We start from the raw sequence: 114,233 nt of genomic DNA on the forward strand, positions 1-114,233 counted from the left end.
ACCCCCTCCACCCACCATATTCAATGTCTTGCACTCCACATTTATTCCAGCACATTGGTAGAGCATTGCAAGCACCAAAAGCCTAGTGAGGAGATTAGAGAATCATAATCCGCGCTTGTTCCTCATTAGCGCTAGTGAGAGCCACCTAGAGCACACACCACTTGCATTAGGCTTCTCTTGGTCAAGCGAAAGTCTACGGCTTGTTACTCTTGGTGATCGGCATCACCTAGACGGCTTGGTGGCGTTGGGAGCTCGGTGATCACCGTGAAGATCTTGTTGGTGACCCGACTCAAGTTTGTAAGCGGTCTCGAGGGATCCACCGCGCCGGAGTGGCAAAGGATCATCTCGTAGTGAGCACTTGGTTCTTGCAAGGACCAAGGGGGAGCGATACCCTTGCGAGGGTGCTCCAACGAGGACTAGTGGAGAGTGCCGACTCTTCGATACCTCGGGAAAAATTGGAGGAGTCTTCTAAACTTTGCTTTACATTCCGCACTTAATTCAAGCTCTTTACTTTGTGTATTTGTTTAGCAAGTATTTGAAGCATTGTCTAAGCCTAGTTACATTTCTAGTATTATTTTCTTAGTGCTAGTTGTTGGGGTGAAGTTGGGCTCTTATTTAGCTCTTGCTTAGGTTTTAATTAGTGTTGATTTTTAGAAAAGCCCAATTCACCCCCCTCTTGGGCATCGTGATCCTTTCAATTGGTATTAGAACCTTGTTGCTCATAGATTAGCTTAACCGCTAGAGTTACGATGTCCGGTGGGGATGGACCTCCCCCCGTTTTTGATGGTGACGATTTTCCTTATTGGAAAATTCGTATGGAAGCATACTTAGAGGCTATAGACATTGGTGTCTATAAAGCCGCCACACAAGGGTTTCCCCAACCTAGAGATCCCACAAATCTTGTAGGTGATGAGTTCAATTATGAGAAATGGAATGCGAAGGCCAAAAACACCCTTTTTAGAGGCCTTTGCAAAGATGTGTTCAATAGAGTTCGGAATCATAAAAATGCTCATGATTTGTGGATGGACATTTGTGCTCTGCACGAAGGAACTAGAAGTGAATGTGAGGAAAGATATCACATAGCTATGCGAAAGTTAAATTCTTTTGAAATGCTTACTAATGAAAATGCAAACGCTATGTACTCACGACTTAATATTCTTGTAGAGGAAGTCAATGGATTGGGGCTTACTCAAATCTCACAACCGGATGTTGTGAGGAAGATTCTCAGTGTCCTCCCAATAGACAAATATGGACACATTGTCACTGTGCTACATCAAATGGATCTTTCAGTTACCACACCTACACAAATTTTGGGAAAGATCAATGCCCATGAAATGTACATGCACATCAACAAAGAAGAATCATCTTCCAAAAGAAAGGATTTGGCTCTCAAAGCAAATCATGAAAGAAAAGGAAAAGCAAAAATACAAGTTGAGGAAGAGTCCTCAAGTGATGATGACCTTGATGCAAACATTGCCTTGATGGTAAGGAAGACCACCAAGATGTTGAAGAAGCTAAATAGAGAAGGCATCAAATTTGATTCAAGAAAGAAGAAGTTCTTTTCCAACAAAAGAAAGCCCATTTCTGAGATGGACTGCTACAACTGTGGTGAGCTTGGTCATCTTGCTCATCAATGCAACAAGCCCAAGAAGAACAAGTTCAAGGGCAAGAAGGAAGATGACAGCGATGATGAAAAGAAGGAAAAGAAATTCTTCAAGAGGAAGGATGGGAAGCAAAAGAGGTTCCACAAGAAAAAGAATGGAAAGGCCTATATTGTTGGCGACTGGCTCACCGACATCGAATCATCAAGTGGATCTTCTTCAAGTGAAGAAGAGGATGATGAAAAAGTTGCGGCCATCGCCGGGGACTTCTCTTCACCACCACCATCGCCATCATCCACTTCTCACCTATGCCTCATGGCTACACTAGTACAATTTGGCTCTATACAAGCGGTAGGATTTTTACATCACAGGCGGTTCGGTTAGAAAACCGCCTGTGATGTCCCAGGCGGTTTAGTACGCCTGTGATGTAATAGTATCACAAGCGGTTTTTGTTTAGGACCGCCTGTGATGCTCTATCCTTTTCACAAGCGGTCCCTAAGACAAAACCGCCTGTGATTGTAAAATTATGAAAATACAATTTAAATATGAAAATAATTTTAATTTTTAACAGAAATATGCAAATACAATTTAAATGAATTAATATTTAATTTTTAACAATAATATGCAAATACAATTTAAATGAATTATAATAGCACACATAGATAACTAGAGAGATTTTAAATTAATTGGCAACCACAATTCATAGTCGATCATACATGATAACAAATACAATTTGATTCATACAATTTTTCATGAACTACCATTTTTCCGCATGTATGGCTTTAAGTTCTTATCAATTTTCTTTTCCACACGCTTGATTCTCTCTGGACCGTTAAAGACGAACATCTCTTCATACTTATTGTATTCCTCATCTTGGTCTCCCACATTCTCAACTCCAACAATTTTTTGCTTTCCAGAAATAACTACATGCATCTTCTCATCTGCTGGATCGAGTACATAGAACACTTGTGCAACACATTCGGCGAGAACCCACGGGTCATCTTTATATCCTACTTTCTTTAAGTCTACCAGTGTGAGTCCGTAGTTATCCACTATCACCCCCACGGGATGTTGTACCCATTGGCACTTAAACAAGGGTATTTTCATGCTTGGGCCATAATCAAGTTCTCATATTTCCTCTATGAATCCAAAATATGTGGTCTTCTGTCCATGTAGGTCAAAAGCATCGATACGAACACCGCTATTTTGTGCAACACTTTTCATGTCTTTTGATTTAGTGTAGAATGTGTACCCATTGATGTCATATGCTTGCCATGATGTCACAAAACACGATGGCCCAGAAGCCAAATTCTTCATTGTTTTCTCATCCGAAGAGTCTCCGAATGGGATGTTTTTGTCCATTAACCATTCGCTGAAACGATGTTTGTGCTCCCTCATGATCCAGTCCTCTGTGCGGTTCTGATTTTCTTTACGAAGCTCATTCAGGTGTTCCTCTATGTAAGGCTCGGCTATCGTGAGATGTTGTAGTACACTACCATGAGCACAATGTACTAGCTTGTAATCCTCAACGCGAAAAGTTTTCTTGCCTATTCTCCCTCTCCCACATAGTTTACCCTCATGTTTAGGTACAGGCACACCTATCATTGTTCCGTCACTGATGTAATCTATACAGCTCTCAATCACTTCTTCTGTAGTGTATCCCTCCATGATTCTACTAGATCATTGCGTGATTTAAGTCCGTCTTTTGTCTTACTCGGCATGCCCAACAAGGTTCCAATGATGCTGTCAAAAACATTTTTTGTTACATGCATCAAATCAATGCTGTGGCAAATTTCCATATCCTTCCAGTATGGGAGGTACTTGAAAAATATTGATTGCTTCTTGAAAGTTGTGTAAGTTGAAGGGTCAGTTCTCTTTCTCTTTTCTCCTTTGTTTTTTCCCTTTCCGAATACAACATGAATGTTCTTTACAATTTCAAAAACAAGTTTCCCACTATAAGGCTTTGGTGCACCTTCACTTTCCAGTTGATTGTTAAATTCCTCTTTCATCTTTCGGTACTTATGCTGCTTCATCAAGAACCGTCTGTGTCCCATGAACACCAACTTCTTGGATGATTTAAGGTACATGGAAGCAGTTCCATCGACGCACACTACACAACCATTCTTTCCTTTAGTCTTTTGCCCTGATAGTGTGGCGCCACCAGGAGAATCATGGATGGTAACAAATATAATTGCTCTTAAGTTGAAATACTCACGGCAATACTCATCCCATATTCTAACTCCTTCATTCCAGAGCTTTGTCATATCTTCCATAAGAGGTTCTAGGAACACATCAATATCAACACCAGCTAATTTCGGACCTTGAATAAGAATAGTCAACATAATATACTTTCTTTTGTGACACAGCCATGATGGAAGGTTGTACATCGTTAAAGTCACGGGCCAGGTGCTATGTACACTTCTTTTTTCACCAAATGGATTCATTCCGTCTGTACCCAAAGCAAATCTTACATTTCTGGTTTCTTTGGCAAACTCAGGATACATAAGATCGAAATTTTTCCATTGTGATGCATCAGCAGGGTGTCGAATCTGTTTGTTATTCTTCTTGCGATTTTCAGCATGCCAACGCATAAGCTCAGCCTTATCACCAAAGCTGGGTTCTTTGACTTCTTTTTCCCATCCATGTCATCAAAAGTGTCATCGTCACTTTCAGGTCCAATAGTGGATTTCTTGTTTTTATTTTTCTTCGGGAATTTTTTTACACAGTCTTGATTGTAGCTCTTCTTGTATCGACTGACATTGCAAACTGGGCATCTTGATGCGTTCTCAAAATCGTCACGATACAGAATACAATGGTTCGGACATGCATGAATTTTTTGCACACCCAGAGCTATGGGAGATATAAGCTTCTTCGCTTTATAAGTGCTTGTTGGTAGTTTGTTGGGTTTTGGTAGTAATTGAGACAGAAAATTCAAAAGATCTGTGAAGCTAGTATCAGACCATCCGGCGCTAGCCTTCAACTTCAGAAGTTCTAGAACTGTACGCAGTGTAGTAAACTCTTTGTCACAACCCTTTGATTCATCATATAAAGGTTCTTTTGAGGCACTTTCCAGTCCCTCCATTTTAGATAGCCCTTTCTGCGATCCCACAGAACTTAACATTTCTGGTTCCATATGGCGCAACATCTCTTCACAATCAAATTCTTCAAATTCTTGATTAGCATCCACATTATCCACTTCACCATCAACTTTAAGATCTAAAATTCCGACAACTCTCTCGTCATTACCAGGCACTTCACACGGATCCAACTCACCATGTTCTGACCATATCGTGTAATTGTTTTTAAACCCTCTTTTTAGCAGATGTGATTGGATTACTCCTATATCTCTCCAAGCTATCTTATTATCACAATCGATGCACGGACATAATATCTCCTTGCTCTTTCGCAAATTCGCGTGCTTGTTGGCCGCTTCAATAAAGCTTCTCAAATTTCGAATGTACGACGGATGTGGTCTTGGCACATTGTACATCCAACCTCGGTCCGCCATTACCTATCCCTATATTGATTAACGTCAATATCGAGATGTAACATGAAAAAATAAATGTTCATGAAAGTGAAACAAGATCATATCGAGATGTACCTAGTACATGAGACAAAATTTTTTAAAATATCCCTAATTAATTGAATTTAATCCCTAAATCATGAACGAATTAATGTGCATGAAAATGAAACAAGATTGCAGCAATATAGGTACCTTGAGGTGAGACAACTCTTCAAAAAAAATCTTTAAATTAGATCAACTACAAGTCTAAATCTTGGAATTCCTGAGTTTTTCTTCAATTCCGGTCTATATTACAAAATTGAGGCAAAAAATCGTATCAAAATGAGAAATAAAACAAACGGAGATCATATATATGCATAAACTCTTGAAATCAAGCCCGAAAATCAAAAACAAAACCTTCTCCCCGTAGATCAAAAAAATCCGCCGCCGCTACAGTAGTGTGCAGCCTAGCGGCGTCGGGCTCCGGAAGTTAGGGTTCCTGCGCTGGAACCGAGCCTTTTATACTACATACACATCACAGGCGGATTTTAAGAAAAACCGCTTGTGATGTATAACATCACAAGCGGTTTTCTATTCCGACCGCCTGTGATGTTTACATATCACAGGCGGTCGACATAGAAAACCGCTTGTGATGTTATACATCACAAGCGGTTTTTCTTAAAATCCGCCTGTGATGTGTTTACTATATAAAAACGTCGGTACGGTGGCTTAGGGTTTAGTGTTTTCGCCCGGAGCTGATACTACGCCGCCAGGCTGCTGCGCCGCCGTTCCCGTCCCCGTCTCCGAGCCGTGAGCGCCCTCCACGCCGTCGCCGAGCCCGAGCCCAACCGCCACCGTCTCCGAGCTGGGCGCCCGTCCCCGTCCCCGAGCGCCACCGTCTCCGAGGCGCCCTCCACCCCGTCCCCGAGCCCGAGCGCCGCCGAGCCCATCTCCGAGTGCGCCACCGTCCCCTTCCCCGTCCCCGAGCCCGAGCGCCGCCGAGCCCATCTCCGAGTGCGCCACCGTCCCCTTCCCCGTCCCCGAGCCCGAGCGCGCCGCCGTGCCCATCTCCGAGTGCGCCACCGTCCCCTTCCCCGTCCCCGAGCCCAAGCGCCACCGTCTCCGAGGCCAAGCGCCGCCGTCCCCGTCCTCGAGCCCGAGCGCCGCCGAGCCCGAGCGCCGAGTGCGCCGCCGTGCCCATCTCCGAGCCCTCGGTGCACTCCTTGATCATGCCTTAATTACTTGTTAAAAATTCATGCCTTGATTACTTGTTTTTGCTAGTCCTGCCTTAATTATTGTTAATCTTATATTGTTAATGTTGGTCATTATGCTTATATTGTTGGTGTTTTCACTTACATATTTTGTTAAGGTCATCATTTTTGCTTTAGTAGCTTGTATCCCTTGTGATTAAATGTTGGTAATTATGCTTATGAAGAATTTTGTCATGGATAGTTGATGCAACTACTAGGACCCCTGCCTTAATTATTGTTAATCTTATATTGTTAATGTTGGTCATTATGCTTATATTGTTGGTGTTTTCACTTACATATTTTGTTAAGGTCACCATTTTTGCTTTAGTAGCTTGTATCCCTTGTGATTAAATGTTGGTAATTATGCTTATGAAGAATTTTGTCATGGATAGTTGATGCAACTACTAGGACCCCTTCTTGGTAGAAAATCTCCATAGTGATTGGGGAAACAAGTCTATTTTTAGTGTTTATGGCCACATACATCATGGAAGTACATAGCCATGGCAATGTTATTATCTCCCTATGTTATAAGACTTGTTCTTATCTCCCTTCTTAGTTTTTTGACTACCTATCTTTGCTTCCCAACCCTATGTTATAAGACTTGTTCTTATCTCCCATCTTTGACTTGTTCATAGCCATGACAATGTTATTTGGACCCCTCTTTTTGCCCTATAAGCCACATCCTTGTTTTCCCTCTGATCCCTGCCTTTGTTGTGATCTCAATGTTGATTGTGAGGCTTGGCCATTTTCAGTTTTAGAGATGGAAAAAGAGCCACTTGACATGGTTGAGAGCTCAGTTCGAGTCATCGAGACACATGTTGACATCATTCGCAGTCTAGTGACTGATGGGGTTGTGGATACTAGTGAACCGGAATCAGTGTACACACTTAAGACCACTTTGTTTCAAATTGGAGATGTATGCGACATGCTTGAGAAGTGTGCTCTGTCCATCAAAAAGTATGCTGACTCCAAGAGGGCTAAAATTATTCAAGATGAAGCCCTGCAATATGCTGAAGATGATGAAGCTGCAGATGATTTGGAGGAACTCCCAAGCCCAGATCTCCTTACTCAAGCCGACATATTGGAAAAATATTTTGGAATTGAGTATGATAGCGACCAGTCAAGGGGTTGTTGATGTTTAGTCCTAAACAACACGATATGAGTATCGTAGGTTTCACTCTTAGAGATAATGTATTTTGTATGAACCTCTTAGAGAGTGTCAAGTCAATGAACTATCTTCGAGTACTATTGGGAAGTGTATCTCTTTGATGTATTTTTTTTTCTAGTGATATCGATGGTGCCGAGTAGCACCAAATTTGGACTTGTGTCCATATCTATAGATGCTAGTAGTTGAGCACTAGCTCCTACAATCTTAAGTGTGTAGACCCCAAGAAGAGATTAAGTCCTGTAGTCTACCACCTCCCGTTATTTGTGGGCTTCATCGATGGCTGGAAACATTTGGTGATAGCAAACGACCTTCGGGTTGAAGACGTCTGCGAGCTTGTTAAGGGGCCAGACGATGGTGAGCCGGTGTACTATGTCCGGATGTGTGGTCACAAAATTTAAAGCTGCCCCGGCTGCATGTGTGTGCTTCTCTTCTCTTAGGTGGGGTGCTAAGTGATCTTAGTAGCCGACATAAGAGAAGAGAAGCGCACAGATGAAGCCGGGGCGGCTTTAAATTTTGTGACCACACATCCGGACAGAGTACACCGGCTCACCATCGTCTGGCCCCTTAACAAGCTCGCAGACGTCCCCAGCCCGAAGGTCGTTTGATGTCACCAAATGTTTCCCGCCCTCGGTGAAGCCCACAAATAACGAGAGGTGGTAGACTATAGGGCATAATCTCTTCTTGGGGTCCTTCAGCATTATAACATCACAGCCATGCCTTCTCTGTCTAACTGCATTGGAAAGTGCCTTTTCTCCAAGTTCCCTTATTGATGGAACCAGTATATCAGACTAACAGTATATCCCTTTATCGATGGAACCAGCTTGAATGGCAGACAACGAGCAGCCTAGTATGGATGTGGTCTGCACCGGTGCGTCTAACAAAGTTGATGAAGACGCGACCAAACTTGAATGGCAGACAACGAGCAGCTCCAGTGAAGGGAGCGGGGAGGATAGTTCTAGTGACGACAATCCTTGTACTCCTATACCTCCAAGGAAGAAAAAAACATCAGATGAGCTTGATGCCGACTATATTCCCAACGATGAAGAGGTAAATAGAAATATGTCGACTATATTGTAAAATAATGTTCATATATGAAAGGCCATTAATTTTTTCACTATATAGATTTCAAATGAAGAGAAGAAAGAGGATGCATCTTCTACACGAAACACGGAGGATGCTCCGATGCCTGAATCATCCGTTTCACATAAGCGGAAACGAGGGCGACGAGGTCCAAATCAGATGAAAGAAGGTGCAGTTATGTATGTAACAAAACTAAATGCAGAGGGGTTTCCTGAAGAACCACTTGACGTGGTTACAAAGTTTCGAAATTCCTGCGGGGCTACTGTTAGAGATATAGTGCCAATCACACTTCAAAAATGGAAGGATTTAGATGAAGACACCCGCAACAAGCTATGGGCTAAGTTGTCTGAGTCATTCAAGTTCCCAAAAGGCACAGAGGATGCAGTAAGGAAGTCGATGCTCTCTGCTATGGCCAAGATGTTTCGTGGGTGGAAGGCCGAGATGAATAGGGACTTTGTTAAGAAGAATAAGGTTCCTCCGCCCAAGAAAATGGGGAAAATCACTCAAGCTCAGTGGGAGGAATTTGTTCGTCAGAAGACCGAACTGAAGGCCAAAGAACTGGGCGAAACTAATTCTCAGAGAGCGAAGATGAACAAACACCCCCATCGCCTGGGGTCAAGCGGATATGACCATAAAGTTGTGCAGTGGAACAAGATTATCGAGGAAGCTATAACTAACGGCACTTTGGACCCAATATTAAAAGATATCGATGAGAGAGCTATTCGTTGGATCTTAGGTCGAGCAGGTTTGAGTGAGGACGGCAAACTTGTGCATCCAGAATTGGTAGGCGAAGTTTCGTCAAAAATTCAAGAATATGCAGATAAGAGAAAAAAAAGGAGAATTTAAGCCTCGGAGGGAGAATGACATACTAACTGCAGCCCTAGGCAATCCTGAACACACTGGACGGGCTCGGGGAATCTCTTCTAAGATTTCCTGGAGAGAGGCGTTTCTAGAGTATGCGTCGTCATATAGGAAACACGAGAAGTCGAAAAGGACCCTTGAAGAGACTATTGATGAAAGGGTACAAAAGGCTATTAATGACGTGATGAACAAAATGAAGAAAACAGAATGCATATCATTTGAACTCAAGCCAAGCCACATGAGTCCACCTATAGTCCCTAGCAGCGTTGGATCTGTGCAAGACTTGACCAAGTACCCTGTAGACGATATTGTTGAGGACAAGCCTTGCTTTCTTCATATTCCAATCAATCGATCTGGGACAAAAACAAAGCAAGCTGCTACTGGTTTGGTAAAACCAGGACTTGTTAACTACAAGGACAATCATGTCCCGCCACACTATGCTGTGGTCGAAGTTCTAGAAATCACAGACAATGGTTGTGAAGATTGGGAGATAGATTTTCCAGTTGAGGGGATCATAACTTTGCATGAGGCAATTAACGAGTTGGTCCTTTGGCATCGACGCGACATCAAGTTTGGTGATGAGTCGAATTCAACACCAATGCAACAAAAAGCTAGTTCGATCATTCCACACCCCATGGTGCAGGAAGATATGACACCGACCTCCAAAAAAAATCGTTGAAACAATCATATCGCCTCTTGCGAAGGAACTCGACGAGGGGGGCGTAGACAAAATTGTTCCTCAGAATGTCGACGTCAACATAAAAAAGGAACCAAAGGTTGGCACCAATGTTGAAGGGCCAACTATTTCAAAGAAGATTCATAAGCGAATCGCCACAGACGATGTCAAGAAACCGTCAGAATCAGTGGCACGCTACCTGCATAAATTGCAGAGAGTTATGACTAATCAATCAAAAGCAGTATCAGCATCTCATGGAGTAGGCACACGGCCGGCCCAAATAGACAATTTCGAAGTATGGGAAGAAGATGGAATGATTCATACTCGAGAATCATTACGTCTTAAAACCAATATCTCGGTATACAAGAAGGAGGATGTTCCTCCTAAATTTGTGAATGGGAGGCCGTTCTTAACGACGGTGCAACTTTCTAAGTTGTCGACTCCGGAGATTAGAATGCATGAGTGGTACATGGTGGCTAGCAACAAATACAAACTCGAGGAATTCACATTTGTTGTGCCAGAAGATGCATTTTGGAGCAATGATCATATAAATCCTGTGCGGCATTTATTCTTTGACAATCTCTGGTCGTTGTACCACCGACAAAGGATGGAAACGAACTACTTAACCCTCTTCTGCTTGTAAGTACCTCTAAACTTTCATATTTGTTAGTTTTGTACACGCACACATAAACGAGAGTCTAACGATTAACACTATTACACGTAGGATGCAATACATGGATGATAAGAAGAAACAACTTAAGACAGGGTTTCTTGACCCGTTGATGATATCCCAAGCTCGCTACAAAGTAGTTGCTCGGAGGCAAGGAGAAGAATACAAAGACTTGGACGATGCTGAATTTGAGAAAGCCGTCAAACAGAATCAGAGAAAGAAAATGAAGGTAATGGCGGCATACATTGGACGAGCCATGTACAATCATGTACAACATGGCAAGGACTTAATAATAGCTCCACACCACTTTAAGTAAGTTATCGACATGGTTTAATTTTGAACTATAAATTATGGCAATCGTGATATTAACATGTGTTTTCGTCTATGTCTATATAGTGACCACTACATTTGTATCATGATCTGGCCAAAGGATGGTAAAGTCGTGGTCTTCGACTCACTGAGAATGGAAAAGGCTACGTATAATGACTTCTTGAAGATTTTAGAGAAGTATGATTATTATTGCACACTTGTACTTATTACATCTTAACAAATATATTCTTAATCTCACAATGCTATTCTTATATGCAGTGCATACCGTTTTTATTGGAAAGATCTTGGCGGCGAACATCCAGAGGACAAGCCTAATTTGTCAATATCATTATTTCCATATGGTGACAAACAACCTCCGGGTACTGTCCTGTGCGGTTATTATGTATGCGAATGGTGTCGTGTCACCTTCCATTACATGGTCAATCGTGAGGATGTAAGTTCGCTATCATTGTCTATATTGCAATTTTTATGTTATATTGTTGCTCATCACATTACTCTTAGCACCGATTGCTTTTTGCTTTCATTGCAGGTTCCTAAATCTAAGATCAATGCTGAATGGTTAGAAAGAGATATGGTTTCCACCGGCGTGGCTAAGGTTGTAAGAGACTTGCTTTACTTTATGCGCCGTGAAGTTCTTCATCAACAAGGGCTATTCTACAATGTAAATGGAAATTTGCAAAAATTCCCAGAACTAAGTTTGTACACAATATCACACAGTGTTTAGGTCTTTAGTTAGGAACTTTAGATGTTTAGTTGTCTATGGAACTTTGAGATGTTGAGTTGTTATGCAACTTGATGTGTATAAATCTGTGTATGATGGAACTTGATATATATGTGGATGAATCTGTGTATGTATATGGGGATGTTTGAATCTTTGTATGATGAATCTGTTTATGGAACCTGCTATATATGTGTTTGAATCTGTGTTTGAATCACAGGCTGTTATTAATTCTGTTTCTGTTTATGAATCTGGAAAATATATATGAATCTGCTTCTGTATATGAATCTGGGAAATACAGGCGGCTTATAATTAAAACCGCCTGTGATGTGTGTCTATCACAGGCGGTTCTTTTAAACCGGACCGCCTGTGATGTGTGACTATCACAGGCGGTTCTTTTAAACTGGACCGCCTGTGATGTGTGTCTATCACAGGCGGTTTTTGATTGACCGCCTGTGATGTTGTTTTACATCACAGGCGGTGCACCACAAGCGGTTCCTGGAACCGCCTGTGTAGAGGCTAACCGGACCGCCTGTATAGAGGATACCTGTAGTAGTGCTAGGGTGAACGAAAGGTACAAAATGATATTAATATTGATGATGATAGTGATAGTGATAGTGATGAAGAATTTGCTTCACCTTCATATGATGAGTTAGCTGACTTACTTAAAGAATATACTCAAATCATTAGAAAGTCAAAAGCTAAATGTGATAGGTTGAAAAATGAAAATGAATCTTTAAATGCCAAGTATGACATAGTTATAAAGGCTAGTGATGAAATAAAAGAAGAAAATAAAACTATGTCATCAACTGTAAATGAGCTCACAAACTCCCTAAAAGATGCTAAGGAAAAATATGAAAAATTAAATGAAGCTAATAGGGAGTTGCAAAATAGAGTAGTAAAGATCAAGGAAGACTATACTCAAATTAAATTTGATCATGACAATCTTCTTGTTGAAAATGAACTTTTATCTTGCAAAACACATGAGGCTATTAACCCTGTTGTTAAGCTTGATGTAGCAACCTCATGTGATGATTTGATTCAAGAAGAGCAAACTAGTCTACATGCTGAATTGACTGAAAAAGTTGAAGTCCTGACTTTAGACAACCAAAAATTGAAGAATTACTTGACTGATGCAACTACTAGAGGAAAAGTTGCTATTGAGAACAATGATTTCAACAATGAGTTGGCAGTGGATAATCAAAGGCTTAAGAATGAGGTCAAGAAACTAAAAAGTGAAAATGAACATCTTGCAACAAGTGTGCAAAAGTTCAACAAGGGTCACTACCTCCAAAATGAGCTGCTTATGAACACTGTTATGAAAAATAACAAGAGTGGTATTGGATACAATGCTTTTGTGCAAAAGAAAGCTATCACTCAATACAAGCCAAAGCAGACTCACAAGCCTATCAAATGCTTTGAGTGTGGAAATGAAGGTCATTTTGCCCACAACTGCAAAGCTAAACCACCAACTCCCTTGCCTAAGCACTCAAGACCATTTGCTTTCAATGCTCACTATGTTCTAAGAAAGGTTGCAAATGGAAAAATTAAGGTTACATTCCTAGGTCCACCAAATAAGAGTAGACCTAGACAAATCTGGGTGGCAAAGTCCTTAATTGAGAGAGTCACTGGTCCTATGCAATATAGGGCCCTCAAAACTCAAGCTTGAATTGTCTGTGAATGTAGGTGAACTACAAGACCGGTGGGAGCCATTGGGTTATTGACAGTGGATGCACACAACATATGACAGGCAACCCACGGATGTTCACCTCACTAGATGAGAACGTTGATGGTCAAGATAAAATCACATTTGGAGACAACTCAAAAGGAAAAGTGCAAGGACTTGGCAAGGTGGCAATCTCAAATGACTTATCAATATCAAATGTTCTCTTAGTTGCACCCTTAAGCTTCAATTTATTATCAGTGGGACAACTCTGTGATCTTGGACTTCAATGCTTATTCACTCCATCAGAGGTTATTGTAACAAAAATGGATGATGAATCAATGGTATTCAAGGGATTTAGATACAACAACCTCTACTTAGTGGATTTCACTTCAGAAGATGCAGACTTAAGAACTTGCCTCTTCACCAAAGCTTCTCTTGGATGGCTTTGGCATAGGAGGCTTGCACATGTTGGAATGAGCACACTCAAGAAGGTATTAAAGAAAGATATGGTTAGAGGATTAAAGGATGTGGTGTTTGAAAAAGACAAGCCATGCAGTGCATGTCAAGCTGGAAAGCAAGTTGCTAATACACATCCCACTAAAGCTTTCATGTCAACATCGAGGCCACTGGAACTACTTCACATGGATTTATTTGGACCTACAAATTATGTCAGTGCCGGTGGCAACCTCTACTGTCTAGTGATTGTTGATGACTTCTCAAGATACACTTGGGTGTTCTTTCTCCATGACAAATCTGAAGTTGCATCTATATTCAAGAAGTTTGCCAAGAAAGCACAAAATGAATTTGATTGCAAGATTAAGAAGATTAGAAGTGACAATGGCAAAGAATTTGACAACACCAACATTCATGAGTACTGTGATGAAATTGGGATCAAGCATGAAGTATCTGCCACATATACACCTCAACAAAATGGAGTTGTTGAAAGGAAAAATAGGACCTTGATCACCCTTGCAAGAACAATGATTGATGAGTATAACACACCGGAGAGGTTTTGGGCCGAAGCTGTCAACACTGCTTGCTATGCATCAAACAGGCTATTTCCTCACCGGCTACTTGCGAAGACTCCTTATGAACTACTAAATGGGAAAAAGCCAGACGTCTCTTTCTTCCGGGTGTTTGGGTGCAAATGCTACATCTACAAAAAACGCCATCATCTAGGGAAGTTTCAAAGACGTTGTGATATTGGTTTTCTTTTGGGTTATTCATTAAAGTCCAAAGCATATCGAGTATTCAACCATGCCACTGGCGTGGTAGAAGAAACATATGATGTGGAATTTGATGAGACTAATGGCTCCCAAGGAGCACTTGAAAATCTTGATGATGTAGGTGATGAGCTACTTAGGGAAGCAATGAAGAACATGCCTATTGGAGCTATCAAACCAAAAGAAGATGAAGAAGAGGTGCAAATCATTGACAGACCTTCTTCATCAAATGTACCACAAGATGATGAAAAAGATGAGAGGCATGCAAATGAAGATACATTCGTCTCTCATGAACAAGCAAGGGTACAAGCCGAAGATGTTGATGCTCCAGGATCTTCTTCCCAAGTGGTTGACAGGAGAAACTCATCACTACTTCAAGCACATCCTCAAAACCAAATCATCGGGAGTCCTTCACAAGGGGTTATTACTCGATCACATAGACATGCTAATTTTATTGAACATCACTCTTTTGTTTCTTGTGTTGAGCCTACTTGTATAGATGAGGCGCTACAAGATCCGGACTGGGTGAATGCCATGCATGAAGAACTTAACAACTTCACCCGTAACGAAGTTTGGACCCTGGAGAAGCCCCCACAAGATGCAAGAATCATTGGAACAAAGTGGGTGTTCAGAAACAAACAAGATGATCAACGTGTGACTGTAAGAAACAAGGCAAGACTTGTCGCAAAGGGATTCTCTCAAGTTGAAGGCTTAGATTTTGGAGAGACCTTTGCACCGGTTGCTCGACTGGAAGCCATCCGTATCCTACTTGCATATGCATCATGCTATGATATAAAACTTTATCAAATGGGTGTAAAAAGTGCATTTTTAAATGGCTTCATAAATGAACTTGTATATGTTGAGCAACCGCCTGGATTTGAAGACCCTAGATATCCTAACCATGCTTACAGGTTGTCCAAGGCGCTATATGGGCTAAAGCAAGCTCCAAGGGCTTGGTATGAGCGTCTTCGCGACTTCCTCATCGAAAAGGGCTTCAAGATTGGGACCGTCGACACAACTCTCTTCACAAAGAAACATAACGGTGATATTTTCATTTGTCAAGTATATGTTGATGATATAATCTTTGGCTCGACAAATGACTATCATTGCAAGGAATTTGGTGAGTTGATGTCGAAGGAGTTCGAGATGTCAATGATTGGTGAGCTAACATACTTCCTCGGCTTTCAAGTCAAGCAAATGAAAGATGGTAACTTTCTCTCACAAGAGAAGTATACCAAAGACTTGTTGAAAAGATTCAACATGGAGAAGTGCAAACCAATCAAGACCCCCATGCCTACAAATGGACATCTCGACTTAGATGAGGGAGGTAACCCGGTTAATCAAACTCTCTACCGTTCTATGATTGGTACTTTATTATACCTTACCGCATCTAGGCCCGATATTATGTTTAGTGTCTGCATGTGTGCTAGATTTCAATCTAATCCTAAGAAAGCTCATCTTCGAGCTGTTAAGAGAATTCTTAGGTATCTCAAGCACACCACAAGCGTTGGTCTGTGGTATCCCAAAGGAGCTACTTTTGATTTAATTGGCTATTCCGATTCGGATTATGCCGGTTGCAAAATTGATAGGAAAAGTACTTCTGGGGGATGCCATCTGCTTGGTAGATCACTAGTTTCATGGACAACCAAAAAGCAAAATAGTGTTGCCTTGTCAACTGCCGAAGCGGAATACATTGCCGCAGGTGCTTGTTGCACACAAATTTTATATATGAAACAAACTCTTCTAGACTATGGCGTAGTTCTAGAAAAAGTACCTTTGTTGTGTGATAATGAGAGTGCTGTTAAAATTGCTAATAATCCTGTTCAACACTCTCGCACCAAGCACATTGATATCCGTCATCACTTCCTTAGAGATCATGTTGCTAAAGGAGATATCATTTTAGAAGGAGTGAGGTCGGAAGATCAATTAGCGGATATTTTCACTAAGCCACTTGATAAGACCCGCTTTTGCATATTGAGGAATGAATTAAATATTCTTGATCTCAGAAACTTTATGTGAAATGTCAAATGGTGTTGTCACTTGCATTGCATATTTAAATTCCTTGTCTTGCATCTAGGACTTATCTAACCTAGTTGAGATAACCGCCAACAAAGCGAGTGAAAAAGCTTAACTCGGGTCAAACCTGACAAGTCTTAGGTTTTAAGCTTTTAGCACTTAAATTCTTACTTTTCATGCAATTATTGGTTCTTGAAATATGCATGAGGTACTGCACTTAGGGGGAGTATTCAAAACTCAAATCACTCTTGAAAACCCCTAGTGCAAACCAAAATGTAAATTTCACCATTTGCCTATTTTCTCTAAAAATTATCTAGCCTATGGCAAAATATTTTGAAAAGTATATGAGGGTACCAATACCTGTCCCAACAAGTGTTATTTTGTGTGATTATAAGTTGGGATTTGGTTTGGTTAGGAGTTAGATAGAAAAATTCAAAATTTTTCAAACTCCTCTCTGTCTGGGCTCACCGGACAGTCCGGTGTGCACCGGACACTGCACTGTGCAATGTCCGGTGCACCGGCAGCCGCGTGCAAAAATCCTTTTTCCTGTGCGCTGTCCGGTGGTTCACCAGACAGCTACTGTGCGCTGTCCGGTGTGCACCGGACAGGCACTGTAGACTGTCCGGTGCGCCCATCTCGCGTTTTAAAAAAAGGCCTCCAGCCCGACCGAGCCAGAGACCTCCTTTCTTTCCCAGCAAGCCGCCTGCTCCTCTCTGTCTCTGGCGTTTCTTCCCCAGCGCCGGCGATCTTCCCCCACCGGCGTCTCTCCGGCGACCTGGTGCTCTCCGGCGACCCTTCTCTCTCTGGTGAGCAGTCATCCCCCTCTCTCCTTCCCTCTATCTCCCTGCTCTCAGTTTGAATGGCTCTGTGGCATCCAAAGCACCACCTCTTGTACCAATTACAAATTTCTGTGAAATCCCATGCATCCAGTTGGTGGATTGTGTTCCCTTGTCCCTATTTCATATCCCTGCAGGTCCTTGGCTCCTTCGGGAGGGTATTCCTACCTCAAATGGCCATATTCCTAAAACCCTAGCTCCCCGCACGCCACATGCTCGGTGAAATGCCCAAACCAGCCAAAAATGCTCCAATTGATCCCAAATTTTTCAGGCATCTTCACAACACTTCCAGCAACCTACTTGCCAAATTTCACGCCAATCCGAGATCCCAGACTTAAATTTCACCAAATTTCCCGTTTTGAGCGATCGTTTTCGAGCCGAGTGCCCTAATTCCTTTTTCTTCGCCTAAATTCAAACCAAGCACACACTTCACTCATATTGACCTATATAAACCTATTCGTGAAGTATCGGCTCAATTCTGTATCATTTCGTGCCTCAATTCGAATTCCAATCATCCAATGTCACTATTTGTCTGTCAAACGCCGTTTTCACGTCGTTTGACTTCTTGATCGTCCCGTCTCGTGTCATATCTCTCTGTGTATGTATTTATTCACATTTCATATGCTTATGACTATGTGACTAATACGTGCTCACCTCTTCTGTCATTTCAGTGACCTTGTGTGACCGTGTGCCGTCTCCCGTCCTGCCTGGATCGTCACCTCTCGTGTGAGCTTTCCAGGTAGACATCTCACTCTTTGCTAAATCTATCGGTCACTTTTGCTCTGTGCTTAGTCTCTCTATCTCTTATGCAGACTTCAGTTCAGGATGCCGCGCACGAAGAATGCGTCGGCATCAGGGGGTGGCGACGATGAGGACCCTCGTCGCCCCTTCAGGCAGGTGAAGGGCAAGACTGTGTATTTGGAGCAGCAAGAAGGCCGCAAGAAGCGGCGTACGGACAAAGAGGTCCGTGCAGCGGCAGCAGCCGCTGCGCAGGCAGCACTTGGAGATCAGCCGCATGTTCCATCCGATCAGATTGCATTCCGTGCTCGTCGTCTCACCTCCCGGCCTCGCTCCTCCACTTACACCTCCGCTTCCACTCCGCCACCCACTCTGCCTGCTCCCGTCACTCCTATTGCTCCATCCACCTCCACAGCCATACCCACTTCCAGCACTACGCCAGCTTCCACTGCTACCCCTGCTCCTGCTTCAGCTCCTCCTGTTCCTCCACCTCGCTTCCGGGAGCGTGATGAGACTGAGGTCCGTCCACTGGTTTCGGATCCTCGTCTGTTTGATCTTCAGCGTGCTACTGCAGCCCGGGTACGTCGGTTCAGGTACGTACTCGTGGAGTCTTGGCTGCCAGCTCAGAGAGACCCAGCAGCAGGTGTTCTTTTCAGCACACGGATTCAGGAGTCATTCTTCAGGGCTCAGATGTCTGCTCAGATAGCGCTGCGAGTGCACCGCCTCTTGGATCTTCCAGCTTTTCTGCTTGTAGCCGGTGCTGAGTCTGAGGCGCATCCCACCTATCTGCCTAGCCTCCTGTCCCTTCTGACTATCAGCGGCAGATATGTTGAGGAGTGGGTCCGTGTCTTCTACGCCTCCGTTTGGATTGACCCGGATCATCATTGGATGAGGTTCCGCTTTGAGCGCGAGGATGTCACGATCACTGCCAGTCAGATCCGACAGCTATTTGGATTCCCTGAGTCGACGACTCGCCTTCACAGCCTCTGCTACGGCACTTCAGATCCTCCTCGTCGCCCTCACGGCGGTGTTGCTCCAGGGACAGCTCACGTCGCGGCTCTGTTCCGCCCGCCTTTCACAGATGGGTCGCGACGTTCTCCAGCAGACTTCACTACAGCAGCGAAGTACTTATATGAGCTCATCAGACGGACACTCCTGCCGAGGATGGGATACAGGGAGGCTACTACTCATATTCAGCTTTGGCTCCTTGGTGCCCTGGTATCCCACTCTGAGTTTGATGTTGTGGACTTTCTGATCTGTGAGATCGAGGACACCGTTCTGGATGGGATTCGTGCTCGTCGGCAGCTACCTTATGCTCACTACTTGTGCCACATCTTTGCGCAGCTGATTCAGCCACCTCGATTTCAGAGTACCCTTGAGGCCTCACGCCTTGTATTTGGATCTTACCGTCCTGCTCCTGAGATTCCAGTGTCAGCTTCTGCTTCTGTGTTCGACTCTCAGGCCGAGGATGCAGCTCTTCGTCAGTTTGACACTCAGGGTACAGCATCTGATGATGATGATGATGATGATGATTTTGGGGTTCCTCTTCCGCCTCCGCCTCCTATGCCTCCACGCTCACATGATCATGAGGCTGGGAGTTCCAGTGCTGCCCCTGCTACTCCTCAGGCTATGGACCCTGCTCTTGCTTCGATTCTCCAGACTCTCTCTCTCAGCAGCAGGCTCATCTGGCAGCCGAGCAGGCCCGTTTATCCGAGAGGATGCTCTCGATGTTTCAGAACATGCAGGACAGGCAGGATGCACTTCAGCAGCAGCTTATTCAGGATAGGGCAGAGAATAGGGCATTCATGGCACTCATGCTTCAGCATTCTGGTATCTCAGCACCTCCGGTTCAGTCTGCTCCGCCTCCTCCGCTTCACGCTCCAGTGGTGCCATCGATTCTGTCTGGACCCCCTGTTGATACCTCTCCGCTCCGGCCGGTCACCTTGGCGTTCACTTCTCCGGTTCTCAGCTCTGTCTGTCCGCAGCCGCCAGTTCCACCAGCATCTGCTGTCACCACTACCGCTGTGGCAGTATCTGTGACCGCTTCTGTTCCGGTAGCTCCTGCAGCGCGGCCGCAGTCCGAGTCAGTACCAGCTCCAGCTTCTACCGCAGATCCTGGATCCGAGACTGACTCTGACCCTCCACCGGCGTTCGCTCTGCTACCTCGACCTCGACCGGATGCGCCCCCGCCGCCTCCTCCTGCTTCAGGTGTTTAGGTTCAGGTCCCTTTTGGTGTTTGACGCCAAAGGGGGAGAGATATGAGTTGTGAGAGCTAGGGGGAGTTAGAGAGTTAGTAGAGAGTCAGTGTCATTTTGATGTAACACATGTGCCTGCTACTCTCTGTACTAGCTTGATGTTTTTGGCTCACAAACTCGTCATATACTCTCGTTGCGTATGTTGACTGTGTGTATTATGTTTTCACCTTATATCATATCACCAGTCTTCTAGTTCTTGTTTCATTAATTTACCTTCTCTTTTATATGAACAAGAATCTTATGATGTGTATGCGCTTACTCTTATTATTATGGTACACATTCTTTCTGTCAAAGATTACTGAGTATAACTAACCATTCCTTCTATTGACAGAATCTTCAAAACAAACTACTCTCACAAAACTTGTAGGGTTGTCATCAATCACCAAAAAGGGGGAGATTGAAAGCATCTAGGCCCCTGGTTGGTTTTAGTGATTAATGACAACGTAATATTATATGTGACTAACGTGTGTTTTGCAGAGACAAATGGTAAGTTAGGTCGCATGACAGGTAGAAGTACTACAACGGTGAAAACAATCCCGGAAATAAGAACTCGAAGCGACGGCTACAACGACGGAACAAAAGGTGAAGGTCTACGGAGTCCGAGTGTCAAGGAGATGTGGACACTCGCGATTTAGTTAGGTCTTTTATTCTCTTTTAGCCGTACTATAAAGAGGGGTTGTCGATGAGTAGTTTGACCAAGAGAGTTCTAGTGTAGTGTTGGTGCACAATCACACTCATATACAGTGCTAGGTGTCACTCTAGAACTCACACACAAGTTAGAACGAAAACCGATTTGAAAATCAGCTGAATATCAAGACTTAGTGTTTCTGGCTTTGGGGCACCGGACTGTCCGGTGTGCACCAGACTGTCCGGTGCACCCTCTGCCAGGTGGGGCCAGGCTGGTCCACGGCAGAGTTTTCCCCGTTGCAGAAACCCGAGAGCGCAGCCTTCGGAGATGAATTTTAGTGGCACACCGGACACCGCACCGGACTGTCCGGTGTGCACCGGACAGTGGACTGTTCACTGTCCGGTGCGCCATGAGTCCAACGGCTCTCTGTCAGAACTAGCCGTTGGATGTGACCGTTGGCGCACCGGTGGCGCACCGTTGGCGCACCGGACTGTCCGGTGCGCCATCGCGCAGTAAATGCCTGTAACGGCTAGTTGGTGGGTGAGGGCTATTTATACCCCCTCCACCCACCATATTCAATGTCTTGCACTCCACATTTATTCCAGCACATTGGTAGAGCATTGCAAGCACCAAAAGCCTAGTGAGGAGATTAGAGAATCATAATCCGCGCTTGTTCCTCATTAGCGCTAGTGAGAGCCACCTAGAGCACACACCACTTGCATTAGGCTTCTCTTGGTCAAGCGAAAGTCTACGGCTTGTTACTCTTGGTGATCGGCATCACCTAGACGGCTTGGTGGCGTTGGGAGCTCGGTGATCACCGTGAAGATCTTGTTGGTGACCCGACTCAAGTTTGTAAGCGGTCTCGAGGGATCCACCGCGCCGGAGTGGCAAAGGATCATCTCATAGTGAGCACTTGGTTCTTGCGAGGACCAAGGGGGAGCGATACCCTTGCGCGGGTGCTCCAACGAGGACTAGTGGAGAGTGCCGACTCTTCGATACCTCGGGAAAAATTGGAGGAGTCTTCTAAACTTTGCTTTACATTCCGCACTTAATTGAAGCTCTTTACTTTGTGTATTTGTTTAGCAAGTATTTGAAGCATTGTCTAAGCCTAGTTACATTTCTAGTATTATTTTCTTAGTGCTAGTTGTTGGGGTGAAGTTGGGCTCTTATTTAGCTCTTGCTTAGGTTTTAATTAGTGTTGATTTTTAGAAAAGCCCAATTCACCCCCCCTCTTGGGCATCGTGATCCTTTCAGTGATCTCATTTGTCATGTCCTAAGCCATGGCGTCGATCTCGGTGCTGATCATCTCGTTGGCGTGCGCGTAGTCTTGCCTACCGGAGAAGGAGATCAGCGCTACGGAGTCGTCGTGGACGGAAGGATGAGTCGCGAGCTCCGACTCTGACGACCCCACCGCCTCAACTTGCGATTGCGGTCGCGCGAAGGAGGACGACATTAGATGCCCCGCGGTGAATAGGGAATAGGGTGGCGAAGCTGTCGCACCCATCGCCGCCATGGCCTCCTCAGCAGAGGAATCCTCTTCCTCTTTGGCTTGCTCGGCGCGGAAGAGCGGCATGATGAAGCCGCGGTAGCCGGGCACGACATAGCGGTCGTCATCGTAGAGCGACGGGATGATTGCCCCGGGCCATTTAGTGACGGATGCCGAGTCGGTGAGTAGCGTGGTTGACGAAGACATCTTGTTGGACCCCAGTGATGCGAGCACCGTGGCGATCTGCTGCAGGCCGAAGTCATGGCGCGGATCGCTGATGAACTCGGCGATGGAGTCGTTGGGCTCCTCGTCAAAAATAGGCTCTCCTCGAATCTTGGTCTAAGCATTTGGTCGAACACCTTGAGCGCGGAGTGCGCGGTGGGGACGTCGTCGACGGCGCAGGCCCTGACGCACTCGAAGGCGGCGCGCTTGAACTCGATGACGAGCAGGGACTGGCGGGTCTCCTCCGACTTCGACTTTGACTCCATACGCGGCGCAGTGTCGAAGCGGGGTTGGGCTGTCTGATCGTTGCTCCCGAATGCGACGAGCAGGTTGTCGTCGTAGGAAGGAGATGGCGTCACAGAACGTGCGCTTGTGGGGAACGCGTCGTCGTACGCCAGAGCCGCCGAAAAGCCACCACTGCTAACCAGCGCTTCGGTCAAACATAGCTCCATGAGCGCCATCTCGTTGAGAATCTTCTGTATCGCCATATTTATGGAGTCCTAGTCTGATACCAAATGTTAGCGTCAGTAATGGGAAGCTTCTTAGAAGAGAGCAGAAAGGAGTAATGATTGAGGAAGAAGACTTGGAAACGGGAAGCAGGGAGGAAGACAAGGCTGAGAACTAGCGTTTTTGTTCTATTCATTAATTCTTCGATGCCGATACAAAGTTCTGATTGTTGCTTAAGTACTATAGACGACCGGTCAGCGCCTGCACAACACGTCTTTCTCAACGCACAGCCCACTCGTGGTTACCCAGCTCATTGTGGCCCGCTGTACTTGACATTTACAGCGTGTTTGGTTTGATGGTTTGGCTCATCCATCGTGGCCTGGCTCCGGACGAAGTGGTCTTGCACTTTCTTGCGGAGTGAGCTGATCCCACGTGTTAGTATATTATTAGAACAACGTAGTGACGGACGACATCGTTCCGCGATTCAAACCAAATGATAATATAGGCTCGGACGTAGGTTCGGATGACTCTGGAAGCAGTCCAACCTGCAAACTAAACACGCCATTAGATGTTGTTCTCGCGCTCGAGTTGTCTTCCCATCAAGTTCTTCCAATTGTTGACGCCTTCGACGCCGTCGATTGAGACTATTGTTGCTTCCTCCTTGGAGTCGCTGACAGAGGCATAATCCTGCCTTCCGGCACCATCCTGTCCACCCGACGCACTCTATGGGGTGGCCAGATTATGTGTGTGATCTTCCCTTCCATCAGGTCCAGAGGAACCTGAAGCTTGCAAAGTTAGAACGTATATACCGAACCTACGTACAGATGGCTACAAACATATTTGATTAGTACCACATTTTGTCTTTCCTAATAACATTATTACCTGTTGTGCTGATAATTAAACTGTGAAAGTTACCAGTTCTTGTTTAAGAAAGAAACTGAACAGATTGACGAAAATCTGCTAAGAATGATTGTTAGGGAGAATGCCCTTACGGGGCCATAGTGTCTCGAGTCCCAGCTGTTGCCGGCATTGTCCCCTTCCACCCAACAGTGGCCGCTGGGGACCTGCCGGATGTCCCGCTTCTCCGGGATCTGGATCCAATCCCCTGGCAGCGCGATCATCCTCTGGACCATCTTCATCCCATGATCCGTCGACAACCTGCGATGCGAACGGGATGGCATCAGCGGGCCGGCCGACCCATCCAACCGAAGAAACGCCAAGGAGAGTCCGGCTGCGCGCAGCAGCTGACCTGAAAACAACGACGTCGCCGCGGGAGAAGTCGTAGCCGGCGAGGCAGCGGCGGTCCAGCAGCCCGACGTCGCCCTGGGCTTGGATAGTGGGGACCATGGAACTGCCCTTCAGATAGCACAACTTGCAGTACTTTCTCCGACGACGTAGCTGGCGGCGGCGGCCATGGACAACCAGAGGGGCGGGCAGCGCTCTCGCTGGGGCCATGCCTGGGACGACCGGGGGGGCGGTGAGGGCTGACCTGTTGCGACTGCGAGTTCGGTTTAGGCCTTTTTCGTTTTCGTCCGGATTGTTTCTCTAATTTATATAAACTTTGATTAGTTGAAATAATTCTAGGTACAATTCGATGTTAGCTTTTTTTATAAGTTATTTCTTAAAATCTAGAGAATTTAAGTTTAAGGAAAATCTAAATATCATCAGATTTATGTACGAAGGAAAATGGATGAGCAGGATGTGACTGATCCCTCCCATCGACACGATGATTCAGCGGATTTTGTGTTCACCTTAATTTAAACGATTTTCATCGAAATGGTTTTGTATAGACAAGCTGAGAAGCCGAACGTTTGGCTGCTAGAAGCCAATTTTAACTACTGAAATTCAATTTTTAAGCTAAAACAATCACCTCCTAGACATCTAGTGGATTTATAATTTTATTTTTGAATATACCAAACTAGTAATTTAATTACAATATCGTCACCTTACCAAATCGATACAAATGAATATTGTTGTAGGTTGTAACTAATATATTTGTAAGCATGATAATGTATACTTAATTTAGTTCAATACAACTATCTTATTTCTCAACTTCCTTTCGATGAATGTCAGCAATAAAGTTGTCCAACTGCAATTCAAGCTTCAATAAATCTGTACCAGATGTCATTTAGATAAAAAAAATCGGCAAACCTACACAACTTCTGTGTATCAAAAGATGCGAACGAGTCTTTAAGATTGAAGGCTGGTGACGTACAAGAAAGCAATTCTATATTAACCTCATCAAATCAAAGCAACTGTGAAGCTCTTGACTAAGTTGATCGAGAGCCCCAGTATATACTTCTCTTAAGACGCATCAGCTCACCCGTTTCATTTTACAGGCAGAAATCAGCTGCTTTACCAAAAAAAAAATATATATATCAGATGTAAAGCTGGCGGATAACTGAGAGCGGGCAGAGCGCGGTTTTCTCCCCGCGCTGCGCCGCGTACTTGGTCGCGTGGAGGTGGCACAGCGCCGCTCCAGCCACGTTCCACACGAAACGGCACCTGCTGACGCTCCTGGTACACCATGCTCGCTCGTACACGATCCTGTATATCGCGCAGGCCTCCATGAACACGTCTGAGAGGTCCCGCGAGGTCTCCTCCAGTTCGTCGGCGTCGTATAGCAGCTGCGTGCATCATGCATCCAGGGTTACTTCTCTGCCTGTTTCTTTCTTTCTGGTTAGTCAGGTAAAACAGGAGAGATACGATGGCTTACATGTTTGTAGTGTTGGTAGAGTTTCTGGAACTCGTCGTTCTTTTCTTCCTTGCCCAGATCGAAAAGGCCCCTGCTCTTTGTCAAGTACTCCTGGTACCGGTGTTCCCATAGGGAGGTGCATTCCGGGGTTGCCTCCACCTCACTGAAGCACGGCAGTGTCGTTATCTCTGATCACAACACAAGAAACGGAGAATTCGTTGAAGAAAGCTAGTAAGCTAGATCAGTTGGCTGAAGGTGACAGCGGAGTGCCAACTAGCACAAGGACTACTACTCACGGATCTGTTCGTCACATTGCTGCGCTATTATTTCCTCAGTCTCATCGTAGATTCTGCCCAAAATAGATGAAGAATGGTAGGATTCAAATCCTTTCTTCTCCATGAAGTGTGGATATGCTTTTACTCTCAGATGGCGATCAACATCTACCTGCCAAAACAGAGCACGGCAAGAAACAGCTGTCGAAACAGAGCATGCTGCCACAAGACTAATAACCCAGTGAAGTTAACTTAGGTTTCATTTATTTTTGTACCTTTTTTTGCTGGATAGATCAAATATATAAAAAAGGATGATATGAAATTCAGAATTGCATGGAAGCCTAAACCATATCAAAGCACAAGATCGTAACTAACCTTGTGCCCATCCAGAGCCGCATAATAAAGGTCAACTAATTTAATCATGTTTTCCACGATTGACTTCTTCTCATCTTGATCGACTCCTTCTGTTAATAATCGGTCCATATGTGCTAACCAACAGTCAGGCGCTAAACCTTTTGTGTAACTGTAAGGAGGGACAGCCAAACATGTATTCCATCAGACCAACATAACAAAACCAAAAAGATTCTGCGTGTAGAATTATGTAATGGTTAATATATTGATAGGATGTCAAGGACTTCGATATGTCGGCCCAGCAACAGGAGACCAATGTGCCTGAAGGACGCACACATCGTGTTCGACGCAGCAACCCTCGCGTGTATGGGCCGGAGTGGGTCTAGAGTCCAGTTGGTCTGGTGTAGGCACGACCTGGGATATATAATCCTTGTACTGTGCCTGAGGACGGCAAGCAAAAACATATTCCGGTAATAATAGACTGCCTAGCCTCCTCCGTCTTCCTCCGTCTCTCTCTCTGCTTGCTGTGTGCTTCCATTCTGTTAGATAGGCTAACATTTGGTATCAGAAGTCCGTCGATCCTTGGATCTCGCATGGCGACCACAGGCGCAGTTGATGCCCAGCTCACCCTCGCGTTGGAATCTCAAACGCGCTCCCTGCTGTCTGAATTGGACAAGCGCATCCATGCCATCGACTCCAAGTGGGCAAACCGCGTGGGAATCCTGGAGACTCAAGTTGCCGATTCCACCAAGCGTTTGGAGTCGTTCTCCAGGGGGATCCATGAAGACCTGGAGGCCCGTTTGGTGACAGCCGATGAAGCCGTGGATGATCGGATCCGCTATCTGGAGGCGAGTACGATCTCCCGTGTCGCGGTGCTCGAGTCGTCTTCTCAAGCCGTTGAGCTCTGGCGGCCCCAAATCGATGCGTCGATTGACGGGCTCTACGCCAACATCCAGACGATTCGCGCCGACATCGCGCAGATCGTGACCCAACAACCTTCCAACAGCCGTTCCGGCGGGTTCGGCGCAGCCGGCATCCTCGGAACCCCCAGATCGGTGATTGGGCGTTCCCCTGCTACCTTCGACAACACCGATTGCTCACGTTTTGGGCCCGGCGCTGCAATCTCTCACCGGGACAGTGGTATTGGGTATAATCAACCCAATTTCCGCTGCCCGGTCACGGGTGCGTGGAACAATCCTTCTCCTCCTTCGTTTACGTTTCCTACTCAGTATGATCATAGTGGCCATGTTCCCTTGCACCGTCAGTTAGGGGGTTTGCCCAAGCTTTCATTTCCCAAGTTTGATGGCACTAGCCCAAAATTATGGCAGAAACGATGCGAGGATTATTTTGCTATGTATGCCACTGAAATCACTGTTTGGGTCAGAGTAGCGTCCATGCACTTTGAGGGGGTTGCTGGGCGTTGGTTTCAGTCTATTGAACCACAAGTGTCTTCCTGGTCATGGCAACAGTTTTGTCAAGCTGTGCACGATCGTTTTGGGCGTGAACAGCACGAGCTTGTTATTCGCAAGCTGTTCCATATCCGTCAGACATCTTCGGTCCAGGATTATGTTGATCGTTTTTGTGAACTTATTGATGTCCTTGTCACCTATGAGCACACTACAGATCCTTTGTATTATACCATGAAATTCATTGATGGCCTCCGTGACGATATTAAATCTGTTATATTGGTTCAACGCCCCAGTACTTTGGATACTGCCTGCGCTCTTGCTTTGTTACAGGAAGAGGCAGATTCATCCCGGCGTCGTGAGCATCGTGGGTCGGAGGGTACGTTCCCAGGGCGTTCATATCCGAAGTTACCTGCTCCTCCTCCTCCCAGGTGGGATAAATCGCTGGGAGGGGAAACTGTCGCCACCAAGCCTGTGGTCCCTCAGCCGGGTTCTTCTACTGACAAGCTCGCATCCCTTCGTGCTTATCGTCGTGCCCGAGGTCTGTGTCAATATTGCGCTGAAAAATGGGACAAGGGTCACAAGTGCGCTCAGACAGTTCAGCTGCATGCTATCCAGGAAGTATGGGATCTGTTGAATCCGGAACTCACCGGATCAGAAGGTGATTTCGAAGATTCCACGGATCAGTTCATGATGTTATTGTCCCGGGAGGCCAGTTCTCCAAAAACTGCATATTCTACGTTCAAACTTCAAGGGTATATCCAAGGAATTCCACTGCTGATTTTGTTGGACTCCGGAAGTTCTCATTCCTTTTTGAATGTGGTTCACAGCTCCTCTCTGCAGGGTGTCGCCTCCCTGGCTCAGCCCCTATCAGTTAGAGTTGCTAATGGAAATATTATAAATTGTACCAGTCACCTCTCCAATGCGGTTTGGTCTGTACAGAACATTCAGTTTCAGTCAGACTTCAAGATTATACCGCTTCCCAACTATGACTTGATTCTTGGTATGGATTGGCTTATCCAGTATAGCCCGATGCATGTTGACTGGAAACACAAATGGTTATCCATTGAATTTCAAGGACAATCTACTGTCATTCATGGTCTTCAGCCACTAGTTCCTTCAGGAGCCCTGTTGCAGGTCAGACAGGTAGCAGCCACACATGTACCCTCATCTGAATTATGTCAAGTGTCTGAATCTGATTTGCCTGCTTCAGTGCATCAATTACTGTGTTCATATCAATCCTTATTCGAGGAACCCACCACATTACCTCCAAGCCGATTTTGTGATCACACAATTCCTTTGATTCCGGGTGCTCGCCCAGTCAACATGAGGCCGTATCGTTTTTCCCCAGCAATGAAAGATGAGGTGGAAGCACAGGTCAAGGATATGTTACGCAGTGGTCTTATTCAACCTAGCTCTAGTGCCTTTTCGTCACCAGTTATATTGGTTAAAAAGAAGGATCACAGCTGGCGTTTCTGTGTGGACTATAGGCACCTTAATGCACTTACAGTGAAGACTAAATACCCGGTACCTGTGATTGATGAGCTCTTGGATGAACTATTTGGTGCTTCCTGGTTTTCTATTCTTGACCTGCGCGCAGGATTCCACCAGATTTTGCTCAAGGCTGGTGAAGAGCACAAGACGGCATTCCAAACTCATATGGGACATTATGAATTTCGTGTTATGGCGTTTGGCCTCACCGGTGCTCCGGGTACATTTCAGCGAGCTATGAATCAAACGTTGTTTCCTCTATTGCGCAAGTGTGCCCTCGTCTTCTTTGATGATATACTTATTTACAGTGCAACCTTGGAAGACCATCTTAAACATTTACAACAAGTGTTCGAGCTGTTGTCCAGAGATGCCTGGAAGGTGAAGATGAACAAGTGTTCTTTTGCACAAAATCAGGTTTCTTATTTGGGACATATTGTGTCTGCTGCTGGTGTCGCTACAGATCCTGCCAAAATCCAAGCTATAGCTGACTGGCCAAAACCAGCAAATGTCAAGGAATTACGGAGTTTTCTGGGCCTTGCTGGATACTATAGGAAGTTCATCCGTCACTTTGGGATCATTTGCCATCCCTTGCATGGGCTGCTCAAGAAGGGAGTTGTATACGTTTGGACGGACGATCATTCCACAGCATTCCACACCTTGAAAGCAGCTCTAGCATCAGCTCCGGTGCTGGCCTTGCCTGATTTTTCCTCTCAGTTCACTATTGAAACTGACGCTAGTTCTTTTGGAATTGGTGCTGTGCTTATGCAGAAAGGGCATCCATTATCCTTCTTGAGTAAAGCACTGGGCCCTAAATGTCGCGGACTTTCAGCTTATGAGAAGGAATTCATGGCTATTCTTGTAGCGGTTCAGCAGTGGCGTCAATATTTGCAGCATGGCGAGTTTATTATTCTCACTGATCACCAGAGTCTGTCCCAGCTCAATGAGCAACGGTTGCATACTCCATGGCAGCATAAGGTGTTCACTAAACTCTTGGGGCTCCAATATAAGATCATCTACCGGCAAGGCCATTCCAATCGGGTAGCGGATGCGTTATCCCGTCGGATTTCTCCAGAGATTAATGCTGTTTCGGAGGTCGTTCCACAATGGCTCACTGATGTCCAGAACAGCTATAGTCATGATCCGGCTGCTCAATCCTTGATGGCCAAATTAGCTTTGGATCCTTCGGCTGTGCCTCACTTTACTCTCACTAATGGTCTGCTGCGTTATAAGGGTCGTATCTGGTTGGGGAATGACAAAGTTCTGCAGCAACGACTGGTGGCTGCTCTCCATACTTCACCAATTGGAGGCCACTCTGGCATTCCTGTTACTTATAGTCGCCTCAAGAATCTCTTTGCTTGGAAAAATATGAAGACCACAGTCCAACAATTTATACAAACTTGCCAGATATGCTTACAGGCAAAACCAGACCGGTCAGCATACCCCGGGAAACTTCAACCCTTACCAGTTCCATCTGGGGCCTGGGAAACGATCACAATGGATTTTATTGATGGGCTCCCTTCATCAGGCCATGCCAACTGTATTCTAGTGGTTGTGGATAAGTTTACCAAGTATGCTCACTTTATCCCTTTATCACATCCTTACACTGCCAGCTCTGTTGCTCAAGTGTTCTTTGTCAACGTGTACAAGCTCCATGGTCTTCCTTCTGCCATTATCTCAGACCGGGATCCAGTCTTTACCAGCAACTTCTGGCAGCATCTATTCAAAATCACTGGAACCGATCTGAAACTCAGCTCGTCCTACCACCCCCAAACAGATGGGCAGACCGAGCGTGTCAATCAATGTTTGGAAACCTTTTTACGCTGTTTCACCAGTGCTTGTCCAAAAAAGTGGAAGGATTGGTTGTCTGCAGCAGAGTTTTGGTACAATACAAGCTTGCATTCATCCCTCGGTTGTTCCCCATTTCAAGCATTGTATGGCCGACAGCCTAGGACCCTTGGTCTCACTATCAATGACGCTGCTCCAGCAAGTTTGTCCGCTTGGCTGCAGGAACGCTCAGTGATGCAGGAGCTTATTCGTCAGCATCTTCTGCGCGCCCAGTCCAGAATGAAACGACATGCTGATAAACACAGGTCAGAGCGTACATTTCAAGAGGGCGATTGGGTATATCTCCGGCTCCAACCATATGTCCAAGCTTCTGTTATGCCACGTGCACATCACAAACTGAGTTACAAGTTTTTCGGTCCCTACAAAATTCTGGACAGAATTGGACAGGTGGCATATCGACTGGCATTACCTGCTTCCAGTCGCATTCATCCGGTGGTGCATGTGTCTCAACTTAAGCTCGCTAAAGGATTCAAAGATCCAGAACCTCTTCCACTACCTGATGATATCCCAGAGATCAGCGTTCCATTGCAGATTATTCAGTCCCGAGGCATCACCAAGGGCAGTCGGCTCGTGCAACAGGTCCTGGTGTCATGGTCCGGGCTTCCTGCTGAATTGGCGACATGGGAAGATCGCGAAGCACTTCAACAATGTTTTCCCTTTGCTCCTGCTTGGGGACAAGCAGGTCTTCCAGAGGGAGGGAATGTCAAGGACTTCGATATGTCGGCCCAGCAACAGGAGACCAATGTGCCTGAAGGACGCACACATCGTGTTCGACGCAGCAACCCTCGCGTGTATGGGCCGGAGTGGGTCTAGAGTCCAGTTGGTCTGGTGTAGGCACGACCTGGGATATATAATCCTTGTACTGTGCCTGAGGACGGCAAGCAAAAACATATTCCGGTAATAATAGACTGCCTAGCCTCCTCCGTCTTCCTCCGTCTCTCTCTCTGCTTGCTGTGTGCTTCCATTCTGTTAGATAGGCTAACATAGGAGATGGGGTTACAATATATAGACTCTCATGAAACCCTAACCCTAATGGGCCGACCCCCAACGGTGCCGGCCCACACACACAGTCTAATATCCCCCTGCAGTCGCAACAGGGGTACCACACACGATGAGACTGGAGTAGAGGCCGAACATAGGAGCCGACGGGTTGAAATCCCCCCGTAGTCACAGTGTCGTGAGGGTGCGAATGTTGCGACTGGTGAAGAGACCGGTGTGGATTCCGAGAAGGCGATAGCCCCTGGATGCTGAGTTAGCCCCTGGATGTTCGAGCGTCAACGATCGGCGACACGACAAAAGAGCATCAGCATGCCAACCTTCTTGCTTCTTCGATCGTTCGGACGTCGAGGAGCCCCACCAGGGAGGCCGACGGCAGCACACGCGTCTGCGCCGGTCATGGTGTCCGCGCCCGCGGCAGAATAGAAGGGAAACGACGGATCCGGCCGGGATGGCCAAGGCAGTGACGGATCCGGTCGGGAAGACGCGATCAGGTCAAAGGGACGACGGATCGAGCCGAGAAGGCCGCAACAACGTGGATCTGGCCGGGAAGGCCGCGGCAGCGACGGAACCGACGAAGAGGGAGGCGCGCGGCAGGGCAGGGCCAGCCGGACAGGGGCCTGTGGCGGACCTGGTAGGGGAGTTTGACGCCGGCAGCGAGAGAAGCTTGAAGATAAGAGGCGCTGCTGGGCGTCGACGCAATCAGGGACAAGGTAGACAGCGCGACGACGGGGACTGCATAGCGCTGGAGTAGAAGGAGAGGGAGCGGGGAGGCCGGCGGGGAGGGCTGTCACGCTGTAGCCGGGAAAGCGTGCCAGCGCCGAGCAGGACAGGGGTCAGCCGCGGCGGCCAGAGGGAGGAGTCCGACGGCTGGGCGGGCGCCTGCGCGTGACGACGGCTGGCAGAGGGGAGCGAGAGAGGGAATCAGCGGCCAGATCCACGACCATGGCGGGGAAGAGTTCGGCCTGCCTCCGCGGCTGAGCGCAGCGGCGCTGGAGGGCGGACGTGGGCCGTAGGCAGGCGAGCCTGGCCCCTGCCCCCGCTGCTGCACTAGAGGCGCGCAAGCAGGCGAGCCCGGCCGCCGCTGCCGCCACTCCACGGGAGAGCGCAGGCAGGTGGGCCCGGCCAGCGGCGCTAGAGGGCGGACGTGGGCCGCAGGCAGGTGGCCCGGCCACCTCCGCCGCTGCTCCACTAGAGGGAGGAGGGGGACAGCTCGACATGCAAGAAGGCCGGTGGCGCGGCGGTTGGGCTGGGGCCAGCAACCACCGGAGACAGAGGGCGGGGAGAGCGAGTGCGCGACGTGCGAGAGCGAGGAGGCGAGCAGGAAGGCCAGCGAGAAGAGCACGAGAAGCAGGATGAGGAGATCGAGCGTGGCCGACGTGTTGTCTCACCTAGGTTTTGGTCCTATTTGGCGCAATCTGATTTCCAATCTGCTGGCTTCTTCTACTCAAGTGTTATTGAATGGGTATCCTGGGAATCATATAAGGCATTGAAGAGGTCTTCGTCAGGGAGACCCACTTTCCCCTATGCTGTTTGTGTCGATCATGGATGTTCTTAGCAGTCTCTTTAGGGCTGCTGAAAGCAAGGGACTGCTTCATAGCTTAGAAGGAGCAGGAGTCCGAAATAGGCTTTCCATTTATGCTGATGATGTGTGTTAGAGGGTAATGATTGACTATTAGGGCTAACCCTAGAGGGTAGCCATATAGTGTTTTACATGGGCCACATGGGCCTAGCCATATACTCTAACACCCCCCCGCAGTCTGAACATCCGTCGCAGCGGAGTTGACAGACTGGACTCGAAAAGAAGAAGTACATCACACAATAGGATCCCCCCACAGACTCAACTAGCCACTACAGATATTGAGGCTGGAGCGAAACTCGGCGAAGGTCGAGGACGGAAGACCCTTAGTGAAGATGTCGGCAAACTGGGAGGTGGTTGGGACGTGGAGGACTCGAACATCACTGACGGCGACCAGATCTCGGACAAAGTGTAGGTCGATCTCCACATGCTTGGTCCGCTGGTGCTGCACCAGGTTGGTGGAGAGGTAGATGGCGCTGACGTTGTCGCAGTCCGCCACGCCGTTGGCCACGACACGGTATTCCGCCTCTACGCTCGAGCGGGAGACGACCGGCTGGCGCTTCGACAACCAGGACACCAGGTTGCCGCCTAAGAAGACGGCGTAGCCGGAGGTGGAGCGCCGAGTGTCTGGGCACCCGGCCCAGTCAGCGTCAGTGTAGACGACCAGCTCGGAGGAGGTAGACCGGTAAAGAAGCAGTCCGTAGTCGACGATTCCCCGGAGGTAGCGGAGGAGGCGCTTGAGAGCCGCGAGGTGGGGCTCCCGGGGGTCGTGCATATGGAGACAGACCTGCTGCACAGCGTAGGAGATGTCCGGCCTGGTGAAGGTGAGGTACTGAAGGGCACCGGCAAGACTCCTGTAGCCGGTGGGGTCCTCGACTGGGTCACCCGTGGCCTTAGAGAGCTTGGCCTGCGTGTCGACTGGGGTGGAGCAGGGCTTGCAGTCACTCATCTAAGCCAGCTCCAGAATGTCAAGAGTGTACTGTCACTGGTGAAGGAGGAGTCCTGAGGGGCGAGGCTCAGCAGTGACCCCCAGGAAATGGTGAAGCACGCCCAGATCCTTGACCGGAAACTCCCGCTGAAGTGCGTCAACGAGGCGGCGAAGAAGTGACGGACTGGAGGCGGTGAGGACAATGTCACCCATGTAGAGAAGCAAGTAGGCAGTCTCTGCTCCATGATGGTGGACGAACAGAGACGTGTCTGACTTGGCCCCCTCTACACCCTTCGGCTTCCGCACACCACCTCTTCTTCGTCTTCGTCACCTGCCACTGCTGCTGTTTTTGTTGCCACCACGTCTTCTACCACCTGGCATCGTCGCCTTGGTCACCCCGGACGCGATGCCTTGATGCAGCTTACTCGTAGTGCGACTATCCCATGTACTAGATCACATGATGAGCATCTTTGTCATGCGTGCCAGTTAGGCCACCATGTTCGTCTTCCTTTTTCTTCTTCCTCGCATGCTACTCATGCATTTGATCTTGTACATTGTTATTTGTGGACTTCACCTATTACCAGTATGTCAGGCTACAAATACTATCTTGTGGTGCTTGATGATTTTTCTCATTATGTGTGGACTTTTCCTTTGCGTGCCAAGTCTGAGGCTTTCCCCGCCCTCCGCCACTTCTTCGCCTGGGTGTCCACTCAGTTCGGCCTCACCATTAAGGCCGTTCAGTGTGACAATGGTCAGGAGTTCGATAACTCCACCTCCCGCGACTTCTTTCTCTCCCACGGGATGCAGTTGCGGATGTCTTGCTCGTATACCTCCTCCTAGAACGACAAGGCTGAGCGCATGATCCGCACGACCAACGACACCATCCGCACTCTTCTCCTCCAGGCGCACCTACCGGCACGCTTCTGGGCCAAGGGCCTCCACAGATGGTTAAATGGGAAGATGATACAAGATTTTGCCCCTGAAGTTGTCTATATGGTGGGTAGCAGATCCATTACTTCAAGAACTGTTGCTCAGGCGCTGCATAACTGGCAATGGGTTAGCGACATTGTGAATCCCTTATCTTTTATTGGGCTGCAACAGTACTTGCAGCTATGGCATGCTTTAAATGGAGTAGTGCTTAACCAGGAGGAGGATAGACATGTGCGGGTGCATTCAGGCTCTGGAAAATTCTCCTCACAGTCTTGTTATTCGGCGTTTTTTATGGGAGCTATTTCTTTTGAGCCATGGAAAAGGTTGTGGAAGTCGTGGGCACCCCCGAAATGCAAATTTTCGTTTGGTTGGCAATAAGGAATAAATGTTGGACTGTTGATAGGCTTCAAAGAAAAGGATTACCGCACCCGGTGGTATGTCCTTTATGTGGCCAAGAGCATGAAACTATCTTGCACCTCTTATGTATGTGCAGTTTTGCTAGACAATTTTGGCACGCTATCTTTTCATCTTTGAGGATGGGCCATCTCACGCCTAATAGAGATGTGGGCTCTTTTGCTGAGTGGTGGGGCAAGGTGCATAGGAGAGTGCCCAAACAAATCAGAAAAGGTATTCATAGTATCATTACTCTGGGAGCCTGGTGCTTATGGCTCCATCGCAATAGGTCTGTTTTTGATGGAACAAGTCCTTCCTTGAGCACCATTCAAAGACTGCTTATGGATGAAGTGGAGTGTTGGAGTAGGGCTGGTGCAAAGCAACTTAAAAGCCTTGGTCTCCCAGCTGCCTTTTCTAGCTTTTCTAGGGCCAGGACTATTTCTAGCGCTTAATGCCGTGACAACTGAGGTCATCCTATTACAACATGAGATAAGGATAGAGTTTTTTCCCTGTTTGTATTAGGTTTCTGGTCTTTTTTTTTCCTGTGTTCTTTTGCCTTGTTTGGACATTGTATTGTGGTCCATTTTGGACCTTTCTCTCTCTTAATATAATGATGTGCAGCTCTCTTGCGCGTTCGAGAAAAAAATGCCTTCCTACACGACACTTTGACTGAGACATTGTACTGCAGCCAACCCGTCGGCTTTGTCAACACCTCTCAACTGGGTCTGGTCTGCAAGTTGAACTACTCTCTGTATGGCCTCAAGCAGGCACCACGAGCTTGGTATAGTCGCTTTGCCTCCTACTTGATCTCTCTCAAATTCATCGAGGCCAAGTCGGACACATCCATGTTCATCCAATGGTGGGACGACGACACCGTCTAACTCCTTTTTCGGCCCTCTCCGACTTCTGAGCTAGATGTCTACACCAACACCGACTAGGCTAGCTGCGTCAACATGTGCCGGTCAACATCTGACTACATTGTGTTTTTGGGCACTAGACTCATCTCATGGTACTCAAAGCGGTAGCCCGTGGTCTCCCACTCCAACACGGAGGCCAAGTATCGAGATATGGCCAATGACGTGGTCGGGACGTCCTTGCTCTGTTAACTTCTTCATGAGCTCCACAGCCCCATCGCCCGCGCCACCCTCGTCTCCTGCGACAACCTCAGCAAGATCTACCTCTCCAATCTCGTGCATCATCAGCGCACGAAGTACGTGGATATCGAGCTTCACTTCGTCCGCGAGCATGTCGCCGACGGTGATGTCCGCGTTCTGACCACTTCGCAATTTGCTGACATCTACACCAAGGGGCTTCCTTCTACTATTTTGATTGAGTTTTGTTCCCGCCTCAACATATATACAGGATAGAGTTGTGACTGTGAGGGGGTGTTAGCGTAAGTGTTAGGGTTGCCATGTATACCTTTATTGTAATGGGCTTTAGCCCAAATAACTCATCTATTAATACATGTCCAACCCTGATTAGGGTTAGGGTTTTCTCCCACTCTAACAATATCAATAATATGATGATGGAATTTATGGTGATCATAATAAACTAAGCAAATTTGGGAAAGGCAACAATGACATCTTTGGGTGCCCACAAGCCATATGATACGGAATGCATCCAATGTGTTTCGGTTACAAGGACACTACATCCAATTGATAAAATATACCTAGAGTCCGAGTTGAACTGCACAATGAAGGCAATGACGAGAAATAATTCATTTCACCAGTCCGCACTACATATTGGACTAACAAAAGGCATGAGCAATATGTAAGTCATTAAGGCATGCCATTAAAAGCATGATTGTGCCTTTTTTATATTTAAGCATACAACTTCACCTAGCTTTGCAAATATGCATGAATGTCACATAGTTGATTGAATACCTTAAAATAAATTAAAGATATGTAATTTAATACAAATTAAAGAATGTTTATAAGGTTTAGCAAAAGTATTTATAAATGATGAAATCGTGCAAAGCATACTGATCAATTCAAAACCAAGTAACATCCTATGAAAACAATGATATGAACATGATTAATAATTGAAGAGATACAATACTTGGGTATAAACATAGTCGTCAAGCATTCATTAAATAGCACTCTTTCGAGAATCAATTCATTTAAATCCCCAGGTTTGCTAAGCCTGTGCTGGGTCTCCTTCAGTTTTAATAGTTCAACCCATGGCTCACTTCGCTTCTCGAAAGTCTTTAGTAACTGAAACATCATTTTTTGCCATCAGAATTGTAGAACTCCTTTTGACTAGTTAAAAAAGAACAATAATGTATATTAATGTGCAAAAATAATGCTATTGTGCTAGCACACAGGGGGATGTAATTCTCTAAAACAAGAAATACTAATGTAATATTTAACTTACAGGAAAAGTCTAGCTAGTCTGGCTTGCCCGATGGTAAGACAAGGAAGCAACCCGCTGCTAAAGAGTTATGATGTTCTACAAAAAGTTGGTGGTGTAGTGGCCCGAGGTGAAGTACTAGACATAGGAAGCACAACAATATCATAAAGTTTGTTTCTGAGAGATGCTACTCAACCAATAATTTCATGTGGCAACAAGTTGCTCCTAGGTCAGCACAAGCCTACTCGCACTTCGTATGTCATGCTTTTGTTAGTTGTTACACATGATTGGGTGAGCGTGCTGCAGGGCATGTTTTATATACCATGTCATGCATCATCATAATATTTGTGGGACTCTCACTATCTTTCTTTGCACTCCTGCTCTTCATAGGGCTAGCCATTCCTCTTATCATCTATCCTCTTTCTGACAACAATGTTTTTTCTTGGTGGCTCCCTCAATGCTTGAACCAAGAAAACAAGGCTAAGTTTCATGCTATGGCATGTGTGACTGCTAGAATTAGACGTACAATCCTACTAGGCCTTGTAATTGTAGTTTTTTCTCGAATACGCAGGAGAGTTGTGTATCATTATATTAAAAAAAGAGAAACACCCCCACACACACACTCACAAAACACCACCTACATATACACGGCCCAACACACACACAAACAAACAAGGAGAGAAACTCCTCTAACCAGGGTCGAACAGGTTTCGTATATTTTTGGCACCTACCAAGAGCCAAAGCTGCAACTCATCCCTAAACCCCTCCTCAAGAGAAGATAGGCAAGGTCTCTTTCCATGAAAGACACACTTTTTTATGTTTCCAAAGCTCCATCCTCCAATAATGATAATACCGTTGAAACCTTTTCTTTTGCATTTAGGGACCATATATGAAGCTTTCCTCCACCAGTCCATGAAGCAATCATCACCTGTCTTAGGTACGACATTATTAAGACCAATTGAAGATAAGATAGCATGCTAAAACTGCCTTGCAAAAACACGGTTGGTTAATATATGTTGTACAGTTTCTTCCTCTTGATCACATAGAACACAACTATGGGGATGATCCAGCCCCCTTTTCTTTAGCCATTCTGCTGTCCAACATTTATTTTTTATGGCAAGTCATACAAAGGTCTTGCATATGGGGGCCGCCCAGGTCCTCCATATTCTTTTCCATGGTTCAAAAGGTAGTGCACCCCTGAAAAAAGCTCTGTATGCAGACTTGGAACCCAAAAACCCCATTAATGTTATGTCTCCAAATATGTTTATCATTTGTATCTTCTACATGAAAATTTTCTATGACATCCCACAGCTATAGATATTGCTCAATGCCCGCAAGAGAAAGATTACCCTGTATGTATTGGACCCAAGAAAGAGACGAAAGGGCCTGCTCCACAGTCCTTTCCTTTTGAACTTTTTAGTAACTGCAGCCACAATACTCGGTGCTACATCTTCAATAGAGGTCCCATGAATTCATTTATCTGTCCAAATATAAGTTGTGACTCCATTACCAATATTGGTGATTAAAGCTATCCGAAATAAGGCTCTGGCATGGGGTGAGATATTAAGATCGAGGCCACTCCAAGGCTTAGCAGGGCTTGTTTTCTGAAACCACAACCAAATCATTTGCAGAGCCCAACTCATAATGACGAGATTTGGTATTCGAAGGCCTCCCAACTCAATAGGCCTAGTAACCTTCTCCCAAGCTATAAGACAGTTTCCTCCTCGAGTCTCTTTTCTGCCATTCCACAAGAAATTTCTCCTAATTTTGTCAAGGGCTTAATAACCCATTTTGGAACATTGAGGGCAACAAGCAGATAGACTGGTATGGCAGAGAGCACAGATTTAATTAAGATTATTCTCCTAGATAAGTTTAAGAGATTAGCTTTCCAACCTGGAAGCCTACTTGCAATTTTCTAAATCTATGGAATAAGATCACCAGAATTGAGTCTTTTATTAGTTAAGGGAAGACCCTTGTAAGTCATGGGAATACTTTTTGAGGCACAACCTAAAATTTGGGCAGCCAACTCCTCCATTCATCATTACACCGAATAGTGTAGAAAATGTTAGAGCAACTGTGTACCGATGGGTTGTGTTTATGTAATGGACGTAGACCCAACTACTCTCATTATAAATACATCTCTCAACCCTGGTTAGGGTCAGGGTTTAGGGTTTCAGTCTATCTAACATGGTACCAAGGTCCTCATCTTGTCGGACCTTTTCTTCTCTCTAATATAAAAGATGCGCAACTCTCCTGCACGTTCGAGAAAAAAAGCTAGGTTTCTCCTCCCCTTCTCTCTGCAGCCGCCAGCCCCCTTCCCTCCCACCTCCAGTCGTTGTCGACACGACCCAGCCCGGCTGCCACCCAGACCCCTCCCCCTCCATCTTCGTCCGCTGTCGTACTGCTGAGAGCACCTAGAGGGGGGGTGAATAGGTGATCCTGTAAAAACTTAAAACTTAAAGCCACACAACTTGATTAAGAGTTAGCACAACGAAATCAAGTGGCTAAGGACCGAGCTCTTGTGAAACACAATAGTCACAATGAAAACAAGCACAAGAGACACGATGATTTATCCCGTGGTTCGGCCAAGTACAACACTTGCCTAATCCACGTTGTGGCGTCCCAATGGACGAGGGTTGCACTCAACCCTTTCAAGTGATCCAAAGATCCACTTGAATACCACGGTGTTTTTCTTTCTTTCACTATATCCCGTTTGCGAGGAATCTCCACAACTTGGAGCCTCTCGCCCTTACAAATGATGATCACAAAGAAACACGGATGTAAGGGAGGAAAAAGCAACACACACAAATACCAGCAATACGCACACACACAAGCCAAGACTTGAGCTCAAATGAAACACACCAAGTTCACCACTAGAACGGAGCTCAAATCACTAAGAATGTCAATCGAGTGTGCGAAGATGAAGTGCGGGAGTCTTAGAATGTTCAAAGTATGCTTGATGTACTCCTCCATGCGCCTAGGGGTCCCTTTTATAGCCCCAAGGCAGCTAGGAGCCGTTGAGAGCAATCCAGGAAGGCAATTCTTGCCTTCTGTCGGGTGGCGCACCGGACAGTCCGGTGTACCACCGGACAGGCACTGTTCAGTGTCCGGTGCAGATTGCTTTCCTAAATTGGCGCAGCCGACTGTTGAAGATTTGGAGCCGTTGGCGCACCGAACACTGTCCGGTGCACACCGGACAGTCTGGTGCCCCCATCAGACCGTTGGCTCGGCCACGCGTCACGCGCGGATTGCGCGGCCGACCGTTGGCTCACCGGACAGTCCGGTGAATTTTAGCCGTACGCCGCCGGTGAATTCCCAAGAGCGGCCAGTTGACCAGACGCCAGCCTGGCGCACCGGACACTGTCCGGTGCACCACCGGACAGTCCGGTGCACCCAGACTGCGCAGAGTCTTGGCAGCTCCAGCCAAGTCTTTTTCCTTTTGTGTTTTCTCTGATTCTAGCACTTAGACAAATATGTTAGTACACAAAAACCAATATACTAAGTCTAGAATCATACCTTTGTGTTGATTTTCACTTCATCCACCATTTGACACTTATTAATACTAAAGGCATTTGTGTTGGACACTTAATCACCAAAATCCTTAGAAATGGCCCAAGGGCACATTTCCCTTTCAACTGCCTCCTCCCCTCCCTCTCCATGGCAGACACCGGCACCTGGGCCCCTGGAGGCGTCCGCCCAGGCGCGGCCACCGCGAACGCAGCCCACAGCGGTGAGCGTGCCGCCACCCTCACCGGCACCCTCTCCACTGCCGCCGCTCCTTTGCGGCCAGCCCTCCACACGGCCAGAGCCGCTCCTCCCGCAGTAATGGCCACCATGGCTTCTGCAACTCCGATCGGAGTCCGTACTCCCGCGAGCGCGTGTGAATCATCTAGGCCCCTTAGTGATGTTTTGGTAATTAATGCCAACTATTTGTGGACTAACAGTTCTTGAAGAAATAAGAATGCAGGTTGGACCACAGAGAATAGAAAATCTTAGAGACTTATAAGCATTGGTTGTGGATCAAGTGAAGGCAAAGGTATAACATAGGTTTTTGTTTTTGCCGGTCTCCAGGAGTTTAGAGAATACATTTGACCGTATTAGTAGGCTAGATGGTCGTACTATTAAGAGGGGTCAATGACTTTGGCCTGTGTAAAACTTAGTGCCTCATAGAGCATCTAGTGGTTGCATTTGCATGAGGTCTAACAGCGCTTCCAGTTTCGAGAGTTAAAAATCTTTTCGAAAGCGTGTTAGAAAAGTTGCTAAGTCATGGGTCTGGCGGACCGTCCGAGCCAAGTGGCCGGACCGTCCGCGATCTATTCAGAGGAGTCCGAAGTATGTTCACTTCGAACTGGTCCTGTATGTTTGTACTGCGGACCGTCCGGGCCTTGGGGCCGGACCGTCCGCAGTCCTGACCAGAGAGGGTCGCCCTCTGCACAGTCCCTGTATTATTGTGCGGACTGTCCGGCCGGGATCGGCGGACCGTCCGCAGTTGCCAAATTGGTTTGGGCAGGGACTGTGAGTTTTTGGGCACTTGTACTACGGACCGTCCGGGGCCTGAGCCCGGACAGTACTAACTCCCAGGTCGCGGACCGTCCGGCCTTGTAGGGCGGACAGTCCATGTGTGTTATCTCAACGTTGTCAGAGTTCTGGTGCTCAATGTTGCCAGGTGTCGGATGGTCCGGCCAAGGTTGGCGAACGGTCCGGACCTCACTTTTCTGATAGCTCTGACATATTTCAAACGGGAAAACTAATCGTTACTTGTACGGCGGACCGTCCGGCCTAAGGGCGCGGACCGTCCGCGTGTGCGCAGAAACTGTGCTAGTTGCACATAACGTTTAGAATTGTGAGGTGGGCTATAAATAGAAGCGGAGCTCGTGTGTGAGGGTTCTCTTGGCCATTCCTTGCACACATTGAGCTCATTTGTGATCCTCCCACTCATTCTCTCACACACCTTGCTTGAGATTGCATCCTAGTGAGAGATTGAGAGTTCCTAGTGTATTTGCATTCATTGGTGATTCTTGAGGCACTAGGTGGTACACCGGGCAAGCGTCATCGACTTGTTACTCTTGGAGGTTGCCGCCTCCTAGACGGCTCAGGTGTTGTCTCCGTCGAGCTCTCCAAAAAGATTGTGGAGGAGCCGCGGTGTCGATTGTGAGGGGTTCGCGCCTACCTCGCCGGAGCGGCAAAGGCGACGCTAGTGGAAACGAGGTATTGAGTGATTTCTTGTCCACTTGGCTCAAAGATCAAGCTGCGTCTTGATAGAGGAGCAAGTGAGAGCTTGAAGTCTACCTCAACGTGGATTAGGGGTGATCGACAAATCACCGATAACACGGGATAAAATCCGGTGTCTTTCTCTTCTCACATTACTTATTACCGTGCAAGTAATTAGTATTTCGCATATTGTCTTTCTTGTATACAATTACCATAGTTGTTTCTCATAGATTGCTTACTTGTTGTGACTAGAGAATTTATACCTCTTGTCATATTGATTAAATTTCTCTAGTGTATTTGATTTTAGTCAAAACCTTCTATTCACCCCCCCTCTAGCCGATGTCCTAGATACTACAAGTGGTATCGGAGCCAAGGACTCCATTGTTTGTGGATCTAATCATCCCGGAGTTTGATAAAATGGCTAGTAACAACAATGTGCACATTGGGAAGCCACCGCATTTTGATGGGAATAATTATGACTATTGGAAAATAAGAATGTCAATGCATCTTAGAGCAATGGGTGGAAAAATTTGGCCTATTGTCAAGGATGGGTTTGTTGTGTTGAAACAAGATGAACCATCAGCTAGTGATAATGAAAACATTCTTACAAATGATCAAGCCATGAATGTATTCTATGATGCTCTTGACATAAATGAGTTCAACCGTATCAAGAATCTCACAACTGCTCATGAGATTTGGATTAAGCTAATGGAAATTAATGGAGGAACTACAATTGTGAAGAGTGCAAAGCTATATGTGCAAAGGAAAATTTGAGCAATTCATTATGAAAGAAGATGAAAATGTATCTGATATATTCAACCGGTTAAATGAGATAGTGAATAAGCTCAAGGGACTTGGTTTTGATGTACCGAATGTGGATTTCACTCATAAGTTCCTTAGATCTCTTCCGGAGAAGTATGAGACTATTGTGACCATGTTAGTAAGAAGTGATCTATCTACAACTTCTCCAACCGAAGTATTGGGAGAAATTCTTACTCAAGATATATTAAAGAAATCTCAAGCCGATGCTATAAGTTTGGCAAAGAAAGTGAAGAATGAATCAATCGCTCTCAAAGCTAAATCTTCTAAGGCAATTGAAAAAGAAGATAGTGATGATGAAGAAAATGAAAGTGAGAGTGATGGAGATATGGCTCTATTTGTAAAGAAATTCAACAAATTCATGAAGAAAAAGAGGGGTCAACCTAGAAGAGGCCAAACATCAAGAAGAAATGCTTTCAATGATAGAAAGTGTTTTGAGTGTGGGGAAACCGGTCACATCGCCATGAATTGCCCTAACAAGAAGAAGGGCAAAGATGGAGATGATAAGAAGAAGAAATTCTACAACAAGAAGAAAGATGACAAAGCCTACCTAGTTGAATGGGATTCGGATGATGATGATGATGACACCTCATCCAAGCTTAATGCTAGAATTGCCATCAAGGAAGCCCCTTCACTTTTCTCATCCCTCATTGTCTCATGGCAAAGGGAGATGCTAAGGTAAAAATCATCACCGATTTAAATGATATAGATGATGATGATCATGTTGATGATGATGGCTATTCATATGATGATCTTGTTAGAATGTTAGGTGAGGCCGATGACTACATGCACAAAGAAAGAGAAAAGTTTAAGACCTTGAAGGAATTGTATAAAAACCTCCAAGTGTCTTTTGAGGAGCTCAAGACCTCTCACAACGATCTAAAAGAGAATTGTGAGAAGATTGTGGAAGCTCAAAACTCATCTATTGTGCATGAAGTTGTGGTGGTCACCGAGGATGTTGGAGTCACTTGTGACTTACTTGATAGTCCTACAAGTGAACCACAACCTACTAACTCTATTTGTGATAAATGCAAAATATCTCTTATGAATGATAATATTGCTCGTGATGAATCACAAATCATTGTTGAGAATGAAGTATTAGTAGATAGAGTGAATGCTCTAACCCATGATCTAGAGAAGGCATATGGTGGAAAGGCTAAATTGGATTTCATATTGAGAAGTCAACGGTGCTCACTTAATCGTGAGGGTCTTGGATATGTTCCCAAGAAAGGAAAGAATGCTTTTATAAAGCAAAAGACATTGTTTGTGAAAGAATGTGACAAAGTGTGTCACAAGTGTCACAAGAAGGGACATATCAAGAAGAATTGTCCTAAGCTAAAGAATGTATCCTCCACTTGTTTTGAGCATTGTTATGTTCTCATAATGCAAAAGGTGTTCATGCTAAATTTGTTGGTACTTCAATTGTTGGCAATAAGAAGAAAGCTATTTGGGTACCAAAGACCTTGGCCACTAACATCTAAGGACCCAAGCAAGTTTGGGTACCTAAAAGAGATTGATTTCCTTTTGTAGGTGAACTACAAGGCGGGAGGGAATCATTGGGTGTTAGATAGTGGATGCACTCAACACATGACCGGAGATATGAAAATGTTCACCCAATTGAGTGTGGAAGATTGCTCAAGTTATGATAGTATCACATTTGGAGATAATCGCAAAGGAAAGGTTAAAGGTTTGGGTAAAATTGATATTTCGAATGATCATTCCATATCAAATGTGCTCTTGGTTGAGTCTTTGAATTTTAATTTACTATTCGTAGCTCAATTATGTGATTTAGGATTTAGTTGCAATTTCACCGTTGATGATGTTATTATCTCTAGTGTTGATGGTAGCAATCTTAAGTTTAAAGGCTTTAGATATGAAAATCTTTATCTTGTTGATTTCTCATCCAGTGAGGCAAAGCTCACAACTTGCTTATTCTCAAAGGCTTCACTAGGTTGGTTATGGCATAGAAGACTTGGTCATGTTGGAATGAAGCAACTCAATCGTTTAACCAAACATGACTTAGTCTGTGGCTTGAAAGATGTGAAATTTGAGAAGAACAAATTGTGTAGCTCTTGTCAAGCCGGGAAGCAAGTGGCGAATACTCATCCAAATAAGAGTCAAATGTCTACTCATCGGCCTTTGGAATTACTCCACATGGACTTATTTGGACCAACATCTTTTGTGAGTATTGGCGGTAATTCCTATTGCCTTGTGATTGTGGATGATTATTCTAGATTCACTTGGGTTTATTTTCTTCGGGATAAATCTAATGTGTTTGAAACATTCAAGTCATTTGCTATATTGGCTTAAAACCAATTTAATTTTGATATCAAGAAAGTTAGAAGTGATGAATATTGTGATGACAAGGGTATTAAACATGAATTTTCTTCCAAATATACTCCGTAACAAAATGGTATTGTTGAAAGGAAGAATAGGACTCTCATTGATATGGCTAGGTCTATGCTAGCGGAATATAATGTGTCGGATTCTTATTGGGCCGAAGCCATAAACACCGCATGTCACTCATCAAATAGGCTATATTGTCACAAGCTCTTGAAGAAAACTCCCTATGAATTGCTCATTGGTAGAAAGCCAAATATCTCATATTTTAGAGTATTCGGTTGCAAATGCTACATTTTGAGAAAGGGAAGCCGGCTCTCTAAATTTAAGAAGAAATGTGATGAGTATTTTCTACTTGGATATTCATCAAATAGCAAGGCTTATAGAGTTTTCAACAAGACTCATGCTATTATTGAAGAAGCATATGATGTTGAGTTTGATGAAACAAATGGGTCTCAAGATGAAAACGATAATCTTGATGATGTTGGTGGAGCTCAATTGAGAAATGCTATGAAAACAATGGCTATTGGTGAAATAAAGCCAAAAGAAGATGATGATGATAGTAGTGTGGTTGTCATTCCATCCTCTTCAACCCTAAATGAAGAAAATCACCAAAGCCAACAAAATGACGAAAATGTGGATGCTCATGATCAAGATACTTCAAGTCATTCGGTCCCTCCTCATGCTTCAACTAGTAATTCTAAAATGGTATCAAGAATCCATCATTCTATTGTGAAAGATCACCAAGTTTATCAAATTGTGGGCGACATTAGTAAGGGTGTTCAAACTCGCTCTCGTATAGCTTCATTTTGTGAACATTTCTCTTTTGTATCTTGTATGGAACCTAACCGTGTAGATGAAGCTCTACTTGATGTTGATTGGGTGAATGCAATGCATGAAGAATTAAATAACTTCACCCGAAATGAAGTTTGGGAGCTTGTTGAGAGACCAAAGAACCATAATGTTATTGGTACCTGTCGGAGAGGAAATTTCCGGCCGGGTGGCGGAATGCACCCGCCTAAATCCTAAGATGGGGAGGGGCCTAAGCGTTTTGCCTGTCTGCTAAGCGATGAACGAACACAAGAACACACAAGGATTTAGAGTGGTTCGGGCCGTCGGAGCGTAATACCCTACTCCACTGTGTGATGTATTGAGCTTAAGAGCTTGTATGAACTTGTGAGCCCAAGCTAGGTCTAAGTGTGTCTGAGTCTTGTAACGTTGCGTGCCTCCCCTTTTATAGCTAAAGGGGGGCACGTACAAGGGTGCTGAGCCCCGACATGCGGGCCTAGGGACATAACGGATGTAATACTTGGAGCCACTAAGGCTGGTTGCCAGTGCAATCTCCTTGTGCTCCGATATCCGCGGTCTGCGTTGCATTGGCGTGCAGCGGAAGTTTCCCTGGCAACGTACGAGTGATGATGAGCACAGTGCACCCCGCAGCACGGGCGTACTGCCTGCCAACGGAATGGATAGGCACGCCGCCTGCGGGACGGTCTGATCGCCGCCTGCCAGCAGAGTAGACAGGGCGTATTTAATGCTGAGGCGGCACATCGCTTGTCAGTGGAGTAGACAGGGAGTGTTGAATGCTGAGGCGGCACATCACCTGCCAGTTTGACAGGCGGCGCGCCCCCTTCCGCAATAAATGTGGAGGACGCGCGGCCCAGAGGCCTTACGTCAGACTCCGCCCGTTGACTTACGTCACGGGCAGCTGGCCACGTGGTTGCATCGGGTCTCCGCCTGAGCGGGGAGTGGGAGCGCACGCGGTATGGTCCGGACACGTGTCAGCACCGGACCCCCGCATGGCCTTGATTAAGGCCTGGGTATTCTTTGCTTTGGAATCCCGGGACCCTACTGTGAGTGGCCCGGACCCCCCCCCTGAGGGGTCCGGGACCCGTTCCAGGGGTCTGGTTTGTACCTGTGGAGGTCTTGAACCTCACCCGGAGGTCCGGGCTGTGCATCCAGTAGGTCCGGCACTACTGTTGCCACCTTGGAGTATATCGTCTCCTCTGGCCACGTGGCGGCCCCGGAGCCGCCCACGTGGTGGGGTCGGGTGCTGTTCATCGCGCGACTAGAGATAGCCGCGCGGGCACCGTGTCTTCATACTGTAGTAAGGGGTACCCCTGATTCAGGGTACCAAAAGTGGCCCCCGGGCCCGCCTCAGGGGAGGAGACGAGCTTGCAGGTGGGGCCAAAGCTTGATCGGCGATTGGCACGCTGCTTCTGTGCGCTTGCTGACGTAATTACTGCCAGCCCGCCTTCGGTCACGCCAACTGTCACGCCTGTCCCCGCGGCTGACTGACCCGTGGTCTCCGCACTTGATGGTTTTGCTGGGCCACGCGCGGGGTGCCTCGATACCGCTGCATTGGTTTTGAAAGTTCACCTTTTTTTGTCCTTCGCGGCGGCCCTGAGGGAGCGCAGTACTAGCGCGAGCGGCGGTTCGACTTCTCTGCACCCAGGGACCGACGCCCAAGGAGGATGACTCGTGGGCCTGGGCCCCTGTGCTAGAGACTGGTCCGCTGCTCTCTGTGGAGATGAAGAGGCACTGCGGTTCGCTCCTCGCGTGGCGGTTCGCCTTCTTCGCACACGGAGACCGACGCCCAAAGAGAATGACTCGTGGGCCCGGGCCCCCGTGTCAGAGGTTGGTCCGCTGCTTTCGGCGGGGATGAAGAGGCGCGGCGGTTCACTCCTCGCGTGGCGGTTCGCCCTCTTCGCACACGGAGACCGACGCCCAAGGAGTATGACTCGTGGGCCCGGGCCCCCGTGCCAGGGGCTGGGTCACCTTGGTGCGCGTCGGGCGAGATCTTCCGCGGCGCTTCGGGGCGTCAGTGGGGGAATCTTTCTTTAAAAAGGGGATTCCCCCGAGTGCGGTAGCCATTCTCATCACTCGCAGCGCCCTTTCGCCCTCGAGCTCTCCGCGCTCTTCTGCCGCCGTCGCCGCCATGGCCTTGCTAGACCCTCCCGAGCGCCTCCAGCCCGAGGTGGCACTCAACTTGGTGCGCAACCTGCTCGGATGGGGTGTGCCGGCGTTCGTCGGAAGGATCCGTGTCGGCGCCTCTCCTATCGGCGATCTCGCCGCCGGAGAGTTCGTGCTCTTCCTCCCCAGCGGGTTGGCGCTGCCGATCTCGTCTTTCTTCGTGCTGCTACTGGAGGAGCTCGGCCTCCAACCTCAGCACTTCACGCCCTGCTTCATCCTTCAGGCAGCCATCATCGCCTACCTCTGCAAGATGTCCATGAGGGCGACGCTTCTTCCTCCAGCATTCGGCTTCAAGGATGTTCATCAGCCTTGCGGAGGTGGAGAGCGAGTTGAGCCGCGGCTCCATCTTTCGCGTGAGCTTCACCAGTGCCTCATGGTGCACCGCCATGAACTGGTCTAGCTCCAACTCCGTGGGGTGGGAAGCGAGCCGAGCTGCGGCTCCATCTCTTTGGCTTTGATGGCTTCAGTGCCGCCTCCAATGGTGACCGCTGGCCCGGCGGCTGAAGACGCCACCCAGGAGGTCGTACAAGATGTCGCGGAGACGGCGGCCGCGTGCTTCCAACGCGACCCTACTGATGTCGAGTAGGTCATACCTGTAGACATAAGGCTAGGGTCCCGCTTGAAGGCGGATGTAATAACTTTGTTTTTGTAAGGTACTTTTGAGTACTACTTATCGAGCAGTATTAGCACCTATCTGCATACTATTTGTCCCTGTTGTCTGTGGCGTTGCCGACTCTTCCCTGGTACCTGGCCCCCCTGGGATGTAGGCTCGACGTGTCGAGGCTGGATACTAGCATACCTAAAAGAGTTGGCAACGGCTCCAGGAGGCAGCCTCGACTGGGACCTGGACCTGAACACAGCTTCGGCTAGGGAGCGTTAGTAGCACACCCATATGACCCGTCGCCTGATACTAGCCATCCTTTGATACAGGTACGGGACCTGCAGGATTTAGTCTGGGAAGCCAAGTTGTGTGTCCGGATCCCTTGGACCGCAGTTCTAGATACTAGGACACCCGTCGCAGAGTAGTGGAGTGTGCAGGCTTACGGTACGGAACGGCTACACGGCTCCGGACCACTCCAGGAGACGAGCATCCATTCTCCAGAACCGGACCCTAGGTTACCGGACCCACGGGACTATAGCTCCAAATACTAGGGTACCCGTCACAGAGTGGTGGAATGTGCAGGCCTAGGGTACGGAACCGGGCTAAGCGGCTACACAGCTCCGGACCTCTCCATGGAACGAGCTCCCGTTCTCCAGAGCCGGCCCCCAGGCTGCCGGACCCTCCTGCTTTCGCAGAGGGGTCCTAAACTGCAAGCCTGGCTATTCAATTCGGATGTCATCATACCAGCAAGGGTGGGAGACCGTATAGGTGGGTTAGATAAAAAATAATAATATCTGTAATCTGTAGCAGAATAAAACCATCACAGGGGCACATCTGAGAGGGTAAATTCTTTCCTTATAACTTGACATGCATGAGTGCAGACCAACAGGCCGGGCTTATGAGGGCGGACCTCACCGGGCTGGCGTACACGTATGCACAACCTAGTTAACAGAAGAAATCATAACCCCTCGGACTTGCTTCTGTGGGTAGGACTTACAGGAATACTCTATATTCCAGGGATTGGGAAGAGGCACCCCTCTAGTTGTGGCGAGGCGGGCACTCCCGGGTCGGCATACTTCCGTCACCTTGAAGGGTCCTTCCCAACTGGGGGAGAGTTTGTGGAGCCCTTCTCGGTTCAGTACTCGCCGTAGGACTACGTCCCGGACCCCGAGCTCCCTACTATGCACGATCCGCTGGCGGTGGCGCCCGAGCGCTTGGTTGTATCGTGCATTTCAGGTTGCCGCTTGCCATCCGCGTTCGTTGATGAAGTCCACGTCCTTACGTCGCAGTTATTCCTGCATAGATTCGTTAGAATACTGGACCCGTGAGGAGCCCATAAGGGTTTCCGGGGGAAGGCAGGCTTCAGCCCCGTAGACCAGGAAGGACGGGGTCTCCCCAGTGGCCCGACTAGTTGTCATCGCCGGAGTTAGAGTCTCCGGTGAGAACATCCTTCAGGACCCCCTCGGGTGACTGGTACCCGAGGTCCGGTTCTCCCGCAGCCACCTCGCCGCTGTCGACCCTTTCCTTGCCAGGCCGGCGACGAGGTGGGGAGCCGTCCTTGGAGGTCTGCTCGCGCCGTTCGCTGACGCGCTTCGCGAGTTCGATGATCTCGCGACACTCCGCGGCGCTATGGCGACTGTTGGGGTGTACAGGGCATGAGCCGCTGTTACCCCTCTGCGGCCATGGGCGCTTGTTGCGCTCGTTTCGGCCCCCAGTCGCAGCTGCGACGACCGGAGCAGCAGACAGCGGCCTCTCGGAGCCGCAGTTCTTCTTCTTCTTTTTGCCGTCCTGAGCGACGACACCCGAGCCACCCGTCTGGGCAACCCCGGTCTGTGGTGCCGAGTGCCATGCATGGCCCTCGGCAGCCCTGGCGCACTTGTCGGCAAGAGCGAAGAGCGTGGTGATAGTTTCCACGTCATGCGTGGCCAACTTCTCCAGCATCTTTTCATCATGCACCCCCTGGCGGAAAGCGGTGATGATGGAAGCGTCGGAGATACGGGGTATAGTTCCTCGTAACCTGGTGAAGCGAGAGATGAAGGTCCGGAGAGTTTCCCCGGGCTCCTGCCTCACTGCATGGAGGTGAGCCTCCACGCCATGCCACTGATAAGCACTGGCGAAGTTCGCTGCGAACCACGCACAGAGTTCTTCCCAAGAGTAGATTGATCCTGGGGTTAGGTTCATGAGCCAAGTCCGGGCAGGCCCAGACAAGGCAACATGAAAATATGTTGCCATTATGGCGGTGTCTCCACCTGCTGCCGTAATGGCGGTGACGTACACCTGCAAGAATTCCGACGGGTTGGACGTATCGTCGTACTTTTCCGGCAGGTGCGACGGGAACTTAGATGGCCAGGTCGCCGCACGGAGATGGTCCGCGAGTGCGGCGCAGCCCACGCCGACCAAAGGGACACCCGCCTGGAACCGGGCGCCTATTGAGGTTTGTGGTGCTACCGCACCAATTCTTGATCAAGGTTGCGACCCTCGATGTTTAGCCGGCGCTCACGCGCCCCCTCTAGAGAGACCCGGGCATCCTCTCCCGCACGCCTGCGGTTGAGCTCTGCCAGGAGGTCGTCGGTCTGTGCACCCCTCACCAAGGGTGAGCGCACAGACGCCGTCGCCTCATGTTGGCGCCGGGATGACCGCGGCCTAGACCTGGTCGAGCCAGAGTGCGCCATGCCGAGCAGTCGGTCGACGTCGTCACGCCACTGTTTCATGGCCCCTGGTGAGGCCGTGGAGCTTGGGGTGGCGCAACAACTCCCTGGCCGCAGACAACGCCCCCGGAGCAGCCCTTGACGGAGTCCGGGATGTCTGCGCAGTTGTATGCTGCTGCGCAGCGTGCACAGCAGCAGTGCCCGGCACTGGGCGGTTGGGAACCCGCGGCGTGGAAGAAGCAACTTCCTCCTCCACCAGGAAATCCTCCGAAGTCTCGGCGCGGTGCTCAACGATTTGCACCATCATGCTGAGCAAGAAAACAAGCAAAAACCTATCGCCTAGCCCCCTACCTGGCGCGCCAAATGTCGGAGAGGAAATCTCCGGCCGGGTGGCGGAATGCACCCGCCCTAAATCCTAAGATGAGGAGGGGCCTAAGCGTTTTGCCTGTCTGCTAAGCGATAAACGAACACAAGAACACACAAGGATTTAGAGTGGTTCGGGCCGCCGGAGCGTAATACCCTACTCCACTGTGTGATGTATTGAGCTTGAGAGCTTGTATGAACTTGTGAGCCTGAGCTGGGTCTAAGTGTGTCTGAGTCTTGTAACGTTGTGTGCCTCTCCTTTTATAGCTAAAGGGGGGCACGTACAAGGGTGCTGAGCCCCGACATGCGGGCCTAGGGACATAATGGATGTAATACTTGGAGCCACTAAGGCTGGTTGCCAGTGTAATCTCCTTGTGCTCCGATATCCGTGGTCTGCGTTGCATTGGCGTGCAGCGGAAGTTTCCCTGGCAATGTACGAGTGATGATGAGCACAGTGCACCGCGCAGCACGGGCGTACTGCCTGCCAACGGAATGGACAGGCACGCCGCCTGCGGGACAGCCTGGTCGCCGCCTGCCAGCGGAGTTGACAGGGCGTATTTAATGTTGAGGCGGCACATCGCTTGTGAGTGGAGTAGATAGGGCGTATTTAATGCTGAGGCGGCACACAACCTGCCAGTTTGACAGGTGGCGCGCCCCCTTCCGCAATAAATGTGGAGGACGCGCGGCCCAGAGGCCTTACGTCAGACTCCGCCCGTTGGCTTACGTCATGGGCAGCTGGCCACGTGGCAACATCGAGTCTCCGCCTGAGCGGGGAGTGGGAGCGCACGTGGTATGGTCCGGACACGTGTCAGCACCGGACCCCCGCATGGCCTTGATTAAGGCCTGGGTATTCTTTGCTTTGGAATCCCAGGACCCTACTGTGAGTGGCCCGGACCCCCCCCTGAGGGGTCCGGGACCCGTTCCAGGGGTCTGGTTTGTACCTGTGGAGGTCTTGAACCTCACCCGGAGGTCCGGGCTGTGCATCCAGTAGGTCCGGCACTACTGTTGCCACCTTGGAGTATATCGTCTCCTCTGGCCACGTGGCGGCCCCGGAGCCGCCCACGTGGTGGGGTCGGGTGTTGTTCATCGCGCAACTAGAGATAGACGCGCGGGCACCGTGTCTTCATATTGTAGTAAGGGGTACCCCTGATTCAGGGTACCGATAGTACCAAATGGGTGTTTCGCAACAAGCACAATGAAGATGGATTAGTAGTAAGAAACAAGGCAAGATTAGTGGCACAAGGATATACTCAAATAGAGGGATTGGATTTCGGTGAGACATTTGCTCCCGTGGCAAGATTGGAAGCAATCCGGATTCTTCTTGCTTATGCATGTGCTCATAATATTAAGCTCTACCAAATGGATGTAAAGAGTGTCTTTCTAAACGATAAGATTAGTGAACTAGTGTATGTTGAACAACCTCCCGGTTTTGAGGACCCCAAAAGACCTAACCACGTGTACAAGCTTTCTAAAGCTCTCTATGGGCTTAGGGTCTGTTTGGTTGGGCTGTGGCTGTGAAAAAAGTTGCTGTGGGCTGTGAGCTGTGGAAAAAGCTGCTGTAGGCTGTAAGCTGTTAAAAAGCTAAAAACCGTTTGGTGAAAACCACTAAAAGTCGTTAAAAATTCTTCGATATATGTTTTCATAGTTCCATCCGAAAAGCCACTAAAAGCAGGTCCAGGGGTGCTTTCAGATTTGCACTACGAGAAAGTCAGCTTTTAGAAAAAGCTGCTATCTGGATCCAACCCTTTGGTTGGCTTTTGGCTTTTAGGGGGGCAAAAGCCAAAGCCAAAAGTCAAACCAAACACACCCTTAAGCAAGCCCCACGTGCTTGGTATGAAAGGCTTAGGGATTTCTTGCTTTCCAAAGACTTTAAAATTGGGAAGGTTGACACTACCCTATTCACTAAAAGAATTGGCAAAGATTTGTTTGTTTGTCAAATTTATATTGATGATATTATTTTTGGATCTACTAATGAATTGTTTTGTGAGGAGTTTGGAAAAATGATGTCAAAGGAATTTGAAATGTCTATGATAGGAGAATTGAGCTTCTTTCTCGGTCTTCAAATCAAACAATTGAAAGATGGAATCTTTATAAGTCAATCAAAATATCTGAAGGATATGCTCAAGAAGTTTGGCTTAGAAAATACAAAGCCTATCAAGACTCCTATGGCAACAAATGGTCATCTAGACTTAATGAGGGAGGTATTGATCAAAAACTTTTTCGCTCAATAATTGGTAGTTTGCTTTACATTACCGCATTTAGGCCCGATGCTATATTTAGTGTTTGCATGTGTGCTCGATTTTAAGCTTCACCTAGAGAGATTCACTTGAAAGCCGTAAAAAGAATTCTAAGATATTTGAAGTATACCCCCAATATTGGTCTATGGTATCCCAAAGGTGCTCGATTTGAATTGATTGGATATTCGGATTCGGACTATGCGGGTTGCAAAGTTGATAGGAAGAGCACCTCCGGTTGTTGTCAATTTCTTGGGAGGTCTCTTGTTTCATGGTCTTCTAAGAAGCAAAATTCCGTTGCTCTCTACCGCCGAGGCGGAATATATATCGGCCGACAATTGTTGTGCTCAATTATTATGGATGAAACAAACTCTATTGGATTATGGGATCATTTTCAAGAATGTGTCTCTCATGTGTGATAATGAGAGTGCGGTAAAATTGGCTACAAATCCGGTCCAACACTCAAGAACGAAGCATATTGATATACGACATCACTTCTTGAGAGATCATGTTGGAAAGGGAGATATTACTATATATTCGATTGGCACGGATGATCAATTGACCGATATATTCTGGGAGCCTGGATGATCTGGAAGTTCAGAAACAGAGTGGTGTTTGACGGGTCCCCCCCAATATCACTACAATCTTAGAGGCCACTGCTGAGGAAAGGGAGAAATGGATGGTTGCAGGAGCTAAGGGTCCTTCCTTTTTAGCTGCTCCCAGTACCAATGCCTGAGATAAGTTGTATCTTTTAGTTGTGTATGAATTGTTTCCTTTATGTTTGTTTCTGACATCCATAAGGAAGTCCTGTATTCGGGTCCTTTCCGACCCTTTTCCTTCTTACTTAATAAAATGAGGCGCAGTTCTCCTGCGTTTTTCGAAAAAAAAATATATTTACAAAGCCATTAGATGAAACAAGGTTTTGCAAATTAAGAAGTAAAATGAATGTGATAGATCTCTCAAACGTGGCTTGAGGTTGAATACACATGTGTAGTATTGCATTTCGATTCTAAATATGCTCTCTAGACTATTTATTGGATATTTTTTATGTTTTTTATTCTTGTTTGATCTAAATAGTTTTATATGAAAATTTGTGTTACTCAAGTACATAATGTCATATGCATGCATACTAACCCTTGGATTGGTCAAAATGTCCATATTTGAGCGATAAACCAAATTTGAAATTCAAAATCAGAAAGTGGACAAAGTTGAGATATTTGAGTATCAGGCCGCGGACCGTCCGACGTATCAGGATCTGGACAGTCCGAGGCAACAGACCAGACCGTCTGAATTGACAGGGCGCGGACCGTCCGCAGACCCCTCACGGACCGTCCGCGACAGGCAGATAAATCGGGCAGAGGCAGTCAGTTTGTCACTTTCAACGCTTGTCTCCTCTCTCACACTCCACACGCCAAAAGTGATTCCTGACGTTTGAGAGCGGACGGTGGACCGAAACTGCGCACGGACTGTCCGGGAGATTGTTGGAAGTTCATCAACCATGTCTTCATCTTGGTATTTCAAAATCTCATGGAATTTGTTTGATTTATTCAACTTTGGGAATTCTTAGGGGTTTCTTTCTGATCTGGAATTGGGCAGTGGAATTACAATTTTGATTGGTGGAATTGCTAGTATTACTCATTGTGAATATGGTGCAAAAATTTGAACGGATTTGTATGGTTATTTTCTGTTGAATTGATGATTGGACGGATGGGGCGGCTAGGGTTCTAGAAATCGCCCCTGGACGGTCGCGGACCGTCCGCCAGGACGGCGCGGATAGTTCGGCCCCCTGGCGTGGACAGTCCGGTCCCTGACAGAAAGTTACACTTTCTTTCTCTATGTTGTGGCGTCATCAACTATTAACCAGTGGATATTCCTCATATATATTGCTGTGGTCTGGGTGGTCTTAAGAAGAAGCTTGCAGGTCGTTTCAATTCAAAGCGCCATCGTGCAGATGATGAAGATTATAATCTAGCTACAGACTCTGAGGCCCAATCCTCAGCTGGGGGCAGCATCTCTATGGACATAGAGGATGTTCCACACGCTCATCCAGATTATCCAATTGACATCACAGGATGGACTTATCCAAAGAGAAGATTCTCTATTGCTGAGTACTGCTCCAGCAGGACAATTAATCAGTATGATCTGCCCTCAGACACAAACATTCAGTTTTTTCATACTCAGCTTCAATTTGATGTCTTCTGGGGAACCCTAATGGACACTAATTTTCACAAGCATCAAGTTATTGATTGGAACTTTATGCTGGGTCAGTCAGTCATGGAGGGATTGATTCCAAAGTTCGAGGCATGTGGTCTCTATGACTTTATGAGCCAGAAGACAGACTTCAGTGAGATGGCTATGAAACAGTTCCTGGCAACTGCTGAGATTGACATTGATGAGCAATCAATCACTTGGATGACTGGTTTTAAGAGGTATTCTGCAACCTTTGCTGAGTTTGCTACTGCAAACAGTTTGGACTACGATACAATCTCAGCTGTGATTGATTTGTATACTGAGGACAACTTTGAAGAATTTGTGCAGTTCTATGAGCCAACGAGGCTGGGCATTCATAGGAGGTTTGGTGAGACTGCAGGACTGAGGCATCATCCTGCTATGATTAACAAGATTGCCAGAGTAACAATTTTTCCAAAGAGTGGAGATAAGAGCAAGATCAGAGACAAGTTCTGGAACATCATTCACCATATCATGAATGGTGAGGTAATGAATATGGTGCTATTTATGATGAGGCAATTGAATGACCTCAAGATCGACAAGAACCAGAACTTGGCATATGCTCCATACATCATGGCTCTCATCAAGGCTAAGACCAGATTTGAGGGGCACTGTGAGATAGCTCACACTCCATTTAGGCCTTTCAAGAATGAGATTGGTTTCTTCACCAGGCCTCTTACTCCTTTCCCAGATGATGAGGAAGAAGCTGGAGATGATGAATAAGTTGCTCCTGAAGCTGATGCAGCTGAGCAGATGCCTCCTCCTCCTCAGCCTGAGCAGTTCTGGCAGCCTGGTCCAGACTATTTTGATCCTTACTTCCAGCACATGCAGCAAAGGCTCCAGACACATATGGATGGCCGCTTTCAGGGCATGATGACCCATATGGACCAGCGCATGGATAGGATGCAGGCTCACTTTGATGATAACTTTGATGGGCTGCACACTGAGCTTACTGAGCTTCGCACTCACATCCAAGACTCTATTCATGATCCAATTATGGCTAGAATGAACAACATGCAGCAGAGCTTTTAGGATAATATGGGGGCCTTGTCCAGTCAGTTTGACAACCTGTCCACCAATGAAAGCATCCAGGATATCCGTCAGCAGCAATAGCATGACTTCGGGCAGTTCTCTTCTGTCTTCGACACTTTCAGCACCCACTACTACAACATGTACCCTCCACCTAGTGGTCAGTGAGACCCCTCCTTTGTGGCAATTGATGCCAAAGGGGGAGAGAAGCTGAAGTTGGGGATGTTATATTTAGGGGGAGCTCATGTGGACATTGAGACTTTGCATATGCATGTTTACTATTTGAACTTTTGTCTTATGCATTTGTTGAATTATGTCTTGTGTTTGTGGAACTGACAAATGTCTGGTGATATTTTGTGGATCGAAGTATCGAACTATGTCTGTTAACTTATGTTTCTATTAGTTCGAATTATTCTGTAAATGGTTGATCGAGGAGTGATTAAATTTGTTGCGCTTATTTTTCATAATACTTCTTGTATGCCTCGATAACCATGATTATAGAAAGATCTCCATCAAAACTCCGATCGATTATGTGTGTTGTGTGTCATATCTTCAACTAGAAATATCATGCACACATATAGGGGGAGCTATTCCTACACTCTGAGTTTTGTTGAGACTTATCTATCTCTTGGATGGAACTTCAAATAAAGATAAGTCTTTTGAAACTCATCTCTAAAATCCTTCTTATACCGAGGGTATGAGGAAGATTTGAAAATCAAAACCTCTCTTGGATAAAATGTGTAGTGTTGTCATCAATTACCAAAAAGGGGGAGATTGTGAATCATCTAGGCCCCTTAGTGATGTTTTGGTAATTAATGACAACTATTTGTGGACTAACAGTTCTTGGAGAAATAAGAATGCAGGTTGGACTACATAGAACAGAAAATCTTAGAGACTTATAAGCATTGGTTGTGGATCAAGTGAAGGCAAAGGTATAACATAGGTTTTTGTTTTTGCCGGTCTCCAGAAGTTTAGATAAGACATTTGACCGGATTAGTAGGCTAGATGGCCGTACTATTAAGAGGGGTCAATGACTTTAGTCTGTGTAAAACTTAGTGCCTCATAGAGCATCTAGTGGTTGCATTTGCATGAGGTCTAACAGCGCTTTCAGTTTCGAGAGTTAAAAATCTTTTCGAAAGCGTGTTTGAAAAGTTGCTAAGTCATGGGTCTGGCGGACTGTCCGGGCCAAGTGGCCGGACCATCCGCGATCTATTCAGAGGGGTCCGAAGTATGTTCACTTCGGACTGGTCCTGTATGTTTGTACTGCGGACCGTCCGCAGTCCTGACCAGAGAGGGTCGCCTTCTGCACAGTCCCTGTATTATTGTGCGGACTGTCCGGCCGGGGTCGGCGGAACGTCCGCAGTTGCCAAATTGGTTTGGGCAGGGACTGTGTGTTTTTCGGCACTTGTACTACGGACCGTCCGGGGCCTGAGCCCAGACAGTACTAACTCCCAGGTCGCGGACCGTCCGGCCTTGTAGGGCGGACAGTCCGCGTGTGTTATCTCAACGTTGTCAGAGTTCTGGTGCTCCATGTTGCCAGGTGTCGGACGGTCCGGCCAAGGTTGGCGGACGGTCCGGACCTCGCTTTTCTGACAGCTCTGACATATTTCAAACGGGAAAACTAGCCGTTACTTGTACGGCGGACCGTCCGGCCTAAGGGCGCGGACCGTCCGCGTGTGCGCAGAAACTGTGCTAGTTGCACATAACGGTTAGAATTGTGAGGTGGGCTATAAATAGAAGGGGAGCTCGTGTGTGAGGGCTCTCTTGGCTATTCCTTGCACACATTGAGCTCATTTGTGATCCTCACACTCATTCTCTCACACTCCTTGCTTGAGAATGCATCCTAGTGAGAGATTGAGAGTTACTAGTGCATTTGCATCCATTAGTGATTCTTGAGGCACTAGATGGTACACCTGGCAAGCGTCATCGGCTTGTTACTCTTGCAGGTTGTCGTCTCCTAGACGACTCGGGTGTTGTCTCCTCGAGCTCTCCAAGAAGATTGTGGAGGAGTCGCGGTGTCGATTGTGAGGGGTCCGCGCCTACCTCGCCGGAGCGGCAAAGGCGACGCTAGTGGAAACGAGGTATTGAGTAATTTCTTGTCGACTTGGCTCAAAGATCAAGCCGCGTCTTGATAGAGGAGCAAGTGAGAGCTTGAAGTCCACCTCAACGTGGATTATGGGTGATCGGAAAATCACCGATACCACGGGATAAAATCCGGTGTCTTTCTCTTCTCACATTACTTATTACCATGCAAGTAATTAGTATTTCGCATATTGTCTTTCTTGTATACAATTACCATAGTTGTTTCTCATAGATTGCTTACTTGTTATCACTAGAGAATTTATACCTCTTGTCATATTGATTAAATTTCTCTAGTGTATTTGATTTTAGTCAAAACCGTCTATTCACCCCCCTCTAGCCGGTGTCCTAGATCCTACAGTGCGGGTCTGTTTCCCAGCGCGGTTCCCAACACCCGCCCTGCTCTCCACGTCGGCGCACCTAGAGGCGCGTCTCCTAGCGCCTATCCTGCTCTCCTCACCGGTGCGCCTGGAGGAGTGTCCACCTCACTCCACGGCAACACCCATCCCGACCCGTCGGCGTCCCCTGTAGGCTGGCCCGGCGGCCGTGGCCCTGTCGCCCTCCCCTACGCACAGGGGCTTCGTCCCCCACACCTAGGGGTGGGCATTTTAAAACTGAAACCCGAACCCGAATAGACCGAATTGTCGGTTTATTCGGGTTCGGTTCCTATATGTGATATATTTCGGGGTATGGGATCGGGTTCAGTTCTAACCTTTGAAACTCGAAATATAAAAAAGCTCTTAAAATGTGATGATATTATTATGTGATTTATGAACCTATTAGCAAAAAATTATGATGTCATCTTAATATATATATATATATATATGCTAATTTTTGTAGTCACTTGTTGCAATAATAGTGTTGGGGCCTCTTATGCCGAAGATCACTTATTAGCGAAGAAACAATGACTTGTCTAACATATTGCTTCGGCATTAACAAGTGTATTTCAGGAATATTCTCATTAGTAGACGAAGCTAAGCTTCGGCTAAAGAAGTGCACAAAGGCGCTTCGTCTATGCGTAAGCAACAAAGATGATGGCTGAAAGCAGCAACTTCGGGAGCAAGCCCAGAAGGGGAGGCTAACGAACGGCGAAGGTTGAAACTTGCAGAGCTGAGAACAAAGAAAATACATTACTGTTCTGATGTCATTTGTAAACGACTTATGTAAAAACTGATGGGAATTATTGTAAATCTATACTAAGGCAGTTCATCTCCCCTATAAATAGATGAACAGTGTCCTACATAAGATAGCTTTTACAAGGGCCATAACTTCATAGTGCTTAGCCTTCGAAGAACCTTCGTGCATCCCATTGTTCAGGAGCCGAAGGTATGTTTGTAAATTTGTCTAATGTAATGAGAGACATACTGAGAATACTAAGGCAATAGAGATAAGTTCTCGTATATTATTCATCTGTCCCATTTTATTACATTTCACCTCTGTTATGCATTCTTGTCTGAAGACCTTCGTCCTTCGTGTTTACACTTCGGGGGAGTCCTAAACCCAGGACGAAGGTCTTCATCTTTAACTTGTGTTGCCTTGATTTTCAGTATCTCTAGACGACTGATATCAAGTATCCAACAAATAGTACTTATAATTAACTATTCATTGTATATATTTAAAACAAAAGATATTATTCTCTACTATTTGGGTCTATTTGGCCAACCGAATAGACCGAACTGAAATTGTGGGTCTATTCGGGTTCCATTCCTAAAAAATATTTTGAAAATTTCGGTTCTCATTTTTCAGAACCCGAAATTTGATAACCATGAATAGACCGAACCGAATTGCCCTAATAAATTGAATGCCCAGCCCTACCCACATCGGCGCCTCTCCATGACGTCGCTTGATTCCAGCCATCCACAACGCCACTTTTCCTCATTAGCCGCCAGCGGCGCTCCTCTCCCTCCGGCTATCCTTGGCGCGTCGCCGGCCGCCTCAACTCCGCCAACCGCGCCCCTCCCCTTCCCCAATGTTGTCGGTCCCCACGTGCCTTTCGTCACGAACTGTTTTGACCCTACTGCAACCGACAACTTCCCCAACAGCGACGATGCCCTTGCCATTTCCCACAACGGCTCTGTCCGGCGTCGTCGCGCGTGCCCCGACCCCTGGTGTCGCGGCCTTGTTCGCCCCGAGCACCACCAACAACTTCCACCGTGCGCGCGCCCACTGGCGTCCTCGGCCTTGCTCCCCTGGCCGCGCGCATGCTTATCATGCCGGCAAGCCTTCCCTCACCCATAGCCCATGCAACTCTCGGTTTCCCCGCCCCGCTCGTGGCTCTGGCTCTTCAAGGCATTTCTCCTCCCGCCGTCAGGGACCCTGCCTTTGCCCTGGCCACTTTCCTGGCGGTGCGACCCTTCCTGCACCTGCTCCCTTGATGCCCCTGCTCCCTTGATGCCCCTCCTTCACACCGCCGCGCTCCCACACCTCCCTTCACAACGGCCAACTTCTCTTGGGCACACTCATGGTCGTTGATCGAGTCCTGAACTCTGTTCATCGTGACCGCATCGAGCTCCACCATCAGGAAGGCCGCCACGCTACTAGGCTGCTTGTATTCACCAGTGTCAAACTTAGGAGCTGAGAAGTGCTACGCCTAAACAACTCAACTAGAGGCCCTTTCGCATGTAAACCTTTTTATAATCAGAGATGGTCAAGGAATAACAAAGTGATTACAACCAATTCATACTCTCACTCCCCCCTTCTTTTTTCTCATCTCCATGCTGCTACCTCTTGACATGACACTAGACACCATAGGTACGAAACCAGCGGCCGAACGCCCCGCGACCTCCCACAGCAACCCCCTCAGATCACCTCCCACAGATGTGGCATTGCAGTGGTAAAATAAAATATTTATAAAAACAAACAGAAATGAACTGACCATATTGTTTCTTGAGACCCAGAACTCGTCACCATCAAAATCACTATTGGCCATCTCATCAGCCAATGATCTTTGTCCAGAAGTAGGAAAAAGTATTGCATTTTTTGAATATCCAATAAAATTCTTCTCTAGTCCATCAATTTGCCTTGCAGTTAAGATATGTATATCGCCAAAATGTAGCCCAGGATGTTTAAACACAAGAACATCTCCAGAGTATTGTCCGCTGTCACTGTTTAGCAGGACATAATGTCAGCAATAGACAGCAGTAAAGCCTACTGTCAAATATTATCCATGCTCCAATAATTAATAACTGTGTATTTATGTATGTTCTGTAGGAGGCTAGCCATGCAAAAGAATGCAAGTTTTCAATATCTCCTGTGAAGCATAAAAACATTTCCTTTTTATGTGAGGTAATACTGTAATAGTAATAAGCCTTTTCCACAACCCACTTCTTAGATTTGTTTAAAATATTGCACTCAAAACTGAAAAGCTATTCTAATTTGATTGATACCCCCAATATTATGAAGAATCAGATGCCCACATCTATTTGTTCATCTTTTAAGTTATGTTTTCGAAAACGCATGAGAGTTGCGTATCATTATATTAAGAGGAAAAGGTGAGGTAAAAAGAAAACCTCATACAAACTCCACACAAACCCACACACTCTAGTCTAGATACAATTTTACAAAGAGAGAAAACTAGACTCGTGATCTTGAGGGCCTCAAAACAGAGTTCACCGATAAAGCCTGCTGTCAAATATTACACATGCTCCAATAATTAATAACTGTGTATTTATGTATGTTCTGTAGGAGGCTAGCCATGCAAAAGAATGCAAGTTTTCAATATCTCCATCTTTTAAGTTCAGTTCACTATTTTGCTTCTGACTTGGATATTTTCCTTTTCAACTATAACCAAATAGGATTGACTAGAGAAAATAAAGAACAATTTAGCTCAAAGGGCTAGGGCTGGATACCGAGCTAGCTCAGCTCATGAAAAAGCTCGAGCTAGCTCGTTTCAGCTAGCAAACTTGATGTCACCCTGTTCCTCACTGTTGTCAAGGATCTGCATCTAGTTTGATGCAGGAGAGTATGGATGAAATTTTAGTATGGCTAGCGCCTCATCCCCTACCGTCTCCTCCCCTCCCGGTGCTTCCCCTCCCCTTCCCACAAGCCTACGCTGGTGCCTACTCCAGGCCCAGCGGACACCCAGACCGCCGTTTTGACAGGCTCCACCTCCCAAGCACCGGTTTCTCTCTCTTTTCTGTCTGCTAGCGGCACCAGTCAAGCAGCTTGGTCGTTCGAAGGAGTGCTGGTTGGACTGCAGCCCCGAATTTTTGAAATCATTGGAGTTACTCGGTCGCCCTAACGAGCGCCCTTCCTTTAAAGATGTGATCCTCACTGCACCAAAGCAGGCGGGTGTCGGCTCCCTGGGTGGTCCGGCGGTTGGGAGAAAGGAGACTTCGAGGCGACAAGACAGTTTTCTGTCGTCCGGTGCCCGCCGCCATGTGTAGCGACCTGTGCCTCGACGGGCTATCGGTTGTCCATGCTGATGCGGAGGGTTGGACTGTGGTGGAATCAAGGCGGGCTAAGAAGGATAGGCTGAAGCTGGAGCGAAGCAGCCAAAGAAGAAGAGTGTCGCTCGAATTAGTGGGTTGTTGTTTCAATTTCCTAGCGAGCGATCACTTCACCTCTCACTTCGCCTCGGCCTGCCGCTCTCTGGTGCGGTGTTTCCATTGTGGAGCAACCGACCACCAATCTTTTGTCTGCCGGGCGAAGCGGGTGTCATTGCGGTGCAACCCTACGAGCACCAGCTCTTTGGTCTCGGTGTGGAAGATGATCTCTTTTCCGACGATTGCTGCCCCAAAGCCCCCGGTTTGGGATCATCTGGTCTTTCCGTCAGACGGGGACTCAGGTGGCTTGGTGAAATCGACAGGGGAGAGGTGGAGAGCCGGTCGGGCGCCTACCTAAGGAGCCTCCTGCTGCTCGGCCTTGTCGCAGTGGGTTGCATGCAATCAAGCGTTCCCCACCCCTACGACCCTGGATGTTGTCTACCATGGTGCTAGGGAGGATGGGTGGCCTAGCTTTGATGCTAAAGTTAATGGTCCTTGGTGTCAGCGTTTTTCTTCGACTGAGGAGGATCTCCGGCATGCTCTATCTCTCTCAGTGATAAGTGACAGGGAAGTCGAAGATGGGGAAATTGTGGCGTTGTTTGCTTCTCGTCTAGAAGTGGAGGAATCGACCTTAGTGCTACCTACGGAAGATGGCACATGCTAAATCTTGTTGGTGCTGTAACTATCCTTCTTCTTTAATATAATATCGCGCAGTTCTCCTGCGCTTTCGAGAAAAAAAATAAATCTTGTTGGTGCTACCTAGCTTGGTTTTGGTGGAAGATGTCATAAGTAGATGGCCAATCCTTAGGGTTCCCTCCTTCTCAATTAGTTGTAGATGATGGTCAAGGTTGTTGGATGCCTCTGGAGCCCGGCTGCCGCAGCTGGTGGAGTTCAAGCTTGTTGGTATACAGTTTCATGCTTGGGAGACTGCCACGGTGGAGCACATGCTCAACTCTTTTGCCTCGGCTCATCAAGTGCACCAGGAAACTGTCAATTTGGTGAACATGTCGGCTTTCAGATGCTCTAATTGGTGTGTAAATTCTGCGACCATTGCTAGCTCGAGGGAGCTGTGGATCGTCGAGCCTATCCAGACCGTTGAGGGCGATGTTGAAGGAAGAAGGGCGATGGGTTACCCGGTGACCATTCGTTTTTCTGTCACTCTCCAGCTGAATGGCTCTGATTCACGTCCTGCCCCCCTAACACATGGTCCATAGGAGCTGCACCTTACCGTTGTGAAGCGGCTTCTTCGATACCTTCGAGGTAATCTTGACTACAACCTTCTTCTTCGACATTCCTCGCTGACCGAGCTTGTCGTCTACACCGTACAATTAAGAAGAATCTGCCAAGGTAAATGTGTTTGCAAAGCTCAAGTATCTCAATTTCAAAAGCTATTTCGAAAACCAAAGTTTTTGGACACTTTGTGAGTTCAACTGGAGTGAGGTTTTGGGGGTTAGAGAACCTCCTTGCTCAAAAACATTTGAATCTGCCCTTAGGGGCAGTTCACCCTATTTTGAGTAGAGGAGCTCTCTACTCAGAACCAGTTAAACCGGCCCCGAGCGGTTCAACCGGGGTTTTCTCCACAGACCTCTCTGGTTAAAACAAGTTGAACTGGCCCCAGGGGCGGTTCAACCGGTGTCAGGGTCTGCTAGCCGTTCTGACCTTTGTGTGCCAGTCAGACTGGCAGAATGCAGGACAGGCGGTTGAACCTGTCTCAAAAACCGGTTCAACCGGTTTTGCTGGTTGACTTCTAGTTGGACTAAACTTTTTGAACTTGGTTCGTGTCATGGGCATCATAGGGAGCGGTCACTCATGTGGGGCCGCACCTATGCGCGCCAAAAGCGAGAGGCCGCGGAGGGCACTGGCAGCAGCGCGTGCAAGGAAGGCACGGGCGCTGGCAGCAGCACGCGCAAGGAAGGCACGGGCGCTGGCAGCAGCGCGCGCAAGGAAGGCATGGCAAAGGAAAGTGACTGATTTGGTGGCTAAATTGATAGACCTAAATTGTTGAGGAGATAATTCCAATTAGTCACTTGCCTAATTAGTGGTTGCCTAGTTGGTCAACCGGTGGCCTATATATAGGCATGTACGCAGGAGACAAAGGAATAAGGAATATATTATCAAACCAATCTCTCTCTCTTGCAATGACTCTCAAGCGCCTAGGGCTGCTACCCTAGAACCAAGCCTGCGGTAGGGGGTATAACCTCGCCGGAGAAGACAATTATCCCCAAGGTCCATGACACCTAGTATCAGCTCCAGGTTATCCTCACCACCACCAGCCGCCCATCCCTCACCACCACCAGCCGCCGCGCCATCAGCCGCCGCAACGCCCTCCCACCCGCCCTCTCCAACTCCAGATGCATTCACTCGGCTCGAAGAGAGTTTTGGTCGTTTCGCAGAGAAGTGGGATCAGTTCGTTGTGATGTTCCACCGACAAGAAGACAGAGAAGGAACTCCAAGAAGCGGTGCAGCTTCAGACGGCAGCGCGAGAGTTCCTGGCACGCCGCCAGGTATAGTCCCTTCGTGGGGAGAAGCACCTTGTTGTGGCCTCCAGGGCCACCGCATGGCCGTCATCACATGAGCAGGTCGTGGTGCGCCTGCAAGCCGCAGTGTGCGGCTTCCTTGTTAGGCGGGCGGTGCAGAAGCTGCACTTGCTGATCAGCTCATCGCTGCACCAACTCACAGCCTGCGCACCCAACCACCAGGTCTCGTCTATACTTTTTGAACCCCCTGCAGAAGTCGAGATCTGGGTATGCAGCCCCCCTGCACGGCCAAAGAGGGTCGTCTCCTTCATTCGGGCACCTGCCTTGGTGCTGGACAGACCCAACATAAGAACGGGTTGGTTCCTCCTCCACCTTTCATCCAACGTGAAGGCCGCAGTTCAGCTCTTTCCTTGGGATCCAAGAGGACACGAGGACATAGCTGCAGTTCAAATTTATATTTTAGTTCCACAATTATTTTGTATTTTCGTCTTAAATAATAAAGGTAAGCCGTGATGTAAAAGCTTAACCTTAAGTCGTGTCAGGTAAGTCTATGGCAGCTCGAGGACGAGCTGGTCCTCAAGGGAGGGGGAGATGTCATGGGCATCATAGGGAGCGATCACTCATGTGGGGCCGCACCTATGCGCGCCAAAAGCGAGAGGCCGCAGGGGGCGCTGGCAGCAGCGCACGCAAGGAAGGCACGGGCGCTAGCAGCAGCGCGCGCAAGGAAGGCACGGGCGCTGGCAGCAGCATGCGCAAGGAAGGCATGGCAAACGAAAGCGCGCGCAAGGAAGGCATGGCAAAGGAAAGTGACTGATTTGGTGGCTAAATTGATAGACCTAAATTGTTGGGGAGATAATTCCAATTAGTCACTTGCCTAATTAGTGGTTGCCTAGTTGGTCAACCGGTGGCCTATATATAGGCCTGTACGCAGGAGACAAAGGAATAAGGAATATATTATCAAACCAATCTCTCTCTCTTGCAATGACTCTCAAGCGCCTAGGGCTGCTACCCTAGAACCAAGCCTGCGGCAGGGGGTATAACCTCGCCGGAGAAGACATCTATCCCCGAAGGTCCATGACAGTTCGACTGGGGGCGGTTTAACCGCTTTCCACGCAGAAAAGTTCCAACTGTCAGCACCTTTTGAGAGACCTCTATAAATATCCCCTTGTGTCTCTATCCTCATTCACTCTGGGTACTCCACGAATTAATTGCTGACCTAACTAGAGACGAAAGCTCACAACTCCTCTCTAACGCCCCAAATCGCTACTTCATCGCTTGATTAAAGGGTCCTTGGTGTGAGGTTTGAGTTCTTGTTCGGACTTGGTTTTCCTTCTCCTCCCCCTTTTTCATCTCTTGAACTCGTTGTAAACACCTCTTATGCGGATTTGTTACTCTTGGAACCTTCGAGTTCCTTAACAGTTTGAGTTTGCTTGGGAGTCTCCAAACTTATGGACGACCCCAAGAAGTTTGTATCACCCGCTCGTTGAGCAAAGTTGAGAAAGAGTTCGCATTTACCTTTGTGGGCTTCTCAACGGGAAGTAGGGCACCTTTGTGGTGTGATCGAACCTTAGGATAAATCCTTATGTCTTTGTTTCTTTGCTTTGATTCAAATCGTTGTAACTCATCTTTGGCAAAGAAGACATCGATCGAGGTATTTTGTGTGTGGATCTTGTGGATTTCATCCACGCAGATTTCCCCGTTTATCCTTAGCTTATCCCGAGAGCTATTTTCTTAAAGAATCTCGCATTGGTCTCCATGTTGTTCTTAGCCTAGATCTTATCTCACAGTTGGACTGGTTCAGAGTGGTTCAACCGGCTTAATAGCGGTTGAACCGGCCTGCACCAGTTGAACTGTTTATTTGACGATTATTTCGAAGTGTGTGTTGAAAATTTCAGGTTTAGCCTATTCACCCCCCTAGGCTACTTTCACGCTGACTAGACAGGCTGCCCGGACACACGTAGGTCCACCTCCAACTATGTCATGTTCCTTGGGGCCAACCTCGTCTCCTGGTCATCGAAGCGACACCATATGATCTCCCACTCAAGCAGCAAGGTCGAGTACCACACAGTGGCCAATAGTGTGGCTGAGGAGTCCTAGCTCCGGCAACTAGACCTGTTCAAACGTCGGGTCGGGTCAGGTTAGGGTTAGGTCAAGTTCGGGTCATGGGTTATTTGGCACGGCTCGTGCCCGACCCTTGCCTAGTATCGGGTTGGGTCGGGTTGGACCGTGTCTCCCTGTTCGATGTGTCGGGTCAGATTTTTTCAAGTTGGGTCGAGTTTTTTAGCTTTGGATCGGGTTTTTCGGGTTGGGTCAGGTTTTGGGTCAAAAATCATGACTCGTGCCCGGCTCGTGGATTATTGCGGTTAAAAAACTATGGCTCGTATCAGCCCGTTGCACTGGTCAGGTTAGGGTTTTTCGGGCGGGTCGGGTCGGGTTGGGTAGCCCATGCTTAGGTCTACCGGCAACTCCCGCATGAGCTCCACAGCCCCCTCACCAGGAGCACCCTCGTCTACTGCGACAAAGTCGGTGTGGTATACCTCTCCATTAACCCTGTCTAGCACCAGTGCAGGAAGCATGTCGGGACTGATCTCCACTCCGTCCGTCCGTGAGCACATCATCATTTAGGGATGTTCAAGTCCTCCACGTTTTGACAACTTCGCAGTTTGTCGACATCTTCACCAAGGGCATGTGCTCCTTGGTGTTCTCGGATTTTTGATCGAGTCTCAACAAATGTCGTGGCAAGAGTTTCGACTGAGGGGTGTTAGATATTTACTGTGTGTGCTATGTAATCATGTCTTGGACTAGAGCTCGGCCCAAGAGGCATGTTAGAGTTGTAACCCTATGCTACCAGTCTATATATGTAACCTTATATCCACCCAATAGAGTTTGAAAGCTATTTTGTTCTATTAATGATCACTAATTTATTAACATAATCACATTGTTACCAAGTACAACTAAATGGTAAAGTTGGCAATCAATAAATGGAGGATCCTTGAAACAATAAAACATATTGGCAAACGCCTTCAGAGGCACATATAAAACATACAGATGATGCTACCACTTACAGTATCACACAAACTTCATTTGGTTTCAGCGTTCCTGTAGGATCTGTTGTACCCATCAAATAATAGCATTCATCAATTGGTAGCTTTCCTTCTCTGAATACTTTCATTTCCTGTTTGGCCATAAAACTCAGCCTAGATAGCAAGTATGGTTCTTCTAGTGGAATTCCAGAATGAATCATGCGTTCTAACATTGAATCCTCCATATTAGCATATCCATATGCAACTACATGAACCATATAAAAAAGAATTCCTTGATCAATGCACGAACAGGCAAGTGAAAAAAGATTATAAATACATTATTAGAACATGTACAAAGTTATGAACAATAAGAGCATAGGATCTACAACACAAGGAAGCACAAACAATAAAAGTAGGCAATGAAAAATATGGAAACCTATTGATTTGAAGTTTCGAACTTACGCTTCAGCGCGTGTCTGAAACTATAACGAGCATTATTAACCCCTTCAATTGCATTATGTAGAAGTTCCATAAAATATTCTGCCTTAACTCCTCCATAGTGAAGCAACGCAATCAAGATCCTTGATGTTGATGTCCTATTGGATTGATGGCTGATAAATAAACACAAATGGTATTATCTGTTTTGAACCAAAAAAGAACTTGTTTGCCAAAAGTGCTTCAGATAAGGGCATAAGGCACGCCATGATGAACACCCCCTGCCCAACAGAGCACGTGCACGTGCGCACTCACACACGAGGTTTCCATAAATGCTACAATTAGTGACTGTCTCGCCAGCACCCCTAAATGCTACAATTATTTATTCATATTTTTCTTGAATGCATGGAAGTGTCTCAAACTGCAGACGAGGTTATGCTAACACAACAAAACCCCATGCAGCTACCAATTCAAAAGTTGATATGTAAGAGATAATGGCCCAAATCTAATGAAAGAGTGGATGGTCCAGTCCGGAAAGGTCTCAATTCCATATCATCCTTAGAGCATGGGCAACCTGGAATCACCGCAATCGATGTGCATTTGATGGGATCTCGCCTAGTTTGCATGGAGTTCTAGTGTTCATTAGGGATTCAACGGTAGCCCATAGGAGAGGGCTTAGACAGGGAGACTTTCTTTCCCCCATGCTATTCATCCTTGTTATGGATGTCCTTGGCCTATTATTCTCTAAAGAGGAAGAAGCAGGTTTGCTACAACAGTTATCTAGAAGAAAGAAGCTCCATCGGATTTCTATTTATGCAGACGATGTGGTCGTGTTTTTACATCCTACTGCTGAAGAAACTTCTATTACTTTAGACATCCTGCAACTTTTTGGAGACGCTTCTGGCCTCATAAATAATGCACAGAAATCAAATGTCTATCCTATCCAATGCCCTGAGGAGACTTTGTTGGAAGTTCAGAGCTTGCTGCCTTGTGAGATGGCAACCTTCCCTTGCAGGTATTTGGGGCTCCCTCTATCCTTGCATAAGCTTTCTACTAGGCAGCAGTTCCAGCCCTTTGTAGAAAGAATTGCAGATCAACTCCCCAACTGGAAAGCTAACTTGATGACCAAAGCAGGAAGGAGAATTCAGATGCAACATGTTCTCACAGGCATGACGGTTTATTTAGCAATGGCAATTGACATTCCTCAATGGACCTTAGATGCAATTGATAAGATAAGAAAAGGTTTTCTATGGAGAGGTAGAAAGGAAGCAAGGGGAGGACATTGTTTGGTGGCCTGGGGAAAAGTGTGTCGACCCCTTTAGCTGGGAGGCTTGGGAATCTCTAGTCTCCTAGAGCTTTGTTGGGCTCTCCGCATGAGATGGTTGTGGCTACAGAAAACAGATCTAGGGCGGCCTTGGGCAGGCCTTCCCATACAGGTCCCAAACAAAGCCAGAGCTTTTTCCTCTATGGCCCTGATTTCTGAGGTTGGGGATGGATCAAAAACATTGTTCTGGGATGATAGATGGTTGCATGGCACTATAATCTCTGACATTGCCCCCCGCCTGTACAACTCAATTCCAAAAAGAATTGTTAAGAGAAGGAAGGTGAAAGAAGCACTTTTAAACAGGAGATGGATTTCAGACATTAAGGGGGCTCTTACAGTAAGAGTCTTGGTAGAATATCTAAAGCTTTAGGATTCCCTCTCAGAGATTGAGTTACAGCCCAACATAATAGATGTGTTTTCAGCCTTGCTTTAGATGGCAAATACACAACAAAAGCAGCATATAAAGGTCTGTCCTTAGGATCTGCTACCTTTGATCACTACAAAAGAATCTGGAGATCTTGGGCCCCCTCAAAGTGTCGTTTTTTTCATTTAGTTGGTGGCACACAACAGATGCTGGACTACTAATTGATTGGCCAAAAGGGGTCTGAATCACCCACACAAGTGTCCTCTTTGTGATCAAGAGGCTGAAACCCTGAACCACCTCCTTATTTCCTGCGTTTTCACAAGAATTTTCTGGTATATGCTTTTAAAGAAATTTGGGTTACACGCCCTGGCTCCACAGCCTGGCCTCACATCCTTCTTGGAGTGGTGGAAGAGGGCTGCAAAGGCAGTGCAGGGAATGGTCAAGAAAGGGCTGGATTCTCTCATCATTTTGAGAGCCTGGAAGATTTGGAACCTCCGCAATAGATGTGTGTTTGATAGAGAGACCCCCAGCCTTTCTCAAATCCTGAAGCAGACTTATGATGAGAGAAGCCTTTGGGAACTAGCTGGAGCCAAGGGTCTCTCCTATTTGGCTGTTCCCTTGCCGGTCGTCTGAAGACTCTTCCTCATGGATTTATTTCTTTATGCTTGTTTCTGGCCTCCGTAAGGAGCGTATTTGTATTTCGGTCTTTTACTGACCTTTCCTCTTCTTAACATAATTTAAGGCGTAGTTCCCCTGCGCTTTCGAGAAAAAACATTTCTGGTGTTCAGCTAGGGCTCGAGGGGTTTCACATCTCCTCACCCTTGGGTCCAGCATTAGTTAGTTTGTTGGTCTGAGACTGTTTGGTCCTTGCAGACTTTGGCGAGTGTCTTTATCTTCTTTTCCCTTTTTTTCTGTGTGTGTGATTTGGCTGTTTGGTGGGGTTGTGTTGTTGTTTGGGTTCTATACAATTCTCTTAATATATTGATACGCAGATCTTCTGCGTATTCGAGAAAAAAATTGTCACAACACACTATTTTTAACATTAACGGTGGTTAACAGTTACAATTTGAAATATAAGTACAAAGGCAAAACTAACTGTGATGGTCTTGCCTCAACAAGACTAGGATATAAGAGTAAGAGATAATGAAACCAATTATGTTTTGCCACAAAACAGAGTAAAAAAGAAACCAAAATAATTTTGAGGTTACAACTGTTAAGGCCCATAAGGCCCATATATTATGGTCTGCCTATATATATGCTACAGTACCCGAGGGGGTAATTATTCCGCCTAATCAAGGTTAGTGACATGGTATCAGAGGAGGTCACGATTAGGGTTTCTTAGATTTTTTTTTAGCCACCATCGTCTGCTCCCGGCCGCCGTCGCGGTCTTTCTTCGCCGCCGTCGCGGCCTTCCTTCGCCGCCGTCGCGGCCCTTCTTCCACCTGCGCCGCCCCTGTTCACATCCGCCTCCGCGGATCCGTCTGCCCCGTCCGCCATCGCGCAGATCCGGCCGCTGCACGTCCACCATCGCAGAAACCGTCCTGATCCGCGGCCGTCCTCGCGGATTCCAGCTGCTGCCCGTCCGCCGTCGCGGAAGCAGCCCCTTCCCGCCTCTGCCGCCGGTGTCCCTGGGCAGCTGCGCCCAGCCGCGCTTCCCTCTGCCGCGGGCGCCTCTGCCACGGGCGGATCTGGGCGGACCCGCCCCTTCATTCCTCTGTCGCGGGCATCCCTGGGCAGCTGCGCCCAGCCGCGCTTCCCTCTGCCGCGGGCGCCTCTGCCACGGGCGGATCTTCCTCTGCTGCGGGTGCCTCTGCCGCAGGCGGTTCTGGGCGGATCCGCGCTCTGCCCGCGTGAGCTGCGCCCAGCCGCGATTTCCTCCATCCCCGGCAGCCGTCATCCGCCGTCTGCACCTGCCTCCACTTGTTGCACGCCACAAACAGTTGCTGCAGAGAAGATTTGTGCAACTGCCATCGACCCGATAATCACGCCGCAAAACAGTCTGCGGATCCGGATCTACGCCGCCGTCTGCTGCGCCCTGCATCGTCGCCATCTGCGCCGTGCGCCGGTGGCTGCCATTGCGGGCAGACTGTCCAACTCGTCTTCCGCGACCAGGCACTCCGTCAACTCGTCCAACTTTGACTGCTGTCAGCTGCGGTTCCTCCGGTTTGTTCTTCCTGATTTTCATTGAATTCAATATGGCGACAAATGCTATTGTGGTCAATATCACTCTTGATGGCCAAAATTATCCAGAGTGGGCTTTCTGTGTTGAGACTGCACTCAGGGGACATGGATTACTCTTTCATTTGACTGATGCAGCACCAGTACTTGCGGATGATCGTCGCAATGCTGCTGATATCAAAACATGGCAACTTAATGATGGTAAAGTGATGGCTGCTATGGTGAACAGTGTCAAACCGTCTATGATTATGAGTTTGTCTAAATTTAAAACTGCTAAAGCCATCTGGTCTCATTTGAAGGAGCGTTTTGTTCAGGACAGTGGTGCTCTATTACACACTCTCATGCAGCAGACACATGTTATTGAGCAAAATGATATGAGTATTGATGAGTACTACTCAGCCTTTGATCGTCTGATGAGTGCTTTGACATCTATGGTGCCTGCTTGTACTGCTGATCCGTGTCCGGCTCATCAGTTTATTGAGAAGTTCTTCACTTACAGATTTGTTATGGGCGTTCGGGCCGAGTTTGATTCTCTTCGTGCTCGTTTACTTCAGGGTTCTGACACTCTCACAATGGCTAAGGCATTGTCTGATTTACTTGCTGAAGAGACTCGTCTTAATTCTTTGTCTTCTATTGGTACTAATACTCACAGTGTATTGGCTGCTGCCCAGAAACCTAAGAATGTTTTTAAGCCTTGTGATCATTGTGGCAAGACCAATCATCGATCTGAGCTTTGCTTTGTAAAGTTCCCTGAGAAGTTGACTGATTTCCGTGCACGACGTGCTGCTCGTGGTCGTGGTTCAGGACCATCTACTAGAGGCTCAGTTGCTGTTGCTGCCACTTCGTCCGCTTGTACTTCAGAGTCGGCCTGGGTACTTGATTCAGGAGCCTCCTTTCATGTCACATCTGATCAGTCAAAGTTGGCTTCTACAACACCTGTCACAAATGGTGCTTCAGTGCAGACAGCTGATGGTACTGTATGCCACATTACTCATAAGGGTTCTCTTTGTGATCCACACTTTACAGTACCTAATATTTTCTTTGTTCCTGAGCTATCTATGGACCTTCTTTCAGTAGGTCAAATTACGGATCATAATTGCTTTGTCGGATTTGATGACTCATCTTGTTTTGTACAGGACCTTCGCACAGGGGAAGTGATTGGGACTGGCCATCGCCGTAGAGCTGCTCCTCGCCTCTACATCTTGGACTCTTTGCGGCTTCCTTCCTTGGCTACATCTCCGGCTCATGTGCTTTCAGCTACCCTTGCTTCTGTTGCGTCTTTTGCCCAGTGGCATCATCGTCTAGGTCATTTGTGTGGATCTAGATTGTCTACTCTAATAAAGTCAGGTTGCTTAGGTCATACTTCGGTTGAGTCTGATTTTCATTGTAAGGGTTGTCATCTTGGAAAACAAATACAACTTCCATATTTTACTAGTGATTCTCATTCTGCTGAACCCTTTGATTTGGTTCACTCTGATATTTGGGGTCCTGCACCTTTTGTGTCAAAAGGTGGATATAGATACTATGTCATTTTTATTGATGATCATTCTCGCTACACTTGGATTTATTTCATGAAACGCCGCTCTGAGCTGATTTCTATTTATAAAACCTTTGCTCGCATGATTCACACTCAATTTTCCACTCATATTAAAACCTTTCGTTCTGATTCTGGTGGTGAATATTTATCTGATACTTTCCGCCAGTTTTTGACTTCAGAGGGTACTCTTGCTCAGCTTTCTTGCCCTGGTGCTCATGCACAGAACGGTGTGGCTGAACGCAAACACCGTCACATTATAGAAACTGCTCGCACTTTGTTGATATCTTCTTTTGTCCCTTCACATTTTTGGGGTGAAGCCGTTTCTACTGTGGTTTACCTCATCAATAGACAACCATCATCCAAACTCTCTGGCAAAACACCTGGTGAAGTTCTTTTCGGAACTCCTCCACGATATGACCACCTTCGAGTTTTTGGATGTATGTGTTATGTACTATTATCACCTCGTGAACGTACTAAATTGACTGCTCAATCCGTTGAGTGTGTTTTTCTTGGATACAGCCCTGAACATAAAGGTTATCGATGTTATGATCCATCTTCTCGTCGCATACGTATTTCTCGAGATGTGAGCTTCAATGAAAATCGTCCCTTCTTTTACAACTCTTCCACTCATTCTTCTTTTTATTCCACAGAGTCTACCTCATTCATGAGCCTTCCTCCCATTTCTGAAACTTCATCCGTATCACCACCTACTGTTTCTACCACAGATGTCCTTATTCCCATCACACCACCTTCCACTTTCACACCATCTCAGTCTTACTCTTCCAAACCACCTGTCACTCAGACTTACATTCGTCGTCCTCGCTCTACTCCCATGGCCAGTCCTGATGATGATCCTGTTGCTGATACTTGTACTAACAATGATGATTCTCATGTTGTTTTTAATCAGGGGTATCATCTTCGTGATCGTGGCACTATTGCAGCTCCCGAACGTTATGGGTTTTCTCGTGCTGGTGCAGTCATTGTTGAACCATCATCTTATAAAGAGGCTTCTGGTATACCTGAGTGGCAGCTTGCTATGACTGATGAATTAAATGCCCTTCATCGCACATGTACATGGGATGTTGTTCCGTTACCTGCTGGTGCTGTTCCTATCACGTGCAAATGGGTCTTCAAGGTTAAAACCAAATCTGATGGGTCTATTGAGCGATATAAAGCTCGTCTTGTGGCCAGAGGTTTTCAACAGACACAGGGTATTGATTATGATGAGACTTTTGCACCTGTGGCCCATCTGACTACTGTCCGAGCTTTACTTGCTGTTGCAGCCTCATCTTCTTGGACTATCTCTCAGATGGATGTCAAAAATGCTTTTCTTCACGGTGACCTACATGAGGAAGTCTATATGCATCCACCTCCTGGGATCGAGGTTCCATCAGGACATGTATGTCGTCTCCGTCGAGCCTTGTATGGTCTCAAACAAGCTCCTCGTGCTTGGTTTGAGAGATTTGTTTCTGTCATCAAGGCTTGTGGTTTCTCTTCTAGTGATCATGATCCTGCATTGTTCATTCATGTTTCTTCACGAGGACGCACGTTGCTATTACTATATGTTGATGACATGTTGATTACAGGCAATGATCCAGACCATATTGCTCATGTGAAGGCGTCTCTGAGTAAGGAATTTCAAATGTCTGACTTGGGGGCACTCAGTTATTTCTTGGGTATTGAGGTTTTGCAGACTCAAAATGGTATTTATCTTTCTCAGGCCAAGTACATACAAGACCTTCTTGATCGTTCTGGTCTTAGTGATACTCGCATTGTTGCCACGCCTATGGATCTTCACTTATCTCTTCGTCCGACTGATGGGACACCTTTGGAGGATCCATCTCGATATAGACATCTTGTTGGCAGCTTGGTTTACCTTACTGTCACCAGGCCAGATATTGCTCATGCGGTTCAGATCTTGAGTCAGTTTGTCTCTGCTCCTACATCAGTTCATTATGGGCACCTACTTCGTGTGCTTAGATATTTACGGGGGACAAAAACACAATGTTTATTTTATGACTCAAATTCCCCACTTCAGCTTCATGCTTACTCTGATGCTACATGGGCCAGTGATCCTACAGATCGTCGCTCCATCACTGGTTACTGTATTCTTCTTGGATCATCCCCTGTTGCTTGGAAATCCAAGAAGCAAGCTGCTGTATCTAGATCTAGTACTGAAGCAGAACTTCGAGCCCTGGCTACTACTACTGCTGAGATTATCTGGATTCGTTGGCTCTTGGCTGATCTAGGTGTTTCTTGTGACTCGCCTACACTTCTTCGCTGTGACAGTACTGGAGCTATACAAATCTGTCATGATCCAGTGAAGCGTGAACTCACAAAACACATTGGTGTTGATGTCTCATTCACTAGATCTCATTGTCATCAGAAGACCATTGATCTTCAATATGTGCCCTCAGAATTACAGCTTGCGGATTTCTTCACAAAAGCACAAACTAGGGCACAACATCAGTTTCATCTACTCAAACTCAATGCTTCAAATCCTCCACTTCCGCCTTGAGTTTGACAGGGGGTGTTAAGGCCCATAAGGCCCATATATTATGGTCTGCCTATATATATGCTACAGTACCCGAGGGGGTAATTATTCCGCCTAATCAAGGTTAGTGACAACAACTACAACAAAAAAAAAAGTATATGAAATCCCAAATATTCAAATATGCTGGACAATAAGTATGCACTTTAATACCTAAATCCAGCATTACAAAAACTCAAAATATTTCTAGACATACCTTGTGGAAACTATTTCCAAAGAACTCAGAGACTTCATCCGGCACAACTTTGGGTCAGCTTTTACTTTTACCATTGATGGTCGGATCACAATAGTATTATTACTAATCTGTAATTGAAAAGAAAGAATACTCAGTTTTAGGTAAGCTAGGTTAAGAAGTAAAGATTGCCACACCCTTCAAAACTACGTTACAAATAAATATCATAGCATATACTTTGTTAGGGAAATGTCACAAGGTTGGGTTTTTTTGTTGGGGAGGGGGTACATTTTTCTATCCACGACATTAAGGGGAAAAAAAGAAAACCACATACATTAGTGATCAGTTGGGCTTGTACAACAGCTCCATCTGCCGATCCTAGAATAATACAAAGACTAAACTACTCGGAAACGGTATCCCTTCAGTTCAATCACACTAGTGCAATGAACTCCCATGAGAGCAACGGAAAAATTTGACACTATACAAGGAAGTGATCACGGTGTAGAAATGTAAAAAGGATAAACAGATATTAGAATCAACTAAGGTCCCCAAACAACAATTCCCATGCAAAACCTGCCAATTGCCAAGTAAAACAGCTAGATTTTGGAAGTAAGTAACATACTCCCTTCAGTCATATATAGTCATATATTGGTGACTGGAGAGACCAATATACAGACTCTTAAAGTCTTTGTTAGAATCCCTATAGAGCGTGCCTGTATGGATGGGATCTTCATTGATAGATAGATCGATCTCTATTAGGTAACAATCTCCGTTGATAGATAGATCGGTCTCTATTAGACAAGGATCTCTGTTGATTAACTAAGATCCCCGTTGATAGATAGATCGATCTCTATTAGGCAAGTATCTCTGTAGATAGATAGATCTATCTCTATTAGGCAAGGATCTCCGTTGATAGATGGATCCATCTCTATTAGGCAAAGGATCTCCGTTGATAGATAGATCGATCTCTATAAACCCTCGGCTATCCTTGCCTATAATAAATGTAACACCATATCTCCTAATATATGACCAATTAGCCTTTCTATCATGTTATCAGAAGACGGTCACGATCCTATGGCCCTAGCTTCCGCCTATCCCTACCCTAGCCGCCACGCTCCACTCTCCTCTCCCACCGGCGAACATCCGATCGCTCGTCTCGATCGTCCTAGACCCCCTCTCCACCATCTACCTTCGGTGGCTTGATCTTGTCTTCCTCACCCTCGAGCATTACACCCTCAATAGCCATGTCCTCACCGACACCGCCTACACCTCCCCTGTATGACAGCGCATGGACAATGGTGTACTACCTTCGCTATTTGACACCATTACCATCGAGCTGCAGGGGATCCCGTTGCAGCGACATGGGTTGCACCGACATGGCTTGGGATGCCTGGCTCACCATCAAGGACCACTTCTTGGACAACCTAGAGACTCGTGCCCTCCACCTCGATGTTTCTTTTCGCACCTTTGTCCAAAGTGATCTCTCCATCAACAACTACTGCTACAAGTTCAAGGGTATGACTAATGCCCTAAGGGTCCTTGGCGAAGTCGTGCCCGATCATGCGCTCGTCCTCAACCCCCTTAAAGGTCTCAACAAGCAGTTCGAGCACATGAAGACCTTCATCGGGCGCACCACGTCGTTCCCACTATTTCAGGCCATCCGCAACAACCTTCTACTCGAGGAGCTCGCCATGGCTGAGGAGGCCTCTACCTTGGCTTCTAATGCCTTCCATGCCACCTCGATGCTAGCACAACAGCAATAGTCTGGCGCCACCTCCACCCCTGTTGCGTCGAAGTAGCCACAACAGCATCTTGGAGGCTCCTCCAGCTCTAGCAGACGCCATTGTCACCACAATGTCAATGGTGGTAATGGTGGTGGCAGCTAGAGAGGCACACCCTGGCCATCAATCTACAACCCCTAGACCAGACGGATCACCATGTGGCATGTACCGACCCTGGGTGCACGGCAACAGCATCACGAATAACAGCAGCAGCGTGGACAGCATCAACAACAGCCTTATACATAGCAGGCGTTGTTGGTTGACGCTACTGCCCCATATGGCCTACCTCCTAGCTTGATTTGTACGCCTTCACTGCCTCCAGCGCCGACCATATAGTAGCTCCCCCACACTCCACAATAGGTCACATCGTCGCCTGGCTGCCGCCCTTGACTAGTCCTTGGGATCAGCAATCTTTGTTTAGCACAGTGGCTCTCAACCCTCCCGCCGTCATCGACTATATGGACACAAGCGCTCCCAACCACATCACACCTAATGTTGGTAATGTCTCCGTGATTCGACCTCCTGATTGCATGTCTCTTTCCTCCATCATTGTTGGCAAGGGATCCATTCTCCCTATCACATATGTCGATCATACAGTTCTTCCTAGACCGTTTTATATTAATAATATTCTTGTTCCTCCTAATAATATTCAGAATGTCCTTTCTGTTTGCCAGATTACCACTGACAACAATTATTCCATTGAATTTAACCCGCTTGGCCTCTCTTCGAAGGGTCTAACTCCAGGAACTTGATCATCATGTGCAATAGCTCGAGGCCCCTCTACTCCCTAGGCTGTCCACTATCACCGCCTTTGTCGTGGTTTCTCGTGCTGCACCTTCCATCTAGCATCGCCGCCTCGGTCATACTGGCTCTGAGACCCTCTCATCCCTTGCTAGGTCATCCACTATTCTTTGCAATAAAAGCATCGGTGCTTCTTTATGTCATATTTGCCAACTGGATCGCTATACTCATTTTCCTTTCCCTAATCTATCCTCTCGTGCTCTCCAAAAATTCGACTTAGAACATTGCGCTCTGTGGACCTCTCCAATTGCTAGTGTGTATGGTTACAACTATTATCTCCTTGTTTGAGATGATTGCTCACACTTTCTCTAGACTTTTCCTCAATGATTTAAGTTTGACACCTTCTCCACCTTAGCTAATTTTATTTCTTTAGTTCGTACCTAGTTTGGTTGCACCAGCAAAAGCGTCCAGTGCGACAATGGTCATAAGTTCGACAACCACGCGGTCCTTTCTCCTCACCCATGGTGCCCTTCTACGCATATTGTGTCCGCCCCCTATAAGCCAGATCTTTACACGTGCTTTGAGTCCTCCCAACCCCTACACGAGGATCCCCCCATATGTCAGTCCATCTCGTGTGCATATGACCAGGGGAACCAGCGAGTGACCTTTTTTAACCTCAGCCTGAAATTCGCTCCCGCTAGGATTCGAACTCAGGACCTATGGAGTGCTACTCAGACCACCTAACGTGACTATTGTTAGGCGTATCCTACACTATCTTTGGGGCACTATTGATTATGGCCTTCTCCTTCGACACTCTACTATTAGTGAGCTAGTTGTCTACTCCGCCACTGATTGGGCAGATTGTCTCGACACTCGCAAGTCCATGGCGAGCTATGTGATGTTCCTCGATGATGATATCGTCTCTTGGTCGTCTAAGCGCCAGCCCAAAATCTCCCGGTCTAGTGCTAAGGTTGAGTACAAAGTCATTGCCAATAATGTTGCACAAGTTTGTTAGCTCGCCAACCCCTCCAGGAACTCCATAATCCATTGACCAAGAGCACCCTGGTCTATTGCGACAATGTGAGTGTGGTCTGCCTTTCCACCAAACCAGATCAACATTAGTGCATGAAGCATGATCTCCCTTTCGTCCGCAAGCGAGTTGCCAACAGCGACATTCAAGTTTTTTATGTCCCGATGACCTCCTAGTTTGTTATCTTCACAAAGGGTCTGCCCTCCACAGTGTTATCAGAATTCCGCTCTAGTCTTAATGTCCTAGGTGACGCTTAGAGTACAGGGGAGTATTTTTCTCTTTATACCAATCTCACCGTCTCATGGGACGCTCAAACTGAGGGGGTGTTAGAATCCCTGTATAGCATGCCTATATGGCTAGGATCTCCGTTAACAGATAGATCGATCTCTATTATGTAAGGATCTCTGTTGATAGATAGATAGATCTCTATTAGGCAAGGATCTTCGTTGATAATATATTGATCTCTATTAGGCAAGGATCTCCGTTGATTGGTTCTGTTTCTATAAACCCTCAACTATCCTTGCCTATATATGTGTAACACCATATCTCCTACATATGAACAATTAGCCTTTCTATCATTCTTAATGCATACCCTTTTGTCAACTAGCAGAGTTCCCTTTACAGCATATCCATTATAAAAAAGACGGACCTGCATGAGAAGAGGCTAGAGAAAAGAACAGAAGATATAAAAACAGAGAATAAGCACATGCATAATAATATACAAATTCAATGTTGAGAATGATGCCACTTTGAACTTGGAACTCACCGTTGTTTCACCTTGATGCATATAAACCTGAAAAGGGATAGAAACAATCAATATATTAACTGACAGTTGTATGAACCTTTACCATAAACTACTGCATACTGAATGCAGAGGCATACATATGCAGGAGTGATTTCCATAAATGCTCCTTTATTTACATAAGCATTTCAATTTCGGAGGAATGGAAAGAAGCAGTCCACTGAACAACTTCAGAGCAAAAGAAATCCATGGCATATTGTGGTTTGTATGGATATGTCCAGAGGAGGCCTCAATGTGCCAGCGAATAGTGCAATCATAAGGCATAGAAATAATATAAGGAGAGGTAGGCGTCGGCCAAACTTGAAAAAAAAAACTTTATTCATGGGGCAGCAAACTTGATATGTGAAGTGGAGAAACTTGAAACAAAGGAATATACCCAAAGAATCACCCTTGGACAGGAGTGCATGAAAAGCAGCTATTCACATGCCTAAACCATGAACACACTTTAGGCCCTCTAATAATATCAATATTACTGAGCCTCATATATTGCTTTCTTTTATTTGTTTTCCCCTTTTTACTAGTGGCCTGTGTTAGGTTTTAACTCTAGCCTACATAAATTGCTTGGGACTATGTCATACTTGGTATGAATGTGTTGGCTTGATAAATTGTCATGTGGGGTCAGCAATACTCCTAAGGCAAGGATAGGCTGTTGTTGGACAAGCATCACCACTGGGTATACGCATGTACTCAGAACAATTAAGTAATAGGTTGAATCTTTTCATATCTCCTCTCTTCCCTGACTTTGCTGGCAAACTACGCCAATGAGGGCTGGGGCCTCAACCATCGCACGACTAGGCTTTATGCTGAGTTCCACCCACAAATAACACATCAGAACATAAAAAATCAAAAATCACAACCATCTGTAGAACCCCCACATATCATCCATAAAGTTAAAATATTAGTAATAAGTTTCTGTAAAGAAAATGGCAAGCACAGGGCCAAGCGTACAAACTTTTGACTTCTTTCCTTTGATTATTCTGCTAGGGCATTTCTTAGCCAAATTTTCAGATATGAAGCCAGTCCCATCAGTATGGATCAAACGCTTCCCATCTAGCATAACAATGTTCCCATGCTCGTCCTGAAATACCACATTGATATAAAAGTTGCATGCTCAATAGTAATAAGACACTATTCGAGAGGAAGAAAATAATTACCCGACAAGGTTCATCATCAATCAGTATAACGTCAATTGTCGATAAATCAACATCCAGTGTTAGAGTTTTGGAAAGTATCAAATGAAACCTGTATCGCTCCAAGCAAAGAACATATGTTTAAAATACCAGAAGGTGGAGGATGCATATCAATGTAGAAATCAATAACATCATATTGTCAGTTCTTCTTTTCAGTTATTTTCTGAAAACTCAATGTTATTCAACCAGAAAGTATTGGCACTCTTTTTAGTGCACCACTTTTCGACTACTTTCTGAAAACTCAATGTTATATCAATGTAACAGAATTTGTAGTTCCCTCCATCCTTATCATCAACCAGAACACTTGAGGTGCCTTTGGCCCTAGGAAGAATCAACAGACATGGTTGGTTGTGCTTAATAGCTTAGATGACAAACCTTTTCATATAATTTGCAATGGTGGGAGCAGTATGGATATGCATGAACAGTTTGCGGCACTTGTCAATTGGAATATAAGCCTCATCCCCCCTCCACCCAGACTTAGTGCAAATAAAATAGCATCTTACAGGCGAAGTGCATTTCTTGATATCCCCCTGTTCACTGTCTTTCTTTTTCGTCTCTTTTCCTGGATCCTTGTAAACTGTGGAAGAAGACCAATGGAATCAATCTGAAAACTAGAAGTCCAAGAACTGCTGCAGCACAGCAAAATGCAGATAAATTAAGAAGTCTGCTGCTTTTATCAGCCTGTTAGGAATCCCCAATAACTTAATATTTGCATGCAACTCCAATGTTTCAGATCCCTGACAAGAGGACCATTTCTCATGCATCCTCCAAAACTTCCAAAGAAAAATCCTGAGTTGAATCCAAAATTGACGGGTTAATGTGAGCTTATCCATGCGCGCAAGCACTCTTCAAATAGGAATCCATTTTCTAACTGGCTTTCATACTTTGGTGAGTCGTCTGAGATCCTTTTGATGAATGTGTGCGACATCTTAATGTTTATTAGTGTTAGACATGTATGTGTGTGTCTCAACCGTAATGGGCTTACCATATACATTCCTATCTATTAATACGGCATCACAACCCTAGCTAGGATTAGGATTTCTATTCTAACATGGTATCAAGCCTCCCTTCTCTTCTCACCCTCCCTCCCTCTCTCCTCTGCCTTAAGCTGCCATGGCAGAGCACCTCCCCCGCTGGTGGGCCACCGGGCCCCCAGCGCCGGCTTCCCTCCACAGCGCGCCCACCTACCTCCGCGGTCACCCCTCTGCCCAGCCGACCATCGCCGCCGCATCTTTACCCGCAACGGCCAGCCATGTCTTGGCGCGTGTAACCGCCACCGCCACCACCTGGCTTCTACCCCCGCGCGCAGGGACCTTCGGCTCCCAATCCACGTGATTTTGGCCACCAGCGAACCCCGCCTCGTCCACTCCGACAACATCCGTGATAGCTCGTCGACATCGGGCGTGCAAGTGGTTGCAAGCGCAGCGCCAAGATCTGTGTGGTCCACCACGATGATCATCAGTCGAGCCTCGTGGCGTACGAGGTTGCCATCGTCGACCACCAGCCAAGCTCCAACCTCGACACTTACGAGGACGGCCCAAGTCGCCGCATAATCGAAGAAGTCTGACGCCCATCATCATTCGGGCAGTTGGCAGGGCGCCTGCACCATTCATCGAAAAGGTAGCATGAGAGTGAACTCTTCCTTCGTAATAGGATAGTGTTTACCTGTGATCCAGCCGGTGAGGTCCGCCCTCATAAACCCGGTCTCTAGAATCCATCGCACAGTTCTTTTGTACTCGGTGAGGTCCACCCTCATAAACCCAATCTCTGGCGTCCATCGCCTAACTCTTACAAATTCATTTATGAAGGAAGAATTTGCTCTCAATTCAATCATTTTCCTGCTTTAATTTACATATATTGTTTCCTCTAGCCCTCACGTGGTTCCTAACTTCTGTTGTGATCATGTAACTAGCTTGTCGCTTAGTTTGGGGCCCCATTTGATGTTGAACGAGGATCGAATAGCTAGGGACCTCCAACCAGGGGAAAGGACCACGTTCTCAGGGGTGGTCCGGAGCTAGGTAGCCACTTAGCCTGGTTCCGTACCATAAGCCTACACCCTCCACCACCCTAGAATTGTTGTCCTAATACCTCGGACTGGGTCCCTAAAGGTCTGGACCTTGACCAAACTTAAGGGTTGGTTCCTAAAGCTCTGCTCGACAAGCTCCAGCTACATGATTCGAAAGGTTGAGCACAACAAAGTAGGAGCCCTGAGGGTATAGTACTAAGCCATGTTCAGGATTGATTTCTGGCTTGATCACGGCTTCAGAAGTGCATCACCGCAGGGGGTACACCAATAACAAGCAAGGCGATTAACCACCCCATCACGCCATCTGTGCATGACTTCCACTCCAATGGCTCGCACTTCAGCATTCACCGGCGGCAAGAGCTTCGCTCCAGGAAGCCGCATCATGTTCGGCTCTCTCGACTTCCTCGCCACCGTCACCAGCGAACCCCGCCTCGTCCACTCCGACAGCATCCGTGGCGGCTCGCCGACATCGGGCGCGCCAGGGGTTGCAAGGGCAGCGCCAAGATTTGTGTGGTCCACCACGATGATCATCAGCCGAGCCTCGTGGCATACGAGGTTGCCATCTTCGACCACCAGCCAAGCTCCAACCTCGACACTTACGAGGACGGCCCAAGTCGCCGCCTAACCGAAGAAGTCTGACGCCCGTCATCACTCGGGCGGTTGGCGGGGCGCGTACACCATTCATCCAAAAGGTAGCATGAGAGTGAACTCTTCCTTCGTAATAGGATAGTGTTTACCTGTGATCCGGCTGATGAGGTCCGCCCTCATAAACCCGGTCTCTGGAATCCATCGCACAGTTCTTTTGTACCCGGTGAGGTTCGCCCTCATAAACCTGGTCTATGGTGTCCGTCGCCTAACTCTTATAAATTCAGCTACGAATGAAGAATTTGCTCTCCGTTCAATTCCTTTTCCTGCTTCAATTTACATATATTGTTTCCTCTAACCCCCACGTGGTTTCTGACTTCTGTTGTGATCATGTAACTAGCTTGTCGCTTAGTTTGGGCCCCCTTTGGTGCTGAACGAGGATTGAACTGCTAGGGACCTCCAGCCAAGGGAAAGGACCACGTTCTCGGGGGTGGTCCGGAGCTAGGTAGCCGCTTAGCCTAGTTCTGTACCGTAAGGCTACACCCTCCACCACCCTAGGACAGCTGTCCTAGTACCTCGGACTGGGTCCCTAAAGGTCCGGACCTCAACCAAACTTAAGGGTTGGTTCCTAAAACTCTGCTTGGCAAGCTCCAGCTACATGATTCAAAAGGTTGAGCACAACAAAGTAGGAGCCCCGAGGGTACAATACTAAGCGATGACCTTGAGTTGTGTTCAGGGTCGATTTCTAGCTTGATCACGGCTTCAGAAGTGCATCACCACCGGGGGTACACCAGTAACGGGCGAGGTGGCTAACCACCCCTCACACCACCTGCACCCAATACGATGAATGGGCTGTTTCACGTCCCATCAAGCCACCGACGTCGAACGGCGTCATGATGGCCACCTCTTTTACCGCGCCACCACAGTAACAACCTCATATCGACCAGGTAAAAAACCGAAGCTCACCCCAACTTCTCACGTAGAGCGGGGGGTGGACCGAGTAAACTCCCAGTGAGCCGCAAGCTAGGTGACTGGCCCATAAGTCATTTGCTCGTGCCCACGTCCATGGTCGTACCTCACATTCTCCTGCGGTAACCCGGCTGACAGGGTGGCCACAGGGCCCCTGTTTGGTCGGCCAGACCAACCAAAGGGCCGATACAGGATCGAATAAGGAAGTACTCAATGAGATGCCTACAGCGGGTCGAGCCCCCAGCGGGACCACTCGCCAAGACCTAACCCTACCGAAGGGTGGTCGGATCTCACTTGGATAACCCGTTCATAGCTCGACGACCTCCTTCCCCATGCCGACTAGGTCGGTGGAAGGCAGCCCTCCCCTCAAAGAGCCTCAAAAGGCCTTCTGAGGGGGGAATGCGTGCATATCAAGGATCAAGCCCTTGGAAGACGACCCACTCAGAGGATCACCACCCAAGACTACGCTCGGCTCCGGTACTAAGCGGACTGACGCCCAGCGCGTGACGACCATCCATAGTTTTTAGATCGCATGATTGTCTGATCGATGCCACAAGGCGATCAAACGATTAGTTGCCCCCCCTGGTCGTCCTGTGTATTTCCAGAACACACACACACACACACACACACACATATATATATATATAGTTATTTACAACACTATATATAGATATATATACTTATATAGTATAGAGACTTGCTCAGAACAAGCACAACTATAGACAAGGCAGCACAATAGCAGTATAAATAGTCCAAAACTGAAGTCTGAAACTCTGAAGTCTGAAACTCCAAACTGAAGTCTGAAACACTGAAATGAAGTCTGAACCGGAACAACAAAACAAAAAAAAAAGATTGGGACTTGGGAGACTTCAGAGTCCAGACATATACCTTCAGATGAGGAGCTCATCTCCAATCCCTATGTTTCCTCCCGGCCGATGTAGATAGAAGGGTGTTGGAGCCTTGGAGGGAGAGAGAGAAGGGTGAAGAAGGGAGAGGGAAGGGAGCAATCGTCCTGGGCTCCTGGCTCTAGAGTGCACCACGCCTGCAGGGATTCTAAGGAGGCGGGGAACACGAAGAGACAGGCGTGATCTGGGGCCGGCTACCTTTATTAATCATGGGTCAGTCAAACAGAATGTTGAACTACCCAACCCTGACTAATCGCGACTGATCGGTTACCGGTCAATTAGTCGTTCCATATCGTCGCCTAATCGGACGATCAGGCAACCTAATCGAATCAAACACCCTAATCGAGCACAGAGTACCGATCAGCCCGACTAATCGTGATTAGTCGGATGATCTGAAAACAATGCAACCATCGCAGGAAGGATCCGCGCCTAAACTGATTGGTACCGAATAAAACACCCCAAGCAATCCATAAGGATCACTCGGGGGCTCGGGGCTACATCATACTGATGCGCTTGCGCGCACTTGGGCTTTTGATCCCCGGCAAGTAAGCCTCTGACCGACTCCAAGGAGTCGCACAAAGGCTCGGGGGCTGTTGTCGGGTACCTAGGAACGGGTTACCCAAGGCAAGGCCCATAAACCTCTCTCTGGCCCATTTACCAACCAAGTCCCCGCCGAACAAGCCTGCGAGGCAGGGCGAACAATCAAGTCCCCATCGAGCAAGTCTGCTAGGCGGAGCGAACGACCAAGTCCCTCGCCGAGCAAGTCCGCGAGGCGGAGCGAGCGACCAAACCCCCACCGATGAAGTCTGCAAGGCGAAGCGAACAACCAACTCCCAGATGATGACCAACTCTCCGATGACCAAGTTTGATGTCCAACTCTCCGCCAATCAGCTCCGACCGACCAATTCTCCATCGAGCAACCTGACGAGGCAAAGATCTAAGTCTAGCGCTACTGATCCACGTCAGCTACAACGGGACGCGTCACCATCAGGCCACGTCTGAACATATGCATAGCATGCCGAATGGGCACGGGGGTCTCTACAGTGACCCACACATCGGAAGGACATGACAGTGTGCCATACCGAGTGTACGCATACGCACATTGACGGATGACGGAGGGCTCATGACGACAGGAGAAGCCACGCCACATCCAACCGCACTTTGAGACATATCCATGGAACCCATTACAAAGACGTTAGCGAGGACTCGCTACAAGAGCCGGAGTAGCGGGAAAGGACAACGCCATGCCGAGAGTACGGCTACACACGACCCTATGAAGGACCCACCACGCCAACCCGGGGAGCAGATCTCTCTCTCTCTCTTCTATCGAGTAGAATACAAGTCCCACTGTAAGGTCCTAGTCCTACCCTTGAAATATAAAAGGACAGGGCTCCCTCCTTTGAGGAGAGGGGCACATGAACACACAAGCACACCAGCTGTAACACGCTCTACTGCAATACTACAATCACCATTACACTGGACTAGGGCTCCGGCCTGAACCAGTATAACCCACTCAGTTCTTTGCTTAGATCTCTGTGATCCACTATTCGGAGTGAGTCCACGCTTGTATCTCCACCGAACACAAATCTATTGTCCCCCGGTTTCCGAAACCACGACAAGCATATTGGGCTAGTCCCCAAGTGGTACGTCGAAAAGTCATTAAACTAACACATTAATTCTAAATCTAAATAGATTTTGGATTACAAGACACTCACCGAAAAAATTATATCGTCGCAGACCCAAAACAATACCATCTTCAACAACCCTATGGTAATGTTGGCGGTAGAAATCAGTGCTCTTGTCTGAAGAAACCATAAACTTTACTAGAAGAACATTATCATCACCAAGAACTTTTTGTAGATAAGTCCTCTTATTCTCCATATATGGCCCCTGATTCAGTCAAATATAGTTGTATTATTGATAGTTTAGAAAGTTCCATAAGTTTGATAGGGATTGCGTAGCTATATGTGTGCAACTATAGATTAATAGAAAAGGCAATATGTTCCTCAATTATATATTTGAAGCACATATTCTACACCATGATGAAGATATTGGGAGCATGTTGTTGTGGTACCCGATGTGCAAAAGGAGGCACAACGGAAGACGGCAACATCGGTAGAGTAGCAGGCGATCGAGAAGACAAAAAATGAGTAGCCAAGGCCGACGAAAACTGCAACAGGTCAGCAGCACAAGGACGAGTCTCCTTATTACAGAGTACGGACACTAGCAAGAAGACCCATCGGAGACACAGGAATGATGAGCGAGCAGCTAAGCACGAAGGGTCTCAAACTCGTCACAAAGTCGGGTCAAGAAGTCATAGGTATGTCAAAGCTCAATTGTAGCCTTCTGACCCTAACAAGACTAACAAGTATCTAGTGACATATGGGGGCCAAAAGTATCAAGCTGACGCGAAATAGTAGGCATTTAATCGAAGAAGTCATCAACTTTAGCATCTCCCTGTCATTAGAGTTGCTCCTGACGAATAATAGCCAGATAGGTAGACTAACCAGTAGCCTCATAACAATCACGTAGAAAAGCCCACATCTTATGTACAACTCAAACTCAACATTTTCAACAAGACGGTCCTCAATACTAGAGGCAAAATAGCACTGGCACGAGCATCTTATCCAACCAAGTCATGTAAGCTCTAAACTGAGTCATAAGATAACATCTGATCGTTATAGTCTACAAGCAACTCCTTGTCAGTACCCTTCTCTGGAACCACAAGCGATGTAGGAGCAGTAGGACAAGCAGGACACGGTAGCTCACCAGTGAGGAACTCCTAAAGGTGCAAACCACGCATGTGCAAGAACTCAGTCACGGTATTTGGTGCCATTAAAAAGCACTAGACACCGTAGAACTGGAACACCACTAGATAAAGAGGTCAAAGATGGGGCCATAATAGCAGCCAACGGCGAGAGTGGAGTGGGGATGGGCAACGACAAGAGCGCAAAAGAAAAGCGGCACAAGCTAGAGTTTTTTACCAAAACCTAACAAAAACAGTTAAAACCAGATCTGCAAACCTAGATCCAACCAAAAATCGAATCTAAAAGGGAGGGTTGCAGGTGCGAGCTAAACACACCATCACACTGACGGCATGTGCAAGCGTCCTTGCGTGAGACTATAATGTGTGCCAATGTGACACGTGAGAAAAATCATAGAGAAGGGAAGAACCCTGACCCTACAAATCGGCTCTTTATACTACGTCATGAATTGCACTATATTCAATATGAGGGCGCTAGGTCCGAATATATACACCGATATAGGATAGATACCATGAACAAGAGTTCTATATATGAAACCGGATACAACAAGGATTGATGCATAGACATCTAACAAGGACTCTATATATGAGACCGAATACAAGGACACATACATAGGCATCTGTCATGGGCATCATAGGGAGCGAGAGGCAACAACCAGGCTGGGATAAGGCTAGAGAATAAGATTGAGATGAGCTGGGATAAGGCTAGAGAATAAGATTGAGATGAGAGAATTGTGGAGAGTTGGTTAGCATCAGATAAGTCCAAGAAAGTAGGAGTTAGTTGAGAGTTTGTAGGAGAAGTTGGTTAGCCATAGGGCTATTTATAAGCCGCATGGCAGCAGGGAATAAATCAAGCAAGATCATTATCAAACCAATCTCTCTCCCTTGCAATGACCCTCTCAAGCGCCTAGGGCTGCTACCCTAGAACCAAGCCTGCGGCAGAGGGGTATAACCTCGCCGGAGAAGACAGCTATCCCCATGGACCGAAGGTCCATGTCACCTGGTATCAGCTCCAGGTTATCCTCACCACCACCAGTCGCCCATCCCTCACCACCACCAGTCGCCGCGCCATCAGCCACCGCAACGCCCTCCCACCCGCCCTCTCTAACTCCAGATGCATTCACTCGGCTCGAAGAGAGTTTTGGTCGTCTCGCAGAGAAGTGGGATCAGTTCGTTGTGATGTTCCACCGCTACAAGGAGAAGACAGAGAAGGAACTCCAAGCAGCGGTGCGGCTTCAGGCGGCAGCGCGAGGGTTCCTGGCACGCCGCCAGGTACAGTCCCTTCGTGGGGAGAAGCACATTGCTGTGGCCTCCAGGGCCACCCCATGGCCGTCATCACATGAGCAGGCCGTGGTGCGCCTGCAAGCCGCAGTGCGCGGCTTCCTTGTTAGGCGGGCGGTGCGGAAGCTGCACTTGCTGATCAACTCATCGCTGCACCAACTCGCACCATGCGCGCCCAACCACCAGGTCTCGTCTATACTTTTTGAACCCCCTGCAGAAGTCGAGATCTGGGTATGCAGCCCCCCTGCACGGCCAAAGAGGGTCGTCTCCTTCATTCGGGCAACTGCCTTGGTGCTGGACAGACCCAACATAAGAACGGGCTGGTTCCTCCTTCACCTTTCATCCAACGTGAAGTCCGCAGTTCAGCTCTTTCCTTGGGATCCAGGAGGACAGGAGGACATAGCTGCCGTTCAAATTTATATTTTAGTTCCACAATTATTTTGTATTTTCATCTTAAATAATAAAGGTAAGCCGAGATGTAAAAAGCTTAACCTTAAGTCGTGTCAGGTAAGTCTATGGCAGCTCGAGGACGAGCTGGTCCTCAAGGGAGGGGGAGATGTCATGGGCATCATAGGGAGCGAGAGGCAACAACCAGGCTGGGATAAGGCTAGAGAATAAGATTGAGATGAGCTGGAATAAGGCTAGAGAATAAGATTGAGATGAGAGAATTGTGGAGAGTTGGTTAGCATCAGATAAGTCCAAGAAAGTAGGAGTTAGTTGAGAGTTTGTAGGAGAAGTTGGTTAGCCATAGGGCTATTTATAAGCCGCATGGCAGCAGGGAATAAATCAAGCAAGATCATTATCAAACCAAACTCTCTCTCTCTTGCAATGACCCTCTCAAGCGCCTAGGGCTGCTACCCTAGAACCAAGCCTGCGGCAGAGGGGTATAACCTCGCCGGAGAAGACAACTATCCTCATGGACCGAAGGTCCATGACACATCTAACAAAAGGCAACTAAAAGCTGAACAATGTAGAATCACTAATAGTTGGTGTGAAGAGAATGAACACAATAAAAACGAAACACAAATACAAAATAGAGATATTGGGAGCATCACAAACCTTCAAAACAAAGAATATGGACTCCCCTCTTATCTCGATATTGCAATGGTATAATTTTGTTGTAGTTGGGTCTGAATCGAAATTCTGCAGGCATCAATGAGTAAATGGAGTCAACATTGAGGTTGGGACAAAAATTCAAATGTAAGTAAAAGGCTGAAATGCTCATGCATGAGCAAATTGAAGGAAACTCATGACATGTGCAGTTGCAAATTCTACCTAGTGGTTTCATTGAACATAACATATCATGGGCTACCATGTTAGAATAAAAGGAATTGATTTGACAATTGTGACAGTCCTATTATGAGGTAAGAGAAACAAGAAAAACACTATTATATGACCTTTGCCCTATCTGTTGCAGCTCTATTGGATGCCTGAAAATTCTTCTGACCAAATTTCCTCCAAATTTGGGACTCAAAATGAACCATGGACAGAAACTTCAACGATTTAATATAGTCCACAGTCAGTACAACTTCATCTTCCAGGTTATTCCTGCAAGATGGAAGGAAGATGTCTTAGCAGTTGTAGCACAAACAAAGGCCATTCCTGTCTCAAACAGGTAGATGATATTTAGAAGAAACCGCATATTCACTTAGAATTACATAATTATACTTGAAAAAAGGAAACATAAACTGTATATTTGCTGACAGGGCCTCAAAGTCCTGGACTTTGGAAGCAGTAGGTTATTTGTTCACAAATCACAATAAAGTGAAGAGACTTACCGACAAAGATAAGAGAGTATCAAAAATCTCTTGCTGAACTCTAAATCCTCCAACGCACACATCTGAGGGCTCGCTGTATTCCTCAATTTGTTGTCTGTGATATGAGGGCTTGCTATCTCCCTGAACAAATTTTCGACAACAACATTTGGCTCAGGCTTTGGTATCATTATTGCACATTCCGGACCGAGATGGTGTCCAAAGGGTCCAACTCCCTGAAGACATTTTAAAACATGTTGCAGGCGGCTCGAGGTGGATTCCATTCTTTGATCTGCTGGAACCATCCACTGTTCGGGAATGCCATTTTGTACATAGTTCTGCAACTCAGATGCTCTGCCATTTTCAAGACTTTCAGCCAGCATACGAACACCATGTGGTACAATAGAAACTAGTTCTTGGATACGGTCGCGGTCGCCATACTGCATAGGCATCTGGTTTGCCTGAGAAGCAATTCCTGGCACAAGGTTATCAACTTCAATGCAATCTTGGTCCCAACCCCAGGGGGGGATGCAGTCAGGTGGGTTGTCAATTGCCATCATCACTGCATGATCCTCCTGACCTTGACCCTCGCATATTGCCATGCGATAGTTTGAGAGGCCCGCAGTTACTTCTTCCATTCGAAGTTCACTGGCGCACTGCGGCCCTTGTACAGATCCATCTGTTAAACACCAGAATCTATTATCAGGAAAGCATTACAAAGCTGTTTTCATCGCAAGTCGACACCATTACGTTACATACATGCCCACAAGAAACAAATGGCTAGTAAAAACGCTCCAGAAATCTAAATGGCAAGGGCAACAGCTGCAGACCTGCAGCTAGCCAAAAGGGTGTAGGCAACAGCAATGCAAACTTGCACAACTAGAAACAAAATAGAGGCAGTCCATAACCATAAATTGGGCAGGGGAAATGAAAATGGAACGTTACTAGTATTTGATGAACAAAAACCAGTCTTTTCTTCCCCAGCCCCCCAAAAAAAAGGAAAACCTGAAGTCAAGAAGAATGAGGCCATCGAGTCAGGCGGGCCTCACCACTTAGGGAAGGAGCGGAGGAGTTGCAGGCGCGGCTCTCGGCGGTGGGGACGGCCTGCGCATTGAGCGCGAACGTCTCCTGCACCGCAGCCGAGACGATGTAGCCAGTGAGCGTCCGGACCTGCTCTTGAGACCTCGCGATCCTACGTAGCACGCGAACCGCGGCGACTTCGCCTAGCTCCGCGAGCTCGTGGCGCGCGGGCTCTCCGGCGACCTGGCCCAGCCTCGACTCAAGCTGCGCGAGCTCCGCCGCCACCGCCGGCGGCAGCGGCTGCGGCGTCGCCAGAGGCGGGCCGGGAGGCTGCATTACTCGACGGATACGGCAGCGGCACTGGCGATGGCCGATGGTTGGCCGAGCTCAGACCGAAGCGGCGAGTGGGGCCCGGATGAAAGCGGAAAGCGAGGAGGGGGCACTGGCGCAAGCGGCGCCGCGGCGGTGGGGGTGGGGGCCGCGTTGAGTTGGAGCGCAGAGAGCGAAACAGGCGGAGGATATGGACCCGTATGGCAGTGGGAGAGATGTGTGGGACACTGGGACGAAGGAAACCGCCCACCACCTGGCGCGCAGGCGACGTGGCGTCTCAAGTGGACGGGTCTTCTCAACGTCGTATCCAAGGTTCAGCAGCCTATACAAGTCTAGGAAAAGGCGTACGATGTACAGAGTTTCATGCAGGTCACGGGTTCTTTGGTTACATGTGGCACTGGCAGTCCTAAAAAATAGTCGTTCAATCTTTCAACTACTTTGCATCTTTTTTAAAAAACAAAGTCTTTTTTAAGAACATCTCCAACATATTGATTCAAAATTTAAATACTATATAAAGTGTTTATTGTCTCAACAATAAATTCTAAAAATAAAGTCCTAAAAATTAAAATATGATCGTATTTAGAGTGTTTAGAGCCTTAAAAAATTCCACCCCAATAATTAGGCCTTAGCTAATGGTATTTAGTAAATAAATCATGTTATTAAGAAATAAATGATTGGAGATTAAGAGAAAACAAGGATAGGACTCTAGTATATGATATACTATATTTAAAACCCGAGAGACCGAGTTCTATAATTGTTTGATGGATTTTTTTTAAATAAGACCGTTGTTGAAAGGGTGTTTTGTGGTTCTGAGCCCTATATTTAAAATATAGCCATGTTTAGAGCCTTTCTCGGAGATGCTCATAGGGCACAAAAACAAATTATGCTCCAACAATTAAGTCGTAAATCTCTACTACCTATTAAGACGGTAAGGGGTAGGCTGCCCCATTCCGTGCTCTGCCATTCCCATTCCGTCCTCACTGCAAAGCTCATTCCCATTCCCAGTTGCCTGTCTTTCTCATTCCCCCTCTCTGCAAAGCCCATTCACATTTCCATTCCCGGCTATCACGTGTCTTTCTCATTCCCCCTCCCACAAAGTCTATTCCCATTCCCACGTGCATCCCACGCCTAGCTAAAATTAAATTAAAAAAACAGGCTCCAAGGGGATTCGAACCCGCGAATCTCAAATAAATGTGTTTGTAGCTACCACTACACCACATGTGTGTTTATGTCTATATCTATTATAGTAAAAACATATAATACATCTCTCCCGAAGCCCACCTGCTACCCTTGCACAATGTGTAGTAGTAGATAAGTATCACTGAGATTATTAAATTATATTTTTGGATTGAGGGAGTAGTATTTAAAGAAGAGCCTTGCATGCAATTTCTTTTGTTTGAATAATGTTTTCAACTTAAATACTTTTTTTGCATGTGTAACATTTATTCTCCATAATATTTTTCCATGGATCTAACTTATAAATCATTTTCATAAACCAATGCCAAAGATGAATCCATGTTTCTTACTTGGAAACCCCGAACAAACACCACTAGCACGAGGCGCTCGCGTTGGCGTCGCTCACCGACGACGAGAAGAAACTTGGCGACTGCCAGTTCGAACTCTGGAAGCAGTCCTACATAGCCCATGCGCCGCTGTGTACGGCAAGCTCCGGCGCAGCCGCCGCTTGGACGTGGTCCAGAGCGGCTGCACCGCGCTGTCCATCGTCAAACATGGGGACCTCATGGTCGTCGCCAATGTCGACGACTCTCGGGTTGTTCTGGGCATCGCAACCTACGACGACGCCATCACGCCGTCTAGCTCATCATCCACCTGAAGCCTAACCTGCCACGTAAGTCACTACTGACCGACCATGAATTCTTGTGCGCTGGAATGATGACCATTGTTGTTGTTGTGTGAGTGTCCTCGAACAAGATGTATGTAGAGGAGTAGCACATCCGATGGTGCAACGACCAGGTGTACTACCTCGCTGATGAGCCCGGGGTGCACTTCATTTGGCAGCCCAGCCAAGAGTGATCGGTACTCACCATATCGCGCGCGTTCGACGACTATTATATCAAGGATTGTGGCGTCATCTCGACACCGGAGGTGAGCAGAGGTGGACCGACAACAATGACCACTCGCCATCGTCGGGGTACCTTTTGTGTCGGCCTGCCTTTAATTCTCTTCGCAAACACACACTTGCATTTTTTGTTTAAGCAAGCGTGTATGGTGGTGCGTGCCTGATGACTAACGATGTACGATGGAACTTCTACCGGCATGTGTGACACGTGCTGTCCAATAATGAGACCATGCAAATCATGACATATATCGAAGTCTGCATGATACTGATGGTTGCAATGTAGTAGTGAAACAACTAAATTAAAATAACAAAATTTATGTATGGCTAGGATCACAAATGGATTATGAAATATTTTCTTATAACAATATAAGACACATTTTGTATATAAGTTATCATGGTATTATATGTTCCCGTTGCAACACACGGGTACTGACCTAGTCATGTATTTAAGTAAGTAAACCACATTATTAGAAAAGAAAATGTTGAGAATGATGTAGAAAGCAAGAATAGCGCACTAGTCTAGGGTGTAGTTTATTTAGGTCACTTCATTGTGTGTCCTATGTTTTTGATAAAAATTTATAAAATCTGATGTCATTGGAGCTATTTTTATGAGTTGAGCCCTATAATTTAAGATATGGCAATAATTTAACATATTGTTGCAGATGCTCTAACAAACTTAACTAAATTAAATGTGTTATCCCAATGATATCAAAATACCAAGATTAGAGCATCGGAGCTCCATGCCCTGTCGAGCCGCCATCCACAAGCGCCTTCGCCTGAGCTTCGGTCCAAGGTGAGAATGATGTCTACCCCATGACGTCTACCCCCCATGCCCCCTTCCCAGACCATGCGAGCGCAGCTACCCAGTCCCTGTCCTCAGCTCCCTTGTTGGTCACTTGATTTCAATCCCCTGAAGGTACCAAAAATCAAGGTAACACAAGTTGAGTGTGTGGGCCTTCGTCTTTTATTTAACACTTCTTTGAAGTATTAACACGAAGGACGAAGGTCTTTAAAATGACATGTGAATGAAATAATATAAAATTGAATGACAATGTTGAACACAATATAAAACTTATCACATATGTACAGGCTGTGATAAAAATTTGAAAAAGTTTCGAGGAAACTATGACGCGCTATGTGTACAAACCTAAGAGATCCACATTGAAACTCTATGATTTCACGTGTAGTTCTCTTAGGTTTCTACATATAGTGTCTCACAACTTTCTTCAAACACTTTAAAATTTTTATCACAGCATGTACATATGACATCATGACACGTGGACAAGTTTCATGATTTTCTGACTTTGTTTGTGTTTTATACAATTTTTAAACATGTGGATGGCAAGTTCACGGCCATGTTTAGTGAGCATGTTGCTCAAAGTTTCCGGTCTGCTCCTGGAATCGGTCGTAACTTATGCTAAGTAACATGAATATCATTTTTGCATGCACGGTTTTTCAAGTTTCGAGTGACTTGCAGTTCAAATCTGAATTTTTTGAAGAAATTCAAATAAAAGAACTAAATCTACTAGATATTGAAAACTCAGTTATAATTGTCCACAAATGATACATGTAGGTCTACATAGTGTAGGAACATACCACAAAAAGTTTGGGAGACAAAATCAAAAAAATAAAAATATACTTTGCCGAGTGTCAGATGGTTGGAACTCGGCAAAGTATGCTTTGCCGAGTGCCCCCTGGGTGACACTCGGCAAAGAAGTGTAAGTTAGTCTTTGCGGAGTGTCACCTCGTCGACACTCGGCAAAGGAGCCTTTGCCGAGTGTCCCTGATCTGGCACTCGGCAAAGGAGCCTTTGCCGAGTGTCCGTGATGTGGCACTCGGCAAAGCTTATTTTAAAAATAAAAAAAAATCTTTGCCGAGTGCCAGATCACGGGCACTCGGCAAAGCGCGTGTACATAACGCTGGTAATTCTTCTTTCTCTCTCACTCTCTCAGTCTCACACGCCGCCGCCTCGCCCCCGACGCGCCGCCGCGACCCCGCCCGCCGCCGCGCCCCGCCCGCGCCGCTTCCTCGCCCTTGTGAGTCATTTTTAAACTTGCTACTGTTATTTTCGAAACTTACACAATCATTTTTTTCCAATTTAATCATGTGCTCCTGAAACGTTGATACTGTGTATTATTATGTGTATTATTTAATGGTCATTCTCATAGATGCAGTCAATGTCCATGATTAGAAGCACATGGAGAGCTCATTCTCACAGTGATACGTGTTGTTCTCTAAATGTTACGGTCGTATTGCAAAACAAACAAATGCAACTGATAAAAAATATATTGATATTAAATTAAGTGCATTGTACACAACAAGGCTTCATTTGTTTGCTTCATATAAATTGAACTACATCATATTTTCTTCTTGATCATTGAAAAAAATTTCCGGTGTCTTATTTGCACATAGCCTTACTCCAAACATCCGGTGTTTTGGTGCTAGTAGTGTATACTTTAGGTGAGTTTCTTCTTACTGTGTGCATGTCAGCCATCGTGTTGTTAGTTTTATTTGCAGGTTTTAAAAACCTCAACGTACAGGGGAGGTGTTGTCGATTTTTTTTGTATTAACAGACTTGTGTTTCTTTTTTACAGAGAAGATACTTGTCTTCCTAGCCGCTGCGGGTCTTCCTGCACCGCGTTGCGTCGCCACTGCACCGACCCGCCACAGCCCCACTAGCCTGACTCCACCGCCACCCTAGGTATAACCTCTATTTCCGCATCATGGTCGTAGATCACGTAACCCAGTTAGGCCTCTCCCGTTCGAAAGAGATATGGTGTAGATATGTAGATCTTTGCATATCTACTAATACTTTATCTTAATCACGTGGACAGGTCTTGGATGGTTTTGGAGACTGCAGGGGTCACGACCGCAACCCCAATGGCATCCTCGGCCTTCTATGCAGGGAACACTTCCCTGGACTTGTCGAGTACGCCGGAGTGACGAGCCCAGCATACACCTTCGACCACTACGTCGTCGCTCCCGACGCAGTAGATCGGGACAGCAGACAATTCAACAACAAGGCGGAGCGGGTGAAGCAAGAGTTGTGGGTAAGTCTTCCTCGCACTATATTGTTTAATAAGTCGCATGTGTTGCATATTCTTGAAATAATGTATGGATACATCATCTTTGTATGTAGGATTTCTTCAGATGCGAGGCTGGATACGAGGCCAGGGCGGATGTGGTGGCTACCACGAGCTGTAAGAAGCTCGTCGTGGACATGCACTACGAGGCGCACATCCAGGCCATCGTCACTTACCACGGCTCCGTCCTTGGGGAGAAGGTGAGCAAGAAGGACGCCCGAACCATGTCGTTGACTCCGGACCAGTACTTGCAGGTAAATACAAAACTTTATTATTGGTACTAAATATGCTTAATTTTATCTTCTGATATGCCGTGTACTTGTATTTTTTAGATGATTCCTCATTGGTGCGCCGCGCATCCTGAGTGCTGGGAGCAGATGGTGCAGAGGTGGTGCTCGGCTGAGTGGGACGAGGCGCACAACGCTAGCCAGGAACAACGTTTGATGATGCAAGGTCCCTCCCACCATCAAGGCAGCCGCAGCCTAGGCAAATACGCGGAAGCATGGGTACACGCTCTTTTTTATTTAGGTATATAATTTTCGATTAGACATGATTTCTAACCATCTCGTTGGTTATCTCGCAGTCGGCGGCACATGGTGGCGCGCCTTGCTCCACGTTCTCGGCATATGCTATGGCCCACAAGGGGAAGGCGACGTCCGACGTCACCTACAACCCGGATGACGGGCCCGAGGCGTACACCAACCCCGCCATCCACAGCCGCCTCAGTGAGTACACCGCCATGGCCAAGGAGGTCCACGGGCCAGATTACGATCCAAGGACCGAGGACATCGACGGAGATGTCCTCATGAGGGTCGGAGGAGGCAAGAGGCATGGGCGGTACTGGATTGCCGACGGGGCAATCGACTCGTCCTCCACTCCCACTCTATCTCAGGTGCGAGCTAGGAGCACGAGCGCGAGCCCAGCCATACGACCTCGGCAGGACAGCTCACAGCATCGTATCCAGCAACTCCAGGTTATTCCTTATCTATTCATCGTTCATTGATTATTATATATCTTCTCTTTGCATTATCGTAACATTAGGGCGAAATATTACAGACTCAGCTAGATGATGAGAGGAGGCAACGTGAGGAGCTGGAGAAGAGGATGGCAGAGATGTTCGCGTACATGCAGAGCCTTGGCGCCGCACAGGGTCATGCTCCACCACCTCCGTTGTTCCCTGCAGCTGACCCTACTGAGTTCGCTACTCCTGTGAGTATCAAAATTTTAGTATTGCATGATATATATTCATATGTTCTCACACATGCAATCTCTTCTCTGTGCAGGGTCAATCAGCGGCGTCGAACAACCCTCACGCTTCGTCCAGCCCTTCGCCGAACCAGTCCAGATGCCCACCTCATTGATGACCTGTTTTGTGATGATCCAGACTTATATTCGTGAGTGTTGGTGATGTTAGTTATACTTGGTCTTGTGAGATACTTAGTGAGACTTATGTGCTGTGAAACCTGATTTATGTGGTGATATTTGTGATATATATGGTGTTGACGATAAATGTGTTGATTCTGTGATGCGAATGATATATAATGTGTTGTGAATGATATATATCTTTTGTTTGTTTGGATGGAACAGCAAAAACAAATAAAAAAGGGACTTTTTGGTCACTTTGCCGAGTGTAACACTCGGCAAAGGGCTTCTTTGCCGAGTGCTATGACCATGGCACTCGGCAAAGGAGGACACCTAGGAACCGATAAAGCCTTCTTTGCCGAGTGTTGTGGTCAAGACACTCAGCAAAGAAGCTACCTTTACCGAGTGCCGCCCAGCGCACTCAGCAAAGGGCTTGGCAAAGGGGCCCACTGGAGGACTCTTTGCCGAGTGCCAGTCCACTAGACACTCGGCAAAGAAGCCTCCTTTGCCGAGTGTCTAATAGAGCTCTCGGCACAGGGACTGGCGGTGGGCCCCGCTGGAGCCGTCTTTGCCGAGGGCCATGGCAGGAGACACTCGGCAAAATTGGCCTCTTTGCCGAGTGCCGAGGAAGACACTCGGCAAAGGATCTGTCACCGTCACTTGGCGTCGTGACGGCGACTTTTCTTTGCCGAGTACCAAATGGCACTCGGCAAATTCTTTGCCGAGTGCCCGACAAAAAGTACTCGGCAAAGAGGCCGTTGCCGATGTACAGTTCGCCGAGCATTCTTTGCCGAGTGTTACACTCGGCAAAGTCTTTGCCGAGTGTTTTTCGGGCTTTGACGAGTGTCTGAGACACTCGGCAAAGGAGCTGTGTCCGGTAGTGGACGAAGGTCTTTAAAATGACATGTGAATAAAATAATATAAAATTGAATGCCAATGTTGAACATAGTATAAAACTTATCGCATATGCCTTAGCATTTTTATTCCATCTTCCTTTATGTCAAATGAGTTTAAAGCATTCCTTGTGCACCTTAATACAAGGAGGCACAAAGGCTCTTTGAAGTCTAAGCAACATGAAGTTATGTCCTTCAAAAAGTACTTTATGTAGGGCATTATTCACCTATTTATAGGGAAGTTGAACAGCTTTGTAGGAAATTACATACATGCCCATGGGGTTTACACACATGATTTACAAATGATATAGGGATATTGTTGTCTTTTCCCTTTCTTTCTTGACGCGCAAGTCTTGGACTTCTTCTCCTTAGCCGGCTTGCGTTCGAAGCTTTTCTCCTTTGCCGAAGCTACCGACTTCGGCTCACGCCTTCACTATTTGCGCATACAGACGAAGCTTCTTTATACGTTGCTTCGGCCGAAGGCCAGCTTCATCCATCGAAACTAGTGTACCTAAAACACACTTATTTATGCCAAAGCGAAGGTTAAATGAGGACCTTCAGTAAAATATGCCCCCAATAGTAGCCCCTTGCAAAATGAGTTCGTTTCTTCATGACGAGCTTAGATCGCAAAATAAAAGAGATTGGGAGGCCTTGCGCCAAAGGTCCAAAAAACATCTTCCCGAAGCTCGTTATGAATTAGCATCCTATGATCACCCTGACTGGTGGGGTCCAGGTTTCGGTGAGTACAAGGTTAAATTGAAAAATTTGCAGATATAAAGGAAGCGATGCCAGATGGCGTTGACATGACATTTGTTGTTTTGCACTTGTTGCTCTTAAAGCCTGCTCTGCCTTTGAAGCTTGCTTCAAGCGTTTTTCCACCTTCAAACTAGCCTTAGCCAGTTAAAAACACGCTTTTTCATTAGAAATGGCCAAAGAGCAATCTGTTGCTGAGGTATCTTTGGCACCTTCGTCAGATGCGCCAAAGGGTTGAGAACTTGCCTACGGCGGTAGAGGTTACCGCCTCTCAGGCCAAAGCTGGCGCCGCGGATCCATCCGTGGATAGCGGCGATATGGACATTGAATAAGACAACACTACCATTCGTCCTACAAAACTAAGTGACGTGAACTTCGGCAAATCAAAGATCAAGGGAGGACACATTGAGGTATTTAACTATTTTGGTTATATTGACAATGTTGATCAGGTGCGACTATGTAACACCCTAAAACCCTATTTTTGGGATCTAGAAAAAAAATCATCTCAGGAACTAAATAAAAATGTTATCTAAGAAAAGATGGGAGAAAAAAATCATCGTAAGACTATAGGTACTTTTTGAATAAACTATATATAAAATACTTGTAAAGAAAAATATCCAACCAAGGTAATTCTTTATATTGGACCTTACTTTTCACAAAAGAAATATATATAATGAATATTTTTGTTCTTATAAATTAAACTTTTTAACTTTGATCACACATTCAAAATTATTTGTGTATTGCATATGTGAACCAATACTTAGATAAATAAATTGGAAAATTTTATACTAGTGTTTTTGTTTGTGCATTAAAAACCTAAATTTAAAATCTCAACTGCAGATTTGAACTCAATTTTGAAATTGGATAGCAAATAAAAACAAAATAACAAGAAAGGAAAGAAATGGGGAATAAAAGAAAAGGGGAGGGAAGTTCACGTGATGGGCCAGCCAGCTAGCCCACCCGTGCCAGCCCATCTCCCATGCAGCACCCTCCGCGTACTCCATCCGTCTCACAGCGATCTGACCGGGTGCGTGCGTAGACGCTTCACGGTGGGCCCTCCTTGTCATAGCCATATCCTTGCTTGGACTCGTCTCAACTGGATTCCGTCGTCCTCGCGTGGACAGCGCAACAGACTCTGAGCCTCGCGGCGGATACAGAAGCTGGGCACCGCAGATCTCCAACAACTGCCCAACCGAATCCCTCACCAGCTGCCGGGAGACACGGACTTGACCTCGCGCACTCGTGCCTGTTGGCCACGCCCCGGGATATATATTTACGTCGCTATCCCTGCTTTCTCCATCCTAAGCGGGCACCGATGAACCAAGCGCACCCGTGGAAGAAGAAAAAAACAGTAGAGAGAGGAAGAGAGATTTTCGTCGTTGTAGCCTTGCAAGTATACCAACATCGAGGTCTTGGCGTTGGGTCCGAGCGCTTCACCAGGGTCAGCGGTGAGCCTAGCCATGGCCATCCCTCGGGGACTAGCGAGCGACGAAGGGTGGGGCAGCTGCTTTTCTTGGCCACCTGAGCCTCCTCGTAGATCCAGTTCAGTGGGCATGGCGAATGATCGAAGCACCAAGGGGGATCCATCTTCTGTCGTGAGCCGGGCAGAGCGCCGTTGCAGGGTAAGCACCTATCCATGGGATTCTCCCTTGCCATGCTTTGTGTTGGGACTTCTGTAATTAAAGATAGCAAACCAAATCACCGGCTCGGTAGGGCTCGCCAGGCTACGCCGCCATGGGGTGCGCTCCGCGCCGTGGTATACCGATGACCAGGGGTTGAAGACAGGCCTGCGACCGTTGGTGGCGTGATGGACGACCGCGATTAGGCACACATACCCCCTTTGGTGGGATCGTCCTAGGTTGTGCGATCGGGATCCCGCGACCCAGATTCTATCTCGAACGTTTTAAATCAGGGCCGCTGATCACAGATTGGATGGTAGGCGCTGTGCACCGCTTTAGCGCGCTGGCGACCTAATCTGGGCCACTGAAACCCGATCCAACGGCTGAGATTGAAGAATACCCCTTCGTCGTGACTTTTAGCTAAAGAGACCCTGCCTTATTTCGAAATCAACCCACGATCCTTTCCTGGGTGTAGCTGAGTCTTGAGGATGTTTACAAATCAAACCCCGGGTTCCTCTATTTTTATGTGCGCAACCAGGGAGCAGAGAAGTTTAATATTTAAATATAGAAGATGATTTTTTGTACACAAATAATTCTAGAAACTTGTATAATTCATATTAAATTCATTTTAGCTCCAAATTGAATCATTCCAGTTGAAATAATTTTGTATTAATATTGTTTATCACCTAGTAATTTTTTTAACCATGAAACTTGAATTAAAATCGTTCAATTAAATTAATCTATTCTAGGTGCTAAATAATTTCAGAAATTCATAACTCAATAACCATAACTCCATTTAAATTCATTCTAGTTGCATTAGTCCCACAATAATATTTATTATCACCTGGTAACTTTGTTTTGTCATGAAATATAGGTTAAAATGTTGCACTTAGTCTATTCTATATTTAACCACGTGGAGCTTCGGAAAATCATGGCTTGGTAACCGTAGCTCCGAATTTAGTGATTCTTGTTCCCACGATCTCATAGCGGCGCGTAGGTTATTATTACACAGAAGCATTAGCTATGAGCTCCCTCACGTAGATATCCTTGTTGTTGCAGAGTGAGTTGATAATGATGTCCATGGGCTTGGAGACCTCAGCTTGGAACTCCAAGGGCATGAGCACGCAGCAGCGATAGTCGAAGATGTTCTCAAGCATCTCCTCCTCGTCAGAGGTCTTTGGGTTCCTGGATTTGTACACATCAACCACCCGAAGTAGGGCGTCACCGGAGTCGTAGTCGCTGGACTTCGACAGCCACGACGTGCAGCCGATTGGGGGCAGCGCAGTCACTACCCGCCCAAGCTCGTCGGCTGCTCCATGGTGGTGGTGATCTCATCCGTCACGTCCTGAGCCATGGCGTCGATCTCGGTGGAGAAGGAGATCAGCGCTACGAAGTCGTCGTGGACGGAAGGATGAGTCACGAGCTCCGACTATGATGACCCCACCGCCTCAACTTGCGATTGCGGTCGCGCGAAGGAGGACGATGCCCCGTGGTGAATAGGGAAGGGGGTGGCGAAGCTGCCGCACCCATCGCCGCCATGGCCTCCTCAGCAGAGGAATCCTCTTCCTCTTTGGCTTGCTCGGCGCGGAAGAGCGGCAGGATGAAGCCGCGGTAGCTGGGCACGACGTAGCGGTCGTCATCGTAGAGCGGCAGGATGATTGCCCCGAGCCATTTAGCGACGGATGTCGAGTTGGTGAGTAGCGTGGTTGACGAAGACATCTCGTTGGACCCCAGTGACGCGAGCACCGTGGCGATCTGCTGCAGGCCGAAGTCATGGCGCGAATCGCTGATGAACTCGGCGATGGAGTCGTTGGGCTCCTCGTCAAAAATAGCCTCTCCCTCGAATCTTGGTCTAAGCATTTGGTCGAACACCTTGAGCGCGGAGTGCGCGGTGGGGACCTCGTCGATAGCGCATGTCCTGACGCACTCGGAGGTGGCGCGCTTGAACTCGATGACGAGCAGGGACTGGCGGGTCTCCTCCGACTCCAACTCTGACTCCATACGCGGCGCGGTGTCGAAGCGGGGTTGTCGTCGTAGGAAGGAGATGGCGTCACAGAACGTGCACTTGTGGCGAACGCGTCGTCGTACGCCAGAGCCGCCGAAAAGCCACCACTGCTAACCAGCGCTTCGGTCAAACATAGCTCCATGAGCGCCATCTCGTTGAGAATCTTCTGTATCGCCATATTTATGGAGTCCTAGTCTGATACCAAATGTTAGCGTCAGTAATGGGAAGCTTCTTAGAAGAGAGCAGAAAGGAGTGAGGATTGAGGAAGAAGACTTGGAAACGGGAAGCAGGGAGGAAGACAAGGCTGAGAACTAGCGTTTTTGTTCTGTTCATTAATTCTTCGATGCCGATACAGAGGTTTGATTGTTGCTTAAGTACTATAGACGACCGGTCAGCGCCAGCACAACACGTCTTTCTCAACGCACAGCCCACTCGTGGTTACCCAACCCATTGTGGCCCTCTGTACTTGACATTTATATGTCGTTCTCGCGCTCGAGTTGTCTTCCCATCAAGTTCTTCCAATTGTTGACGCCTTCGACGTGGTCGATTGAGACCCTATTGTTGCTTCCTCCTTGGAGTTGCTGACATTCCTCCAACCTTGAAAGTCGGCTTGTCCCAAGCTGGTGCGCCTAGGAATTTAACGGGAAGGGCTTCAGCATCTTCCCAAGTACCGAGTTCTTCATCCATGTCTGACCACAAGACCTTCACTTGGGTGATGAGCTTGCCTCCTCGTGTGACCATATGATGTTGCATAAGCTTGAGAGGCACTGAATCTCCAACAACAAAGTAGTGTTCTGCACATCGCTTGTTAGCGTGCCGCTTCATTTTGCCTTGAGCTCTTGTCAGACGCAGTTTGATCACCTTTGTCATCAACTGACGCTTATGCAACCAAGCAGCTGAGTCAGGAACAGGGAAAACATCATTAGCAGTGATGCCAAAGTGCGTTGGATCATACCCGTAGAGCACTACAAAAGGAGTGTGGCCCACAGCTGACTGGTAGCTGGTGTTGTATGAAGAAGACATGTGAGGTTGGAGCCAGTCCCTGCCAACCACCAAGTCAAATGACGGTATAAGCAGGAACTTGCGGGCTGCTAAAAAATAACAGCCTGACATCATCCATTCGTTTGAAGGTAGATGATGGCAGCAGGTAATCACTTGATCACTAGCCATTTGAACGGTGAGTGGGGTTACCAGCAGTTGCACAGCAGATAACTCTGATCGCAATAAGTCGCTGAGAAAAATGTGAGAGGATCCGGATTCAATGAGCACCAGACTATCTTGATGCAGAATATGACCTTGTAACTGCAATGTGGTAGCTGTCTTAGTGCTAGACCCTGTTGAAGATGACAACACCATCAGGACCTGATCATTGGTTTCAGAAAGGACATCCACTTCTTCTGTCAAGGTTAACAAGTCCCAGACCTCTTCGATAGCATGGAGTTGGAGAGCTGATGGTAACTGCAAAAAATTTAGATCTGCTAAAAATTCACAATCTGACATCACCCAAGTTGTCGACGATATGTACTCATCACCGGACCGAAGCTGCTCGTTAGCCATTTTCACAGTGATCGCTTGTTGCATTTGTTGAACTCCCAACAACTTGTGTAAAAAACAATTAGAACCACTCTCATGCCTGGCATCAACAACAACTTCTATGTGCTTAACTGATGCCTCCCTTGATACAACCTTCCTTGTATTTGTTCACATACCCTTGGTGACCCCCAATCTTCAAGAATAATTCCTGTTCCAGCAAAACCAGCATTACTAAATCCTTCCACTATCCTCTTAACATTCATACAGTTTCTGGAACCATTATCCGCATTAGTGACCTCAAGCATCGAAACTGCAGTTGAAAAATGTCACACCCGGTTTTAGAAGGCAAACCGAATGCGAACCATGTACGTGCCAGGATCAGTTATTCACGTACACAGTAGTTACATAACATGGACATCATCACACAGTGCTCAAAATAGTATTAAAAGGGAAATAATAGTCGATTACATCATACGTCTGAGACGTCCATATAGTCCTTACAATAAATCAAAGTGCGGAAAAGAAACGTAGATAACCACGGCCTTCACAGGCAGCCGACTGGGGGTTGCCGCTAACCCACACCTAGAACTCGTCGTAGTCTTGGAACTCCTGGAAGTCTCCTTCCACAGCTTCATCTTCGCCTGAGCAGTGGTTGCAATGCTGACAACCTGGGGATGGGGGGGCTTTGGTGTGTAGAGCAAGGGTGAGTACACATCAACATACTCAGCAAGTATCCTGTTTGGCTGTAGTGGACTAGCTTTATGTGGGGGGGGGGGGGGGGTAAGTCAAGCAGTTGCTTTTAGTTGGTCAGATTATTATTTACTAATAGAAAGCCAAGTTTTAGCATTAACCCAAGTTATTAGCCCGATGTACCCTTTCCAAACGGAAAGAATACCACTTACCAGCACCATAGTCATAACCAAAACCATCGATCTCATAGCCACCTGTACCAAAGTATCTCTGATCAAGTACCACTAATCACTGGAGCTCCCTTGGCCGCTCATAACCGCGAGCACGGCTGATATATCAGTTTTCAAACACTCTGCAGAGGTTGTGCACTTTACCCACAAGCCGTGATTCCCTTTCTGCCCGGAGATCATGACTCTCCATTGATCACTACCAAGGTGACCCAGCAGGGCATCACTACGTAGCCTTTACAAAGATTCCCCGGGGCTGTAGCCACCCGTTAGGTTTCCTAAATGCACCGCACTCCTCCCCAAGGGGCGAACCCAAACTTGGCAAAGCGAGCCGCATACACCGAGCCCCATTGACGGCACGACGGCTAAGTGAACTACACCCCGGATCCTCTAATTATTCAGCTAAGGGCATCCCATTCCACCCTCATGGTTGCACTGTTTTCCCGGGCGGTCATCCATAGAACAGGTCCTTACGGAGAGGCACTCGAGAAACTGCTCGAGCCCCCTTGAAGACCACAAGTATAACATCATAATAAGAGAGGGGAAAACAGCGTATCATAGATATTCTCATCATGTTCATTGATTAGAGTTAAGCAATAGCATAAAGCTAAACAATAATAATCCAACCCAAATAGGTAAACAAGGATATGGATAACAGAAGCTAGTCAATCCTTAGGCATAAATGTGTAAAGCGGGAGGTGAATTAAAGAATGAATAGGACAGAGATAGGTCAAAGGACACTTGCCTCCACCAACCGACTGCTGCTCAGGGGCTTCTCCTGCGAGTTCCTCGGGCTCTTCGACCGGATCGTTCTCTATGCGAGCGCAAACATACATATATCCACATATTTAATACAAAAGAACAGCACACCATACAATAGAATGCAATAAGTAAACAGACGTTCCACGCGGGCTCGCGAGTACGGTTAAGAGAGAAAGAGGAAAAGGCAGTCGAGAAACGATCACGTTACATGATTATAAATTAACCACTCGCTTAATGGAAGGAAATTTAATGTAGACACTATGTTTAGCGTAAAGTAAAGTCACGTTTCATGTCTAATTATTATAAGCAGGTGGAGATAAATAAAAAGATGGTCGCGCGGCGAGACGCGCGACAAAGCTCTCTAAAACAAATTAAGAAGTTAACGACTCGTCGCGCGACCGAGCACGCAACGAGACACTTCGCCTTAGTTAAGAGGAGACGTTAAGCGTCGCGCGACGAAGCGCACGACGGCATACATTGGCTAAACTGAGTCCAAAGTGGAACGTCACGTGAATACACACGCGGCGTTACACCTTAAACAACCTGAAACAAAAATGGATCGTCGCGCGACGAAGCGCACGACGCAACACAAGATAGAATCTGAATTTAGACAAATCCGTCGCGCGGCGAAGCGCGCGACGCAACACGCTAATTAACAAATAATCACCGCGAGCGCGGGCGAGCGAAGATACGGTCGGGCGAGGTCGGGACGGGGGAACGAGCGGCCGAGCCGGGGCCGGGGCGGTTGAACCGGCCAGGGAGGCGGTTGAACCGGCCAGGGGCGGCCGAGCCAGAGGCGGGGCGCGCGGGCGAGCGGGGCTCGCCGCGCCGCGGGAGGGCGCCGGGCCACCACGGCCGGCCGAGCCGAGGGGCGGGGCGGGCGAGCGGCACGCGCAGGGGCCGGGGCAGGGGCGGGCGCCGCCAGGGAGGGAGGCCGGGCGGGGGGCCGAGCGCCGCCGGGGAGGGAGGCCGGGCGGGGGGCCGAGCGCCGCCGGGGAGGCCGGGACGGGGCCGAGCGCCGCCGGGGAGGGAGACCGGGCGGGGCCGCGCGAGGGGAGGCCGGGGACGGGCGCCGCCGCGCCGGGGAGGGCCGAGCGGGGGGGGGGGGGGGGGGGGCGAACGCCGCCGCGGGGAGGGAGGCCGGGCGGGGCCGAGCGCCGCCGCGGGGGGGCCGAGCAGGGAGGGGCGGGCAGGGGCGCCGCCACGGGCCGGGGTGGGGGAAGCGCCGCCAGCGGGGGCGGGGACGGGGTCGGGCGCCGCCGCGCCGGGCAGGGGCGGGGACGAGCGGGGTCGCGCGCGGGCAGGGGGAAAAGGGAGGGCGCACGCGGGGGGGGGGGGGGGGGGAAGGAGAGGAGGGAGAGGGAGAGAGAGAGGAGAAGGGGAGGGGAGCTCACCTCGGGGTCCAAAATCCGGTTATCGCCGTCTCCAAATCCTAGGGCACCACGGGGAGAGAGAGGTGGAAGAGGGAGAGGAGAGGTTGTTGCGCGGGAGATCCAAATGAGAGAGGGAGGAGAGGGGAGGGGGGCGCATGGGGGGGTTTGGGCGCCAGGGGCACGCAGGCCGGGGCGGGCCGGGCCGGCTGGGCTGGACTAGGTTGGGCCGGGCCACTTCGCGGATCGAAAACCCACGACGAGCGCGGACCACTAAACGGAATTAAATCGCGAATCGAAATCCGGAACGGAACGAGACGAACACTCAATATCAGACAAAGAAATGTGCTTCGGCATGATGCAACACCCATGACACTTAGGTTTTGGTTTATACATGACACGGACACCTGTCGCTATACTGGTTTGAAATTGGGGAGAAGGAGCAAACGGGGAAAGAGAAAAGAGAGTAACGCCCGAATTTGGTGAGAGAAAAGAAGAAAAAATTCTACCCCCAAATTCAGGGCGTTACAAACCTATTCCCCCTAAAAGAATCTCGCCCTCGAGATTCAGGGTTGGCTAGCAAAGAGCTCAGGATATTTAGCCATCAGATCATCTTCACGCTCCCAGGTTGCTTCTTCCTCAGAGTGGTGATTCCATCTAACTTTGCACATTCTGATGGTCTTCCTTCGGGTGACTCTGTCTGCAACCTCAAGGATCTGCACTGGCTTCTCAACGTAGGTCAAGTCCTCCTGGACTTCAAGACCTTCCACTGGCAACTGCTCTTCTGGCACACGCAAGCACTTCTTCAACTGAGACACATGAAAGACATCATGCACAGCGGACAAATTCTCTGGCAGACTGAGCTGATAGGCCACTTCTCCACGTCTTGCAAGAATCTGATACGGACCAATGTAGCGGGGTGCTAGCTTGCCTTTCACTCCAAATCTTCTGACTCCTCTGATCGGTGACACTTTCAGATAGACAAAGTCTCCGACTTCG

General features: G+C 47.3%; 2 protein-coding genes across 2 annotated transcripts; both read right to left on the minus strand.

Annotated features, from left to right (window-relative positions):
* Window positions 1–23,530: 23,530 nt before the first annotated feature.
* Window positions 23,531–24,884, minus strand: LOC100273900 (uncharacterized). The gene is made up of 2 exons (NM_001148292.1): window positions 24,623–24,884; window positions 23,531–24,531 (listed from the first exon to the last, which is right to left on the minus strand). Exons 1-2 carry the CDS (start codon window positions 24,826–24,828, stop codon window positions 24,285–24,287), a joined length of 453 nt encoding a protein of 150 aa, NP_001141764.1. The 5' UTR covers window positions 24,829–24,884; the 3' UTR covers window positions 23,531–24,284.
* Window positions 24,885–25,452: 568 nt separating this feature from the next.
* Window positions 25,453–97,108, minus strand: LOC100384503 (uncharacterized). Its single transcript, NM_001352024.1, has 19 exons — window positions 96,557–97,108; window positions 95,532–96,186; window positions 95,151–95,301; window positions 94,813–94,896; window positions 91,424–91,598; window positions 85,599–85,800; window positions 85,188–85,275; window positions 84,986–85,111; window positions 83,998–84,024; window positions 83,824–83,895; window positions 79,704–79,810; window positions 71,581–71,729; window positions 71,161–71,383; window positions 64,010–64,238; window positions 38,318–38,472; window positions 26,716–26,863; window positions 26,365–26,512; window positions 26,090–26,256; window positions 25,453–26,000 (listed from the first exon to the last, which is right to left on the minus strand). The coding sequence occupies exons 1-19, from the start codon at window positions 96,861–96,863 to the stop codon at window positions 25,752–25,754; spliced, it is 3,462 nt and encodes a 1,153-aa protein (NP_001338953.1). The 5' UTR covers window positions 96,864–97,108; the 3' UTR covers window positions 25,453–25,751.
* Window positions 97,109–114,233: the final 17,125 nt, after the last annotated feature.

This window comes from Zea mays, chromosome 2, assembly GCF_902167145.1.
Source record: "Zea mays cultivar B73 chromosome 2, Zm-B73-REFERENCE-NAM-5.0, whole genome shotgun sequence".
Classification (NCBI taxonomy): Eukaryota; Viridiplantae; Streptophyta; class Magnoliopsida; order Poales; family Poaceae; genus Zea; species Zea mays.

Excerpts from the sequence above, each read along its gene's own strand:
- LOC100384503 (NM_001352024.1), bottom strand. The coding sequence starts at position 96,863 with ATGCAGCCTCCCGGCCCGCCTCTGGCGACGCCGCAGCCGCTGCCGCCG. Across the intron at positions 85,112-85,187 it reads TTGATGATGAACCTTGTCGG|GACGAGCATGGGAACATTGT; the intron begins GTAATTATTTTC and ends GTGGTATTTCAG. Across the intron at positions 26,513-26,715 it reads CGGCTCTGGATGGGCACAAG|GTAGATGTTGATCGCCATCT; the intron begins GTTAGTTACGAT and ends CTGTTTTGGCAG.
- LOC100273900 (NM_001148292.1), bottom strand. The coding sequence starts at position 24,828 with ATGGCCCCAGCGAGAGCGCTGCCCGCCCCTCTGGTTGTCCATGGCCGC. Across the intron at positions 24,532-24,622 it reads GGCGACGTCGTTGTTTTCAG|GTTGTCGACGGATCATGGGA; the intron begins GTCAGCTGCTGC and ends TTCGCATCGCAG.